The 131,318-nt window shown below is 42.7% G+C and overlaps 7 protein-coding genes across 19 annotated transcripts; 3 read left to right on the top strand and 4 right to left on the bottom strand.

Moving 5' to 3' along the window:
- Positions 1-13,054: 13,054 nt before the first annotated feature.
- Positions 13,055-55,572, bottom strand: oard1 (O-acyl-ADP-ribose deacylase 1). 4 transcript variants are annotated; one of them, XR_008832720.1, is made up of 6 exons: positions 54,574-55,572; positions 54,184-54,242; positions 53,992-54,104; positions 51,525-51,588; positions 14,058-14,126; positions 13,055-13,122 (listed from the first exon to the last, which is right to left on the bottom strand). XR_008832720.1 is itself a non-coding variant. In XM_056422118.1 (5 exons), the coding sequence occupies exons 1-5, from the start codon at positions 54,845-54,847 to the stop codon at positions 44,833-44,835; spliced, it is 522 nt and encodes a 173-aa protein (XP_056278093.1). In that variant the 5' UTR covers positions 54,848-55,572; the 3' UTR covers positions 44,818-44,832. The 4 variants fall into 4 exon arrangements, 3 of the variants coding, with proteins under 3 accessions (XP_056278093.1, XP_056278092.1, XP_056278091.1); XM_056422118.1 differs by lacking the exons at positions 13,055-13,122; positions 14,058-14,126 and adding an exon at positions 44,818-44,844; XM_056422117.1 differs by lacking the exons at positions 13,055-13,122; positions 14,058-14,126; positions 51,525-51,588 and adding an exon at positions 53,244-53,494 and having other exon boundaries at positions 54,574-54,739; positions 54,891-55,572.
- A 98-nt stretch (positions 55,573-55,670) lies between these two features.
- Positions 55,671-57,627, bottom strand: LOC130198978 (guanylyl cyclase-activating protein 2-like). The gene is given in 5 exon segments (XM_056422119.1): positions 55,671-56,291; positions 56,534-56,648; positions 56,810-56,959; positions 57,238-57,312; positions 57,314-57,627. Coding segments are annotated over 5 exon segments (594 nt in total). The 5' UTR covers positions 57,443-57,627; the 3' UTR covers positions 55,671-56,166.
- Positions 57,628-59,591: 1,964 nt separating this feature from the next.
- Positions 59,592-65,246, bottom strand: LOC130198974 (serine/threonine-protein phosphatase 4 regulatory subunit 2-A-like). Of its 4 annotated transcripts, none has more exons than XM_056422110.1 (9): positions 65,118-65,246; positions 64,347-64,428; positions 64,004-64,174; positions 63,330-63,423; positions 63,167-63,204; positions 62,935-63,009; positions 62,564-62,713; positions 62,044-62,360; positions 59,592-60,683 (listed from the first exon to the last, which is right to left on the bottom strand). In XM_056422110.1, exons 1-9 carry the CDS (start codon positions 65,149-65,151, stop codon positions 60,394-60,396), a joined length of 1,251 nt encoding a protein of 416 aa, XP_056278085.1. In that variant the 5' UTR covers positions 65,152-65,246; the 3' UTR covers positions 59,592-60,393. The 4 variants fall into 4 exon arrangements, with proteins under 4 accessions (XP_056278085.1, XP_056278087.1, XP_056278086.1 ...); XM_056422112.1 differs by lacking the exon at positions 65,118-65,246 and adding an exon at positions 64,588-64,828; XM_056422111.1 differs by lacking the exon at positions 62,935-63,009.
- Positions 65,247-65,614: 368 nt separating this feature from the next.
- Positions 65,615-70,268, top strand: LOC130198975 (eukaryotic translation initiation factor 4E type 3-like). 2 transcript variants are annotated; one of them, XM_056422114.1, is made up of 7 exons: positions 65,615-65,775; positions 66,684-66,756; positions 67,631-67,725; positions 67,819-67,879; positions 67,962-68,028; positions 68,117-68,272; positions 68,384-70,268. In XM_056422114.1, the coding sequence occupies exons 1-7, from the start codon at positions 65,615-65,617 to the stop codon at positions 68,425-68,427; spliced, it is 657 nt and encodes a 218-aa protein (XP_056278089.1). In that variant the 3' UTR covers positions 68,428-70,268. The 2 variants fall into 2 exon arrangements, with proteins under 2 accessions (XP_056278089.1, XP_056278090.1); XM_056422115.1 differs by lacking the exon at positions 65,615-65,775 and having other exon boundaries at positions 67,628-67,725.
- A 1,974-nt stretch (positions 70,269-72,242) lies between these two features.
- LOC130199856 (forkhead box protein P1-B-like) lies at positions 72,243-86,637 on the top strand. Of its 5 annotated transcripts, none has more exons than XM_056423674.1 (17): positions 72,243-72,334; positions 73,359-73,431; positions 74,637-74,777; positions 78,119-78,256; positions 78,357-78,446; positions 80,091-80,211; positions 81,732-81,837; positions 81,951-82,058; positions 82,553-82,640; positions 82,974-83,051; positions 83,154-83,349; positions 83,574-83,650; positions 83,768-83,869; positions 84,027-84,154; positions 85,281-85,335; positions 85,436-85,602; positions 85,714-86,637. In XM_056423674.1, exons 3-17 carry the CDS (start codon positions 74,652-74,654, stop codon positions 85,877-85,879), a joined length of 1,746 nt encoding a protein of 581 aa, XP_056279649.1. In that variant the 5' UTR covers positions 72,243-72,334; positions 73,359-73,431; positions 74,637-74,651; the 3' UTR covers positions 85,880-86,637. The 5 variants fall into 5 exon arrangements, with proteins under 5 accessions (XP_056279649.1, XP_056279646.1, XP_056279647.1 ...); XM_056423671.1 differs by having other exon boundaries at positions 83,154-83,355; XM_056423672.1 differs by lacking the exon at positions 73,359-73,431 and having other exon boundaries at positions 72,256-72,334; positions 83,154-83,355.
- A 1,768-nt stretch (positions 86,638-88,405) lies between these two features.
- On the top strand, positions 88,406-89,031 carry LOC130199149 (myoD family inhibitor domain-containing protein 2-like). The gene is made up of 2 exons (XM_056422402.1): positions 88,406-88,640; positions 88,778-89,031. The coding sequence occupies exons 1-2, from the start codon at positions 88,406-88,408 to the stop codon at positions 89,029-89,031; spliced, it is 489 nt and encodes a 162-aa protein (XP_056278377.1).
- Positions 89,032-92,712: 3,681 nt separating this feature from the next.
- LOC130199736 (microphthalmia-associated transcription factor-like) lies at positions 92,713-127,537 on the bottom strand. 2 transcript variants are annotated; one of them, XM_056423464.1, is made up of 10 exons: positions 127,366-127,537; positions 113,079-113,319; positions 102,263-102,463; positions 102,055-102,150; positions 100,998-101,109; positions 100,648-100,740; positions 100,500-100,550; positions 100,201-100,276; positions 98,728-98,875; positions 92,713-96,421 (listed from the first exon to the last, which is right to left on the bottom strand). In XM_056423464.1, the coding sequence occupies exons 1-10, from the start codon at positions 127,467-127,469 to the stop codon at positions 96,035-96,037; spliced, it is 1,509 nt and encodes a 502-aa protein (XP_056279439.1). In that variant the 5' UTR covers positions 127,470-127,537; the 3' UTR covers positions 92,713-96,034. The 2 variants fall into 2 exon arrangements, with proteins under 2 accessions (XP_056279439.1, XP_056279441.1); XM_056423466.1 differs by lacking the exon at positions 127,366-127,537 and adding an exon at positions 118,842-118,897.
- Positions 127,538-131,318: the final 3,781 nt, after the last annotated feature.

The following is a 131,318-nucleotide window of genomic DNA, read 5'->3' as shown; positions in this document are numbered from 1 at the left end:
CTGTGAGGTTAAAAAGGGGTGTGGTCAGGCTCAATGTTGGTGCTATCTCGAGGCAGCATCAAACGATTGTGCCATTAACCAACAACATCCTCTCCTTAAGTCAATGGTCACGATGGTAGATGAAATGATAAGGGATCCCTCAATGATTACTTTGAATCTGGAATACATCTAATAGTTGTTGAGACATTGAACTTACGATTCATCCTCTGATGCATGACATGGATCACTGTATGGAACGGGCACTCGGTAGAGCGCATACCTTCGCATATCACAAGATTGGGCATTGAATTATGAACATTTTGGCATGAGTTGCATGCCAATTGGATAAAAATTGACCGTGCTATGGTAAAAAGAAGATTTTGACCTTTTTATGACCTTGACCTTTGACCCGATCGATCACAAAATCTAATCAAATGGTCCCCGGATAATAACCAATCATCCCACCAAATTTCATGCGATTCGGTTTAATAGTTTTTGAGTTATGCGAGTAACACGCATACAAATAAATAAATAAATACACGACGATCAAAACATAACCTTCCGCATTTTCAATGTCAATACCAAGAAGCGTTCCATGTAATGAATACAAGTACAAAATAGACCCCTTATCCCATATGCATTTCATATAATGCTTAATTGCTGAAATCTGTGGGAGTTTTGAGCTCCGTCGCCCGATGTGCATCTCATTCCGTTGGCGTTTGACTCATCAGAATTAGTTAAAAACAAAATGGCTCGGCTGGACCCCGGAGCGGTAGCGTCTATGGGAATGATCCGGTCCTTATCGCCACACACACCGCTCCGAGCTGGATGGGGAGCAGCGCTTTTATCTTTGGTGCACAGACAGACAGGGTGGAGCACGTACCGGCACTGTAGGTTTACTGGGAGATTAACCGTGATACATAACGGTTCCCCGGGTCTCTGAGAGTCCATCGGCTGAGACACGAAGGTGAAGACGGATGGCTTCAATATTTAGTTTTAAATCACTAATATAAACTATGAGACATATGTTGTGTGCTTCTTTAAATTCAAAAGAATCAAACTGATTGCTTTTAAGAACACATCCATCTTCAAATGGAATACAAAACTACCGTTGTGGTAGAAATATCCATAACTAAAGTGGATGCTGCTCCCAAGGAACACATTATATAACCACAATCAGAAATACTTTACTTATCACAAGATATAGACATTTAAATGGCTCTCAAAGTACTCTTGAAGTAAAAACTACTTTATTATTGCTAATACGAAAGAAATGCTCCGAAAACAGCCAAATAACTAGAATGGGCACTCGGTAGAGCGCATACCTTCGCATATCACAAGATTGGGCATTGAATTATGAACATTTTGGCATTAGTTGCATGCCAATTGGACAAGAATGTATCGTGCTATGGTAAAAAAAATATTGTGACCTTTCCATGACCTTGACCTTTGACCCGATTGATCCCAAAATCTAATCAAATGGTCCCCGGATAATAACCAATCATCCCACCAAATTCCATGTGATTCAAGAAGATTTGACCTGTTCATGACCTTGACCTTTGACCTGATCTATGCCAAAATCTAATCAACTGGTCCCCGGATAATAACCAATCATCCCACCAAATTTCATGCGATTCGGTTCAATACTTTTTGAGTTCTGCGAATAACACGCATACAAATAAATAAATAAATACACGGCGATCAAAACATAACCTTCCGCATTTTCAATGCGAAGGTAACTAGAATGGGCACTCGGTAGAGTGCATACCTTCGCATATCACAATATTGGGCATTGAATTATGAATTTTTTGTTTATGAATTTTGGAATTAGTTGCATGCCAATTGGATATAAATTGACCGCGCTATGGTAAAAAGAAGATGTTGACCTTTTCATGACCTTGACCATGACCTTTGACCCGATCGATCCCAAAATCTAATCAAATGGTCCCCGGATAAGAACCAATCATCCTACCAAATTTCATGCGATTCGGTTTAATACTTTTTTACTTATGCGAATAACACGCATACAAATAAATAAATAAATAAATAAATAAATACACGGCGATCAAAACATTACCTTCCGCATTTTCAATGCGAAGGTAATTATCTACCCGCCACTTGCACCTTCTCCTATATGATTGGTGGTCCGGATTTAATCTATCAAGAAGAGAGTTTTTTATCCTCTTGGAGTATCTCATAAAATGTTCACGCAGCATTGACATGATGTATCTTGCCTCGCAGCATATTTGAAAGTATTTTCTCAGGTATTCATTACAGACAGTCGAGAGATGACGCGAGGGAATCAGGCCGTCCTATTAACCCCCGACACCTCGCAGCATATTTATTGAGCTGATTTTGTTTCGCTATGAATAAAGAGTACGAGAGATACGGAAGATCATCGGGAGATATTTGGATCATACTCACTCACACTAATGGCTTAATATATCATATGTTGTCTTCATCGTCATTAGGGGGAAAAAATAAGTCACTTAAAAATGCTGAAATATGCCTGCAGGCTAAGTGTTCTTGCTTAATCACCTCCCACCTGTCACACTGACATCATAACGACGACATCGCCTCTCACGCGCAAACACGGGAGAAAAGGACCGCTGCTTCCCCATCGGATGCCGTCATGCGCGATGACCCACTGACCACACTGTGTGACGTCCTCCGCAGTGACAGGAAACCCCCGCCTGCAGATAGGACAACTCAATTGCGAGGGGGGGTCGTGGGGGTTGTGTTTGTTGAGGGTTTTTATTAACAGCCGGGTCAGATACAGGAGAAAACAACCAAAGCCGAGCGAGCGAAAGTCATGCGGCTGTTTCATTACACGACAACAAGAAACCCCCGAACGACAATTAATTAACAATCTGGAGCCTTTTGTCGTCGTCGTCCCGTCCCGTCCCCCCCCTCCTCCACCCCTCCGGCCTTTCCAACTTGCCTCTGCACTAGTTCACGCAGCCGCCTGCCGGTGTGCCGCCGGATTTTCTGGATGTCATTGCAAATGCAGCGAAAATTTACGATCAAACACATTTTCAAAATGGCTTCTGTGACAAGGAGAGAGGGAACTGGTCGTGTGTGTGTGGGAGGGGGGGGGGGTCATGGGCCTGAAGCTCGGGAGTGGGGGGGGGGCAACAGTCGGGGGAGCAGTGGGGCGACAAATTAACTATTGAATATTTGCCACCGTCAAAAAAAAAGCAAAAAGAAGAAGGTTGTTGCGTAGGAAGGGAAAACAACAGCAGCAGCGGCTCCTCGGTGGCCCGCCAGCAGAGCCGGGCCCTCAAAAGATGTAAAGTAATCTGAATAATGCGACCCCGATGAAATCACTCAGCCCCCACTGAGGCCCCTGCCATCTGTGACATTACGGGTTCAGCGTGGGTGGGGGGAGTGCGTGGCCTCCAGCTGTAGGCGCTGTGCATCCTGTGCGGCTTCATTTCCTCTACGTCTCCCTAATGTGATTGCTACAGTAAACTGGCTCGGGTTATTTACTCAAATATACAAGAAGCTATATTCGAGTGGCTTCTTCAAATACTAGAGGGCCTCTTAATTTGAAAATGGAAGATTTAGGCAAATGCAACTTTTATGCAAATTGGTATCTCTTTCACAGCAGGGCAGAAGCCGTGTGTGTGTGTGTGTGTGTGTGCTCTAAGTTTGTATTCGCTATGCCGAGGGACTCTTTCATCTGAATCCCAGCGAGATATGGAGGATCTCATTTGAAAGGTCATTGTTGTTGCGCGCATCTTGAATTTATGATAAACGCACTTGAAGAAACGGGAGGAGAATATTGTCTGGACCGTCGCTGAGTCACGGTTGACCCCTGTGATCCGCCTGGACTCAATTTCAGCTGAAAAACTTGCACTAGAACATTTAGAGAACAGCGGGGCGGAGTATTTTTTTTATTAGCTCCATCAGATGAAGCATTACTGTAGCCGGGAAAGCCACACTGAGACGGTGGAGTTGTTTCAATTAGAGGTAATGTGCAGCATTGTTCCTGAACTCTTGCTACTCTATGGTAATTCACCCCCGCTGAAATGGACTTGGGGCTCCCACGGTCCTAATGGTCTCATTTTGGCCGAGTTTTAATAGGATTACAGGGGGGATACTGATGGCTGCATTGCTTGTTATTTACGACTGAAGGATGTGCAACTGTGTGGAGCTTGCTTACCCGAGCTGAACCGAAGAGCAGTCAAAAGCAGAGCAATTCAGAAGCAATTGCTATTTCTGTTCATTTCCTGAACTCATTACTGATATAAAAAAAAAACCTTTTCTCTGAATTATTTACCGGAGCATGAATATAAATATTAAACTTCGAGGTGCTGCTGACTCTACAGCATCAGTGCTTTGACCTTGTAGTCTTCACAGTTACTGATAGGTGCATCTTTCCACGCTCATTCCTCAGTCGTATATATATACACACAGTGTATTGCGTTATTGAGCCTCGCTGCCTGAAGATATCTCCGCCACGTCCCTTATTGTCACTTTACGGTCCCCAACAGATCTCAGTTGGCACGCACGGTGAGATAACCGCCAAGTGGGCGGCAGAGACGGATTCCTGCGAGGTAGCCGTCAAAAGCGAGCTCCCGCTTTTGACATTTCAGGGTAGGGAGCCAAGAGGCTGAAGCTCCCGCGAATCCAGAATCGCAGCACGCCGTTCGCAACATGCGCCAGAGCGAGATCCTGAAACTCCTGACCAAGAGCCTCTCGGTCTCCTGCCACAAAACATCGGTGGGAGACGGCCAAGCATCTGTCCGGATGCTGTAGTGTGACGTAACGGTAATTAAGCCTTTCGATTGAGCGCACAAGTTGCTTGCTTCAATGATGAGGAACATCCTGCGTCTCTTTTCAGAGTGTACATGTCCCCTCGGTTAATGAGGGACCATATATATCATTTTTTAGCTTTGACAAACCTGATCTCTTTAAAGCTTATTTCACTGGTGCCAAACTTGCCAATCGAGATCCTTTATATAGTTTTGTATTTTGTTTGTAGACATTCACTCAGCAATATGCCGACTACCAACTACGCCACTGCCCTGTTGAGACTCCGCCCACTCCTCCTCTACCTCCATCTGCCTGATGGATCGTGGAGGTCTCCGTCGTGGAATATGCCAACTACGAACTATTCATACACTCTGTCATATTCATTGAATGTATTTTAACTCTAAATCTGTCCTTCTGTACACATGACATCTATTGTTCTGTCCATCCTGGAGAGGGATCCTCCTCTGTTGCTCTCCTGAAGGTTTCTTCCCTTTTTTTTCCCATGAAGTGTTGTTTGGGAGTTTTTCCTGATCCGATGTGAGGTTTTGGGACAGGGATGTCTATGTGTTCAGATTGTAAAGCACTCTGAGACAAATTAGTAATTTGTGAAAATGGGCTATACAAATAAACTCAATTGAACCGATCTGCGACACAGTGAGCAGAACTGCTTACGCAGCCATCCGGGACGGGACGTTTAACCCTGAGTTTAGACTTCAGGGATGCACAGACGCTCAGAATGCAAGCATAGGAGAGAAAAAAAGCGTCCACAGTGCAGGACCTTGACCATCAACCAGAGATGTCCACATGGCATTTACACCTTTTATGTCGACACAAAATGCAAGGGCATCTCCGGGGAATCGTGCCGGTTCCGCTGCTTATCCGAGGACAGCGACCGAGATAAGGATGCCAAAAAGGTGCCTTTCATACGATCCCACGGAAGAGAATTAGAGAAAAGCCTCTCCCTTGTATACATCTCATTGAGCGCTGACCCAAAGGGCGCTCCGGAGAGGCTCATTTACAAACCTGCCTTGTGTCGATAAAACAATGCGTATTCCCACCTGCAGCTGGATGTGACTCGGCTATTATCAGGAGTGATCCTTGAAAAAGGGGTGGGGGGCACGTTTTTTTATTTATTTTTATGCTGAACGAGAAGCTGCGGGGATCATTCACAGCCAGTTGCCATACTATCCCCCCCCCCCCCCCCCCACAGCACAACCCCTTTCCCCGTCCCCCGATAGGTTGATTAATCACTCTGTCACAGAGATTGTGACCCAATCTGCATGTAAGGCTGTGTGGAGGAACTGTGAAAGAGGAGAGGGCCTCTGCAGCACTGCAGATAGGCCCCCATCGATCCGGACATTGTGTTTGGAACAGGGAAATATGTAGGCGGCATCTCCGGCGGATCTCCTTTGAAGTTGAAGGAACTGTTTGACATTTTGGGATATATACTTTTTCGCTTTGTGCCAGAGAAAGATATACGTCAATTTTAGGTTCAACCGGCTATCTTAGTTTAGCAGAAACGGCTAGAAAATCTGGAAAATCCGCCTATCAACAGCTTTCATGTTGAATGTTATTTGTTTGTGAAACTGACAATTGGCCATGTTACCAGGGGGTTACGTACTAAACTACTTCTATAGGCTATAAGTTGCCAGTTGCCAGGCAACCGGCAGAGACTCGAGGAAGTTTCTGGTAACAGCCAGGAGATAGTCTGGCATATAACCTGCGAGAAACACAGATTTGTTGTCTTTTGACACGTGGTTCGAGTGACGGTTGAAGAAAGAAGAAGATCAAAAAACGACCTAATTAGTGATGTGTTTTGTTACCGTCGGACAGAGCCGCGCTAACCGATTCCCCCCGCTTACAGTGGTTGTGCTAAGCTAAGCTAATCGGCTGCTGCTGCTTGTCCAGGCATGGGAGTGGTATCGAGCCAATTCTTCACCAGAAAGTAAATTAGCATATTTCGAGAAAAACTATGACTTTAAACTAACTGCTGAATACATGCGCTACTTTAAATGCAAGAAACCTCAGAATTTCAAGATTGTGCTGCAACATCGAAGGAGTCACGCAAAACATCCTCCAGGATGATGAAACACACTGAAAACGTTTTCACTCATTCTCTACAGCGCGTGCGTGTGTGTGCGCGTGTGTGTGTGTGTGTGCGCGTGTGTGTGTGTGTGCGCGTGTGTGTGTGTCTTACGCTGCTCTGTATTCTCTCTCTCAGACCATCACAAATCCTCCCTCCCCCCCCTAAGAAGCTAGATGTTGGGTAAACAAATCGTCTCGTTTCTCTCACATGGAAGATAAAAGACTGGTGGGAAGAAAAAAAAGAAGAAAAAAAAACGTCAGCGCAGCGGGATGCTGTGACCGTTTAACACTGAAAGCGCTCTGCCATCGAGGGGCCAGCAACAAACCATTGGATGAACCGATGGCCCCAACTCTCACCTGGAGTGAGAAGCTGACGGCGGCTGAGCAATCCCAATGAGAGTTCGCCAACTCATTCTCAGCGTCCATGTCATTTTGAACATGCTTCTGCTCATGGACTACTTGGAATCTAAGCGGATGAGGAAATATTTCGACGCAAGTGGGGGGGGGTAAAAAATGAGGCGCGTGCAAGAGGGCACACCCATTCAAGCGAGACACTCTCGGAGGCTGCACAGTGAGAATACGCCTCTTTCATTCTCTCCTCATCTTTGAGCTGTTCTCGGCAATCGAGCACCAGCTGCCTCCTTGAAGGGGGGTCAAAAGAGAGAGAAAAAAAGAAAGTAGATTGGTGAACTTCAAAGCGTCCTCTCTCTTTTTTTCTGGTTATGTATGAGAGACTCTGAGAGTATTTCTCAGTGGGAGAGCCAATGGGAGCGGCCAGCAGGAGGTGCGGACTTAATGAGCCTGCCTGAATGTTTTAGTGCCTGGCAAAATAAATTTAAAAATTAAGATCAAATCGTCTCCTGCACTCCGGATATTGGAGGGGTAAACATGCGTGCAGGTAAAGCATATACACCCAGCTGCATCGACATATAATTTAATCTTGCACAAGTTTGTTTACTACTCTCCTGAAACCTGAGTGATCATGTGACCACTCCCAAAGACAAAGCCACTGACTGTATCTGATGACACAAGTATACCAAAAAAATCCGCTTCATATTTCAAGGTGTTACTTCCCGATGCAAAGCAGAGAATACATCATTATCTGTCTGAGTCATGTGAAAATGGTGTTATATTTGTCTTAAAACTGCCACGTTTCACCCCCACGCTCGCAATAACACTTCAAAAACAACTCGAACATCTATTCATAGTCCGTTTGTTACAAAAGGATTTCATTTGGATTTCATGACAACTCTGTTGTGCTCCCGATGAGCCAGAAGCCTGTAAAAGTCAGCATGAGGGAGGAAGAGGGACAGCAGCCCCAAGACGGGTTTTGTCCTTGGTGCTGTCACCTCGGTGCCGCCTGTGCTTTATGTCCCATGAGAGACGGCAGAAAGAAAGAAAAAAGAGCATCCTGCAGCACTTTATCAAATCCCCACCCTCTCTCCTCTCCATACTCCTCAGCACAACTGTCAGCCTCTTTTTGCGTCTGGCGTCTCGCTCTCGGAGAGCACCGTGCCTCGAGTCGGTTCTCTCACATCGTATAATCAACCTGATGTATTTCTTTGGCTCCGGTTGCTAGTTTTCCGTGTGTTCGGGGGAGGTTTTTGCGGAGAGATGTCGGTGTGGCTGCACGGGGGGAAGTGGAGCATCTGTCAGCAGGGCAGCCTCCTGGACACTCTCCAGGAAAGAGGTACTCCACCCACTGGGCACGCTAAATGAGGCGTGATCAATGAGAATAATCTAGAGACAGTCCTACACTACATCCCTCCTTTCTAAAAACAGAGCCTGATGTGGACTCATAACGGATTGCACACAAAATGGAAGAAGACAAGGTTTACACCTGGGCCGATGGGAACCCGGAGGATGCTCCGTGTTCCCTTCACACGGCGTATAATTAGCTCCGAGTAAAGTTTGGACCACATGCACCAGGAAGTAACATGCACACAGCGCACAACCAACAAGAAAAAACCCGCGAAATCAGAAACAGCCTTGTAAAAACTACAGCATTACACCCCAGCCTGAAATGCCCACAACTCTCATCCAGATTCCTCACAGGAAGTGTTCAAGCAACGCTGAGAAGAGAGTTGAAATACGCCCTTACCAGCACGACCGTAATCCTGAAAATCCTGTTCTCCGCAAGAGGCTAACCCATTCGCCAAAGAGGCACTTAGGGTTAATGTAACAATGCCTTAATAACGTCCCTCGACCGCTCTCCCATCAGCACCAGAAACTGCAGTCCTCTTCGCACTGTTTCCACTGCAGCACTACTTGTTCTCCCACACACACACACACACACACACACAGTACACACACACACACACGCGCGTTCTCTCAGCGACTACCCCCACCTCTGCTTCTCTCAATCCCCTCCTCCTCTCCCTCGTTCTATCTCTGTCACTGAAAGGATCCCCCTCCCCTCCCCCTTTCTCTCCATCTTCCATCTCTGCCTCCACTCTCACTATGCGGCCGGCTGATTTGTGATGCTGCTCACAAGGGGGGGGGGGGGTTGTATGCAGCAATCTGTGCCCCGGTCCAATGCATATCGGGCAATCCAACACCATCCATGTGCTCGACTGTCCGACCGGCACCCACACCCATCGTTCATGCAGCGCAGATGCTCGTGGGACTCTGCGGGGGGGGGGGGCTCGGATATGTTTCCCGAGCAGCAGCCGCGTGAAAAAGAAGAGTGAATGTAAATAAGAATATAGGAGGAACAGATGACTGCAGATGAGATCTCGTCTCGATAACGAGACAAAGACGAGAAGAAGCCCGTCCTTCGCCTTGTGTTTACCGCAGCAGTAGTCAGCCTGCTGAGCCTCCCTTGCCATCGCTATCCATGAATCAGAATTATGCCCTTGCCCTTGCACCACTCCCACTCCCACTGTCATCAAGGAAGATCTTAACCCCACCAGGCAGTCTTTGGCATGATATAAAAACCCTTTTCGCTGACCTCACACTGCGTTATGTAAGCATCAGAAGCTCAGTGAAGAGAGTTTTGTGTACGCTCTCGGGAAAATATACGCAAATAAAGGCGTAAAAAATTAATAAGTCTTTGTATAAATACTGCAAAATGGTCAGAAATTGCACCCGGACCCCCCTAGCTCACACTGCTTTCTTTCCTTTTACAGTGAGCACGTGACTGCGTAAATTTGCTTGTTTAATGACAAGATGTGACGCACTCTTTCGCTTAACACCAACGCTGAACCAGACAGTCTGGAGGCCTTCAGGTATTACTGCCTGTCACCGGGAATTCTCATCGTCCCCTAAGTGAATCACCCTCCTTACTGGCCAGCAATAAGCACTTGAACTAGAAATCAATAAGTTCTCAATCCGGGAAAATGGAAGGTGGAGTGAGATGGCTTTTAGTAATTTCAGAACATACAATCGGAGAGGAGAGGAGAGGAGAGGAGAGAGAGCGAGAGAGAGAGAGAGATGTAATTTGTTTCCTGTCTGTGGCCATATCATTTCTCAGTGTTTAGTCCAGGCAGCAATGCATGGTTGCTGGTTTTTTAATTTAAAGTGATCTGATAATTACATGGGACGTGAAGTTGTCCCAGTAAAACTCACGTAAAGGATGACGCAGACTTTGACATCTTCACCTTTGCTGGCGAATTTTCTCGATTTTATTTTTTTTACAAAATCCCACGAAAAACATGAAAACCAACAATGTGTTCGGCGTCTCTCTATACTTTCTGACTTCCCCGGAGCATTAAGCTCATTCGTTGCAACTGAAAACATAAATTTTTAGATAGTCGTAAATATATAGTATATTTTTGGGGGAAACGTAACTCAGAAAATAGTAAATAGTTCATGTTTTGGGGACTATTTTCAGCTGCGGACTGATACACACTTGGTTTATAGCATGTATTTAACTACACCAGCCAGGCCTATGTAGAATTGACTCAATATAACAATTATATAACTATAATAATATAAAATAATATAATATGACTTCAATAAAGAAACACGTCAGCTCGTAAAACGGTGACTCACGGTGTGCTTTAAATAGTTTCCGAACAACAATGGAGCCCTTCTCGGCTGCTTCAGCTCCTCCACCTCCATATTGTTTTGTCGAGGCTGAACGTAAAATGGCAGCCTTCCAATGCGATTCGGACTAAATAAAGCCCGACAGTTTTTCGTCCCTCCTCATCGACAAGGCCACTGAATCTATAAAAGCTCGTCACGCCTGCATTCCTTCGTGCACTCTTTGTTACATGCCGTAAAAGATATCTTGCAGCCCAGTGGCCTGAAACCCAGGCAGGTCTGATTCACTGACCGAGTGGGGAACAGGATATTGATCCAACCGAGATTCATTGCACGCTGGGTAAACCCATGGTGAGCAACACTGGCAGCTTCCCCGCGAGACACGAAACGCAGTCGCATCGTGATTTGTGGTGACGGATGACCAATACGAATGCCCTCGTCATAGTTTCAGCTACAGCCGTCGTCACCAAATGCACTAATAATCTGGTCGTTTCATTGACTGAGTCGTAAGAGGGAAAGAAAAACCTTCCATCCGACCTGACTTTGAACTAAACAGGCCAAGTCTCCAGAGAGTCAGTGAAACTCGGAGTACATATTTAATAAGGCGGGCGTGTTGTAGAGACTAACGGCATGGCGCTACAGAAGCCGTGTATTTCAGATTTCAGTCGAGCCCATCAGTCAATGTCTATGGGGAGGCTTTTCTACTAAATCACATGTGATGCCATGTGTTGTTGTTGTTGTTGTTGTCTGAGCAATGAGTAAAAGCACACGGCTGTGATTTGTATGGGATATGAGAACACAACAAACTAGAACGGGCACTCGGTAGAGCGCATACCTTCACCTATCACAAGATTGGGCATTGAATTATGAACATGTTGGCATTAGTTGCATGGCAATTGGATAGAAATTGACCGCGCTAAGGTAAAAGAAGATTTTGACCTTTGCATGACCTTGACGGTGACCTTTGACCCGATCGATCCCAAAATCTAATCAAATGGTTCCCGGATAATAACCAATCATCCCACCAAATTTCATGCGATTCGGTTTAATACTTTTTGAGTTATGCGAGTAACACGCATACAAATAAATAAATAAATACACGGCGATCAAAACATAACCTTCCACATTTTCAATGCGAAGGTAACAAACACACACTACATGCCCATATGTTCTGTATACAGCACACATGCACAAACGATCACATCCAGTGCCTTTTTTTATTTTTTTTATGAAGTGAAGCAGTGAAGCATGCTTGCCCTCTCCAGTGGCTGTACGACGCTGAGGCTGGTCGGCAGTCGGGGGTGAAGATCTGGTGCTGCCAAAAAAAATAATAATGAAATTCATTGCGTTTGCCCCTTTAAGATGTGGCAGAGTGAGACGGAAACCCCTCTCATAAGAGCAATGTTTCCAATGTGTCTCCACACCGCTGTTCAGAGACTGCTGTTCAGAGATTGAAGGAGAACTGCAGGTGAAGACGACAATTTTAGGACCTGATTGCACATTTTGAGATTAGATCTGTTTCAGCAACAACTGCAGTTTTATAGATGTGTTAATACTCACAACATCACTCAGTGCACGATCTATTTCAGCAACAAGAAAGGCCATTTTAATTAAAATGATTTGTGTTTGAGTTGAAACATAAAATGGCATTTCTTTCCAAAAGGAAGTGATCACGGGTACAGCTTCTAAAATGTGAAGATTTGCTACTTTCCCTCATTATATACCGTAGCAGATTGAATTTAATTGGGTTGTGGACTGTTGGTCTGAGAAAAAAAAATGGTCCTCACTGTTGCTCCTATACAATAAGTTGTCACATGACTCTCTGAGTATCGATGGAGCGTCTTTCAGCTCATTGTTTTGGTTTTTCTGACTGCAGCAAAAAAAACTGCAGGTTCAAACAACCAAGTGTGGACCACCGTTCCCCAGGGCATGTCCGCTCATTCAGTAGATACCGAGCTGATCGATGATGATAACGAAGACACTGACAAAGGGCAGCGGAGGGCTGTATAATGGCAAATGGCCGTAGTCACAGAGTCAGTACAAAATTAGCTGCGAGCAAACCGTCCGTCAAGGCGTGGCCGTTGTCCGCCGGGCTTTAATAGCTTCCTGTATCTTCCGAGGCAGCGGAGCTTCATCACTCATGGAAATGACTCTGATTAATCAGCTGAGTGCCGGAGTGCGCATGGTACGCTCGAGAGCCAACCGATCCGACAGTAAATCATGTTTGCTCACAGCGGGCCGCACCTTCCTCCTCGCCACGCCTTCCCTGCTCCCTGCACACTGCAGTGGGCTCCCTCCTCCCTGGCACATGCAGAGCTGTTCCAAGAACAGATGGGAGAGTGAGGGGAAAACCTGACCCGCGGCGTTTCTTGCTGACATCTAGTGGACGCCAACACATGTGATTACGCAAGTCGATTTACATATATATAGATATTCGCCCCCCCCCTAAAAGAAAATACTGGAATAAGTCCGTTCTTCAGGAGGAATTCATATCGACCGAGCAATTAGAATTTTCCATTTAGGTCAATTAGTGCTTCACCCCACAGCTCATCTGAGTGTTATATGACTGGACAAGAAGAAGAAGAAGAGGAGGAGGAGGAAGAGGAAGAAGAGGAAGACGAGGAGGAGGAAGAAGAAGGAGGAGGAAGAAGAAGAGGAGGAGGAAGAGGAGGAAGAGGAAGAAGAGGAGGAAGAGGAGGAGAAGAAAGATGAAGAAGAAGAAGAAGGGGAAGAGGAGGAAGAAGAAAGAGGAGGAGGAAGAAGAAGAAGAAGAAGAAGAGGAGGAGGAGGAGGAGGAGGAGGAAGAGGAGGAGGAGAAAGAAGAAGAAGAAGAGGGGGAGGAAGAAGGAGGAAGAAGAAGAGGAGGAGAAAGAAGAGGAGGAGGAGGAAGAAGAAGAAGAGGAGGAAGAAGAAGAAGAGGAGAAAGAAGAAGAGGAGGAGGCAGAAGGAGGAGGAGGAGAAAGAAGAGGAGGAGAAGAAAGAAGAGGAGGAGGAAGAAGAAGAAGAAGAGCCTTTCGTGGACAGTCAGGACAGAAGGGAGCTGCAGAGGATGGAGGTGTCTAACAATGTGCAGTGATCTTGTCTCCTCTTCAACAGGACGGTCACAGCGACGCCACCGGACTGCATGGACTGATGGAGCAGAGGGTCTCCTCCTCCTCCTCCTCCTCCTCCCTCCATCATCACAACCTTAGAGGTCACTTTGGCTCACAGCCTCGACTCGTCGTATCTTTCTTTGCCGGCGGGATACTTACAGCCAAATCTTGATTTCTTGGCAAGTGGCCGAATGGTAATCACAGTGAGAATGTCGTCAATCAGAAACTCTGAAACAGAAAGACAACGTGAAGTCAGAGAGACATCTGCACACTTGGCAAAGAAGGTCAAACCCCCTCGGATCCTTTAAAGATAAGCCATGGCATTACATCATAGTCCATGTGAGTAGCAGTCGTGAATAAAACCATGACAAATTAAACTTTCAATTTGCACAAGAGGAATATGGATGTTTCTCCCTCTCGAAAAAACAAGCTGATATATAGCCACACATTTGGATCCATAGCGGTGAAGGACGGATGAATTATGACTGAAAGCTACCTGTGTTGCACATTACGCCTCACCAGTTATTGAATCAAATTATTGTCATTACTGTAATATCAATCTAATGACTCATTAAAAAACTGACTGTGAACCAATGTGCTAATAATAACTGCTCTCTAAACCACCTCACAAAGTTACAATAGCATTGAGTTCACACAATAGATTCCTAAAAACATGAAGCATTACATTAATTACATTAATCAGCCATGTATAGTTATCCTACTTGAGCATTTGAAGTGCTTTATTGACAAATGTGTTGGACAAATGCCAAAGCTACACATTTCACAATCTTTGGGGTTTAATTAAAGAATTTCAGGAGAACAGAATCCCTTCTAATAAATAGATATTTGCTTATTTCCTCTCATGGCATGCTATTAGATTCAATATTCAATGGACACATTTAGCATAATTGATTGCTTGAACAACTACTGACTGAACCAAGTCAGTCAACCCTTTGCTATTATACATTGCGAAGAGGAAATACAGCCCGGAAATATTTGGCTTAGTTTGGCATAAAGACTGGAAATAAGGGATATGCAGGCGGCAAATCAGGGTCATGTGCCACGGAGCAAGGAGATGAAACGTGTTAATTAGTGAGCTTCATAGGGGCTGGGAGAGGCTTTCCCCCAGCTCCAAGTGTTTCTGCAAAGCGAAGCTAACCCACTCCTGCTTCATAGTAAACATACAGATATGAGAGAGGTTTCAATCTAGTAACACTGAGCATGAAAGCAAATGAGCCTTTCTTTTTTTTCTTCGATCTCTTTCCAAATGCCAGCACTATTCCCTAAAGGTACAGCAACCAGCTGTGAGTCACGTCCTTCGCAGCCAACCGTGACCGGGACGTTCTGCTGTGCCCTTTCATTTCGTTTGCCAATCACAACGTGGGTGCTGCATTAGAATTCAACAACTTTTTAAAGTTGAAATTCTGCGCGGGCTCTTCTGCAGACATTTCGGGATATTCTATTTGGGGTACAATTTCCCTTTTCTTTTTTTTTGGTGGGGGGGGGGGGGCTAAACAATCAATTTCATGATTCACTGGACTTAATTGCTTTATTGTAATTGTATCGTAAAAAGACATCCACAGGGAGAGATAACCAAACTTCAATTTGTGCACTTCAGTGGAAAAAAAAACATTGCACACGACGTCGCCAGCATTTCTTCTGTGAAATAAACGTGTTATATTTAGATTTTTTTTCTTTTTTCGAAACATACTTAAAACAGTTCATTCGCACCATCGAGATCATGAAATCCACGATGACAGAAATCGTGTTCTGTAGCGCGGGCCGGTGACCTTTTAATTGTAACATGCGACTCAAAGCATTTTCTCAATTTCAGTGCACTGAAGGATACATTCCTGGCACCTGGAGGATAATATGGGCTTTTCTCTTTAGGTTCCTGCACAGTGAAATGCCTGCAGTCCTCATAGAAACACTCGTGAAACTGTCAAGGGGAGTTGTTTGCAGTTATCTAAGGTGCCACAGTGACAGTGAGGAGAGAAGCAGCGCTTCACCCAGCAGCACTCCACCAACACAAGTGGCGTTTTATTTCAAACAGAAAGGTTAACTGACATGGACTGAATTGAAAGTAAAAACACATTTAAAAAAACAATCATTCAAACCGGATAAGAAATATAAACTCGCCTGTTATATTATATATTTATATATATATATATATATATGTATATGAATATACATATATATATATATATGTATACAGTATATATACATATATATACACACATATATATATGCATATGTGTATATATATATATATATACATATGCATATATATATATGTGTATATATATGTATATGAAAATACATATATATATACATATGTATATATATATGAGTATATATATGTGTATATATATCTATATTTATAGATATATATATATATATGCGTTTATAATAGCATATACCATCGCAGCGGAAATAAATGTTATCCTGCAGACGCAAGGTCAAATCCCGCTGAGAAAAGGAGAAAAGGAATCCTAAATGATCATAACATGGATCTCTGACAGGGGCGACGGGCCCTGATGAGACGATTCTTAGATACAATCACGTAAAGGGAATTGCCTCTCGGTGAACATAATTAGATCTTTCACACACCTATTTATGTCCTCGAGGGATTGAACTACGCAGACGGGAAAGGCAAAGGGAATTTAATGAAGACTTTGGTTTTCATCACAAGTCTGCGTGAGTGAACCGTGTTCTTATCAAAAATGAACATTTAGAAGCCAAATCATTCAATGTCAGGATGTCATCAGATGTGAAAGAATTCCTGCACTTTTATCTCTTTTAACGACGACGGTAGATCTAAAGGGTCTAAATGACTTAAACATGCTATAGCAGTTTGGTTTGTACTGAAATATTGTCTTGCATTAGACTATAGACAATTTTTTGGGGCAAATTCCCTCCAAAATAATTTTGTCTCTCAACAAAAACTGCAATAGTGTGATGTACAGTAAATTAAATGATGTCTCTAAATGGCCCTTAAGGACCCTGAAGAACTATTTATCCTATGTGAAAATGTGTTTATACTTCGTGACACTATTCCCTGACAAAGTTCTTTTTCTACTTGTTTAATGTGGGCGGGGAACAGCTGGAAACAGGCTTATGTCACGTACATCCGTGCACCAATCAGGATTCAGGAACATCTGGATCAAAATCTGATGAAAGTAAGTGTGAATGTTTGATCACTGTCAATCAAAATTGATCAAAACACAAGTCCTGCCAAAAAAAAAAATACATTGACATTAATTGCTTCGTATTTAGTTATAAATGTATAATCTGATACGGAAATAATAACAATTTGATGACAAACTACAGCATAGTTATTCAATGATCTCATTGCCCATCACATCCACTTTGATAATGAGTGTTGCTTGAATGTTCCTTGTGTGTTAATGTCATCTGATAAGTCATCACGCCATTGTGAACTAAGTTTGTCGTCACATTGATTTTAAACCAAGTCCGGCAGACTTGAAATAAAGCTTTCCTCCAATATTCCCAGGAACTAAAGTCACACGTCTGTGCAAGAGAAAGAACATTCTCTGATTTATCTTCCGTTTTATCCCCCAATGGGTCCCCGTTTGATGAAGAGGGCAATGAAGTCCAAACAACTGCAAGAGTCACTCGGCACCAGACGACAGAGCCTTTCCATTTATAACAAGATTACTGTGCAGCTTCTCAGACAGCACTTCAGTTGCAGCGCCCCCACGGAGCCCATGATTTCTCTCTCTCCCTCTCTCTCGTTCTCTCTCTGTGTCTGTCTCCAAGACACGTGGCTCTCCATGGCTGCTTCTCCCACACAGAGTGGGGGAGGGTGGTGGTGGTGGTGGTGGTGGTTTCATGTGGGGCAAAGGGAGCCTACAGTAGACTTTTGGGGGCTCTCAGCTGCCCTGTGCTTCCCAGGAGCGTAGCGGACGAACGCTGGAGGAAGGAGTGCATGTGTGAGCGAGGAGCTTTTCTATGCGGGGAGGAGACCTGGCCCAAATGTAATCTCTCTCTTGTGAGGATGGAGGGTTAGAGAGGATGAAAAAAGAAAAGAAAAAAGGGCTGTGCCTGCAGAAATCCCACTGGCAGTGCTGCAATGCAGGGGTTTAACGTAGAGCCAGAAGGTAGGCGAACACATTAAAGAAATGGCCCCGTGATTACACACATTCTTGCACAAACTCACATACACACCGATGGGCGGATGCAAGCATCGCACACCCACAAAAGCCCGTTTGAGCCGAGACACCTGCACAAAGTGTTTCACAGTCGGAAGTCGTGATTTCGAAATGATAAAAGGCTGTGCCGCTTACGTGGAGTTTTATAAAGCAGCTCTTCTTGAAGCTCGGTCAAACGTCACATCTCAGTGCACAGGTAGGTCAGGGACTCGCTTTGCGTATTAAGTCTTAAAGGAACAGTGTATAACATTTAGGGGGAGCCAGGAGCAGAAATGGAATATAATATTTGAAAGTATGTTTTCTTTCTCGTATGATCGCCTGAAAATAAGACTTGTTGTGTTTTCGTAACCTTAGAATGAGCCGTTTATAAAACACAGAGTGGATACCATTGTTTTGGTCTCCCGGGGTGGAAAACCAAACGCAGTTAACCTCTGTCGAACTTGAGGAGCTGCAGCATTTATTTCTAAAATCCTCTCTGCTGGCACACAGGAGAGGCTTTAACTGGTTGTGCACTGGACCTTTAAATACGTCTCTATAATGATGAATATTCATACCTATATAAGCAGCAATCAAAGTACAACATATTTAGTATTCATTTATGATCAACAACTTCTTCATCCAAACTGTGTGGATGAGGTTTGCTGTTGCTGAATCTTGAATGGTGCAGAAAAGTATGTTTCTTTATATTACTTACTTTTATTATTATTTCCATCTAAGCTCTGCACACTTCAAACTCGTGAGCAAGACAGAAAGACAGAAATCTCTCATAACCAAAACTATTGCAATGATAATATATACATTCCATCGCAAGTAAGAAGCCGATTGAGAAAATTGGGCACTTAAAGGTATTTCAAAGGATTTAGGCGTGAAAGGTTTCATCAATTCCCACATTGCATTATTTTTTCAGAATATGAATCGGGAGTGGAGGATGCCGTGGGTTTTACTGTTTATTGTCCGTGCAGTTTCCCCGAGTGTGAGGGGTGAAGAGCGTGATGGGTGGTTGCGTACATGACAGATTGCTGACTGTGGGAGACTTTTACAGTCAGCAGAAACAAGCAATTGATGAGACTTTGGCTTCTTCACGCTCTGATACAGCCAGCACGGAAACGAGAGAGAGAAACAGTGCTGTCGATCAAACGTGTATTAAGTTCGAAGGACCAGTGTGTAGGATGTAGTTTGTAGGATTTAGTAGCTCTGGTTTTCAGTTGGTTGCAAAATGTGTCGGAGAACATGGGGGTGCGACTTGCTGCAGAAATGAAGGGCTTTTTCGAAGCTAACTGAAAGACAACGATTCTTGGTTACGCACCAACGAAAACAAAATAACGAATATTGCATTTCTAAATCCCCTAAAATCCTACACACTTGTATTTCTAGATCCCCTAAAATCCTACACACTGCTTCTTTAAGTGGTTAATTTGAATTTGAAAGCGCACATTAACCCTCCTGTTACCTTTACATGTACTAATATATTTTACCATCGGGGTCAATTTGACCCCAGCAATTAAAACCTCCAGAAAATTATTAGAATTAATATTGTTTCCCAAGTTTAAGTGTGAGGCACTTTATGTTTGTTTGTTGACTACCTAAATAGCCCTTTAAATATATAAAAAAGTTGATATTTCTTATATGTTTGACACAGTGAAAACCCGCCTGGGGTCAAATTGACCCCAAGGAACACCGACATTAAACATTGAATGGGGTCAAATTGACCCGAAAGGTAACAGGAGGGTTAAATAATCTTAATAAGAAACATCTATTCCTGTTAATGTGCAGGATTCCTGATTTTGTCATAGCTGACACAGAATGTGTTCGTAAAAAGTAACCCTCTTGGAAAGAGTCACTTAGCCCGGGGCAGAGCGTCAGCTCTCCACAGCTCTGACATCTGCTGCTTCATCTGTCATCCCACCAACATCATGCTGTCATTATATGAACCCCGTGAAGAATATGAGGGAATAAAAATGGCTTCCTCTTACTGTTCCGTCTCCAACAGTTGGTTTTGGTTGAAATATCTGTTGCTGGCAGCAGCCTCTACTGGCCCAGTTCCATAGCAGCTTAACTGACATCGTCACATTCACCATTTTGTGTCTGTGTCCAAATAAATACAGCTGTTTTGTCATTGTGTCATTGTTGGTTTGCATGATTAGTTTGCTGCTAACCAAGCTTTCTACTCTCCACTCTGCCATGTCTGCTAATGCAGCATCTAAAGTAGCATTTGAATTGCCGTTGGGATAAAGCTGCTGTGTATTTTACTCGTATTACGTATCGTTTTGACTGATTTGTAAGCGGAATTTCTTCACAGTTGCTTCCAGTAAAAACCTCCGAGGCCACGTCCTGTCTTCAACCTTTCGTATTATCATCTCTGCCAGGAGGATCACGCGACTTGCCGGGCGCGTGCCTCTGCCAGCGAGTGTGAGTTGTCTGTTTGCGGACTGCATTATCTTCTGGGTGGCCAGTTGCGGTTGCATGCTCAAGGACCTCTCGTAGATGCGGTGATTCACACAAAACATCTTTTATTGCCTGTTTAATACTGCCGCTGACAGGCTGCTGACTCCTCACTACTGCTGAGTGCATTTGCAACCCGCCCACACCCAGTTTGGACAGTGTTTGGCGAACAGATAACAGAGCTACCAACACATGCACACACACACACACACACACACATGTGCGCACACAAACCTACACACACGCACACACACCTACACTGCCGAGTGAAATCCTCTTGGCTGCTGCTGTGTGGCTCTCTTTTATTGTTTTGGACAGAGTGTTTGGCTAACCGCTAACAGCTATAAGCTAACGGAACTACCAGTAAAAGGCCTACTGTTCCTAGGGTGACCAGACGTCCTCTTTTCCCCGGACATGTCCTCTTTTCGAGACCTAAAAAATGCGTCCGGCAGGGATTCCAAAAACGTCCGGGATTTTGCTTCGTCGGATATTTGTGTTTCTCTGGGTCTTTCACAAACTAGTTATTACCCCTTACAAGTTTTGGAAATGGTATCTCCCTTACGTTCCACCTTCTTGCGCGAGCTCTGACTGTATAGAGAACAGTCATTGGTCGACCGATCTCAGTGTTGCCAGATACACGATAATTATCCTCCAAATACGACCATTTTGAGCCTTTGGTACGATACTTCACCATTTCCAATCTGGCAACACTGAGCACCTCGCCGCCTCCACTAGTTGCATTGTTGTTTGTGCGGCATGAAATACACTACCCCCCCCCCCAATACGAAGTGTCCTCTTTTTCACAAACTCAAATCTGGTCACCCTAAATGTTCCTCACCGCAACTCATTGGCTGTTAAGCGGGCAGACAGCTTAGTGAATGCACTATTTGCTTTTGGAATTATTATTCAAGACTTCGAGCTGATTCCCTGTATATGTCGCCCGTTGCTTATGAGTTTGTATTCAGGTTTATTTAGGGGTATTTAGTTCTTACGACCCATTGGTGTCTAGACAGCGTGTTAGACAATTGTGGGTCGTATTGATTCATCTATTCACACAATACAGCAGCGGTTATTGCGGACACACCTGGCACAGATCTGCACGTTATTGAGTGCACCGTTGTAGTGCAAGTGTGTTTAGTGCTCTGCTGAGCACCCACAGTACACACATAGCGAGGGCAGACAAAGGACTGTGAGCCAACACCCTTTTTAACACAGATCAAACCCTGATGATTACGGACTATCTTGCATTAGGCTCAGCAGAGATCGTATTCAATTTAGGTGCACAGGTTAAAAACAATTGTGTTGGGGCCACAGATCCATCAGCTAAATTTAAAATGGCTGCATCGAATCAATTTCAACGTTCTGCCTGTTAGCAGTTTACAAGCAATTGCTCCATCCGCCCAATGACACAGCATAAACACCAACAAGAAAGAGTTTAGCTTTTGCCCCATTGTTTTGTTCCTCCAGTCTTATCATCTTTCCCCGAAACGATGATCCTGTACTTCACTTATTCGAACCAAGTGCTTTTTTTCACAAAGCTTCTGTCCATAAATCCTACTTCCCTCCAGCTACTTGCTTCACGGAGAGACAAGACCTGTGTTTATGTGCAGAAATAAGGCAATTCATCATCAAGTCCCAGAAAAATGGTCAACAGCTGGCATGAACCTGCACACAATGCCAGATTAATTGCTTCCCTCCTCGCCTGCCCGGTGAATGAAACATAACACTACAAACCCCGCTCGATAGGGAAAGGATTCAATAATATTAAGGAAATAATTAAATGTATCAATTCACCACCTGCTTTTGACCATTAACATTGTGCGCACATAAATGATTGACAGAACTAATTGTACAATGCATTGCTTGAGTTGACAGATTATTGTCCTAATGGGAATAATTGGTCGACAATTATGGAAGAGGACAATCTGTGCAAAGACAAGGGGAGTGAGACTCGAAAGCTCCCAGACCTCAAGGTCTCTGAGTGATGTGCAACCTGAGAGCCGTGTGGCTCTAGAAAGAAGAAGAAAAACTCCCCAGGGGGCCAACAAACTCTCATAAATGCCAAATAGGTGTTTGTGATGTGCTCTGCAAGCTGCTGTTTCTTTAGGACAGAACCTCTGAAATACTAAACCATCATATCTTCCAAGGTCTTTTGATATAGCTGGAGGAAAGATCAATTATCATCCTTCTTATACCAACCCCAACAATTCATATTTTATATATCTATACAGGACTGTCTCAGAAAATTAGAATATTGTGATAAAGTTCTTTATTTTCTGTAATGCAATTAAAAAAACAAAAATGTCATGCATTCTGGATTCATTACAAATCAACTGAAATATTGCAAGCCTTTTATTCTTATAATATTGCTGATTATGGCTGAATATCATGAAAGTATATACTAGTAGTATTAAACAAATAAATGAATTTGTCTAATAAAAACGAAACAGCTGCAAGGGGTTCCTGAGCCTTGACAGACAGTCAGCTGTTATAAATCTTTTTTACTTGGTCTGAGGAAATATTAAAATTTTTTTTTAATTGCATTACAGAAAATAAAGAACTTTATCACAATATTCTAATTTTCTGAGACAGTCCTGTATATATATTTATACTACCGTTCAAAAGTTTGGGGTCATCCAGACAATTTCGTGTCTTCCATGAAAACTCACTTTTATTTATCAAATGAATTGAAAATTGAATAGAAAATTTAGTCAAGACATTGACAAGGTTAGAAATAATGATTAATATTTGAAGTATTAATTTTGTTCTTCAAACTTCAAGCTCAAAGGAAGGCCAGTTGTATAGCTTATATCACCAGCATAACTGTTTTCAGTGCTAACATAATTGCACACGGGTTTTCTAATCAGATATTAGTCTTCTAAGGCGATTAGCAAACACAATGTACCATTAAAACACTGGAGTGATAGTTGACGGAAATGGGCCTCTGTACACCTCTGGAGATATTTCATTAGAAACCAGACGTTTCCACCTAGAATAGTCATTTACCACATTAACAATGTATAGTGTGTATTTTTGATTAATGTTATCTTTATCGAAAAAAACAGTGCTTTTCTTTGAAAAATAAAGACATTTCTAAGTGACCCCAAACTTTTGAACGGTAGTGTATATCCTTCATCTTCTGATTGTTTTTTTATAATTTGAGCGGAATGAGAAGAGTGCAGTTTTGTGTATGGAACTATAGACGTGATGGACTTGTCAGAAGAGGTTGGATGTTCTTTCTCGCTCCTTGTAATACGGTCAATGGTATTGTAGGACAAACGATAGACAAGCCGCAAGTGGCAAACAGAGTAGCTGCTCATGGTGATCATTCACCTTCACATCGTCAGTAAACTCTGTTCCAAGGCAGGTCCGAGTCTTGGAAACCACTGCGCCATTAGTCAAACACAGATTGGGTGTGACAGCTAACCTCTCATGATGTTGCACCACATAAAATCAGACTTTCGCTGCTGCATAATGACGCTGTACTCAAATCAGTCTTCCTGCAGCTTCATAAACCAGTAGAACAAAAAAAATAGAGATGTTTTTTTCCTTCCCTTTTTTAATGGTATAACAGACAGACAGAACATTGTTAATCATCAAATAGTGAATTAATCTATCAAATATGAAAGAAAATGAACAATTCTTGTGGAAAGATTTGACCTAAGAACATTGCAATATTTAACTGCGATCATCTGTGAAGTAGACAGAGAGTCGTTTTCAATTAAGCGCTCATTAGAAACTAAATTAGAGCTGACCTTTGAAAGATACTAGCACAGGGAAGAGGAGAAAAAGGTAGACATGTACGTTCACTCATCCATCTCTGATTGAAATTAAAATAAGAACTGCCAATGTAGTCCAATATTACATGCTGTTAGCAAAAGTGCCTCTAAACGACAGGCACGTCTTAATTACAACAGCTTCATCTAGTCATAAAATATACAATTTAATTAGTCACGAAATGTGTATTATATTTTCCTTTCTAAATGTGCACGCTGGATTGCACGGATGAGTGGTTAGCAATCAAATCAAGTGTAGTATTACTCGGTGCTTCTACTCTATGTCTGAAGTGATCAGCTGCACAATAGCAAATGTCTATGAATTGCTACTTCTGCTTTTGTTTTTTATTTTTTTAATGAGATCACATTTTCTGAATAAATCAAAATGTGGTTGAATTTAATAAAAGACAAGACGGCGTGGGGGACGTTCCAGCCGCCAGACAGGAGTGTATTATCACCGTGTAATCAGAGAGCGCCATCAACAATCAATGGCAGGAGGGAAAGAGAAGACGAGAGCAATCGATGCCCGTTACAAACACCACGGTAATTGTGCACTCAGTTGCAATCATTTTGGAAGCAGCTACTTGCCATAAACATGACGGTGGCCATATATAGTGACCATTTATTGATTTTATTTTTCAAAACAGCCACAAATGTCATCAGAAGTCAGGTGTGATTATTGTGATTATTGTTTCTCAAAATGTCCTTTTCTATATATATATACATATATATAAATATACATATATATATATACATACATACATATATATACCATTCAGTGTAACATCAACAGACTAGGACAATTAAAAGATCATTATTGCAAGGGTCAGCTGGATCAATAATGACACAAATCTAGATGTCAAGACAGTTGACCTCTTGAACAGTCCCACTGTATAACTGCATGTGTGTAACATGCCATATGAGTCGAGGTTAGAAGCAAAGGGAAGCTCGTTGACAGGTAGGGAGCTAATTACACCAGGTGCGAGTGATTCAAACGTTGTAGCCTACTGCTGTTGCCAGACGTTGTGACCACCTGTGTCTCGTGAAGAGAGAACATTTTGAAACAAGAGTGTACAGCCAGATTAGCGGCTCAGTGGCAATGTGTGTAGGTAGAGTGACCAGATTTGGGTTTGTGAAAAAGAGGACACTTCGTCGCTGGGGGGGGGGGGGGACAAATGTCACAAATTAAATGACAAAAATGACTATATGAACATCTATTTATCGAACTTTAACAAAAACTGCAAAGTGTAAGTGTAAAACAAATCTTTTTTGTGGCATTTAGTCCAGCGCTTCTTTAATGTGTCTTGTCCATATATTGAAGCAATAATGTTAACAAATAAAAGAGATGTCATGTGCTGTAAACAATGCAACTAGTGGAGGCGGCGAGGTGCTCAGTGTCGCCAGATTGGAAATGGTGAAGTATCGTACCAAAGGCACAAAATGGTCGTATTTGGAGGATGATTATCGTGTATCTGGCAACACTGAAATCGGTCGACCAGTGACTGACCTCTCTACAGTCAGAGCTCGCGCAAGAAGGTGGAACATAAGGGAGATACCATTTCCAAAACTTGTAAGGGGTAAATACTAGTTTGTGAAAGACCCAGAGAAACACAAATATCCGACGAAGCAAAATCCCGGACGTTTTTGGAATCCCTGTCGGACGCATTTTTTAGGTCTCAAAAAGAGGACATGTCCGGGGAAAAGAGGACGTCTGGTCACCCTAATGCAGGTCTGGTGGAGGTTGCAGCGACATGTAATCGTAGCATGTTGGCACTGACATTGCTAACTAGCTGATGTTGAGCTAGTTAGCAATGTTCACAACCACACTGTACTGGTTAGCATTCTAACATTGTCTAATTTAACGCTTACTACAATTCATTTTGAAGACGGAATGAATGTTCGTACCACAAAAAAAAGTGACGTTATGTCAATGAATGCCCCCAAAAAGACCCAAATATGGGCTTAAGAACAACCAAAAGTTTGGGCTCCGTCTTCTGGGGAGCCGATAGATCAACTGACAAACAAATCGTTGCTCGCACTGGCCTCTTGCACACTGTGGAAAAAAGTAACTGGAGTTGGGAAAAAACATCGCAGGTACCCAAATATTGTGCTGGAATGGAGCAATCAGACATCATTGGCAGTCAGTGTCAGCTGGCTAAGAAACCTAAACCCTTTTGGGGCCTGGATGGTAATTGTTACCACAATCTGCTTTTCTTGCTGGCTAAAATGCAGACTGAATTATCCAAAAGGGTCACATAAAATGATCCCAGCAGGATGTTGCACTGCATGGGAGGACTAATGGTGGGATTTAAGTACATGTCCATAAATACATACCCTATTTTATTTCCTTCTTGGATTTCAAATCAAGCAGTGCGCTGTGCATGTGCTGTTTGCCTGTGTCTTTCCATTCTGATGGCATTGTGGCGTTCCTCCAGTGCTGTCTGGCTGGTACCTCTAAAAAGAGCCTCATGACCTTCATTTTGCTTTGCTGTCTTTCATATTATTATTTTTGAAATAACATGCTTGATGTCTGTTTGTCATAAATTAGCCAGTTGAGTCACGTGCGTAAACTAGTTGAAAAGGTCAGTTCCACTGGGCTGTGTGGTGGTCTTGATGTGGCTGTTTTGTGAATATACTGCATACTGCAGAAGCAAAGAGCTGTCCCCCAGTTCACTTCAAACAAGTAAAATCTTGTATTTGTCTATCCTTTTCATGGCTGCTCAACAATCCCAAATTTACAGCAGTGGGATTAATGCATTGCATTAAATCAAGTTTCACCATCAAAACAACCATAATGTTTACCTCTTACTGCACCCCAACAGATGCAAGTTAATCCCCCAACAATTAAAAACCAGAAAGCCTTGAAGAAACACATCACACGCCAACTCTCTGCACTCAATTGACAATATGTGAAATCCTACAAAGGCAACTGACAGTATTCTATCATTTATTCAGGAGGAGAAAGGCTCACAAAAAGTACTGCACCCCCGGCTATGCAGCAGTAAATCACTGTATAGCACACCATCTGCCGCTTGTCAGAGCCAACGGTTGGCTGTGAGCACAGGAGTGCTGAACAACATTGATCCTTAAAGTCAGGGTTGATTTTCATTGTGAATGAAAAATCAGGTGAAATGGTGTCTGGGTCAAAATGTTGAAACAAAAATACTGAAAAAACGTGCATTTGATCAAAGTTATACCTCCATCCTGTTCTCAAAAGCCATTCGTGAAAGAGTCATTTCCCAATGTGCACACTGTGAGCAGTGAGATATTTCTGAATCCATCTTGTGTGATTCACATGGCCCAGAGGATGAAAAGGGAATTAAAAAAAACTCATTAAATATTGAGCGTCCACATGATGGGATTTAAGGCGGAGGAGGGTCCTTCACCCTCGTTGGGGTTTCAAAGCGTAACCTTCTCCAGATACAAAATGTCCCACATTCAGACTTCAATAATGCAACGCCTGCTTTCTTAGGGCTAAGGGCATGCTTGTCTAAAATCGGACAAATGGCTGCTGCCATAGTTTCAGTTCACAGACTTACTGTGACTACACTGGCTATTTCTGGACAACAGAATTATCCACACTATTCAATAGCATCAGTTAAATGATCTGGCAACCATTTTCTAACATGAGAAGTTAACATTATTTTGTCGAAAAAGATACTTTCAAATTTGACCGGGTTGCTGATTTTGTGACTAATTTTGATGTTATGCTGATTTTGTGACTAATTTTGATTTTATGCTGATTTTGTGATTCATTTTGACAAATGTTGACTGTCTTCACAGCACATTTAGTAAAATTAGCATTCACTGTCTGTCAAAGCACTGGTGGCATCGATGGCGTCGTCCAGACGTCATTGGGTGCTCGAAAATATGCAATAGTCACAACAGCGTTCAGGAAACTGTATGTCCAAAACTGCAGGTATTGTCTGGAGAACAAAGTCACTGTGGGATCTCATGTTGTTTATCATAGATAGATAGATAGATATATACTTTATTAATCCCCAAGGGGAAATTTGTCGTCACAGTAAGCAGCACCAATAAACTAAACACACGAGAATAGAATATAAAATATCAAAAACAGGGATGAAAGATAAAGATGTATACAAGTAAAATATAAAATACAAAATGAAGTATATATATGTATATAAAATGAAACATATATGTATATATATATATATACACACACAAACAAATATAATACAATGACTGTGCAAAGTATACAAAGTAAAATATAAAATACAAAATAAAATATATATGTATATATATACAACATATATGCATACACAATACAATACTAATGACTGCAGTGTAAAATTAAATTAAATATAAAAATATTAAATATAGACAGAGTGTGCAAAATGCAAAGTGTGTGTATGTGTGTTGTGTAAATGAAAATGAAATGTGTGTGTAGTGTAAATAAATGAAATGTGTGAAGTGAAGTGCAGATCATCCGTTATTCTGCGCGTCAAACGCAATATGTTGTCTCGTCAGTCACCCAATGAAAGAATGATCCGTTTAAATATTGGCTGTGTTTACGTTTCCAGATGTCTCTGTGTGAGGCACTTTGACTGGCACCTGTTATATAATGTCCCAATAAGGGATTTATACAATTCAACATGTTTCAAAATTTATCACAGGCATTCACAATTCTTTAGCTACATTTCCCTCCTTTAGTCAAACTAGCTGGTTACTCGTTGCTTTCCAGTTGCTCAGATCAGACTCGTCTTGGAGCAATTTCAAAGTAATTCCCCTTTAAAAGAACACTGTGCCTCCAAAAAGCATCACTTGATTATAAACTGCACCGAATGTAAGAACATTGCATCATTTGCACCGGGACCGCCGGCACTGGTGGGGATTAATGTGATCCAATAGTGTCATTAAATAAAAACTGACATATTTCCAGGATTTTTGCTTCACACAGTTGGAGGAGAGATAATCCCGGCCATTCCTAATCCTAACTGCTTGATGTGTGGGTGGTGCTGTCTGAGTATAAGGAACAGCAGCCATTATCTATCATTATGAGCAAATAAATGTTTCTGATTCTGATTTAAAACTCAATTAAATCGAATTTCTGGTAAAAAAATAAAAATTAAAAATAAAAAATTTCATTTTGAATTTGTCATTCACGAGAAGTTGTACAAACTCTCTTAGATTGCAAATGCTTCAGAAATTCGGGGCTCTGTTTTGCATCTATTAAATGCTCCAACATTATGGTTGAAATGGAAGAAAAAAAAGAAAAAACAAGGGGTGGCAGTTTAAAATGTGCACCGGCTCATAATGCACATTCAGTTTAACTTATATTGCGGCTTAACTTTTCAATTTAGATTCATTTCCTCATGTCATAATATGAAATCGGTGACGCTGCATGAATGAAAAGAAGGTTTGTCAAGAGATTCTTAAACGTTTCAGTCAGCGTGCGGCGAACTAGATAAGGAGAAAATGTCAATTTCAATATGTGTAAATGACTGGGTAATGGCGGTGCACTGAGAGCAGCACAATCAGCGGGTCCCCATGAGGCCATTCATTTCTCATGCAGCAGAGGCGACGGGGAAACCCGGCCAACTCGGACAAACAAGCCTGCCAGCTGAGACGGAGCCAAAGTGGAGAAGTTGTTCCCCTTTTCACAAACAACAGTCAGATTTCCACAGTTCCTTATTTTCCAACCCATTACATTTCGTTTTATAAATAATAGCTCTGTCTGGAAAGTGCAAAACAGGACAGAAGTTATTTACAGCCGATTCAAAGAGTCTCATCCTACAACTTTAAGGTCAAAGTCGTAAATGATGCAGTTACATCCACGGTGGGAGTTACTGGTATGTTTCAATTTTTCCTTTAATTGAGTCCACGAAGCACTGAAGAGTCTCCGATGATGAAAATGACCGTCTTGGCATTTTAATTGAACATGAATCACTAAATACCCTGGACTACTTCTGGAAGGGATACTACAGTAAGGGACTTTTGTACATGAAAAACATATAATTTAAACAATAAATTGAGTCCCAACAGAGAGCTAACGGTGTTAACCTGAGGGGGAACCGGGGGATGGAAGCAGCTGTAACCGCCATATGAGAGCAGTGCAGAGTTGTGGCCATGAGTTAGCCAGTGGGGAACCCTACCTTGTCCTTATATGCACTAAAAACACTCGCAGCCAACCCAACATTGTCCACAAAGCAAGAAGAAGCTCGGGTGACAACACACACAGAGGGAGAGCGACTTAATTTTCCTTTCAGATAGGTATAGTAAATGTTATATATTGCTCCTTTAAGCAGGATGTTCAAGTCATTTGAGCTGTGACGGAGTACATAACAAGGTGGTATTGTCACCACTGGGGATCAACATATCAACATCAACAGCTGCCGATGATCATTTGTTTCATCACTTATATACACTACCGTTCAAAAGTTTGGAGTCACTTAGAAATGTCTTTATTTTTCAAAGAAAAGCACTGTTTTTTCAATAAAGATAACATTAATCAAAAATACACACTATACATTGTTAATGTGGTAAATGACTATTCTAGGTGGAAACGTCTGGTTTCTAATGAAATATCTCCAGAGGTGTATAGAGGCCCATTTCCATCAACTATCACTCCAGTGTTCTAATGGTACATTGTGTTTGCTAATCGCCTTAGAAGACTAATATCTGATTAGAAAACCCTTGTGCAATTATGTTAGCACAGCTGAAAACAGTTATGCTGGTGATATAAGCTATAACTGGCCTTCCTTTGAGCTTGAAGTTTGAAGAACAAAATTAATACTTCAAATATTAATCATTATTTCTAACCTTGTCAATGTCTTGACTATATTTTCTATTACATTTTCAATTCATTTGATAAATAAAAGTGAGTTTTCATGGAAGACACAAAATTGTCTGGATGACCCCAAACTTTTGAACGGTCGTGTATATGAGTAAATACATTCTCCCCAATGTGGTAAAGTCGATTGAATGGCGTCCACTCGGTGGCCCTTGTCAATGCGACAAACTCCACTGTGTCCCGGGGGACAGTGTTGACGGCAACGTGCCTCCACCGTGACACATGGTGTAACACACTTTAAAGGTCAATAATATCCCCCGGTTCCACTCAAAGCACACACCCCAACTCAGCCATTGGAGCCCGCCGTGCAGCGACGAGGACATCCTCCATCTTTGGCTTCCCGCCCACCACAATAACCAGTTGTGTTTAGAATGGATGACCAAGATGGAGCTGTGTCCATGTCTCTGGGGAGTGCTTTGTCCTTGCACCAACGTGAATTTCCTGAGCTAATGGTTGGATTGCCCACCGTGTTTATAAGAACGTCTGAGACGGAGAGAATACAACGAACTATCAGGCTCACTGTCACAGCCCCTTTGACGCATTTCAGTGAGGGGGCACACACCAGCCATGGCCTAGATAGAAACGCTACCCTGCACTGCATTGAAAGACTCTACAGCAGTCACGTTTATATAACAGCAGACGATACACGGGGGGATGCACATCACTTCCAGAGCTCCGTTTGAAAAAATAAATACGGGCTAATATTGGATTGGATTCAATCTATTGTCATTGCACAGAATACAGGTACACAGGCAGCGAAATGTATTCTCTGCATTTAACCCATCCTTAGTTATTAACCCTCCTGTTACCTTAGGGTCAATTTGACCCCATTCAATGTTTAATGTCGGTGTTCTTTCGGGTCAATTTGACCCCATTCAATGTTTAATGTCGGTGTTCTTTCGGGTCAATTTGACCCCAGGCTGTTTTTCACTGTCAAACATATAAGAAATATCAACTTTTTTTATATCTAAAGGGCTATTTAGGTAGTCAACAAACAAACATAAAGTACCTCACACTTAAACTTGGAAAACAATATTAATTCTAATAATTTTCTGGAGGTTTTAATTGCTGGGGTCAAATTGACATCAAGGATAAAATATGTCAGTAAATATAAAAGATGGCGCGGCTGTGTCCAGTCGCCGTCGCGGCAGCTCCGCGGAGATTGTGCGCTCTTTTAGTTTTTGTGTTTATTTTTAATATTTTCTTTGCCACAAACACATCGGCACTAACAACATACGACCGCAGCACACTTTTGGACATAAACTTTTGCGCAAAACAAGGGTTTTTGTCCACTTTTTCCATCGATCCAGCGTGGCCGGCAGAGATTGTACGAGCGAACCACAACAACAGTGGAGCCGCTACTACGGGAGACGAAAACATCGAGGGAAACGGAGCGGAATTCGAACAGACTGAGAGTTCAAGCCCACCGTCCACCTTGCCCAGCATCCTTCTTGCTAACGTCCAGTCTCTGGAAAATAAGATGGATGATTTTAGGCAAGGATCAGATTCCAACGGGACATGCGGGATTGTAACATCTTTGTCTGACGGAAACTTGGCTGACCCGCTGGTGCGGATCGAGTCATATGCCCAACCGAGTCCTTCTCTGTTTTCCGTGCAGACAGAACGGAAGAGTCTGATAAATCTAAGGGTGGAGGGTTTGCTTCATGACAAACAACATGTGGTGTGACCCCAAGAACATTAAGACTCTTTTCTCGCTCCTGCTCGAACCTGGAACATCTGACGATCTCATGCCGCCCATTCTACCTTCCCGGGAGTTCAGCTCGTCATCACCACAGCCGCTCACATTCCACCACAAGCGGACACCGACGAGCACTATCGGACCTACATGATGTGTTATGTCGGCATCAGAACAAGTATCCCGACGCTGCTGTGGTGGTGGCTGGGGACTTTAACAAGGCAAACCTAAAAAGTCATGCCGAACTTTCACCAGCACATTACGTGTGCTACCAGAGGAAAGAACGTTGGACCACTGCTATACGCCATTCAAGAGAGGCTACAAGGCTGTCTTCCCTCCGTTAGGGAAATCAGACCATGCCGCCATTTTCTGCTTCCGGAGTATAAACAAAGGATCGCGGGAAGCGGTAGTGACGAGGAACGAAGCGGTGGTCTGACCAATCAGAGGCTGAGCTACAGGACGCCCACGTATCGTCGACTGGGACATGATCCAATCCAGTTCCAGTGACGCCAGCGAGTTTATGGAAGTAGCAATGAGCCTCATAGCAACGCTTAACGGACACCATCGCTCCACGGTAAAGTTAGGGTCTTTCCTAACCAAAAGCCGTGGGTTGATAGATCCATCCGTGAAGCTGTGAACGCCCGTACTGCTGCCTATAACTCCGGTCTTGTATCCGGCAACATGGACGCAGTACAAGGCAGCGGTCTATGGATGTGTGGGTGGTGCTGTCTGAGTATAAGGAACAGCAGCCATTATATATCATTATGAGCAAATAAATGTTTCTGATTCTGATTTAAAACTCAATTAAATCGAATTTCTGGTAAAAAAATAAAAATTAAAAATTAAAAATTTCATTTTGAATTTGTCATTCACGAGAAGTTGTACAAACTCTCTTAGATTGCAAATGCTTCAGAAATTCGGGGCTCTGTTTTGCATCTATTAAATGCTCCAACATTATGGTTGAAATGGAAGAAAAAAAAGAAAAAACAAGGGGTGGCAGTTTAAAATGTGCACCGGCTCATAATGCACATTCAGTTTAACTTATATTGCGGCTTAACTTTTCAATTTAGATTCATTTCCTCATGTCATAATATGAAATCGGTGACGCTGCATGAATGAAAAGAAGGTTTGTCAAGAGATTCTTAAACGTTTCAGTCAGCGTGCGGCGAACTAGATAAGGAGAAAATGTCAATTTCAATATGTGTAAATGACTGGGTAATGGCGGTGCACTGAGAGCAGCACAATCAGCGGGTCCCCATGAGGCCATTCATTTCTCATGCAGCAGAGGCGACGGGGAAACCCGGCCAACTCGGACAAACAAGCCTGCCAGCTGAGACGGAGCCAAAGTGGAGAAGTTGTTCCCCTTTTCACAAACAACAGTCAGATTTCCACAGTTCCTTATTTTCCAACCCATTACATTTCGTTTTATAAATAATAGCTCTGTCTGGAAAGTGCAAAACAGGACAGAAGTTATTTACAGCCGATTCAAAGAGTCTCATCCTACAACTTTAAGGTCAAAGTCGTAAATGATGCAGTTACATCTACGGTGGGAGTTACTGGTATGTTTAAATTTTTCCTTTAATTGAGTTCACGAACCACTGAAAAGTCTCCGATGATGAAAATGACCGTCTTAGCATTTTAATTGAACATGAATCACTAAATACCCTGGACTACTTCTGGAAGGGATACTACAGTAAGGGACTTTTGTACATGAAAAACATATAATTTAAACAATAAATTGAGTCCCAACAGAGAGCTAACGGTGTTAACCTGAGGGGGAACCGGGGGATGGAAGCAGCTGTAACCGCCATATGAGAGCAGTGCAGAGTTGTGGCCATGAGCTAGCCAGTGGGGAACCCTACCTTGTCCTTATATGCACTAAAAACACTCGCAGCCAACCCAACATTGTCCACAAAGCAAGAAGAAGCTCGGGTGACAACACACACAGAGGGAGAGCGACTTCATTATCCTTTCAGATAGGTATAGTAAATGTTATATATTGCTCCTTTAAGCAGGATGTTCAAGTCATTTGAGCTGTGACGGAGTACATAACAAGGTGGTATTGTCACCACTGGGGATCAACATATCAACATCAACAGCTGCCGATGATCATTTGTTTCATCACTTATACACACTACCGTTCAAAAGTTTGGAGTCACTTAGAAATGTCTTTATTTTTCAAAGAAAAGCACTGTTTTTTCAATAAAGATAACATTAATCAAAAATACACACTATACATTGTTAATGTGGTAAATGACTATTCTAGGTGGAAACGTCTGGTTTCTAATGAAATATCTCCAGAGGTGTATAGAGGCCCATTTCCATCAACTATCACTCCAGTGTTCTAATGGTACATTGTGTTTGCTAATCGCCTTAGAAGACTAATATCTGATTAGAAACCCTTGTGCAATTATGTTAGCACAGCTGAAAACAGTTATGCTGGTGATATAAGCTATACAACTGGCCTTCCTTTGAGCTTGAAGTTTGAAGAACAAAATTAATACTTCAAATATTAATCATTATTTCTAACCTTGTCAATGTCTTGACTATATTTTCTATTACATTTTCAATTCATTTGATAAATAAAAGTGAGTTTTCATGGAAGACACAAAATTGTCTGGATGACCCCAAACTTTTGAACGGTAGTGTATATGAGTAAATACATTCTCCCCAATGTGGTAAAGTCGATTGAATGGCGTCCACTCGGTGGCCCTTGTCAATGCGACGAACTCCACTGTGTCCCGGGGGACAGTGTTGACGGCAACGTGCCTCCACCGTGACACATGGTGTAACACACTTTAAAGGTCAATAATATCCCCCGGTTCCACTCAAAGCACACACCCCAACTCAGCCGTTGGGGCCCGGCGTGCAGCGACGAGGACATCCTCCATCTTTGGCTTCCCGCCCACCACAATAACCAGTTGTGTTTAGAATGGATGACCAAGATGGAGCTGTGTCCATGTCTCTGGGGAGTGCTTTGTCCTTGCACCAACGTGAATTTCCTGAGCTAATGGTTGGATTGCCCACCGTGTTTATAAGAACGTCTGAGACGGAGAGAATACAACGAACTATCAGGCTCACTGTCACAGCCCCTTTGACGCATTTCAGTGAGGGGGCACACACCAGCCATGGCCTAGATAGAAACGCTACCCTGCACTGCATTGAAAGACTCTACAGCAGTCACGTTTATATAACAGCAGACGATACACGGGGGGATGCACATCACTTCCAGAGCTCCGTTTGAAAAAATAAATACGGGCTAATATTGGATTGGATTCAATCTATTGTCATTGCACAGAATACAGGTACACAGGCAGCGAAATGTATTCTCTGCATTTAACCTATCCTTAGTTATTAACCCTCCTGTTACCTTAGGGTCAATTTGACCCCATTCAATGTTTAATGTCGGTGTTCTTTCGGGTCAATTTGACCCCATTCAATGTTTAATGTCGGTGTTCTTTCGGGTCAATTTGACCCCAGGCTGTTTTTCACTGTCAAACATATAAGAAATATCAACTTTTTTTTATATCTAAAGGGCTATTTAGGTAGTCAACAAACAAACATAAAGTACCTCACACTTAAACTTGGAAAACAATATTAATTCTAATAATTTTCTGGAGGTTTTAATTGCTGGGGTCAAATTGACATCAAGGGTAAAATATGTCAGTAAATATAAAGGTAACAGGAGAGTTAAACATTGAATGGGGTCAAATTGACCCTAAGGTAACAGGAGGGTTAAGGAGCAGTGGGCTGGAGTGATGCGCCCGGGGAGCAACTGGGGGTTCAGTGCCTTGCTCATGGACACTTCGACTTACAACTAATGGGGAGGGCGGGGATGGAACCGATGACCTTGGGGTTGCAGGACGAGCCCCTTACCCCACTGAGCTACAGCCGCCCCCATATGCTTGTTGTCCCTCAGTTTAAAAACCACTGAGGATGTTGACTGTTGTCTGAAGCTCTTTCGTCCAATGTGTCCCCAGTGTCTGAAGGGTCAAGTATGACGGACCACTGCTTGTAAGTGGCAGACTCAAGAGGAGAAATCTCAGAGAGGGGTCAGGCCGAAAAACAAGAAAGGAAAATAAAAATCCAGGTGATCAGTGGTGGCAGCACAAAATATATCTGAGTGACAAAGGGGTGGTGTGTTTCCTATTTGTGAGATTGGCAACTGAATTTCGTAAGAGACGTCTATAAACAGCATCAGCAATGAAGACATTTGCGAAGCGTAGTAAAGGTAATGAATATGTTGTTGATCTTCAGTCGGCCGTGATGTTGAAGAATGTTGGTGATGAAAAGATCTCCACGGACACTGTCTTGTTGCTGATATAATGCAGTTTTATTACAGAAAGAAAACAGGTCTAACTAGAACGGGCACTCGGTAGAGCGCATACCTTCGCATATCACAAGGTTGGGCATTGAATTATGAACATGTTGGCATTAGTTGCATGCCAATTGGATACAAATTGACCGCGCTATGGTAAAACGAAGATGTTGACCTTTTCATGACCTTGACCTTCGACCCGATCGATCCCAAAATCGAATCAAATGGTCCCCGGATAATAACCAATCATCCCACCAAATTTCATGCGATTCGGTTTCATACTTGTTTAGTTCTGCGAGTAACACGCATACAAATAAATAAATAAATAAATACACGGCGATCAAAACATAACCTTCCGCATTTTCAATGCGAAGGTAATTACGAGCGTACTGCTTACAGCCCGGGTGATTTCAGAAGGTCCGGAAAATCCACACAAATGCCTTTGTGTTACCTCTTTTAAGGAAGCAGGAAAAGGCGTTCTGCTCCAGCCTTGGAGTCTAATTACATCATTCCATAAGGGCCTCCTAAAGTTAGACATTTGGTCCAACTCTAAACAAGGGCATCCTTTACCATGAACACCTTGTGGGCCTCTGAGCCCAGATCTATATTTATGGCTGTACATTTAAGAGCTGTAATGCAAAATACACCACATACACACCAACATGCAAAGAGTAGAATTGACCAATGAATGATCCCTGCCTCTTTGCGGCTGTGCTCGCTCTACTTCTGAGAGCACCACCGGCAGAACCGAGTTCATCCACTTCCCACCCACCGAGGATTGAAATGTCTTTTACTACGATAACTACACCAGCAATAACGACTGGAACCCGTTTTTGTATTTTTCCCTGGGCCCACAAGGATGAATAATCCATGTCAGCTCGCTCGTTGCCGGCAGCACATGTCAGAGTGAGCCATTAGCAGGGCTCTCAAGTTTTGAAGACAGGCAAGAGTGACATTTCCATCAGCCCCCCCCCCCCCCCAACCATTGTGGTTGTATGCTGCTTTGGTCATAAGCCCCATACAATGGCTCATGTTGCATTGGCAGGTGCCAAGGAAAAAGTACATATAACTAGAACGGGCACTCTGTAGAGTGCATACCTTCGCATATCACAAGATTGGGCATTGAATTATTAACATTTTGGCATTAGTTGCATGCCAATTTGATATAAATTGACCGCGCTATGGTAAAAAGAAGATATTGACCTTTTCATGACCTTGACCTTGACCTTTGACCCGATCAATCCCAAAATCTATTCAAATGGTCCCGGGATAATAACCAATCATCCCACCAAATTCCATGCGATTCGGTTTAATACTTTTTGACTTATGCGAATAACACCCACGCACGCATACAAATAAATACACGGCGATCAAAACAGAACCTTCCGCATTTTCAATGCGAAGTTAATGACAGAGCTGCTTCACACTTATAGTCATGCAGCGATGACCCCCTCGGGTCTGAGCCAGGTAGCCACAGCATACTGTCTGTATACTGTATGCATGGACATGAACAAGTGTCAATTATGGGATAGTTTTACAGAAATATTTTGTTTGACGTACAAAAATCTGCTTCTGTGCTTTCTTGCTGAGAGTTGAATGAGAAGCTCAACATTTCATATGTACACCCACACCCCCCACACCCCACAACGAGGCAGGGATCAGTTCATTAGTGAACACTACACCTGGTCTTCTATAGGTCGGGGGAATATTGAATGGGTGTTTGCACAACACAATCTGACAGCGGCGGAGCAACCCGAGCAACATTATATCTGAGTGCGAGCGTACAGTCTGAGCAGAACAAATTCAAGCTCAAGCAGAGGCTAATTGAGTATGAGGACATGGTTTTGAGGGACATCATTACAAAATGTGACCATGAAATTGATGAGTCAGTGTCTCAAATTGAAAGTTGTTGAAGAAACATAGGGCATAGAACTCGATACTTAAGAAATAAATGATGATAAATAGAGAAGGTGTTGGACTCAGCGGTGCTTCGCCAGTGCTTTGCATTAGTGTGTAGTTCCCTCCAGCATAGGGGAGGATACATATCCCCCTGACCCCACCTTTGTTTACCCATTTTTCAGATATTATCCAACCACTCTTATGCAAGCTCTTGGCGCTTACCACAACCATGCAACAATTCAAAAAACCTTCTTATTCAACCAAAAGAATCACAGTGGATCTCTGTATCATGAGGCTTTGTGAAATGATTCAAGAAACCTCTCCAGATGCCAAGGAAGATTGCAAAAGAAAATGTCTTTATGAACAGCAGCTTTTCAGATAACAATGCTGTGAGTGGACTTGGAAAACTATTATTTTGATCAATATAGCACGATGAATCTCGTGTCCTCCGTGCTGGTCCAAACTATTACCGGCCTTATCATGGAGGAAATAGATGTTGCAACCCTCCATCATGCTGTCAATAATCTCTCTGGGAGAGATCGAATCTGCAAGATGAGTCCAAATTTGCTTCTGCCGCATCACAAAAAGCAAAAACATTGCTTTAAAGAGACGTTTCATAATTTTTTTGTTACTGACACTTCTTTTCAATGCAGTCTGACTCAAGTAAGGTTTTCTGAATATAAATGGAATCTTTTATTCTGTGGAATGGCAGCAGCACAATGACCTGAGTGGAGAATGAGTGAGGGGGATGGCCCAACACTCTGTGGAGCACCTTCAGGTTTACAAAGCACCATAAGTGACCTGCCACTCACGCAACTTCAGTTGTTCGTTCAAGTCGCAAATAAACTACGCCTGAAAAACTGCATTCGTGATACAGTTATTGATTCACTCGTATTACTTCTTTTTACTTTGAGCTTGTATTCTTTGTCATCTCTCATTCCTAACACAGCTAAAACTACTTTCAGAAGAACTCACAGGGATTGTTTCATTCTGTGTGCCGTGTCCTTCGCCTGCACACGGGCCTTAAAACACTCAAAGAGAAAAGAAGCAGCCTTCATGCTGAGCACCTACACAAACTGCACAATTAGTTTCCTTCCTCCTCTCTTTTCCTTTCTTCTTGCTTATCTTTTTGAAAAACATTAATTATTCTATACCTTTGATTTATAAATAACCAGAAAAGGGCACGGATTACAGAAAAAAAAGTATAAGATTCATCACGGCCCCCGGTTGCAGTTTTACCTCATTTTAAAAAATCTCAGAGTACGACACACACATAACAATTTCTGTATCTAATTTATAGTTATATTTATGTTTCTGTTGATGTGTGTTTCAAACGTTCTCAATGTCACATTGGCAAATTCCTACAAAATAAATTCACTGCGAAGACCCCTGTGGGACTGCAGAGGGAAAGAAAAACAGAACATGACGCCTCATCTCTACCATTTCAGGGCACAGACAACGTATATGTCTAGGGTTGTTGTGTTGTTTCTCGAAGCAGAAGAAATCTTCCGATTCTGCTGCCGGATGCCTTTTGGGATGGGCAAGGAAGAAGAAAAATAGAGGAGGAAAATAGATTCAAAACCTTTGAACCCATTGAAAGCCTGAAGGGGGATTTCAACTGGCAGTCCAGCGTCGTTATTTCGACCGATTGAATCACTGCTCCTATACAAGCTTTATATTACAGCTACAGGATGCACCTTGGGCTTTTATCTTCAAAGTTCAATCGTCTTCTTCGCCTCTGATAATGCCGAGGTTGTAATTTAAGTGAGATTCTGTGGCTCTTGGGGTACTGGGATGAAACTGCCGTCATTTCCAGCTTCCTCCTCGCTTGTGGATAGAAAGACTTGGAGCAGACACAGGGTGCATTTCAAAAAGCCTCTGTGCCATCCCTCGGCCCTTTTGACAAGGACAGATCCCCACAGTAGCTTTTGGCAGACACTTCTCCACAAAGAGAGGCTTTGAGTTAAAAATAAAAAGGACATTTAAAAAAAAGTCAATACAACATATGGATAACACTGGGAAAAAACCTTGTGTTCATAGGCAGGGCTGAACCATAAAGCAGCATGAATGTGGGGAATGTTGCAGCAGAATAGATGTCAAGAACTCAGAGCAGCTACAGTGATGATGAGGTTAGGTGACAGGGGAGCAAGCGGTGCGCCGTGATATCGATGTGATTGCCGGCCAAGCAATATTGCCCCCGGAGACAAAGGAGCTAAACAGGTTCCAGAGTTCTGACGGCACCAGAGACCCACACACTCATACATACTAAAGCCGTGATGCATTTAATCCATGATGCCCATAAACATCATTCACATCTGAGGGTTATCCCGTCTGCGCCTTTGTCAAACACATGTGCATTGTTAATATAAATCTGAATTATTGAAGGGACTGTTGTGTTCAAGTTCCTGCAAGCTCAGAATAAACACCACGTAGCAGCTGGAATATGGGTCTGATAAGAAATATTATGTTTGCCACTCCAAAGCTTAGCTACGCACCGAACAGAAATCAACACTCAGACGTGTTATCAGCAGAAGAGGTTGCGCGAGACGGATGGACCGTCCCCACCCAGGAGAAGGGGTGAACTCTCCTCACCGACTAGGCCTAATATGAGGCCAAGGGGACGAGATCTGTGTATTAAATGGGTTGTATCTTACTTGGGGGGCGGGGCCCAGTGTTGAGAGAGAACTCCCCATGATTGCAATCGCTGGTGAGCATTTGTACTTTGCTTGTGATCAGTGAAAAAAGTCTCCAGAAAAGGAGGGAGCGAGAGAAGGTCGTTGGCTGAATTATTCCTAAAGCTCTTCCAGGCATCCACTTTTGACATACGCTTTCAATTGGTGACCCCGAGGTGAAAATATAAACACGCTGTTTTCATGTGTGAGCTGAATTGATGGCGGAGACGCCAGATAGATGTCTCCAATGCAGTATGTGTTTAAAAATAAAAAACGAGGAGAGAATAAGAGCGATTGTTTCAGAACACAAAGAGCCCAAAAACATTTGTATTTTTTTGTTGTGTAAGAATGGCTTTTCTAAGCATTAAGCATGTTAGGTTGTAATAGTTTATTTTGATAACATCTGCAGAGGTGTTATGTTTTAAATTAATACATATAGAATGATATTATAATAGAAAATATTAGGGAGAATATTGATATTGTTATTAATGTATTATGAAGCATAGGGGTAATGTTTACTCTATGCAAATGTAAATGGCAAGAATTAATGTATGTTGCATGAGAGTGACTGTATGTTAGTATTATAGATTGACGAGGCCGGTTGAATTCCGTGAAGTGACTCACAATAATAAGATGGGATTTTTATTGTGAAAGTGACTTTAATGCGGACAATAACAAGACGGGACTCTTATTGTGAAAATACTTGTTTAGCCACTTGACCGGAAGTGACGTTTTGACCGGGGCCAGGGTCATTGAGTATAAAACTCTGTGGATTCGAGAAATCGGGTCTCTTCCACAGGTATTCTCGACGCCGGAAGGAGGGCGGAGGAGCCGATGAAGAGCACGATCGTGAGCCTTGAATGTTTGTTTTACCCTTCCTGCCATTAAATGTTGATAACTTAATTCACGCGCGTCCGGAAGCCTGTTTTCCATCATTTGCGAAGTGCCCAGTTTCAGAATTACTTTACAAGCACAATCACCATGTAGACAACACTGAACAACAACCGAGAATATGTGAAAGGGACGACTAAATATAACCGCATCCTGCAGGATGAAGCCACTCCCCCTCCTCCCTCGTGGTCCAATACAGACGGACTAGCTGAGTTCCACCAGATGTGTCATATAGGAAGCTGCTTTGCTACAAATTGGATGATTAACAGAGCAGTGCAGCCAGCATTGAGGCATTTGGCTGTGGCGCGCAGCTCGGTGGAGAGTGATTGGCTATGAGGGCCGAGGGGAGCAGATGGGGAGCGGGACTCGGAGGTGGACAACAGAGTGAGCCTCCTTCGTCCCCGCGTCGACACATCATTTGTACCGTGGTCTGTACTCAAGAGTGATTCAACCCTTCCCAAAAAGAAAAAGAAAAAAGAGGTAGCTCTGTTTATAGTAGTATCGCAGCGGCTTGTTCTTCACGGCAAGTTATGTCCGCCTTTAGCTCCACCCCCTTACCATTAATTATGCAGCTCAATGCAGCACTCCGAATCCCCACTGCAGCTCACCCACACCACAATACTCTGCCGCTTTCTCCCACTCTCTGTGTCTCTGTCACACACACACACACACACACACACGCCACCGTGTTGCTCTCTTAAATGGAGCCCCCTTTAGTGAGAGGATCTAAACCAACTCTTGCTTTGAATGGCGGTTGACTCGCTCGCGGCACATGTTTCTTTCGCCTTATCGTTTCTCAAATGATTTTCTGTGCAAATCAGAAGCAGAAACACTGATGTGCCGCGGCAAACACACTCAACAAGTTCAAACACCTGTCTGGCGAGGTGTAATGGACTCAACTACTCCTGAACATGGGCGAGAGACACAGACCTTGTCACAGGAAGGAAGGAGAGAGAGAGAGAGAGAGAGAGAGAGAGTCCACGCTATGCAATGTGAATCAGCTACATCAGCAAAGTAGAGGGAAGCTCTCTCGTTTCAGCCGTCCACCCCCCAGGAAAGCAGTGAGACGGAAACGCTGCAACTGTTTAGAGGCAGCAGAAACAAGCTCCTCCTTCGTTTCCGAGAGCTTTCCCCGTGATTTAGATTCATTCTCATCTGCATGTTTGTGTGTGTGGGTATAGATTTTTTTGTTTTTCCCCCGACCAAAGGCTGTATAGGTAATCCAATTGAAGTCGTGAGTCATTCATGTGTGCCATGCACACTGCCTGACTTTAAAAGGAATTGACGGTGCTCGCTTTTGTTCTCTTGAAGGTGAGAAGCCACATCACATGAAGGTCTCGCCGGTTCACGGGGGGGACGGGGGACGCGGGGGTCACTATTTGTTATTCGCCACACAGCGGCATCATCAACATAATGTCAAACCAGCGGGCATACACACGTCAGCTATCTGATGGCGCGCGTTGTTTGTTTCCCCCATTGTTGCCATTTCAATAAGCTCAATAAAGTGTCTGTCTGTGTTTGCAAAGATGCTACCTCTGGAAACAAAAGCAAACAGCGAGGCAGATGTTCCCAATGAGGGAGAGCACATGGCAGTGGGGAAGATGGGATCGTTCAGCCCGTATCGGGTGAAGCGAATGTGTTATACGCTTACATAATCAAGGGGGGGGGGGGGAGCGTGGATTGACTACTCCCTCTGTGTCTACACGAACACGTGCGGGCAGGTCTCGGCTGTTTTTTTTAACACGAACGTCGTGTTTCCGTGCAATTTTTTAAAAATAATCATAAGAAGAAGAATCTGCTGTGTGAATGCACAACAGGGTTGGGGTGGGGGATGGGGGGGGGCTCTTCGCGAGGTCGCCGCTCATCGGCTCTGCTGCAGGGGTCTTTTCGGTGCATGCAACCGGATGGTGAGCAGAGCGCCCAGCGGGGGCTGGGCGCCGCAATGTACTGCAGTGCTCGTGGCGCCGCGCGACGCACACCCACACTCGCTTCCATTCCTGCTCCGCCTCTGACAATCTCTCAGTCTCTCGCTCTATCTCCCCCCCCCCCACACACACACACACACACACACACACACACGCACACACACCTACTTGGGTTGCTTGTCTCACATTCATCCCCCCTCTCCACTTTCCTCTCATTGCTTGTGTACGTTTTTTTCGAGCCCCATTTTTTCTTTTCTTCTTCTCCTCCTCCTCCTCCTCCTCCTCAAAGCTGCCTGTCCAAGAACCGTCTTTTGTATTCTTCCTTGAAACTATTCTGCCCTCTGTCAAAAAAAGAAAGAAAATGCATAAATACATACTGTAACCTTTCCCTGTCGAGTATGATAGAGTGCCCTTTTCCCGGTTCTTGGGAAGACACACACACACACACACACACCAACACTTTACTGTATTTATAACAACGTCATTTTAGTATCGCCAAGAGAGTCTGCTCACCCTACACATCTCCCCCGTGCCCTCTGCCCAGCCTAAACAACACAGATGAGTTACACTATTTCCCCCTCCCTCTCCTCCTGATATGCAGAGTTTGGGGACTGTTGCTAACCGCATATTTTGTCACAGCGACAGCCGTCGTTGCTCCGCTGTGTCGCCTACTCCATCATTTACAGGGGCACACTTAACGCCCATGTCACACAGTTTGGGACAGAGGGGGGGGAGCCCGGCAGCTGCTCCCTTACCCAGAGAAATTCTACAAAAAAATCTTCAAAAGAGTTATAGTTCATGATTCGAGAGATACCCGTGAAGGGCAACTTGAGTTTCCCGCCAGCAATCCTCATCCAGCGTTCACTGAAGTACATTCTTTGGCATGGTCAGAAGTGTTTATGTTGTGCTGCCTGACTCAAGACGCCACTTAATCGCTGAATTAGACTCAGGTTTGGGTAAATCACAGCGCGCAGTGTCCGTGGGTTCAAACAAGTCATTCCATCTCATTAGGAATGAGTTAAATCTCCTCCGCCTCTGACACTCGCCTCCATCGTAATGAGGGGGCGCTGGCTAATTCTTTGGAACAGTTGGGGGTCTCGTTTCCGTTTGCCATTAAAGAGCAGAGGTTTCTAATCACTGCTCCCAGAATGAGTTTCTCAGTGTGCCGGTGCGTCCTGCCGAGACACTTTCCCGCTCGCCCTCCACCGCGATATGAAACGAAGCTTTGTGTGACAGCGGGGTGTCAGAACAACAACGGCGGCAGCCGACACACGTTTTACATTTCTTTCTTTCCGATGACTTTCCACACGACGCCGCTGCCTTTTAGCGCCTCCTCGATTATGCTTCAATCATTTTGGATTGCCACCCACAATGGACCCCATATAATAAGGTGTCAAACCTCTAATGGTGTTTGCTGCTGCAGTCAATTGCATGCCACAGGTGGACGTGGCTCTCGGAGCTTTGATAGATACTTTATTCATCCCCAAGGGGAAATTTGTCGTAACAGTAGCAGCACCAATAAACTAAACACACAAGAATAAAAAATAAAATATAAAACAAAAGATAAAAAACAGGGATGAAAGATATTGATATATACAAGAAGTATACCAAGTAAAATATAAAATAAAATATATATGTATATATACAACATATATGCATACACAATACACAATACTAATGACAAATTAAATTAAATATAAAAATATTAAATATAAATATTGCAAATATTTGCAGTGAAAAGGGAAGGTGGAACCAAACTACAGCAGTGGCACTCAAATAGTGAAAATACAGGAAGACAAGTACAGGAAGAACACTTCATGGGGGGCGGGAGGAAATGAGTTCTACATAGTTCTCTTCAAAATGGACTGTAAAAGGAGAAGTGCATGAATAATGAAATGTGTTTTCCCAGATGTGCACAGCCAACTGCTATATCCTCTCATATCAAATGAGGACTTTGAATCAGGTCATCTATACAAACATATTAGCAGAATTAGCTTTGCTTTGAACTCTCGTCCAACCGTCTTTACGAAACCCTGGTTTGTTGAGTGGCTCTGTCCGTGGTGCTGAAATAGACTTACATTTCCTTCCCATGTCCTGCTCCTTATTCCCTCCCATTTAACTCAGTGCTGAATAATTTAAACATGATTTAAAACCAGTAACAAGGATCAGTGAGTCCGGTGGGCTTTATGATTGTCTTGCGCTGATGTGAAAGGTATTATTAGTCCGTAATAACAATAGAAAACAATAGAACAGTGAGATGGCGCGGCTGTGTCCAGACGCCGTCGAGGTAGCTCCGCGGAGATTGTGCGCTCTTTTAGTTTTTGTGTTTATTTTTAATGTTTTCTTTGCCACAAACACATCGGCACTAACAGCATACGACCACAGCACACTTTTGGACATAAACTTTTGCGCAAAACAAGGGTTTTTGTCCACTTTTTCCATCGATCCAGCGTGGCCGGCAGAGATCGTACGAGCGAACCACATCAACAACAGTGGAGCCGCTACGACAGAGAGACGAAGAGAACATCGCGGCAAACGGAGCGGGATTCTGAAGAGACTGAGAGTTCAAGCCCACCGTCCACCTCTGCCCAGCATCCTTCTTGCTAAGGTCCAGTCTCTGGAAAATAAGATGGATGATGTTAGGGCAAGGATCAGATTCCAACGGGACATGAGGACTGTAATATCTTTTGTCTGGCGGAAACATGGCTGACCCGCTGGTGCCGGATCGAGTCATATGCCCAACCGAGTCCTTCTCTGTTTTCCGTGCAGACAGAACGGAAGAGTCTGGTAAATCTAAGGGTGGAGGGTTTGCTTCATGACTAACAACATGTGGTGCGACCCCAAGAACATTAAGACTCTTTCTCGTTCCTGCTCGCGAACCTGGAACATCTGACGATCTCATGCCGTCCATTCTACCTTCCCGGGAGTTCAGCTCGGTCATCACCACAGCCGTCTACATACCACCACAAGCGGACACCGGCGTAGCACTATCGGACCTACATGATGTGTTATGTCGGCATCAGAACAAGTATCCCGAGCGGCTGTGGTGGTGGCTGGGACTTTAATAGGCTAACCTAAAAAGTCATGCCGAACTTTCACCAGCACATTACGTGTGCTACCAGAGGAAAGAACGTTGGACCACTGCTATACGCCATTCAAGAGAGGCTACAAGGCTGTCTCTCTCCCTCCGTTCGAAATCGGACCATGCCGCCATTTTTCTGCTTCCGGGTACCGGCAAAGATCGCGCGGAAGCGGTAGTGACGAGGAACGTAAGCGGTGGTCTGACCAATCAGAGGCTGAGCTACAGGACGCTCTGCGTGTCGCCGACTGGGACATGATCCAATCCAGTTCCAGTGACGTCAGCGAGTTTTGAAGTAGCAATGAGCCTCATAGCAACGCTTAGCGGACACCATCGTCCCCACGGTAAAGTTAGGGTCTTTCCTAACCAAAAGCCGTGGGTTGATGGATCCATCCGTGAAGCTGTGAACGCCCGTACTGCTGCCTATAACTCCGGTCTTGTATCCGGCAACATGGACGAGTACAAGGCAGCGGTCTATGGACTGAGGAGGCGGTGAAGGAGGCCAAGAGGAGGTACCGAGACAGAGTGGAATCACAGATGGAGCAGCGCGACACCAGGCGCCTATGGCAGGGGCTACGGACTATCACAGACTACCAGAGCAGACCCGCGCTATGGTGAGTGCCGGCGCATCCCTAGCGGACGACCTGAACTCATTTTATGCACGGTTTGAGGCTAGCAACAACAGCGCTAGCTCGCGGCTAACAACAACACCGTTAAGCGTAGCCGAGGTGAGTTCTACCGCTGGGGACGAACACACACTCTCTGTGACCGAGCACAGTGTGAGGAGGGCTCTGTTATGGTGAACACCAGGAAAGCTGCAGGTCCAGATGGCATATCTGGGCGAGTACTGAAGACCTGTGCTAACCAGCTAGCTCCAGTGTTCACCACAATATTCAACCTCTCCTGGCTGAGTCCGTGGTCCCCGCCTGCTTCAAGAGATCCACTATTGTCCCTGTGCCCAAGAATGCTTCTCCAGCATGTATGAATGACTACCGACCGGTGGCCCTCACCTCGGTGGTCATGAAATGCTGAGAGGCTGATAAAGGACTACATCTGCGCCTTCCTCCCTTCCTCCATGGACCCGCTGCAGTTTGCTTATCGCCCAAACAGATCCACGGATGATGCTGTCTCCCAGGTACTGCACACCACACTCTCTCATCTGGACAGCCAGAGGGGGGCTATGTGAGACTGCTGTTCATTGATTATAGTTCAGCTTTCAACACCATAGTCCCCTCCAGACTGGCGGCAAGCTGATTGAGCTGGGACTGAACACCCCTGTGTGCTTGGATCCTGGACTTCCTGACCGCCAGGCCACAGGTGGTCAGGGTGGGCAGACACACCTAAAGATCCGACACACTGAACACAGGATCCACCCAGGGTTGCGTCCTCAGCTGCCTACTGTACTCCCTGTACACACATGACTGTGTGGCCAGGTTCAGCTCAACACCATCATCAAGTTTGCGGATGACACAGTGGTGGTGGGCCTGATCTCCGACAACGACGAGAAGGCCTACCTGGAGGAAGTTGCTGATCTGTCACTCTGGTGCCAGGACAACAGCCTCATCATGAATGTCACCAAAACTAAGGAGCTGATTGTGGACTTTAGGAGGGTACAACAACAGAGGACGTACTCACCACTGGGGATTAACGGGACTACTGTGGAGAGGGTGAGCGGGTATAAATACCTGGGAGTCCACATCACCGAGGATCTGACATGGTCAACAAACACAGACACTCTGGTGAGAAAGGCAAGGCAGCGCCTCTACCACCTCAGGCAGCTGAGGAAATTTAAAGTTTCCCAGAGGATCCTTCAGTCCTTCTACTCTGGAGCTGTAGAGAGCGTCCTGACAGGAAGCATCACAGCCTGGTTTGGCAACTGCTCCGCTCAGGACAGGAAGGCTCTGCAGAGAGTAGTGCGTTCGGCTGAACGCACTATTGAACTACACTCCCACCCTGCAGGACTTGTACACCAGGAGGTGCAGAACCAGAGCCGGCAGGATCATGAAGGATCCTCACCACCCCAACAACAGACTGTTTCAGCTGCTGCGGTCAGGCAGGCGCCTCCGTAGTCACGCTGCAAGAACAGAGAGACTGAGACGGAGTTTCTTTCCTCAGGCCATCAGGACTGTGAACTCCGACCTCACCAGGACCCCCACATAGACCCACACAACTGCCCCTCTTAGGCACACACACACACACACACACACACACACACACACACACACACTTACTGTAAATATTGTGTTGTTTTTTATTGTAAATAGTGTGTACTTGTTGCCCTTGCACATTCCTGCTGAGCATTGCCACTTTCATTTCACTGCACACCCTGTGTGTGTATGTGACAAATAAAACATCTTGAATCTTGAATCTTGAATCTTGAATCTAATATGAAAACGCCTGGTAGATACTGAACTTCTCGTCTTTTTCCGGCGTGCCCCCACAACATTACACGAAGTCTGTCCATGATTTCCTCCCGTTCTGCAGCAGGCCAGCGCTCACAGACATTTTGTGCAGAGAAAACAAACACTGCCCACTGCTGGACAGTATCATATCTTTATTCACAAATGATGAAGGTCAGACTTCCACACAAAAAAACTAGAATGGGCACTCGGTAGAGCGCATACCTTCGCATATCACAAGATTGGGCATTGAATTATGAACATGTTGGCATTAGTTGCATGCCAATTGGATACAAATTGACCGTGCTATGGTAAAAAGAAGATTTTGACCTATCCATGACCTTGACCTTGACCTTTGACCCGATTGATCCCAATATCGAATCAAATGGTCCCCGGATAATAACCAATCATCCCACCAAATTTCATGCGATTCAAGAGGATGTTGACCTTGTCATGACCTTGACCTTTGACCCGATCGATCCCAAAATCGAATCAAATGCTCCCCGGATAATAATCAAATTTCATGCGATTCGGTTTTAAACTTTTTTTGTTATGCGAATGACACACATACAAATAAATAAATAAATAAATACACGGCGATCAAAACATAACCTTCCGCATTTTCAATGCGAAGGTAAAGATGGTGGGATGTATTAAATCAACTGTGAATGTGGTTCAAATAAAAGGGGATAATGAATGCTTACTTGAAGTAAAGACATAAACGTGTGTTAGTGTGATTCAGCCGTCTTTCACCGGAAACCAAAAAACGACACTTTCATCCAGCTTATTTTTTGCAATAATGATGAACCGTAGGTTTGGAGTAGAAATACTCCAGCGAGGGGGAAATATCTTATGTGGTACATTGTAGTCAGTAAGCCTGGTTCGTCCAATCAGAGAGCTTACTTTTGCTGCAGGCTCAGACTGAAAGGAAGTCCCAAAACACCGGATAAACAAAACAAAACCTCAGCACGCTATCACATCTCTTTCTATCTGTTACCCAAGGAACCCCAATGACACCCAGAGTACACGATGAGGGCATGCACGGCAAAACTGAAATGGGCTGCAGCAGCGTCTTTTGGCACACCGACCACCGGATTTACAGTATAGGGGGCAACAACTTTACTTTTGTCCCATCAACGGAACACAAACAAGTAAAAATAAAAATTAAAAAAAGGAGATAATAACCACAGAGAGGAGGCAGGATGCTGAGGCTGCCCCGCGCAGGGATGTAATGGGATACTGCAGCACTAGAGAACCGTGTGCACAGAAACTTGCCTCCAAGCATCAGGGAGTCCCGCACTAACCTTCCCCCTCCCTCCCTCCATCTCTCTCTCTCTCTGCCTCCCCCTCTGCCTTTATAAGTCTTTAAAATGTAAAATAATACTAATAATAATGGCATTATGTAGATATCTCTTTGTGAAAGAGTGAAATAAGGGCAGATAAGACAATACATACGATGACAAAAAACACCAAAAACTACTTTAGAAGTGTAAAATAATAAATAAAAACAGCATGCTTGTAGTAAGAGAATGTAGCCGCTTACCTTGTGTGCAGGTCGCTCTCCTCTGGACACCGAGCTCTTCCCCTTCTCCACAGGCTCCGAGACACTTTGAGATAGAGAGAAAAATAATCAATCTTCTCTTACTTTCTGTTATTTCCAGTTTCAGAATGAATAAGTCAGGAGTCGGTCACAGCCCTGTGGACACACCTTTACCCAGTCCTCCTGTAAACTCTGCCACATATGCACACACAGACACCCATTCAAATGCAACCCCGAGACTGGAGTACACAAATTGATAAAGATCTGCTCGGGGGAGGGATAAATAAAAAAAAACTACACACACTCACACACCGCAGTTTTTTTTCTTTTTTTTTCCTCCTTCCTCTTGCCCACTCGCTCGGCTGCTTTTTTCCTGCTGCCTTTGCCTGCACTGCCTCCTGATTGGCTACGCCGCTCTTCAATAACATAAGCTCTCTACTTTAATTGGAAGGGGGCCAGTTGTGTGGTGCACCAGAATCCCTCCCGCCCAGTTCATCTCTCTTTATTTTCTCTCTCTCTCTCTCTCCATCCCCCCCCCCCCCCCCCCCCACACACTCATAAGTGCCCGTAGAGAAGAATGCTGAGCTCTGCAATTTCATACGCATCGTGCAAAGGAAAAGGAATGGAGGATAGAGGTGGGGGGGGGAGGGGGTATGTGGGAGAGACACGGGAGTGAGTGGGAATGGTGGGAGAGTGTCGGTCGGCGAACCAGTGTACCGCAGTGGGACAAGCAGAAGCTGCACGGCAAGAAAGCCCGAGGGCTATTAGACGGGTTGAGGGCAGATCTGGCCGCACGCTGAGGTGAGACAGCCGGTGGGATGGAGGCAGGTTTCCCTGCACTCACTGCAGCGCAGCTAGGTGGCTCTGCTGCAGTGTGGAGTCTAATTGCCAGGCAGAGAAGGGGGATGGGGAGGGAGGAAGAGGAAGAGGAGGAGAGTGGGTTGGTTGCAGTGATGCTGAAGTAGTCTTCCAGCCAACCATGGATATATGGGTGGGCAGCCGCAGTGTACAGCCGTTGGTGCTTATTTTACTCGTGAATTATTGAAGGTGCCCCCAAAGGAGAGGGGGAGGGGTCAGGCGGCAGCGTGCCAAAGCCTCGTTGCTCCTGAGGTTTATGATAATGACTCACACCTGAAGTACACACATCCCTTAAATGGAGCCCCCTTTAGTGAGAGGGTCTAAAGCAACTCTTGCTTTGAACGGCGGTTGTGCACGTTTCAACTCTCTTCTTCCCACTTGCTTTTCCCGGCCCGGGAGGATGTGGATGCGGGATTGACTCTGTGGTGTCGGGTTCCCGCTCTGCCACTCCTCCGATGCGTCCCAGCTGCACCGGAGTACAATGCTCGAGCAGATCTATAATGGAGCGCACAATACCCTCGACCATCCACCTTGAAGCGCTCCATCTACAAGGGCGGACACATAGAAATGCAAATACGCTGTTTGCCAGATCAACAAAATGACTGGCTGGTGGATGAACGAGCAAATAAAGAGACGCCCCATATTTCTGGCTCGGCGTCCCGAGGTAAAATACCACGTGACGAGAAGGGACAGGTGAACAAATCCCAGCATCGTCTGGAGTTAGCGACTATTTGGGATCGGCGTGCGTCGGAAGCGGCGCTCGCCGACCAAATGGCTGAAAACGGGTGATCCGTATGTGTCCCTCTACTCGCAGAAGTTCATGAGAGTTTGGTTGATTTATTTTTTAAAGGAGGGGGAAAAAAGGACATTTATTTTTGTTTTGTTTAATGAACAAGATAACCCTTGATAATACAGAATAGTGCATATACTTGTAATTACAATAAATGAGTTTTTCTTTTTCTTTTTCTCATCTGCGCATGTTTTCTTTCATCACTGTGGTCTCTGCTTTCTCCGGGAGGCTGTAGACGGTGACGGAGACGTTTGTGCGTTTGAAGACCTGTTCCAGTATCTCTGACACTCGACTCCACTCGAGTCGATCCAGGCCACAACCAATGCTGTCAGGAAGATTAGAGTCAACGCAAATCCTGTCACTTCCGCGATGCAGTCGCTGAGCATGTTAGTTTCTCTCTTAAAAGGATCACTGTGACAGTTTAGCTCCACACCTTCATTTTTGTATGAGTTGGTTTCATCATGTAACTAACTATCATGTCATTCCAGATCCTGCTTCCCATCTCGTCAGACCAACTCCCTTCACCTGCCTCTGATCACTCCCTCGTTAGTCCCTCATTACCTTCACCTGGTCTTCACGCCCATCTCACCTGCAGCCCATCCCCTCATTAGTCCCTCACTTGCACTTGTCCTCTGCCAAATTGTCTCGTGTTTCTCAGACCAAGCCTTTGAGCGTGCCACTGTGTGTTTGTTTATTCGGTCTGTTCTGTTCCTGACAATACTTTCAGTAAAGGATCAGCATTATCTGTCTCCCGAGTCGTGCATTTGGGTCCACCCTAATCCCGTCGTGACAATCACTGAATTACCGAAAAATTATACAAACCGAGGCATTGCTATTCTTGTTACTCCGTTCCCGACACAGTGTGACTTCATATCCTCGAGGCTCCGTGTCAAGCTGTCATAGGTGGGCTTTTGGCTGGCCTTTTTCTTTGTGATCTGCGATATGATTACAGGAAAGCATCCGTCATATTAACTGCAAATGTTACAATGGGAATTTTGAATAGGAATCAATTACCAGATAGTAGACAAAGCGTCTGCCTCGTTTTAACACGGCACACTCTCCTGTCAGCTTTTCTGTTTGTAGATTAAAAAAATCATTAAAAAAAAGGATTTCACATCAGAATACATACACAACATTTTTGTTTTTTAAGTCATTAAACCGCATCGACTCACTGGCCGAGAACTCATTACGAAAACATGCAATTGTTAACTTTACATATGTATGCTATCAAAGCATCAAACTTTGACATAATATACAGTATGTGTAATATTCTGAAACTCGGTTTTTGATGAGACACAGCCAGATGACTGTCTCTCTACGCTGAGCAAAACGACCATGTTGGAAACAACGAGTCCAATATAAGACATCATCACTCCTGATGATTGTTTATTAAAAAGGACTCACTCTGTTCCTTTAACTCCTCGACCCCTTTGAACTGCTTCTTGAACATCACCGCTATGCCTGCCCCCATGCGGCAGTCCTCACTGATGCAGTGGGCCAACGCGTCGTCCTCGGGGCAGGAGAACAGGTCCCCGCTCACATATTTCAGTCCCCAGCTGTCTTCTGGAGCCTGGCCGGGAGGGGGCGCCATTGCGCCGTGCGACGAAGCAAGAAAGAACAGAACAAGAAATAAACACGCGTTTGGGAAAGGGGAAACTATTGTGGCACAACCAACCATTTTAGACAGAATGTGTTTCTTTTCTCCCGAGTATAAGCTTTACCTTGAGGTTGTCAGTGTGGACTGGTTTCTCAAGTTCAGACGACATTGACAACAATGATTAACGTTAGAGTATTTGAGCGGTTGGTTGATTTGCGGTCTTGAACACACATTAAAACCGCTGCCAGAAGACTTGTGCGCGAGCTTATCAACGTGTCTCTTATAGCTAACAAACCGTAGACTGCAGGTGGCCGTTTTAAAGCCAAATAAAAGGTCGTTTCGGGATGCTCTTTAATCGCTCTGAAGACTGGTCACGAAGCAGCATAGGAAGCAGCCACGAGAACTCTCTGTCCTCGCGCGAGAAAACGCGAGACCTTGTGGGGTGGGGCGGCACCTTATGAATAAATCCAGGTTTACGGATGATATTCTGTGAAAATAGCATATATTTTATTTAGAATGTGTCATCAAGTTGTAGTTTCCAAATAAAGGTTGTCTTTTCATGACATGTTGTGATTTTCAAGGCTAAAATTAGTGCGTTGTTTGTCAAAAATGTCCATTGAACAAATGTACAATCTATTTGTTGTTTTTAAAGATCCTGCACAGCCTCACAGATATGATTATTTATTTTGATTTAGTTGATGTGTATTCAGGTGCAAATTGCCATGATGGGAATAACATTATGTACCAAACTGGGGGGAAATGTATGACATGACGAATCAGCTCCTGTGTTGTTCCTGTGGTCACAATTGAATGAAGACTGGACATCTTAAGGCTGCTAATAATCTCTTGGCAGCCATCATTTTACATATTGATCTCCGTGTTATTTTAGAAAAAACATACTGACCACTTTCAAAGCATCATTTTAGTTTCACATCTTATTAACAACTTGACCACCAGTACTTGTGAGACCCCATGAAGCTAGTATGCACTTTTTCTTGACATAAAAAATACAGTAAGTTGCTGTCCATGAAATATAATATCTGCACTACACCCATAATGCTAATTACTATTATTATTGGGCATTTTGTGGAATTGAGGCAAAGAATTACACTGTCGAGCCAAAAAAACTTTCAGTGAATGAGGATCTATTCATTCTAAATCTCTGTGGTTGTGTAGGGGTCTTAATTAATCATCATAATCATCATTTTATGACACAAATAAAGTAGAAAATACAGTATGCATGTTATCTTCGCAGTATGTATAAAATACAGTAATAAAAGCGGATAAACAAAACCATAGCCAGCAATAAAATGGTGTGTTGACCCGCCATTTTATGATAGTATAGCATTATGGAAAACATCTAAATACACATGAATGATGTGTGTATTATTAATCCAGCCTTAGCAGTCAGTGCTGCCGCTCCGCTCCTTGATCCAGTCTCCGGGGTTGACGTCCATCTGCAGCATCTTCATCACCCACTTGTCCCTCCGTGCTCCGTCAATGAACTCGTCCAACGAGAGCTCCCCTAAGGGACGAGGGACAGTAGTTATTATATACCACACGCTTCTCCATTCCTCAATTCATTCTTTTGATGAGGAGATGACCATTGTATAGCATGAGTTTCACCTTCTATTTTTTTTTATATACACAAGCAACAACGAGCACATGGACACTTTTACATTAACATCCCACAAAGCCATTACACGGCGCCTTTGAATCATTCATGAGGCATTTTTAAGCTGCCAGAAAACTGTCACAAACACTCACCATCTCCATTTTCATCAACCAGCTCAAATATCCGGTCAACCACTTGGTCCGGGCTCAGCAGATTGCATTCTTCATTCAGCTCCCCATGGCAGGCCTTCTTCAGTCGATAAATAGACTGAGAGTGACGGGAAAGTAAGTTACGACCACTCTTTCTCTGACCTCGTTTCAGCACAGCGCACTGATTCATCTTTGAAAAAATATCCTCTTAAAATGTGTCTGAAAAGAGCCACGAATCAAAAGTTGCAATAGTCGTCGCCGTGCGATATTAAATATTACCTCCACGATTTCGAGAAGCTCCGTTTTGTCAATGCATCCGCTTCCATCTTTATCGTACATTTTGAATGTCCATTTGAGCTTGTGTTCGAGTTTACCCCTCAGGACTAAGTTCAACGCTGCCACGTACTCCAGGAAATCAATGGTGTTGTCCTGTGTGCATGGAGAAAGAGAGCGTTAACGTTTCACGAAGCAAAATGTTTCTAGCACAATTATTATTACGAGAAACAACAACAACAACAAATATGAGGGTCGACTAACTGAGTACCAATTATCGGCTTCACTTCTAAAGACGTGTTCGATAATGGGCATTAACAGAAATTGCCTGTTGGAACGTTTCCAATAAACCAAATTTCCACCGTTACTAATGTGAGACAAATGTTTCCATGCGAGTCTCATTACACTTCCACACAACTGGAGTTTGTACTCACGCCGTTCTTGTCAAAGGCTCGAAACATGTTCTCAATGTAATCTGCGGCCTCCTTGTTATCGGCGACGCCAAAGAAAACCCTTGAACTCGTGCAAGAAGAGAGTTCCACTCGGGCACTCCACCACACATTTCTTGTACCACTCCTGCAGCTCTGCCACATCGATTTCCTTTTCTGGGTCGCTCTCCTCGGTCAGGCGCTGACCCATTGTGGAAATCTTCCCGGAAAAAAACCCTCTCTCTTACATTACATGCACCCGTCTGACCCGGGGGACTCTTGTAAAGCTTCCCTCGACATGACACACGTCAGTTATCGAGCCGATCTTTGTGCAAATCGACAAAGGTCAAATGGATCAAAATGGCATTAATGTTCATACGAGCTGAACTTTTTTGGGGTTCACTATTGTGGCAAATTCCCTCTGAGAGTCAGGGTGAAACACGGGCTGTTGTGGATCACATAATAAGGGATTAGAGATGGACACTTGTCAAAATCAATTAGATCACAATTAGATCATGTGAAGATTTCCTTGTGCCACTGCTTCCACCTCTCATAGGAAGGACATCAGTTAGCTTTGTATAAGCACACTGATAATAATATCATATAAGTACCTATATGGTATAAAGGACTTTTTTATTACCTTCGTATTGAAAATGCGGAAGGTAATGTTTTGATCGCCGTGTATTTGTATGCGAGCGTGCGTGTTATTTGCATAAGTAAAAAAGTATTAAACCGAATCGCATGAAATTTGGTGGGATGATTGGTTATTATCCAGGGACCATTTGATTATATTTTGGGATAGATCGGGTCAAAGGTCAAGGTCAAGGTCATGCAAAAGGTCAAAATCTTCTTGAATCGCATACAATTTGGTGGGCTGATTGGTTATTATCCGGGGACCATTTGATTAGATTTTGGGATCCATCGGGTCAAAGGTCAAGGTCATGAAAAGGTCAACATCTTCTTTTTACCATAGCGCGGTCAATTTATATCCAATTGGCATGCAACTAATGCCAAAATGTTCATAACTCAATGCCCAATCTTGTGATATGCGAAGGTATGCGCTCTACCGAGTGTCCATTCTAGTTAACAATGTCATTATAATATGAAAACAAGTTTCATGGTTAAAACTACTCATGTGTGTGTAAAGGTAAAAACATGCAACGGTAAACTAAATTAAGGTCTGTGTGTATGATAATATCAAATGGGTAATCAAAGTGCCTGAGTAAGTGAAGTCATTTTACACGTTAAGGTCCGTTTACAATCAGAAAGGGTCTGAGGAAAAGATGCTATAAGCTGCATTATGGGAAATGTAGGGTTCAGCGTTTCTGGTGGAGTGTCTAGAAAATGTAAATTTAAGATATGTAATGCACTGCCGTTTAGATCTGGACAAGTATTTAATAATCGGTCTCCTCCGAGTTCTGGAACTTAATGAAAGTGGAATGCTAAATTACTCACGTCCTCCTTTGAGTAATCGTTGGTGGTAATGGAAGTCCCTGACCAGTCTCATGATTCACACGAGTGCCGAGCTATCCTTCACAGCGCTGACCTTCAGAAGCCGTGTTATTTACTGCTCCCCTGATTACTGTTTACAGGCCTGCCTCAGCGTGACTGAAGCCTATAATGAATGCGTTGGAGCCAAATACAATAATGATGGACATTACAACGTGAGCGTCGAGATGGGGATTAGGGAAATGGGTGGAAAACATCTCGCAAGCTTTTGGCTTTGTTTCAGTGTTAGGCAGTGGAGTAGTCCATGAAAAACTAGAAAAATAACTGCATGTTTTGAACAGATTGAGTGTGTCACAGTTAATGGCAACTGTAGCCAATGTTTACAGGTGGAGGCGTGGCCTCTCTTGGCACCAATACCTTCCTGTGCTGACAACAGGGATCGTGATAATCATAGCTCGGAAGTGTCAAGGCCACCTGAGGGGGGGGGGGGTCACTGGAGGTTATCCCCACGATTAAAAGATGAGCACCTTCTGTTCTTATACAGGCGACATTTTAAATACCTACCCTGGCTGGCCGTGGTCATGGCGGCGTTCTGATGCTCAGCAGCTCGAATTTGACCCGTGTTCACCAATCGTGTCGGTTTTTGCATTTAAGCGTGCAAACATGTGCCAATTAGCACCAAACGTTAAAGTTCAGCTGAGGACGACGGTCCATGTCATGTTTAGTTTCAGAGGTGTACCGTCCTGAAATGAGCGTTGGAGGAATGTCGGTGAGTTGTGGAATCACCCGTGTAGCTATTAATGGGCGCCACATCAACTGTGGCTGAAAGGTGATCCCCATAATTCAGTGGTAATTCATGTCATACAGATATAAAAGTCACAACCGTAACATTAACTGAGCATTTTACACGCTGGTTTTTTTGGTTGCATTTATTGCTTTCCGTGAACATGATACAAGCTCAAGCATTCAGTTTCCAGCGTGTTATCGGTTCTATGAAGGCAGTATCACAAGTCTACAAAAACGGATTTACAGACACGTAGGCCTACTGTAAAAAAAATCCAAGCTATCAAAAGGGCCATTTGTACAAATGGTGACAACTGGCAATAAAGTGTGTATATGATATTGGCTTCATACATTGACGAAGCAAAACTGTAACATATTCCACATCCGTCAAGGGTTGAATATAAACAAGTGCAATATAATGTTAATAAGAAATACTTTAGCTATGTCATAGCAAAGAGAAGTGTCTTCACATTCTTGTGTCCTCATTCAACAGGAGAGACGCACAATCATCAAACAATTGTAAAAACAACAATGCTTGGGCCAAAACGCAACTCAAACTATAAAATGGATCTGTTTTTTGGAAATGCATGCCAAAGGACTTAACAATAATGACATCACTGAATACATCAGTTATCAAGGTTAAATTATAACCGTCATATAAAAATCTGAGGGGGGGGGGGGGACATTAGAAAATGATTTAGTGAAGTGTAAAAAAAAAAGGGGAGTCTCCAAGATCATTAAATAATTTCCTTCCAGTTTAGACCAGGTGTTGAAATTGAAGAGGACAAAAAGATCTGTTTGTGAGGAATCTCGAGGTTCACATTGCTCCTGAAGTTCAGAGGGCCACAGTGCTACAGATATATACCCATATCATGGCTTCATACAGTGTAAACAAATAAAGGAAAAGAAAGTCAGTTTTCAGACTGGGCTTCATGATAGTTTTGTTTCGGTTGCAGTCTTTGTGCTGTTTGGACTGTCAGCGTCGCCCTCTGCTGACGAGTCTTGTGAACTACCGGAAGAGGGGACCCTCGTGTCGCCGGGTGGACCTTCTCCGTCACTGCTGCTGCTCTCCTCGTTGTCCTGCTCACACCGGGTTCCCTCTGATGGAGCGGGCTGCTCCGCTTCGTCCACAGGACTGTCCTTCTCCAGACTGTGGACACGCCCCCTCTCAGACAAGTCCTCCTCCCTTTCAGACGGTTCCATCCGTGTGCAACTGGGCTCTGAGGAGCAAAGTGGACAACATTAGAGCGGCAACTAAACATTGTTGTATTTTATCATTAGCAATAAATCTGTTGAATTGTTTTGTTTGTTAAATGAAAAATGCCCATCGCAAATTCCAAAAGCCAAAGGCGACTTCTTCAAATGTTTGTTTTATCCTTTCTCTCCTAGTCAAACCACTTCATATATTCACTTTATCAAAAGGAGACCAAGCTGGAACCAGAGAATGTTGGTATTCATTCTTAAAACCATGACACACGATCACTCAACTATACTGGATTAATACGATATGATATGATATTCCTTTATTTGTCCCACAGTGGGAACATTTCAAAAATCACAGCAGCGGTGCACATCAGAGCATCAATGAAAATAAATATAAAACACAAAACTAAATACTAAAAACTAAATACTAATACTAAATCTACAGGGGGAAAATAAAGTAAAGTGCTGAGTAAAGTAAAGTGCAGAGTTTGCCACTTTACCTTTCAGTTGACTACTCAATGCAGCTACATGTATTATTTATAATATATTCAGCATTGCACTTCTATAACAGTCAAAACGTATGACATAGGATAGTCTCAAAGGATCAAAATAGTTTCTTATATTCCATGCACTATTCTCCCTGGTGAAACCCTGGCGCCTACATTACCCACAATGCTACCTGACTGCAAAAACAGACAACAGTGCCGTGCAGTCCTTCCAATACCCACATGTTACCCTCTGTCGATGAAGACACCACACTAAGGTGCGGTGTTGGATCTGAAACACTTTAACCCTCCCGTTACCTTTGGGGTCAATTTGACCCCATTCAATGTCTAACGTCTCTAAAAAAATAATTGACATCATTAATTTTGCTTTATATTTCACGACTTTTCCTAATTTATTGGGGACAACTGGGAAAACATCAAATTCACATGATATGTTTTCAATGTCCTGGACACAACTTGTACGCATCGGTGTTCTTTGGAGTCAATTTGTAAAACATATAAGAAATATCAACTTTTTTATTTATTTAAACGGCTATTTAGGTAGTCAGCAAACAAAAATAAAAGTACCTGACATTTAAACTTGGGAAACAATATTAATTCAAACTAGAAAGAGCATTTCCTTCTGAAAATGCGTTGGAATGCTAACATTTTAAAGCTTGAAGCTGAAAAATAAAAACAAAATTGCTAAAAAAAATTGAAAGTAGCTGAAAATGTCTGAAAATAGCTGAAATATGAAATGAGTAACTGAAAATGTTCTGGAGGTTTTAATTACTCGGGTGAACTTGACCCCGAGGGTAATAAGATGTTAGTAAATGTGAAGGTAACAGGAGGGTGAATGCGTCAGCCAACGTGAAGAGGCGTCGACTCTTACCGTGGTCCTCGGCAGCCGAACGAGAGTCACGCGATGCTCCGCGTTTGACCTCTCGACCCCCAGAGGCTTCTGAAGCCTGCGGCGTCTCGGGCGAGCCTCGTGGCCCTTTAAGACAAGACGACTCATCCTCTTCACACTCGGCTTCGTCCTCTTCCGTCTCGTCAAACTTGAGCCTCTTGACCTCGTGCTTGCCAGTCTCAGAATCCTCCTCCTCCTCCTCCTCCTCCTCCTCCTCCTCCTCCTCGTCTTCCTCCGCAGGGTGTTTGTTCTTTATCCCGCTGTTTGGAGTAATTTCCCCCTCTGCTGGCGAGGAATCACTGCCGGAATGAAAGAAACACGGGGAATCAGTTCATTAGGTGGTTTAGTTTTTAGATTAAAAAGGAGAGATTATGCTGCTTAGGGGGGAAATCCTGTGACGGATATCATCGGTGCCCCTGCATTTTTAAATAAAAATATTGAGTCGTGCTCACTCGGTATACGACACACTCACTCACAGTTGTGCCGCGTGCATTTCAATTACCGGAAATGGTGCTCCTCCACCTCCTCTGTGATTGGCTCTGGCTCTTTACTGACTGCGCGGTCGGGGAGCCCGTTGGTGGAAAGCGAAGCCGACGACGACAGCCTTCGCCTGTTGAGCGGTTTCGGTGTGTCGGGCCCATTTATATTTCGGCTGCAAAATTAAAAGAGAACAACGATGTCTTATGCGAGTCACATAACAAGATGGTAAATCAGCACAACTACTAAAACCCAACTGATAACGGCCCTTACTATACATAGACTTGTTGGATTTGGGATATTTGACTTTACACAAATTCAAAGTTCCACTTGGTGCTATATGAAGCTCTTTTAGATCTGTGGAAGTCAAACACTGACAAGTATGCGGCTCCCCACCTGTCTGAATATAGAGAAGAGTTACCAGGAAACATCACTCCATTCATTCTGTTTACACTGGATGCCCCATTTTTCCTTCGAAAGAAGTAGAAAGGCACAAAACATCTGGCTGTTAATCTAACTTTGCAAGTGTATCTGAATAAGCTGTCAATGTGCATCAGAAGCAACTGGACAGAAACACTGCAGCCGACCCGAGCAAGGGGAGCAAAAGATAAACAGCTGCTGTACTTACTCTGATGTGGGGTACACACAGCTGACCACCATTACATTCTGCAATACATGAACAATAATATATGTTAAAGCCGTGGTAACTATGTTTTAAAAACACTCATCGATATTGTTAGTCTTGAGCGAAAACATTTTGACACGCAGTCAACGTGCAGCGCAGCGCTCACCTTCTCCAACCCCATGAGAAACTCATCTGTTCCGATATAGTTGCGCTTGGGGTCCGTGAGGAGTTCACACAGACGTTGGATGGTGAATGGGATTCTGGAAAAGTTTTACAGACATATATTTTGAATTCGCCACACGTAGCCGTCTCACAGCCAGCATCAACACCGTGCCAAACCCAGCAGCCCTGGAGCTTTCTGAGGGAAAGAACAGCACGTGGATCAATCTGAACAGAACCGCACACACAGTGGGATGATTTATTGTGAAAATCCTACGTTTAGATCCGTCTGACTGATGCGCCGAGGAAAATGCTTCCGGTTTGTTGAGGCAACTTAAGCTAAAGTAATTGATGACTTTGGGTGTGAAAGACCTTTCATACGCTTTAATACAAGTTTTACGAACATGTTTTTTGGATAGTCAAATGCCAAACATTGAAGTTGAGAAAAGTTCCATCTTGCCAATAGAAAACATGTAATTTACAGAAAACATTACTTTTGACACGGCAGCTCAGTTTGAACTAAATACAACTAAATATCTTTGTGGTTATGTTTTCACTTGATTGGTAACACAGGAGAAGAGCACTACTCATGCCGTGAACAGGCATTGACATGTCGCTGAACTGCTTCATTGTTTTGTTTAGTTTGTAGTTTCTAAAGTGGTTATTATCAGCTCCACTCACCCATTGTAACCATCCACTATTTTTAAGATCCTCGTCTTCATCTCTTCGTAGGGAACATACTCCACATTAGGATTATTTGGCGTTCTCCGTTCTGGCATTGAAGCGTGGAAATCGTCCATGACTTTTTCCAACTTAAACACAAAGTATGTTTTGAACTGTGACCACGAGATCCTGGAGGAAGATATGCAAGTCTCCACGTCACACACACACACACACAAACGATTGAAAGGTCTGGGAACACATTTTTCCAAGTAGGCTTAATTAAAGTGAAACTGTCTTCAACGCTGAAGATTTATGAAAGTTTAAGTTGAATGTTTTGTGCGAGCCCTGGAGGACTACTCACGTCGGCTGGCCTGTCTTGGCAACATGACACAAGAACTGCTCTAGTTCCGGACAGGCCTCTTTCTTGCCTGTCTTCTCAAAATCTGTAAATTCCCAAATGGAAAACGAAAAAAATTATTAGGTTATTGGTAATATCGTTAATCCAAAAAGCACACAAATCTGACCCAGGCCGAACCAAAACCATGTTTGACCCCGCGTTGACCTTAACCTGAAGGTGTCAAAACAACCCAGAAGCAAATTACCTTGAGATATTAATGAATTCTGTAAAGGTCAAATCTGGATTTGATTTCACTCTAAACGTCACTTTTGGCAGATTAAATGGATCGCAATATTTAGTTAGTCAAGTAGAAATATCCCAAATGGAAAAATAAAAAAGTTCAACACCGCATCGTAACGTCATCAAACAAAACAACTCCAGTTCTCTAACTGCGAAAGTTATTGCGAAAGTTCACACATTAGCACGTTTGTTGCGATGCTATCCAGCTAGCGTTCGCTGTTTACATCACCTCCGACAGTCAGCTGGGGAACAAATGGGTCAAACTGTGACGAACTCCTTTCTCGTGGAGAACAGCGTTGAACTCTCGACGGGTCAGATTGTCCTCCCGCAGCTCTTCTAAACACATCTTTGTTCGCGAGCTAACGTCCAATTACAGCAAACACACGTAACGTAGTAAAGCGAAGAATTACCGATTTCTTCCTGGATAATCTCAGGAAATGTTAAAACCACTCGCTGATAACGAACCACATATTTAAATAACTGTAACAATATTACCTTGAAACGCCTCCGATAACGCGTCGATGTCCATAGCTGTGTCCAGTCACAGGCAGGAAATACTGGCTCGCTAGTAGCATGGAGCAAACTCAACAAAGCCCGAAGACACCGACTGCGCATGTCCGAGATTACATATTGACATTTGCGGAAGATGCGTTCAGGTTCAGATCAACAAAGCGCTTGAGTGCGCGTGTGGCAACGAAAACAGGCAGTAGTTGACACATTGGTTGTTCTTATATCGCGACTAGTATTGTGAGTGAAAGCACGCGCAGACTTTAGTGGCAGCAACTTCTGGCTCGCTCTGCTGCGCTCTCGGTGTCGCGCGCGGGCGTCATCGTCTCTGTTGTTGTTGTGACGGCACAAACCGGTGAAGCGGCCAGCGAGTCAGCAGCTGATCGGGGTTAATTTTACCGATAAGGGTAAAACCGTCTGCACGAGGAGACCTGCTCGCTTTTGTACGCAGTCATTCGGTTTGTTGTTCTTCTCCAGAGGTTACGATGGCAGTTCCAGTAGCTGCATTACAGCTGAGCGCCTCAGCCAGCCCGAGTCTGCTGGAGCACAACATCCACATCAGCGACATAGATTTGGGGAGGATTTCAAGTGACAATGAAAACAACACTCTGCCTTTACATTCTCCGTGGACCTTCTGGCTTGATAGGTACGGTTTTATTGTTCTCCCCTCTATTGTTATGTATCTGTGTAGTGTTAAAACAAAAAAAGGTTTGCTCTTTGATGCTGACCTTTTTAATGAGAACAAAGGAGAGAGCTGACAAATGTGTAAGGCCTGCTATATAAGTGGCCTTTGGCAGAGCAGATACCATTATAGATGTTTATAACAGAGCATGTCTTATTGAATCCCATAATATATTAACATGACAACAAACACTGCTTGTTAATGGTGTCGATGCAGTTTTCCAGTCAAGTTATTTTCTTTGAGACCTACATACAAGTCCTCCACTTGGAAGGATCTTAAAACAATCAAAAGGGCGTTATTATGACTGACTGGCTAAACATAATAGGCTAACTTGCTTTTCCTAATATTCGGAAGAGTCCGTTTGAATTCAGCCTTTGTTTGTAAAATGTTATGAGCATTTGCGTTATTGTTAAAAAAATTAACTAGTTTCACTCCTCTTGCCACGGTTCAGTGAAAAGCTTTTTTCCCCCTGTTGGATTGGCACACATATAATATTGCTTGATACAAAGTTCCCAATTTAATGGTCAGATGTTTGGATACGGTGCTTTCATGATTCATGTTAAGCAATCACAGCAGGTGATGGTGAGTAAGACAAGCGTGATCATCCGCTGAGTGTTCAAATCAGAGGGTGCTGTGTTCTAATGGGGTCAGTGTTGTTTACTGTTTACTGGCTTATTTGTCATCTGATCAGCCCCCCCCCCCCCCCCCTACCTATCTGCTCTGAGGGCAGCTCACTGAGATATTTGTCCGTGTAAAAATAAAAGGACATGTCAAGTAAGAGGACTTGAGATCCTTCACATGCTCGTAATTTTTTTTCAACAAACAGGCATCGTCGTTACATTGAATGCGTGTACATGTTTTGTTTTTGTCAGATCTCTACCGGGAACAACAGCAGCTGAATGTGAGTCCAACCTGAAGAAGATCTACACCGTGGACACCGTCCAGGTAAGATGCTTCACAGTCTTGATCCAAGAGCAGGGCACCGTGTCGGTACATGCTGCCACACTCAGGGGGGTTCGGGGGGGTCAGGGAGGAGGATAGTGTTATTGATGACACATTTCACAATAGCAAGTTTCCTTATTACCTTCGCATTGAAAATGCGGAAGGTAATGTTTTGATCGCCGTGTATTTATTTATTTATTTGTATGCGTGTTATTCTCATAAGTAAAGAAGTATTAAACCGAATCGCATGAAATTTGGTGGGATGATTGGTTATTATCCGGGGACCATTTGATTAGATTTTGGGATCGATCGGGTCAAAGGTCATGGTCAAGGTCATGAAAAGGTCAACATCTTCTTTTTACCATAGCGCGGTCAATTTATATCCAATTGGCATGCAAATAATGCCAAAATGTTCATAATTCAATGCCCAATCTTGTGATATGCGAAGGTATGCGCTCTACCGAGTGCCCATTCTAGTTTACTAATAAAGAGCTTCGAGAGCTGCTGACCATGACAAGTGTGTGTGTACATGGACTCACCTGCTAATTAACATGATATAATAACTGCATTACTGTCCACTGAACTAATTAGCATGGCAGGTTATTTTATATGTGTAATTGTGTTCATGGCAGGCCGTTAAAAGCCACTTTAATAATCCCTAACCACAAGTGTGTTGGATGAGGACTCGCGAATGAGTTTGTGTGTGTGTGTGTGTGTGTGTGTGGTTAAGAGCAATGAGGAAATTACCTTGGGCAGTGATTTTTCGACATCGTAAAACATGGAAAATATTACATCAACAAATGTCTGCACTCCCCGTGCCAGTAGACGTTTCAAATAAAATAACCCGTTTCCTCTCTTCAACATGGCACTGGAGTAGAACTTTTGGAGAGTATACAACAACATACCCGGCGTCTCCAGCTTGCCATTAAGATGTAGCTATCATCTGATGAGAGGAGAAAGAAAACCGCTCTGGTGAGTTGGAAATGCAATTTAGATACATGAACGTATTTATAGCATTTTAAACTGTTTTGTGATTATGTGGAATGTTTGCCGGCTGGTTTTCAGGGAAGAAGAAAGCAATGCTAAAGGGGGAGTTTGGAAGATGAAAGTACCCAAAGAATGCACTGTGAGTGGCACAATCAATATATTTACGTACTCTTTGCTTATTGATTATTTACTATTTCACACATGTGCCTTTGTGTTAACAGTCGGCTGTGTGGAAGGAGTTGCTGTTGGCTACTATTGGAGAGCAGTTCAGTGACTATTGTGCCTCAGGTAACTTTTCACGATTAAGTTATGTGAAAATGAGAATACTGCTAATCCAAATTTGCATTCATGGGATTCTTTGCTCCTTTGCCCACAGATGATGAAGTCGTCGGCGTCAGCGTCAGCGTCAGAGACAGAGAAGACGTGTTTCAGGTGTGGAACGGAAACGCTTCGTGTGCCAACGAGTCGAACATCGTGGGAAGGATCAACGAGCTCCTTCCACAAATACCTTTCAAAGCGGTGTTTTACAAGCGTGAGTATTTTTTTTTGCATGAATTACAGTACATAACGATTTTAAGGATCGATTGACGATGACGCCGTAGAATGTGGAGTCGTCATTGTTCTTTTTTTTGGTTCATTTCAGCACACGAGGAGCACCACGCTTTTGAGGGAGGTCGAAGACATTAGCACATTGGTACGCCTTCAGAACCCTCGATATCTACACGTTTTATTGCTTGCGAACGTGTTTTGGATAATATTTGAAGCAAATTAGTGCGTAGTTGCTTACTAAATGATCGTATTTACCTCAAAATGTAGCACATTGTGATTTTTCAGTCGACGGAATTCCTCATCTTAAGAGCACTGCTGTCATTCATAGTAATATCCAACGTTTTCTTTTGTCCACGGCAAACACATTAGTTCGTTCGATTTTTATTTGTGGCAGTGCTTGTGTGTTTTAATACTTCAATGTTTTTTTCAAATCCTTAACCAAAACAACAGATCATGTGCAAGTACATGCCAGATTTTGTATCATAGCATTTGGCGCCATTTCCTGAGCAAAGACAAAGCTAGGTCTTTGCTTAAAATCTAAGAAGAAAGCAAATATTTACCTGATCAATACAATTCAAGGCTTTTCTAATGAGCAGTTGTCTCTGTTTTGTTGTGTTACAGCCAAAATACGGTTGCCTAACGTAAATAGTTAGTATGCTGTAATGCTAATTAATATAAAAGCAGAAAGTTGCACATTCTTTTTTTATTTATCTTTTTTTAGGATATGAGCGAATTGTAAAAGGAATATGTGACAATAAGATGACCTCAGTACGCAAATCAACAAGAGTAGACGCTGAGAAATATATGCAATAATTTCTATTCTGTAGGATTTGCAGTGTTGTAGTTGTTGTTGTGTTCTATAGCCTCTGCTCCAAATCAAGCACTTTTGTTTCTTACTGTGTGTGAACTGTGATAATTGAGACCAAATCCACTTTGGTTTTGTGTCATGTTTCCTGGTGAATTATAAAGCTGCTTTTTTTTCTTTTTCAAATAGTAACTTGAGATGCGTAGGTAACATATGTGATGTAATATGTTTTTTTCCTCGTTTTTTTGTTATATATTCATCTAACCTGTGTTTAACTTGGATGTGCAAAGCCTACCCTTTCTTTCGATAAAACTGGTCTCAGTAAACAGAGAAGGAAGCCAGAAAAAAAGTATGTGCCACAAATCTCAGTTTCCTTGAGGGATTGCTCGGGGGCCTATTTCAGTGAATTTGTACACATGGTTTGATGCAACCATTGAAGCAGGGTCACATCTGATTTACTATTGCTGCACCAAAACCATTTGTGTCTCACAAATCCCTAGCTTTAAAAAATGTTTTCTGTGGTCATGTTAACTGCTGTATTTGTATCACTGAAAAACATAATCATATGAGACATGTTGAAATTTAGGATAATCAAACGTTTCCCCTGAGTTTGACATACTGTATTAAAGGGAGTGAGATTGACTGGTCTGAATAGAGCATGGCAATTTATTTTGAGTACTAGTACTACTATACTTACACCGTTGAAGGGGTGCTACATCTCGTTTGCATGCTAAGCTATACTTGCAGCTATGGGGTACGCATTGAAACCCACAGAAAGACTGCTGCTATGATTTCTCAATCAAATCAAATGTGAAAGTGTTTTTGATGCTGGTGTCTTGGCTTTGAGTCGCTAATTAAGAATGTTCACTGGAGGAGTTCGTTTTTCAGACCATGCACCTTTGCCAAATGTTCTCTTTATTCTGCTGTAGTTTATGTAATATAAGCACATATTGTAGGATAAGGGAGTACTGTACCCTTGCACATATACAGTTTATCAGCCACTTCAGATTTCAGACCATGTCACTGATTGTTGATCTTGGATGGTGCCTTTGTGTTTACCAGCAGTTCAGAATGTTGCCTGTGTTCAGCATGTTGAAATTGTATATAGTCATGATTCTGTTAGTTTTACACGTGTTTGAAAAATAAATGTGAAAAATAAAGATTCCCGAACTACTTTTTTGTTGTTGTACTGTTTGGAATATTTACTGTATGTGTAATTAGAATATCAATATTGCACTTAAAGCCCCATTATGTAGTTTTTCCCTTTTAGCGCCCCCTTCAGTTTTTGAGGTATTTAACGTTTACTTCAGTGTCGTAAATACCCAGTTACGATAGATGCAGCCTCGCATACACTTGTATTGAGTTGGGATCATGTGTTGTCCTGTATTATAATTATAATTATTGTTATTATTTGTACATGTCACGGGTTATAAAAGGTGACGAGGGGGAGGTGACGCAAGTTTTTCTTTTTTTGGACCGCGCTGACAGGCGGCGGTCTTGTGAGCGGACTCAGAACGGCAGCAATCCGGCAAAGACTTTGGGGACTGTAGGGATCCGGGGATTATACTTCGTTTTGAGTGGGTTTGATTGTTTGTAGTGTATGTGTTCATTTTGGGGGCTTGCAGATGCATTGAATTTGATTTAATATAATAACATTTGGATTTCCGCATATCGACTGTGTGTTTTCCTTTTACGACCATTTGAGCAGAGAGACTTAACACCAGAATTCGCAGATCCGCCCATTCCCTTTTTTTTTGCGTATTGTACTTTTTCCCCTTGATTGAGTTTCTAAGGGCGAATTGTTACAACATAACCAAAAGAATGACAACATTTAGTTGAGATGAAATACCGATCGCGTTTTCAGCCTATATACGTTGTTTTCTAAATGTTTGAATGTGGAGTACGTGTGATCGAATACAATATTGTTGACAACACCAAAAAGCAACATAAAAAAGCTACCCTTATACTGTAGCTGCAAGCGTGGAGTGGCACTATATGACATTGCGTAATCACTGCCAGAAAGCAGGTTTCGACGGATCGGGCGGCTCCAGAATCCTACATAGCGGAGTTATTTCCCCACAGACCCCCGATGGCAATAGCGGAGCCGCAAATCGCCATATTAATAGTCATTGTAGCGGCACAATTTTTTCAAGCTGTTATTTTAAGGTACAATTGTTACATAATGTTACTTTAATGAAAAGCTTGAGATCTTTTAAACCAGTTTTTCTGGAAAAGCTTGAAAGGTATTTGTCCTCAGGCAACTGTTTGTTGGCGGTAAATCCTTCAACGTCTGCTGTTAGATTCCAAGATACACATGCCAACATGAATGTGGTAATATTTAATTTCCAGACGGTAGAGTTTTGCATTGGATCAAATATAAGATAATATATAATGCCACTGTGAGGGATTTTTTTTAACGCAGCAGTCAATGCACACATTTTAATAAATGCTGCTCTTCTTTATGGCCAAATTAACAATATTGACAGTGGATTTTTAACTCGGGCACTGAAAGGTCTTAATTTCACATTAGTTTACGCTTGAGGAGGAATAAACCGTTTAATGGCGGCCAGAAGGAAAATGTCTCCCTCAGGTGGTTGAATCCATGCATAGACATAAGAAATAGTTGTAAGAAGGCAACATTTGGAACGTCAAAACATACCGATTGTACCCCTCGTGAAGGAAGTATTGTCCTTACAATGACTGTCATTATATAATTAAATAAAGATAAGTAATTATTTAAATATCTAATGCTGTACTCTGATCAGCCTGCATTCTTTACTAAACATGTTCACAGTATGGATGAAACTATGAGGAAAATCATGATCGAAACAGATCTATATGCACATCTGGACTGAGGAACCTCCCTGCGTGTGACTATTCTTTTTATATTTTGTATCATGCATCTCACTTTCTTTCTTTTTGTTATTGCATGTTGTTGTTGTTGTTGCATATAACTAATAGATGAATCCATTTGGCGTAAACCTGTTCATTGTATATTCTCTACTAAAAAGGCAGTGTTCCTTTTTTTTGGACAGGGGGGTTATTTCTTTTGGCTTTCCGCCTATAATTTATCTGATCCGAAAGTCTAGCGCGTGACGTCACCTATGTTTACTTTTACATTAGCCACGCCCTCTGCTAGCAACTTGTAGCTAAGCTCGCTACCGAGGAAGGCAGTGCTCTCGACATCTGCTCCTCGGACGCCACCCCGAAAACAAAGTCTGTCCGCCTGCGCACAACTCGGTGAGTAACCGTCGATTCGACCGTCCGCCGATAATCGCCGAGTGTCGCTGGGATTAACGGCGAAATTGCCGAGTGTTAAAAAGCGAGGAGAGACGGCAGAGGAACGTTTCTGAGGAGCTAGCGTGAGGAAAGGTAGCTAGCTTTTGTTGTGCGGTGGTTAAACCTAACGACAAACGCCTCCCGCGAGGCTGGTGGAAAACTGTTCTCCAGGCGGGCTGACATCGGATATTAAAGACGGCGGGTGTATACAACTAGGTTTTCGATATAGGTCAACGTACTAACTTGACCCTCCCCCCCTTCCGTATTCTCCGTATTAATGCCCAGTTTAAAGCCCAAGTTATCAACGCTAACAGCCGACCGCACTGGCTTGTGTTCGCCGATATCGATTCCTTTTGATCTCAAGTCAATGATGGTCATCTCGTAATATATATCGTCAACTAAACTGCCTTTTGTGAGAGTGTAATGTGAGTAGAATGCTTGAGGAGTTGATCGCGGGGTGCAAAATGTGATCAGGACGCGACGTGAGCCGAGTTCGCTTCGGACAATATGAACCTTGATATGGAACGATCGCATTGACCAATTATTTATTGATTAATCGGGCAGAGAAAGCGAAGCCAATGTGTACTGACCAAATAATCAAATAATTGCTTGAGTGCATCATACATTTGTATTGAGATTAAATATGAAAGTGACTTTCATCCATATAAATTGTAATACACTTAACTTTATAACATTGGCCTGATGGGCTGAAAAGTAACGGTGGTGTTTCTAAATTGGTTGTGATATGTCTTTCTTCAGCATTTATACAAGACTCATATTTTAATGCAACGTGTGCGGTGGATTATCATTGACATCATTTGTTCTAGTTGATAAAAAAACGGTGTGATCTGTGGGGGGAAAAACACGTATCGAGTTGATTCTGATGAATTGTGAGAATCTTGTGGATTCCTGTGAAAGCACTTGGCAAAAAGCGGCATTCTTAAGGGAGAGGGGTGTACGTTGTTTACTCTTTTGCTCTTTCTAGGCCCCTTTGCTGTGTGTTTCCTCTACATTCTTTGAAGAGTGATGCCCCTCACTGCCGGAGAGCTGCCCCTGTGGTGAGAACTCTTTTAAAACAGTAAAAATTCACCACAGGCTCATATTTATTTCACGCAGTCTGTAGCCGGGCCGTTTATTATTATTTTTTCAATCCCACACTCTTCAGATCATATCTGTTCTTGAAATAACGCATAATGGAAGTAATGTGGAATGGACCCAGTCACCATCCGGGTTCATACGACCTTAATATCCCTTGACGTCTTCAGAAATGTCGACAGGAAACGGGGCCTTTTGTCTTCAGGACTAATCCTGATCCTGAAAGCAAAAGTAAACGCAGTGGAAACCTCACCAACAAACTGCCTGTTTTGATTAGATATGTTTTAGGTTTACGTTGCAGGAGTTGTCTCACACATTGCTGTCGCCAGACGCAACTTAACTATTCACTCATAATCTATTAGTCATTCTCAGATGCAGGAAACACTGTTTTTCTTCTCTAATTTGTTCGAAGCTGACTGCTGGGGCATGTTTTTGGTCACGAAGGCAAAGCTAATCAGATCATCTGTCCGATGTCGATGTTTGCCGCTTAGCTGCTTGATTGATGAACATATGGATTTGAATATGTGAATGTAGTCGGGCTTATCCCGGAGGCTACGTGGCCGGTTTCATTCGAGCCTTTCTGTGTAGGTTTCCATCTGCTCGCATTATTTGTTTGCCTTCTTTATTTACCTTTGTTTATGCTGCTTAGCTTTTGACTCAAACACGCCCAAGCTGTATACATAAAAGCCTACTTGTGCATTGTACTACCTGCCACAGACGTTTATCGCACCACCTGGTTAATGGTAAATTGTTCCAGAAGGAAGATATGTTTGCACATAAACACGGACCCAGGGCCCCTGTGTTTACAGTAGCCATGGCAGCACTAGGTTATTCAACAAATAGACCGAGCATGTTCCTCTCGCTTGTAGAAGAGAATGTTTGTCTTGGTGGACAGAGCTAGAACAGTGTAGTTCCTCACTTTGAATGCCGGTCACTTTAAAAAAAAAACTTTTGAGACGGGTTGACATGGTGAATGACGACGTCGTTGGTTAGTCGTGTATTGATAGGTCATCTTGGAGAAGGGGCCATATCACGGTGTGAAGTAAAAGGCTTGTCAAACACACCCATGAAGCGGCATTCTGATTGCCTGCCTCCCATATGGCTTTTTGATTGTACTGCTTTATCTGGTTGTCTTCATATGTGTGTGTGTGTGTGTTTCCTTTCTCAGCTCGGTGAAGTCCAGATGCATGAGTCTGGGTCAGAACCAACAAGCCACTTCATTCCAGCCAGTCAGACAGAGAACGGGAATAATAGTGAGAATGAGAGTCGAGTGAGGAGCGGCCAGTCTCCTCCTCCACAGGCACCAAGGGTCAGTAACAAATGAGTTTGAATGGTTTGTCAATTAATTGATTAGTAGTAAAAACAGAAAATTGAGCTGCAGCTATTTTGACAGTAGCTTCTTTGCTTGAGTCCTCTCGAAGAGGCAGAATGGCAAAAACAACAACATCCCAGTCCAGTTGTGCAAATGTGGAGATTTGAAGCTTTTTATGTTTAACATTCCAGTAAAAAAGTATATCTTTGCACTCTGGACTGTTTGAGACGACACAAGACAGTTCAGGATCGCTCCTCGTGCCACCTGCATCGTGTTTTACGGTTCTCTCGCATTGTATTGATGAGATGCATAGCTGCTGGATTAATAATAACAATAATCTCTATTGGCATTCATAGTATATATTTGCTCTTGGAGTTTTTCTGCTCTCACTGTCGTCAGATCTATTCCATTTTGTGGGATATTGCTGATATTATAATTATCCGAAACCTTCAAGATGAAACTATTCTATGGCGGCATTGAAAACAAGGAACACATAGGTTTATGTGTGACAGGCTCCTGGAACGCAACATTTGGATTTCTGACCGTTTAGATTTTAAAACGTGGCCCCCGAGCGAGTGATCGGCCGCCTGCTTTGCTTCACGTGTTAAACCGAATATCTTTTGGGTTTCTGGCTGTTTGTTGGACACGACGACCATTTCCATGACATCCCTTCAAGGTGCAGGAAACTGTGGGGACTTTTTATTAAACAAAACTGTTACTCTGATAGAGCGGATGGGCTCGATTCATGCATAATGAATATAGTTTGTTGCCGTACCGAAGAGGAAGCTTTTTTTATCGGCGCTCTATTAAAGGCTGCATAGGGGCATGTGTAAAAATGTTTGTCCTCGACTTGCAAGTGTGAATTACAATTCGCTACAGTGCATTTTTTTTTTTTTTTCATTGGCGTACAGCTGGTCTGGTATCCACGCGTCATATCTTCACATATGCGTAAACACAGGGCAGACGCCACACACGGTTTTCTGAAAATGTGGGGTACTTTTGTTTAGCTATTTTTACATGCAACGGCATCAATGTGAACATCTCACTTCGACTGTCTCGGCGTCTCGAAACTGCAGCGGTTTATATTTACGCTGAAACGATGGGGGGTGGGGTGTTGTTGAAGGGGGGAGGGGGGGGGGGGTCGCAGCTCCTGCTGGGCGGAGGGATCAGCGGTATATTGTTAGTTGCATGCTCGCGTCGCGTAGGTTAACGACGCTCTTAGGCAGCCGGCGATTGCCGAGCAGCATTTTTTTTTTCTTTTTCCCGGCGCTCAGACAGACTATCAGGTTTGTCCAACTCATTCTGTGTTTCTACTAGCAGGCTATTTGTAATCCATTTTTTAAAATGTTGTGTGTTGTTAAACTGTGTCGATGAAAACCATGTCACATGTCTGGTGATTGTGTGGTGTCATTTCATATGTTTCAGATCTCCTCTCATTCAATCTTTCCTTGAGTGTGTTGTTTGCGAGGGACACTCTTTCCCCGGGCCACACCCATCAGGGCATGTTGGTAAATTTGATATCTCACAAGGGAAAGCAGAGGGTGTTCGCTTTTTTTTTCTTTTCCTTCCAGCGTTCCCATTTGCCGTCAAGTCATCTCGGAGTTCACAAGACCAGTCTTGCGGGAACAGATCTGTGTTTACACTCAGTCGCTCGCTGGTATGACTCTCAACAATAACAACAACAGAAGATGTTTGGACTTGCTGGCTGCCATGGCAACAGGGATTAGGCAGAGGCTGTTGTTGTGTTGACGGTGTCCACAGAAAAACAGAGAGAGGGGCCAACTGGCTCTGTTTGTGGGATAGACCTGTTTTCATTGCTTCGGTGGCCACCTCTGGAGCATTGGATTTCATAAGAACGGACGAAGTAGGAGGCAGTCATCTGTGATTGTTAGCCCAAAGCCTGTGTGAAACTCACTGTCAGTTTGTTTACCCGATTCAAAGCAGACTCTGCTTTGGAGAGAAATGTTTGTTTGTGGTTCAGGCCTTAATTAAAATATGAATCTCAAGTTCTGTTTTCATAAACAGGCTCTGTATGCTTTTTTTTGTATTCATTATTTATACGTCTCTGCAATTTTGATTACTCTGTTTATGTTTACTGTAAACATCCCCTGAGCCGTGGGGCTCGACGGTGTGGGGGATGGTGTGGTAATTGCTGCGTGCCTCGCAGAGGATGTTGTTGTTTTTGCGGTTTGGGTTGTTGTTGTTGTTTTGATGGAGTTCTAGTTCCCCCGAGACATCCGATGTTGTTGTTGTTGTTATGTTCATTTTCAGCAGAGATGGCAGGAGGGCCAAGTTCCTATTTCTAGCTTGACCGCCCAACTGAGAATAATAAATCAGGAGTAACTAGATGTTAGCGCTTCTATTGGATGAGGAGGCGTAGGAGTCGAGCTGCAACTATGAATTGATCAATTGTCCACAGAAATGTAAGTGGCAATTATTTGTGTCGTCGACTGGTCGCTTTAGTCATTTTCGTAAACCGCAAGGACGAAGGGAACAATCACTTTTACATCGGATAACATGTTGACGAGCGCGGACATGACCCGATTACTGCACAGCTCTGGGACAACAAATGCATGACGGCATTCCTACTTTCATTTGCTTCCGGGTGTTGTGCAAGTCACACTCAATCGCTCCTCTACTTTCCACCATATTAACACAAGGAAGGTTAGTCGGTCTGACTTTAGAGCACTGGTACTGACGGTGCTATTGAGGTGAGAGAGCAAACTCCTGAGCGAGAGGGCATATGATTTGTGTGTGTGTGTGTGTGGGGGGGGGGGGGCAGACAAGAAACCTACTGTCCAGCTGTGGGGACGTGTTGAGAGCTGTTTGTTTGAATTTCAGTTGAATTTTGGATTAAATTAACGTGGATACAAGGATTCACCGCGACAAGTTTTCCTTTTTTATCCTGTCACGCTGCTATTCCTTTCCAAGGTTGAGTGTCTGTGTGTCTGTGTGTGTGTGTGTGTTTTTCTTCTTAAAATCACTGCTTGAATCTCTGTTTAAATACGTAGATGACAAAGCAACAAGGTTCCTCCAGCAGAAACAAAACTGTGACCTGGAATCCTAACCCCCCCCCCCCCCCCCGAATTAAAGAGCTACAGTTTTCTCGTTGACATGCAAAGGCACTGTAAACACATGCAGCCCAAAGAGATTGAATGAAAGTAGCTTGTATGTGCACACACACACACACACACACACACACACACTCGGAGCGGCATTCCCTGTGTTTTATACGGTCGGCTATTCCGCTGTTCCTTCTAAACCGTCAGAGCGTTTCTTTTGCGGCGTGTGGATTTGAGCTAACTTGTCGTTTCTGTTGCTCTCCCTCCGTGACGCAGGTTCCAGTGTCAGTATCTATGATGACCCCACCAGCAGAGGCCTCTCAACAGTTGCAGCAGACCCCACAGCAGCAGGTCCTCAGCCCTCAGCAGCTCCAGGCGCTTCTCCAGCAGCAGAAAGCCCTCATGTTACACCAGGTACCGGCCCGACGCTTCGTTGTCGTTTTGTGTACATCAGCCACATCGAACACGCCGCCTTTATCTCTCGTCACTCTCTATTCCCTCAACATTTCTGCAGCAACAAATTCAAGAGGTCTTCAAGAATCAGCAAGAGCAGTTAAATATTCAGCTTCTTCAACAGAAGAATGCTGGTATTGTGAGTCAAGAGGTAACCCTTTCTTCTTTGTTTCCCCCCCCATTGCAACATATCATCCCTATTCCTGTGATGTATGTTGCATTTCCATCTCTTTCATCTCCTTTGGTAAAGCGTCGCAGACGTGCTTGAAAAGTGCCTCCTCTGTAAAATATATCATTGAAAATGCGGAAGGTTATGTTTTGATCGCCATTTATTTATTTGTATGCGTGTTACACTCATGACTAAAAAAGTATGAAACCGAATCGCGTGGAATGATTGGTTATTATCCGGTGACCATTTGATTAGATTTTGGGATCGATCGGGTCAAAGTTCAAGGTCATGAAAAGGTCAAAATCTTCTTTTTACCATAGCGCGGTCAATTTTTATCCAATGTTCATAATTCAATGCTCAATCTTGTGGTATGCGAAGGTATGCGCTCTACCGAGTGCCCGTTCTAGTTTATTTATTTGTATGCGTGTTACTCGCATAACTCAAAAAGTATTAAACCGAATCGCATGAAATTTGGTGGGATGATTGGTTATTATCCGGGGACCATTTGATTAGATTTCGGGATCAATCGGGTCAAAGGTCAAGGTCAATGTCACGAAAAGGTCAAAATCTTCTTTTTACCATAGCACGGTCAATTTGTATCCAATTGGCATGCAACTAATGCCAAAATGTTCATAATTCAATGCCCAATCTTGTGATATGCGACGGTATGCGCTCTACCGAGTGCCCGTTCTAGTTAATAACTGTAGCAGTATTCATCATGCAACCAGGATAATTAATTCTTCAATGAGGGGCAGGTCTGATTCAGTTCAATAGGACGAAAGCTTAAATGACCAATTATGGTAACCTGTCATTCTGGAATATCACTTTGAAAATGTCCAGTTCTCTGTGACTAACACATGAACTCGCGCGCATGTACTTGCGTGATATCATCAATTCACGGAAAGTAGGCACTTGGCAAAGTGCACGAGGCAGCAGGTGTTGGAGACAAAGAAAATAATTGGATGTGCTCGAAGCAGAAATGTGATAAGATAATAAGCAGCACCCGATGTGATTCCTGCTCAAATAGATGTTTGTTTCGTCTTTAAATAGCTGACGACGAGGGCTAATGACATCACTTTTGTGCGTGGAGTGATTGATGGCGCCTGCCTTTTATGGTCAAAGAGACAGAGATTCATGCGTGCCACACTTTTTGAACCCTCCCCAAAATATGTCCTCTGTGATACTCAGGGTCCTGCACGTTTCTTCATCATACCGTCCTAGAATTGATTCATCTCGGAGAAACATTTCAGATTTAATTCCCGTCTGAATCAAGCTGTGGACGGAACTAAAAAAACAGCTGTGTAACTAGCGGGTACAAGTGCAATATTCTAACCGTGCAATATCCCCACATAACTTTCTTCCGCCTCTCGAAATGTGCAATATTCCCATATAACTTTCCCCTCTTTTCACAATCCAGGAACACTAAATGTAACATTTATTGAGAACTTGTTTACATAAACACTACAAGTGTACATATTACCACCTTCTGTATCGACTTTTTATATTTAATATTTTATTATTTTTATTATAGTGTGTTTTTATGTCCTAAACTGTTCAATGTGAATTCCAATGTGTCTGAACTTGAGGGCGTTTACTGACAGCTGTTGTGTCGTCTCCGTCTCCCAGTTGACCGCGCAGCAGATTTCCATCCAGCAGCAGCTTCTTCAGGTGCAGCAGCAGCATCTCCTCAACCTGCAGAGACAAGGCCTGCTGTCGGTCCTGCCCACCAGCACCATGGCACTCGCAGGTATGCCGGAAACCCTTTGAAAACACTCTCGGGTAGCGACAGCGAGGCAGCGGCCGATCGCCGGGCGTCGCGTGAGAACCGCTAGTACGACCAGATTTAGTCTCTTTATGTGGTCCAGGTAAAAAAAATGTTTTACTCGAAATAAATCTCATTTGATAAAGACAATTATCTTGCTTGACTCTGCAATTGAAATCATAGGCTGATATAATTCTAGATGTATCATGTGGTGGAACGAGCAGGAAGTCTCTACATCTTCAACCGGAAACTAAAAACATGTCTTTTCTGACTATAACTTGAATAAAAACAGAGTAGCACTTCAGTGGCCCTTACCTATGGTATTACTTATGATATTACTTATGGTATTACTTATGGTATTACTTATGGTATTACTCATGTTATTACTTATGGTATTACTTATGGTATTACTCATGATATTACTTATGGTATTATATTATTACTGATGTTATTACTGATATTGCTTATTTTATTACTCCTAGTATTAATCATGGTATTACTCATGAAATTACTAATGATATTACTCATGTTATTACTTATGGTATTCTTATGGTATTATGTTATTAATGATGTTATTACTTATGTTATTACTCATGGTATTACTTATGGTATTACTCATGGTATTATGTTATTACTCATGGTATTATGTTATTACTGATGTTATTACTCATGGTATTACTTATGGTATTTTTGTAGTTTGGCTTTATTGAGGAAATGTTACTTTCTTGATTCTTGTTGTTCTGAGTTTGTAGATAGATAGATAGATATATACTTTATTAATCCCCAAGGGGAAATTTGTCGTAGCAGTAGCAGCACCAATAAACCAAACTGTACTCGTGGTTGAATGCAGTTATTGAAAGTAACTTTGGTTAACAGCGTCTGCCAGATGACGTGTAATCATATAGCCGAACAATATCACCATTCAATTTAAATTGGATGCTATCAGGTCACGCTACAATATCGATATCAACATTAAGTTTTTCACGTTGAACCGTTTATTTCAACGTATTTTAGAATACTGACTCGTTTTTTGTATCGATGAAAGTGGCCTCCGTGACAAACACCTCACGGTTCAACATCATCCTCCAAAAATATTATCATAAAGTTGAATCGTTGATGTGTCGGACTGAATTAATTTTAAGTTCGCTGCACCTTAATAAGCTCTCTAAGTTTAAAAAAAAAAATATATATATACACTTTTATTAATCCCCAAGGGGAAATTAGTTCTCTGCATTTAACCCATCCTTAGTTATTAAGGAGCAGTGGGCTGCAGTGAAGCACCCGGGAAGCAACTGGGGGTTCAGTGCCTTGCTCAAGGACACTTCGACTTGCAACTAATGGGGAGAGCGGGGATCGAACCCACAACCATGCGGTTGCAGGACGGCCCTCTTACCCCACTGAGCTACAGCCGCTCTTATGATCTTAAGCCAATTTGGTTTCGCATTACAAAGTCACTCATGCAAACGTAGTGGCACTCCAACGGTTTGTTGCTATTTGCATTTCAGGCTGTGAGAACGGCAGCTTCCTGTCTGCCGCTGGCGACGCCAGAGAGTCCTGCAGTCAGCAGTCCACGGCCAACGGTCACCACGCTCTGCTCCAGAGGACGGAGAGGTGGGCCAATGACAGCGAGCTTTTTAGTTTCCACGGATCCCGCCTCGAGACGGTTGATCCACATGTTGCCTCCCGAGATGCGTGATTGATGGTTGGTTGTGTTCTGGTTGCAGAGACTCACTGGAGGAGAACACACAGAACAGCCACGCGCTGTATGGGAACGGGATGTGCAAATGGCCGGGCTGTGAATCTGTCTTAGGAGACTTTCAGTCATTTCTCAAGTGAGTGGTGGAACTGCACACCATGATGTTGTGTGTGTGGGTATATATATATATATATATATATATATTATGCATTTGGGGTCTCTAATTGGCCGCGTCAGCTGCTGGCTGATTACCAATCAGCAAGCCGACGAGGCCAATTAGAGACCCCACACCTGCCACAGTATATATATGTATGTATGTGTGTGTTTATATATAGGTGTGTATAATATATATATATATTTGTATATATATATTTTTTTATAATTCTTATTCCCTGCATATTTGCACACAATTTTCATTATTGACTCGCAAAGACTATTTGAACTGAAAGTAATTTGAGATGAGTGGCATAAATTAGTTTTCTCAATAGATTATTGAAGGGAAAAGGAAAGACCGCTCTGACTGCAAAATGTGACATTTTAAATAATTCCTGATGTCTAAATATTCTCTTTATCTTTTGCTCTTGGTCTGTACAACTTGATTATGTCGTGATTATGACTGCTCGTCTGCAGACATTTGAACAGTGAGCATACGCTGGATGACAAGAGCACGGCGCAGTGCCGTGTGCAGATGCAAGTGGTTCAGCAGCTGGAACTGCAGGTACGCATCTCTTTTTATTTCCTTTTTTGACGAATATTTCTCACGACAACAGGAGACGAGACGTCTTTTGATTCATTAAGAGTGCTTAATTTTACGTGCATAACCCAACTACTACTAAGTAGAGTGATGTATTTTATTTATTTTTTTACAAAACTGAAAAGTGACACATTTTAGCAGCGGCGCTGTGTTTTTCACACCGGGGACGGAAACAGAAGTGATGTCTTCAGACGATTCCACTTTTTTTTCGAGATTTTTTTTTTCTTCGTTTGACACGCGCCGCCAATTCACCAACTCTCCACTCTTTCTATTTCCGTCTCCTCGTCTCTCTCGCAGTTGAGGAAGGACAAAGAGCGACTGCAGGCGATGATGGCTCACCTGAAGTCCTCCGAACCCAAAGCCGCGGCGCCTCCCGTAAGTAAACCCGCGCCGACGGGTTGAGAACACACGTCGTTCCGCGAGCGCTCGCTTTGTTGTCGTCCCGCGACTGAAGCGCTTTTTGTTTTTCCCTTCCAGGGGAATCTGTTGCCTCACGTGTCCTTCTCCCAGGCGACGTTGCCCAAGGGCTCGCCCCCGATGAGCCTGTCCCAGAGCGCCACGGCTCCGTCCACGCCCCTGACGCCGCGTTCCGACTCCCCCGCGGTCCTCACTCCCAATAGCATGTTCACTGGAACCCCCGTGCGGCGGCGGTACAGCCGCTCGGTGAGCCAAGGTAACGGTGAGCTCATGAATCCCAACTTCTTCTTCTCAACAATGACGCTTATAATCTCACTGGGCCACGGGGGGGTTAAAAAGGGGGCGTATTTTCTTATTTATTGTATATATTTATTATTCTGCTTCTGTTTTTCAGTGTGGGGAAAAAATTAAAAAAATGTTCTTCTGTTTGTTCTGTATCTGGTTATGTTTTGAATATTTCTCGTTCGTGTCTTTCCACAGATATAGTTGATAATAAGGAGTTCTACTTGAGCACAGAAGTTAGACCCCCATTTACATATGCGTCTCTCATAAGACAGGTAACGTGTACTTTGCTCTCATTAAAACGCCGTGACGCTGCCTCCTGCAGCAGATCTACTTTATTATCGCCATAATTCCTCACACGCCGTTTTCTCTTCTCTTTTTTTTTTCTCCAGGCGATATTTGAGTCGCCTCGCACTCAGCTGACATTAAATGAAATCTACAACTGGTTCACAAGAAACTTTGCATATTTCCGGCGCAATGCAGCTACCTGGAAGGTGTGAACCGTGCTGCGTTTGGAATTTATTAGAAAATTAACAGTGGTCTCTAGAAACATTTGCTTGTGTTTTTTAAAATATATTTGAATGTACACATGCGATATACTCGAGGCGCGCGTAAGATGTCCTGATGCGATTCCTCCCTTTGATCTTCCAGAACGCCGTCAGACATAATCTCAGCCTCCACAAATGCTTTGTGCGTTTGGAAAATGTGAAGGGAGCCGTGTGGACCGTGGACGAGATCGAGTTCCACCGGCGGAGGCCCCAGAAGACGGCGGGTAACGGGTACGACGCCAAAACGCCGCGTGTCCATTCCACACATAACTCTGAGTCGGATAAGCCTGGCATCATTGACCTTCGAGCTCCACCTAATAAATACACGCACTATTTACTGTAAGCAAGTTCCATAGGCTAACTCTGAGTGTGCTACAAACAAAATCCCATTTTGCGTGTTCGCGGACGCGCCTTCCGCGAACAAAGTCAAATTCCACATAACCTGACTGGTTCTGAAACCCGAGGCGACGGAGAATCGACGGCGACCGTCAGCCTGTCACTACTTGTGACTCAAAGTTTGAACATATGTGGTGGCTGTTCTGAAACAAAGGGGCCTGGAAGTGCCGTGTGTGTGTTGGCAGGCGCTCACAGGGCCGGCGCCGCTTGAGGATATCCGACTGAGCCGCGTCCTCTTTGGCGACGCCGGTCGAGTCTCGGCACATAATGCATGTTATGATTATGACGGGTGCAGATTTACCTCCTTGAAAATCTTAGTGTGTGTATATATATAAATACACTACCGTTCAAAAGTTTGGGGTCACTTAGAAATGTCTTTATTTTTCAAAGAAAAGCACTGTTTTTTCAATAAAGATAACATTAATCAAAAATACACACTATACCTTGTTAATGTGGTAAATGACTATTCTAGGAGGAAACGTCTGGTTTCTAATGAAATATCTCCATAGGTGTATAGAGGCCCATTTCCATCAACGATCACTCCAGTGCTCTAATGGTACATTGTGTTTGCTAATCGCCTTAGAAGACTAATATCTCATTAGAAAACCCTTGTGCAATTATGTTAGCACAGCTGAAAACAGTTATGGTATATTTTCAATTCATTTAATAAATAAAAGTGAGTTTTCATGGAAGACACGAAATTGTCTGGATGACCCCAAACTTTTGAACGGTAGTGTATATATATAATTAGCTTTTGTCGTTTAATGCAAGACATGTCTCTGAGCTCCCAAAGGGGGGTAAAAAGATCTGTTGTAAAACGACTCCCTGTAAAAGGGTTTTAAATCTGGATTTCATGGCTCCACACGAGGTATTGTGTTAAAAAAAAAAGGAAAACAAAAGGACACTGAAAAACAGTTAGTAAGTGAAGTGTAACTTTTTGTTTTCTTCTATGTACTTCTAGGTCTCTGCTGAAGAACTCTCCGAACCATCAGAGCTTAGCCGGGTCTGCCGCTCAGGTTATTACATAATAAGTCAACATATACGCATGTAACACGTCGCGGCCATATCTGTTGTGCGTCGCTGCGGTGTCGTCACGACAGTGTTTGACCATTCCAGAGCGGCCTTCTCGACGGCAGCAACTCCCTCTACAACCCGGCCTTCATGGGCAGCATCCCGTTCCACTCCCTGCCTCATGTCCTCCAAGAGCAGATGCACGGAGTCCTGGCCAACGGATCCGGATACCAAAGCGACAGCAGCGCAACACAGTCCCCTCCTCAGGCTTTGTAAGTGTCCTTTAGTGCCCAGCTGTGATTGGATGTGATCACGTGACCGTGGGGTCACTCGGCCTGATTGCACGGTGTGTGTGTGTTGTGTGTGTGTGTTTCTCAAACCAGCGTCAAAGAGGAACGGGAGGACGAGGAGATTTGCGACGGTTATCCCTACGAGTCCCCGGAGAGCACGGACGAGCTCGGCCACAGCCCGGAGATGCACCACGGCGACGACGACGACGGCAGCCCGGGGAGGCCGAGCCTTCACATGGACCGCGTGCCGTCTCTCTGACCGCGAGGGCCACATCCGCCGCCGCTGCGAGGCGGCAGCAGCCTCACTCGCAGCCGGTGTGACTTTGTATTCCAAACGTTTCCTAAAACAACCGCTTCATCTACTTAACCAAACACTCTCTTCTTTGGGGAATTTATTTTCATTTGTTTTTGTCAGCATTTCTTATCTGTTGTTGTTAATCTAGCTTGTGAGATCACAAAAACACACCTGTTCATGATTTGTCTTATTTTCTATATATATATATTTATATACACACATATATATATATACATATATGTGTGTGTGTATATATATATACACACACACACGTGTGTATCTGTTTCACGCGTATGTGTATTTATATTTATATATATAAATAATGTGTGTGTAAACAGAAGGACCATGATGAGCAGAGAAGCCAAAGGAAAAGGAACATTGATAGCACTTCACAATGAAACGTTTCCCCCTTCTGTGCAGCTCCATCATGCTCCGTCGGGGCCTCGCTACTCGATTTTATTTTAGTCGTCATAATATATGAACATTTGTAGAAGAAATAAAATGTTCACTGTCTACGTGATCTGATATATTTGTATTTAAGGTAAAAAAAATCAATTGAGAAGAATGTGTCGCTTCTTTATACTTGTTGCCCACCCACGCCCGCCACAAACATTGCTGGATTTCCGCTCTAACTAAGCTTGTCAGAGTAGAAAATATAAATTTACCATAATTGTAAAACAATGCATCTTTATGAATAATAAATCCCTCATGAAAAATGTGAATTGTGTGCGTGTCTCATTGTGACTGGTTACGGCCCCAGCTCTCCCAGTCAACAGCAATGATTTCCTAATGGAAGAAAGCAAATGGTCTGAATGGTACTGTGGCTATGTCCGTTTAAAAAAAAAAAAATTCTAAATTCATCTGCGTACTGTCAACAGGCCACCGTGTTGTTGGGGCAACATGAGACATTGCGGTAAAATAATTGTGTATAAACTTTACAGTCCCGTTATCATCCGACATTATTTACTGTATCCTGGTGTTCGACGAGTGGACCCGGCTTGACTCTATTGACGTGATGCCGTAATTGAATGGATCTCGTATGCATTATGTATCAATATGATCTGTAGTTGTGCTTCCTGATTGGCGAGTATTGATCGATGTGGAGTGTGCTCACAATGTGGGTGTGTGCATGACGCCGGGGGGTGGGGAGGTGCACAGTTGCAGATGCTGCCGATCACACTGTTGGATACTTAACCAGTACAGACAGGTAATCTTAAAAAGAAGAAAAAACATTTGAGAGAATTATGAATGAGTGATGTGTTTTGTTCATGTACAACTTTAGCATACGGACACGTTTCCTGCATGGTTATTGAACTTGACGTGAAAACAGGCTGTTGCAATAGTGACTTATTGCCGTCTGTCAGGTTATCGAGGTCGTTATGATTCTGTTATTAAGGCAGCGCTTTGCATTTGTGTCTCACTCTATATGCTCTTCCATAAGATGACCGCTCATTTAGATCTCCCTGTGAATAATCTGGATGGCATCGAGCTCGAGAAAATAGAGGACCGCGAGTCTGATGGTAGGTTGTGTCCTCCATGTCTTATCCGGCTGAATACTGTTCAGGTTAATTTATAGATGCATCTCAATATATACTAAAATAAAACCAGTGTGATTGATGTATGCATGCCAATTGCTAATAGAGGAGTATATTTTCACACTGTATATTTTTTCCTCCTGCCCGATTTGGTCCAGGAAACTAGATCCATATAAAAGCTTCCAAATCAATAATCTCTCCTCGCTGAAGTTTTTATTGAGCAAGCCTCCTCCATTATACACTTGAGGTCTCACCTCCCTGTAATACTGCATGTTAATGGTGCTCTGAATTATTAAAACTGCCTCATAGAGGTTCTGAGTAACTTATCTAACGGAGACTAAATTTATATAAACTACCGTTCAAAAGTTTGGGGTCATCCAGACAATTGTGTGTCTTCCATGAAAACTCACTTTTATTTATCAAATGAATTGAAAATTTCATAGAAAATATAGTCAAGACATTGACAAGGTTAGAAATAATGATAACTATTTGAAGTATTAAGGTTGTTCTTCAAACTTCAAGCTCAAAGGAAGGCCAGTTGTATAGCTTATATCACCAGCATAACTGTTTTCAGCTGTGCTAACATAATTGCACAAGGGTTTTCTAATCAGATATTAGTCTTCTAAGGCGATTAGCAAACACAATGTACCATTAGAACACTGGAGTGATAGTTGATGGAAATGGGCCTCTATACACCTCTGGAGATATTTCATTAGAAACCAGACGTTTCCACCTAGAATAGTCATTTACCACATTAACAATGTATCGTGTGTATTTTTGATTCATGTTATCTTTATTGAAAAAACAGTGCTTTTCTTTGAAAAATAAAGACATTTCTAAGTGACCCCAAACTTTTGAACGGTAGTGTAATTTTCTACCAACAATCTTTACTCTTAATGTTTTGTTGTTGTTGTTGTTGTGTCATTTTCTCAAAGGCAGCGTCCCCAAGCTAGTGATGGACAACACACCCAGAAAGATGGCGGGCAAGCTGCTCAGTGGGGTATGCAGACTGAGCACCATAGCGGAGCAAGAACCCGACAAGCCGGACCCCAATCCCAGCTCCCATGATGCCCCGGGGGCCGGCGAATGGGCCGGATCCGGCTTCTCCGTGTGTCCGGACAAGTTCAAGAGCAGCAGCAGCAGCAGCGGCGGCTTTTCCTCCGAGGAGTCGCACCAGCCTGCGAGCGGAGGTGTCGTTCAACTCTACTTCCATTGAGAAGCTCCATCTGTACGCTTATTAACGACGTCGCTCATCGTGTGTCGAGTTAATATCTCCTCTTCTTGTCGCTCTTCTCTTCTCTCATCCCTCCCTCTTCGCCCCCACCAGATGAATGCGCGGCGCTCCTTCTCGCCTGTCTGCATTGTCGTTTCCGCGAGTTCAGGGTCCTCCTCTCGGACACGTGCGAGAGGGCCGTGAGTTGCTGTTTCCCCTCCTACAAATACATCATGGCGTCCAGTGACCAGGGAATGGACTGCTGCAATTACAAGCTGGAGCTGGACTGCAACTGCTGCGGCTCGTGTCAGGACGTGGGAGAACTCATCGAGCTGGCCATGGAGATCTCAGAGGTGTGCTACCGCTGAGAGGTCGCCGAGAACGCGACGCCGAGATCGCGACGCCGCGTCCCCACGCGTTGTGAATGTGAAACCGCGAGTGCGACTCTCCTGTTATTCAAATCTATGCCCGGCTGCATTGCTAAGTTGTTGGTTTTTTACAGCGGCCTCGTGTGGAATCCCACATGATCTGTCAGCTTCAAGCAGGTAACTACTGCCACCCGGTGAAACACTGCAGAGTTGGTTGAAATGATAAAAGATGGAAATAGCTCATCCTCAGGGGGGATGGGAGGGGCAGGAGTGTGTGTATTTTGAGCCGTTTTCCACGTCCTCTTCACTGGCATCCCGTACGTTTCCGTCCTGCATGAATGAAAGGAGACATTCAGGGTGCACGCTTTCAAATAACAAGATTCACGAGTTACCAACCGAGTTTAATCCGCTCCAAGTGATCCGGACATGGATTCGACATCAAGGGGAAGTTATCGGGCGGTGAGATGTAAGGGAGTGCAAATGGATTCATACTATGCATGAAAAGGATTGCTTTGGTAATTTATAGTAGGAAACAGTTTGTATATCTAATATGAATTGGTTGACGTGTTCAATGCCATTCGACAGGAACCCGACGAGGCCGCTACCACACATGAAGTTCCATTTTGAGCCGCATAATAGCACGCTCTCTTTTTTTCTTCTTCTTCTCAAAATATGTTTTCCATCATAATTTGTTTCCGGTTCATTGGTCGGTCGGCATGTTCACACTCTATACGTCCACTGAGGGGGGGGGGGGTGATAAACCTTTCTATTTCGGCTGCTGACACTCGCATGTGAAACACGTGCCGGGCGAAACACCCGGCGGCCGCGGCCCGGTCGTACATTCCACGCGTATGATTGGTTGCGCCGGTGGACGGGGAAGCTGCACGAGGAGACCGGTCGCGGCGCTAGCAGCTCCTCTGCGGGTCAGTCGGGGTTATCTCGCTCCGAGCGTATCCGGAGGAGATCATTGACCTTTGAATGCGTTCGACCATGTTGCACTACTTTTCTATCGTCGGCTTGTTCTCCGTAAACAAGTCTTTTCTCTCTCGGATGGAATCGGTGTGGAGGACTGATGATCTGGCTCGAGCAAAGCGCCGTCCTCTGCTGTGACGAGAGCAATCAGTCGAAGTCACTCAGCAGGCATGGCCGGCTGCTTAGCCACCTAGCTTGCTAATTTCGCCACGCTTTCGTGCCACCTGTTGGCGCGTATCAAAATGGGATGCCTGGTAAAGGAATCATTCAGCCAACGAGCTTCTCGCGTTCCCTCCTTTCCGCCGGGAGGATTTATTCTCTGATCACACGTAAAATACGAGCTCGCACGCGGTTGCAATCACAGCGGGAGTCCTCTCCGGTCAACACATGTTGAAAACTCCAAAACGACTCTCCAAGCAACCACATTTCGTGACGTCATCCTGACCTCGGCCCTTCCCCCAGGTAGGGGGCCCTCGCCCCCCCTCTCTCATTGTAACAACGCGATAACAAGCGTGTGTTGCGTTTGTGTGAGGCGAGTAGGCCCACCTAGCTTTCAGAAGCAGTCATAATATGTCTTATCAGACACATATTCCATCTGCTATCAGCTACGTGATGTTATTCTGAATTTGCAGGAGCTTGAAAACAACAGTCCCTTCACTGGTTACCCTTTCAGTTCAGCTACTGCGTCAATATCGCTAATGCTAATCGCTAATGCTAATCAACCGCATGGGTGGTTGGGAAGGGGCTTCAACCAGTAGGCCTACAGGGCACAACTTGAGGATTGAAATAACACAACAGAACAACGTATGGGGTTCAAATGAAAAAAAGAGGTTTGGGGTTTAGTGATTTTTAAAAAGAGTTTCAGCAGTAAAAGCAAACCTCATCTCTCATATGAAGGCAGATGTTAAAGGTGCTAATCATTTATGAAGCGAGTGGTTTCCCGAATGGCCCTGATGCATGTGGTTGACCAAAACAGCAACCACGTGTGTGTATGTTGGAGGGCCGGCATGATCCTGATGGGCTGTGGGAGGAGCCACAGGCTCACCTGTGATGTCTCGTTGACTCATCACAGGTGAGCCTGAACTGAATCCACAAGCAGTGCTCTGATAGCTACCTTATGTTAGTTAACTGTTTTAAAAAGTAAGTTATTCTAATAAGGGACACTTTTTGGTTGATTTCAAACTTCCATTTGAGTGGAAACGATTGAAATGTGCTCAGATATTATCAGTCCGGAGTCCTTTTGTTGACGCACGAGCTTCGAGTTTTCGGAATCGTGCAAATTTTTCCTTTTCAGTTGCCTATACAAAAGTTTTTTTTTTAAACCATAGTGCAGCATTGTTATGCAAGAATGCAAATGTTTGAATTTTGCATATCATTTCATCAGTGGGCCATAGGGCTCGATCACCTTTATGTTTCCTCCTCCTGAGTTATTTTAAGTGAAAATCTTCACAAATCTAATTGTACGGTTTCACAGTTCGATAATGCCCTGTGTTTTGTTGGTTATAACTGATGTATTGCTTCTGTATGAATACATTCTAACTTTGAGTTTGATAATTAGGATGTTTAAGATGTGTACAAGCATGAAACAATGTCATACATCTTTGTTTGTGTAATAAATACAGACCACAGAGTTCTTGTCAAAATAAAATCGATTTTCAGAGGAATCTCCAGGCCCACTGCCCCTTATTCTGGTGCCTCATGTCCAAAACGTGACTTCCTTATAGATTCAAGCCCTCGCCAATTAGATGACACCTCAAAGTAAATATGTTTACCTCACTGCCAGACATTTTTAAAACACTGTTGTGGAGAAACCCAAAAGGCAACGAATAAACATAAAAAAATAAGCAGACTAATGTGAATTTGGCTCTCCCTTCTTCTGAATATGTATTAGTTATCATGTTGCCCACACAAGATGATCCTTTGTGTGCACAAGCTGTTGCCTTATTCGCAGAAGTACAAGAAAAAAATGTTTTTAAAGAGCCCCCCGGGAGTTCCCGAGTAGCAGCATCAAAGACAACAGTATCTTCCTGCTTGGTTTATTCACAGGATTTATAAGAAATGGAGGCAACCAAATGTTTATTGACATGGATAACGTATCCCGAACAAGTCTCTCGAAGCGGGTTTTCATAGCGCACTGAAATGGCCGAAGCTCTCGGCGACAGAAGCTAAACACAGCTATTGGATGAACATATTTCTGAGATTTTATACAATGTATTTGAAAGTTTTGGAGAATTTCAGCTTGTTTGCTCCAACACGATGCAGACGGGTCTGGTTGACGAGGCACCGACCAACCCGTCTGGAGAAGAAGCAGAAGACTAAAGGTCAACTAAGCCGACTGCTCCAAAGAAAAGGATTTGGAGAGATCCTAAACTTTCCAATAAAGCCATGTTTTCCTTATTCTTTTTTATTTATAATTATGTGTAAATATATAATAACACTTTTACATTTTCATCCTATCTGATTGCACAGGTCTTCTCAGCAGAGAATGTGTTAACATATATGGAGGCTGCAGTATCAACAGATAATGAATGACAATTTAATGAATGAGAGTTGTAACAATATAAATATGTCTTCATACACATCTCCATAGAACTATTTTATAGCGTCTTATGAACATTTATTAAATGTTTTGATACATATTAAATAGTGAGGTATAAAGGGAAACAATATATGAAGATTTAGTTTTGCAAGAAAAACACAAGCTCCACAAACCTTCAAATAAAACTTTTAATATTTCTCACAGATAGTTTCAACATTGACTACCAATGGGGTTTGAGTTCTCTAATCTGAAACTATTGCTACACGCATCTCACATATTCTGTAACGATGAGAACAGGAGCAACGTTGTCCGAATGAGTGAGCAGAAGGGATCGAGACCGAGGCTGACAAGGTTTACCCATAATGTGCCATCATAATTAATAGCTGGAAGATCCATGAATAGGAATCGGTCATAACGATGGCTTTCCATAATGTCACATTTCAGGGTTTTTCGATGATTCGTGTTCCATTAAAAAATAAAGCTTATTTGGGTTCAGTCAAAGGGCAATGGCACACGTGTCTATTGCACTAATAAGGCTCAGTAGCTGGCATCGGTGTAACCATGGCGACCGCTCCGGCACGTGACGACAGCTAAGCGACCTCCATCTGCCGATGAAGACCGTGAGATGCGGAAAAAGCTCCAGAAAAAGAAATGATTAAATAGATTTCTTTTTTCCCCTCCCCAAAAACGACCGTTTCCAAAGATGGGTATCACTTCCACAAAGGCCGGATTGAATGAGTATTTAGGCATCGCTGTCATCATGCATCAGCTGAGCTGTTAAAAAAACAGAACAAGTAGAGCACATATCATTTTGGCACGTTGAACTGCGTTCACACTCGTCCCGAAAGGACGTCGAATATTCAGCACGACTTTGGAAACGCTGCCTTCGGTGTCCAGTTTGACCGCAATGAACAAACAACAACACGGACAACCACGCCCACCTGTTCGATAGGAAATACACAAAGACGTTGTGAATGAAATAATCATATGCAACTCAACTCACGATGAAATGTTGTTTCTTCGTTCTTATTTTCAAAGCATTGCACTTTCCCCAATCACACTTGAATTATTTTCTTTTCTTATGACCGTAGTTTCGGCCAATCGCGTGACCCTCTCAGCAGGAGCAACAACGGCCTGCTGGCTGGGCCGCTCCCGTCGCCTCTGACCTCTCACCTCTTCCCGATTATGTTTCTTTCTCTTTAATAACTTTAAAAGGCACACTATTGCCGCAGCGGTAAGGTGCTAATAACACTGGCTGGGTCACTTTTGTAGCCACGTTGTGCTCGAGTGAAGTTTGTTTCTTCGTGCCGTCGCTTCAACATCGAGGACCCAGTGACGGCCTGAGGGGGCGAAGGGAGGAGGAGGAGGAGGAGGAGGGGGGGGGGCACTTCTAAAGATAGAGCGGCTGGTGACCGTTACGAAAACAAAAGTGTCGTTGGGGAAAATGACAATATCGAGTAAAAACAGACTTTATGAAAAAAAGGGCACTGAAAAAAACAAAAACAAATGCTGTACAGATGTAGTAACAAAATAAACAAAATAAATAAAACACTTTGTGTGAAAACAACAGTAACGACATCACATTTATTCACGATAATGTTTTTTTGAAGGTTAAATTAAATGATTTCAGAATCCAGTGGTTGACTACTTTATGAATTTGACTCTATTTCCTCTCCTGATGATTTATCTCATAATGCCTTATTTATTCATTCAGGAATGAACACGTTGGGGTTCCATCATAACCGGAATCGTGTTCTCTTGTACCGACCGACGACTAATACACGAAGCACCAAACGCCAGAATAAACACCAACAACATGTTGCATCACTCCACCAACATCACCAGGGCAACGGAAAGGACCGTAAGGCACTTCAAATCAATAAAAAAAAGAAAAAGAGAGAATTACTTCCGGCTACTTCATCTCGATCACATTGTCGAGACACAACGTCGACCGTTGCATAGTTTGACAAACATGGAGGTTGTGCTGTAGCAGGGCTCTCGACATATGGCAGGTCGTTCAAAACAAAAGGAATACTGATGCTACAACTGTTGAAAACAAACCGCAGAAATATACAGCAACCATACGCCATAAAGAATCTACAATCTCATACAATATATTCTGTTGTAAAAGGCAAACACAATAGTTTATGCTTAGATAATAATAATAATAGTAATGGAAAAAAAAGGGTGAACAAAACCACATTTCAAATTACAGAGGTCATTCCAGTGTTTTTGACAATGTCACGCGAGGTCATACAAAATCCCGAAGCAGTCTCCTTTTACTCCTTGGCAATATAAACGTTCACATAATGGAGGGAAAAAAAGATCTAAAAACATCCAGAGTGGTGTTAAAAGAATAATGTTTAAAAGAATAATTTAGGAAATGGACAATTATATAAAAACTCACTTGTCTGAGTGTGTCGAAATAGTTGATCACTACAGACAGAAATACAATAAAAATACAACGATTCATCTTGACAGCCGTTTTTTAAAGATTTGAACAACAATTCTGCTATTTTTGAGACGGCATATTAAAAAAAAAGCAGCTATTTTTATGGTTTTGGCAGTGAAGAATGATTATTGATCAAATATCTGGCACACACTACTGACATATTACAATGAGCCATTATCAAGGCTGATTTTGTTCATTTGAATCATCTTAAAGGAGACATATTAGCATCCTATTTTAATGTGCTTTCATTTATTATCTGTTGTTAAAAAAAAAAAAAGGCTCTTTTAAATGCCTTGTTATAAATACATTTTAGGGGAATGTGTACATAACATGGATATATAAATAAGATCAAATCTACAAATGATTCATATTCAGCGAGGAAGAAATTTCCACTGGAAGACTGACAAAGACTAACAGGCAAAAAAACATCTTAATAAGGCATCGGCACATTCAAGTTCAATCTAAGACACAAGGAGTGTAAAGCACTATAGTAATAAATAGATTTTCTTTCTTCTATTATTGCTAGTGATTTAAAAAGCTGTGTTCATCTAAACACCAAAAAATATCTACATCTCTGACTGTGATTTAGAACTTCCCTAGATTCTTTGGAATCAATAGAAATAAACATAATCTACTCAAAGTCAAACGCATGTTTTCTTTTAAATATATTTTAAAAAAACGTCTATTCTCATAACTCATTGTCAACAAAGTATTGATTAAAGCAAACGCACGCTATATAATCGGTCCTTGAAATCAAGGTTTGAGGGACAAATATATCACCAAAAAAAAAAAATTATATATATATATATGAATGGAAAAGATTCAATACATGTAAACATGGGTGGTGGGGGAGAAGAACAAAAATAAAATAAAAAAACACGACAAAAACAAATGACACAAACGGGAGAAAAAGCCTCGGCTGCAGCGGCTGGAAGTGTGTGAGCTGCTGACTGGAGGGGGGGGGGGGGGGGGGGGGGCACACTTTGCAGCCGGGTGGAGGCGGGTGGAGATGCAGGCGAGGTGTCTTCCAGCAGGGGCCGCTAACAGCACTGCTCATTCTCATCCATGCTCACGCTGCTCTTGCGACTGCTGTCCTTTGAGGTGTCCGGGGAGAGGGACGAGAGCAAAGGGTCTCCACCTGAGAGGGTGTCGTCCATGAGGATGTCGTCGAGTTTGGAGCCCGGCTTGCGGCGGACGGCGTAGTGACCCTCCGGGTAGTTGGAGCGGCCCTCGTTGAGCTCCAGGGCGCCGGGCGGCTCCGGGGTGCGGGCCGAGTGGTGTTGGTGATGGGGGTGGAGGGTGTACAGGTCCTGGCGACAGTCCTCCAGAGCCGTCTCCTGCTTTATGGAGAGGCTGGCGTGCTCCGCGGAGCACAGGGCCGAAGACGTGATGACGAGGCCGTGAGCCCGAGCCTGCGTCTCCAACTCCTGCGGGAACACACAGGGACGGACGGACGCACTCGGGTTAGTGAGGAAGTTATATATATATATATATATGTATATATATATATATATATACATATATATATATTAGGGCTGTGAAACGATTACAATTTTTAATCGGGTTAATCACAGGTTTTTGTGGATTAATCATGATTAATCACATATTACCGATATTCTCGGTATATTTTGTGAGAACATATAGAGATTTATGACAAAAGACGGATATATACATTTATACATTCTTCGATACAATGGTGCTGCAACTCAGCAGTTATTTAGCAGTTTTCTTCCATATGGAACATTAATACATCTTCATCCTAAACAGAATGTTTAACCCTCCTGTTACCTTTCGGGTCAATTTGACCCCATTCAATGTTTAATGCCGGTGTTCTTTGGGGTCAATTTGACCACTGTGTCAAACATATAAGAAATATCAACTTTTTTATTTATTTAAAGGGCTATTTAGGTAGTCAACAAACAAACATAAAGTACCTCACACTTAAACTTGGGAAGCAATATTAATTCTAATAATTTTCTGGAGGTTTTAATTGCTGGGGTCAAATTGACACCGAGGGTAAAATATGTTAGTAAATGTAAAGGTAACAGGAGGGTTAAACAGAAAATTTGTCTCTTGTTTGTCAACCATTAACTCCACCATGATACAATCTAAAGGCCTCTAGTCTTCCTCTAGCAGCTGCTGAGGCAAACTGACTGTGTGGGTTTTCTTCATGAACTGGGCCGTGATGAAAGGAAAGCTCAAACCTCACCGCCCGGACACGGACAGGTGGACAGATTGACAAGTGACTTTTTTTTTCTCTCGATCGATGCGCGCCAGGGAGCTCTGCGGCGCAGCCGGAGGTCGATAAGTGTTAACGCAGCGGCGTAGAGACAGAGATGACATGCTGCTGTGGAGATCGATCAACAACAGGCGTTTAGTTTAATAAAGAACAAAGGCGTGCTATAGAGAACATGTCAGGGGCGGGCCAATCTCTTTAATGTCATGCGATCTACCAACACTACGCCGATCGGCTGGCAGGTCGCGATCGACGTGTTGAGACCCTGATCTACAGGAAGTAAAAGTCGTAACAAGGTTTCCGGAGGTGAACCTGTGGAAGGATCATTACCGATGAACAGCACCGACCGTCTGCATGAGAGCGGACAGAGTTCAGATTGAAGTGGTGGATTGGAAGCTCATTTTGCAAGTGACTTTTTTTTCGTCCCGACCAACAACAGACGGATTGGAAGCTCATGCTGCGCATGCGTTAAATGCGTTAAAAAAACAAAACTAGTTAAACCTGTAATTGAATTAACTGAGTTAACGCATTATTTTTCACAGCACTAATATATATATACATATATATCTGCCCCAGCCTCCTGCTCTTGTGTCAGGATGACCGCGCTGGTTCACTTAAAAAAAAGAGACAATATCATCTGAACTGGTGATTTATTTCTAAAGTATTAACTCTTCACCTGGCAGTGGCTGACTGAGCCGCGTTGCCTTCGCTTTCCACTCGCTTGAAAAAAAACTCCTTGTGTCCCCTGAGGGCACTTCTCTAGATAATCGCCGCGACACAAACGCACAATGTGATCATCTAATCAATCAATCAATCAATCAATCAATCATCGTCCGCTGAGCTGAATTACCTGCACAGATCCTGACGCCTCTGGTCTTGTGACTAATTAGTTGGAAGATGGTGGAACTAAACTGCCGCCTCCCTACTCAGTATGTGGCCTTTGCTGGGGGAACTAGCGTCTCTGAAGCTTCAATTATTTTAGTAGTGGTATTACCTTCGCATTGAAAATGCGGAAGGTTATGTTTTGATTGCCGTGTATTTATTTATTTATTTGTACCGTGTTGCATAACAAAAAGTTTTAAACCGAATCGCATGAAATTTGGTGGGATGATTGGTTATTATCCGGGGACCATTTGATTAGATTTTGGGATCGATCGGGTCAAAGGTCAAGGTCATGAAAAGGTCAAAATCTTCTTTTTACCATAGCACGGTCAATTTATATCCAATTGGCATGCAACTAATGCCAAAATGTTCATAATTCAATGCCCAATCTTGTGATATGCGAAGGTATTCGCTCTACCGAGAGCCCTTTCTAGTTTATATAAGTGTTTTAATTTGTTCCCGCGGTGGCGGAGGCACTCGTCAACACAGACAGCTAACATTTGTACACGTGAAACATCCAGTTTTCTTTGGATTTAATGATCAGATGTCAGATAAACTATGAAGACAGGATTGATTTACGATGTCATTAAACAAACTCCGGAGCAGCCGCTCTACCTGTATCCTCAGCATCAGGTGTCGGTTGGCGTGCTCCAGCTTCTTCTGACGATTGTCCAGCTCCTTGGCCCTCTGCTGCTCCCGCTGTAGTCTCTTGATGTAGTCCACCGATGCCTTCAGGATGGTGCCTTTGTTCCAGCGCATGTCCCTGGAAGTCACAGAGGGGCCACTATTTGTACATCCGACATGTGATGTCACAAAAAAACAAACCTACGCTATTTTTTTTGGTGGTATCAGAATCTAACGGGCCGCCGGCTTTGTTCGCTCCGGTTGTAAAAACAAGAGAAACGGCCGAGGATAATGAGGGGAAGATGCTGCGGAGGTCACAGAGGTGACCGGCGGTTAAAGGAAGTGAATGCTCCATCGTTAATGTAAAAATCCATCATCGCTAAACACGAAAACTCTGCATTGGAGACCCAACGCGTCTGCGGAGAGGTGCTTCAGGTTTGAATTGTTCAGAAGCCTTAAAGGCGGACGGAGGATTATTGAAGATTTCTAATGCTGACAAGCACAGGTACTGTAAGTGTTGTTATTCATCAATGTGCCGTCTACATTTAGAACTGAGGGTTAAAAGATGGGTCTGTGTGTATGAGCTAGTGCAGGGGTCAGGAACCTTTTTGACTGGGAGAGCCATAAAAGCCAAATATATTTCATTGAGAGCCATATAGTATTTTTAACGGATAATAAATTCAATATTTCTTGCTTTTAATGCGACTTCTGGTGCTGCATGATGCTACAGGGGGGGGGGGGGGTAGTTGTGGAGACACGATCAATAACAGACGTTTAGTTTAATAAAAGAACAAAGACGTCTTTAAGAAAAGGACCTGATATTACTTCTGCTGTAATCTGGCGCGATAGAGAAAATTACAGGGGGGCAGGCGCAGATTTTTATTTTTTTTCAACTCAAAATTGTCTGCGAGCCATATGCCGTCACCGGAAGAGCCATATATAGCTCGCGAGCCATAGGTTCCCGACCCCTGAGCTAGTGTGTGTGTGTGTGTGTGTGTGCGTGTAGGTTTATGTGTGGGTGGAGCACTCAGCTGGCGTTCAGCACAACAACCATGGGTGGATATAACAAAAGGGTCTGCTGGGATCTTCCCAGAGCCACAGGTGAGGTCATTGATCGAAAAATAGGTTCACTTTAAAAAAAAAAATACACTCCGTCCCTCCGGTTTCCACAAAGTGTCTTTGATTAGCGGTGGGGGATAGCAACAAGAAGAGGGGATTTTGTACTGAAATAAAACAGCAACTTTGGAAGATGCTGTCGCACAAAACAGTATTATATTATTATGATAATATTATAATTACGTTAGGAAGGAATCTCTCGACGCCAACCATTCTCAAACTACTCATCTGTCGTTTTCCTTGTTCGATATAACTTTGAGTCTTGTCACCGAGGAGCGTTACTAATTTAGTCTTGAAAAGGAAATAAAGTTGAACGAAACGAGAGATCGAATAATATAACTAACTTACGGGTCATTCGATTTGGGAATTAGAGTTCCCAATTCCTTGATTCGATCGTTGATGTTGAACCGTCGTCTTCTCTCAACTACGGAAACAAAAAACAGAAAATAATCCACGATTAGCCGACGAAGCCCCGTCTGAAAATGTAACAAATGAATAACAAAGAAGATGACAACATGATGGCAACTTTTACCACGCTGAAGTATTGATAATTATACATTTCCGAAGTATATTTATGCATATGTTTATCTGTATATATATATATATAAATATAAATTAAGAGCAATTCAAATGCAATTAAAACTCACTTAAATTATGGTTATCCTTCTTCTGCCTTTCCTTTGCCATCACTCTTACTTCTGCTTTCGGAAAGGAAACAGATGTTTTGATTGTTGAATATAATCTACAGAGCCAATCTAACAAGTGTGCTCGAAGCTGATGAAACCGTATACGTACCCACGGGGAACCCTTCGGGCCTTTGATAGTTGTCAAATTTGCCGCAGGATCCAGTCTTATCCAGCATATGCATGATGGCCGGGGGTTGTGAAACTGTGAGAAAATAATGTTTTCAATATAAAATTGGGCAGAATGGATACTAATAAAATAGAAACACATACCAGACTATTTATAAAACACCACATTCAGAGCTGCACGAAGGCCTGCAGACTTCATATACGCGTTGTATGTTTGAATGCGTCATATAGAAGCTGAATTGACATCCCGGTTTATTTTCATAGCTTCCAGCTCTGTAAACATTTGATGTATTTTGATGACAGAAGCCAAGCGATGAAGCGTTTGTCGCTTACCGGAGTATTCCCTTTTGATGTTGGGCAGGTTGGCCGGGCACGAGTTGCTGCTGGGCAGATCTTGCTGGGTCAGATTACCGTACATGTCCATGAGGTTGGCATTCACGGGGATCTGAGGGGACACGGCCGAGGCATGAAGCAGAGGTCGTTCCTCCTTCTATCAGGGTTCATACACATGTTGACCAGTGGATTTCCCCCCTGACTTTTTCATGACTTTTCCATGAATTTTCTAGGATTTTTCCATGACTTTTCCAAAAAAAATTAGGATTTTCCCACGACTTTGCCATGAATTTTTTATGACTTTTTCATGACCTTTCCATGAATTTTTTATCAATTTTTCATGAATTTTTTATGACTTTACCATGAATTTTTCACGATTTAAAACTAATTTTCCATGACCAAATGTTTTGTGAAATCTCGGTGCATACATGAAAAAGTGAGAACATGTAGTACAATGATAATTCCAAAGCACACAGTATAACCTTAAATGGCAAATTAATAAGAGATAATAGTTTAATTAAAAGAATAAACATTTACTGTATGTCTTTTTGGTGAAGGTGCGTTCACTTGCAGCACGGAAAATGAGTATGAGAACGTATGCCGCCTTATATTTTGAGCATCATTCTTTTAAAAGCATGTCAATTATTTAAAAGTCGGCGTGAATGCACATATGAATATAACACATTTCCAGGACTTTTCCCCCCAAAAAGTTTGTTCTCAGGACTTTTTCAAGCCTGTAAATAACCATTTACAAATTCCAGGACTTTTCCAGGTTTTCCATGACCGTACGAACCCTGTTCAGCATCACAAGACGAGCATAGATAGATAGGAGGTGTATGTGTGTGTGTGTGTGTGTGACTGTTAATAGTTAAATCCGCGTACTTGATTCCAGGCTAAGAGTAAGATGAGAAGATTGATACCACTTTCTTGTAAGGTTTTGTTTTTCTTCAGTTTAACAGTATCTTTTTGGATGTTTTCCAAACCAAATGAGACGCCCTCATTTGGCGAACTGCACACACACACAAACACACACACACACACACACGCACACGCTTACCGTGTTAGCCATCTGGAGTCCTGGGTCCATCAAGCCCAGGATTTCCTCGTTGTAACTGGACTCCAGACTAATGATGTCATCGATGACATCATCCATCTGAAACGAGACGACGTAGACGAGTTGGTTCAACGAGTGAAAGATCACACGAAGACAAGTTCCGTGCCGCTGTTGCCGTGAGAGAAACGCGACGGGTCACACGAGCGGTCACCTCTTTCTCGCAGTTGGAGTTCAGGGTCAGTAAGGCCATGGGGCTGTTGGGGGCGCTGTTGCCCGGCCCTGGCGGCATGCCCCCGTGGTCAGAGGGCTGGTTGTGGCAGGGCAGGCTCAGCTTTCCCAGGTAGCGCTTCACCTGCTGCTGCTGGGAGCGCTGGATGTGGTACTTGGTCGGGTTCTCCAGGTGAGTCTGGACCTGTTGGCGGGAGGAGAGGAGCGGATAAGAGAAGGAAAAGCAAATAAATGGTATTGGATGTGTTGGATGGTTACAGGCGCAACACGGGAAATACGTCCTAAATGTTCATTTCAAATGATTCTCCTTTAAACTACCACTATATTATTACCGTGGGCTTTTATTAGAATAAAAAGACAAAATATATCTTTCGATGAATATACACATATAAAGCTGAATATACCTCAAAGCCTGTCCTAGTATTGCGCTGAACGGAAACAGACGATGAGTCACGTATTTTGTTCTTTTGAACATTTTGTCTAGTGTTGTTATCTAAAAAGAGTCTCAGTAGAAAAGTTATTTCTACATATTTCCTTTTGCTACAGCCTTCTGCTTTTCTGCGGTTATAATCTTTGCACTCCCCCAGTTATGGATACATTTCATTTAATTAATCATCACGCAGCGTGAATGATTCAGAAAAGCTAGAGCGCGCTCATAAACGGACCTCAGAGACCGTGTTTGCGAGGCTGTGACACGTTGTAAATGGAGCAGTGCTGCTGCATTCCAGCTCACATTTAAAAGTCTATATTTAATCTGTCTGTTGCCTGAATTTATTGACTAATTCTGTAGTTAACGACACAACGACACAACAGACCCATTTAGACACATGACACATGCACTAATTGTGATAGACTGCGGTGACTTCAAGATGAAACAAATACAATTTAGTCATGTTATTTCCCGTCAAATAAAAAAAAAAAAATAGCCCTGAAAAAAAAGACAACTTTCATTTTAAACATACCTCATAAGGTTGGTATCCAAGCAGCTCAAGCATCACTCGCAGTAAACTGAGCCGTTCAATTAAAAAACTAAAGCTACACCTCTGTGTTAAACTTCTGTCTGAACTGAGGAGTGATGTCCCTGCGTCTCTCTTCCTTGCTCTGAAAGACTACGCCTACTGAGGACGGACACATCCAGCTCATCTTTTAAAAGACAAGAAAAGTAATCAGTTATAGACATCAGGGAAGTACATTGAGCTTCTTCCAATTTGTGTTGTTTTATCTAAAATCTGAATTAATCACTTGATGTCAGGATGCGCTGCTAACAGTCGGTGCCTTTGTTTCGCGAGGCCAACTCTTTCACTGAAACCGGCCTCGGGCTGTTGCTTTGCTACATCCACTTTATTTTTTATTTTTAACCCTGTGGATGCCTGTGGTGAATTCCCAGTTTTAAAAAAACGTCTCAAGGAATACCGCCTCTTACATCCCTGTGTGCCCAAAGTTAGCCTCTCAACTCGCCTGTGAATTGTATTTTATACACGCACACTGCGTCTCAAAAAACCAACGAATGAAAAGCCTTCGCACATTCATATTTAATGAAAGTGTGCATCTGTGTTGTATAACATCAGAGGATATATGGCTTCAACGGAGCGGAGGAAGTCACAGGCTGCAGACAGACAAACTTAAAGCTGGTGTTTCCACTGCGTCTGAGTAAACTCCCTGTCGTCTGCACACGACAGCTGAGATGATACGGTTATTAAAAGGGAAAAGATCAACAATGGCCTTGACACATTCTGTCGCATGGACACTCATCATCTGTGGAGACCGACTTCTGCCAATATAACACAGCGCTGATTAAGATAACAGCATCTCGTCTTAGTTACATAACAGGGTCTGCATCCTCGTGGCCTAGTTTATCGCTCGTCGCACCTCTTTACCCGATTCTCCTTTCTATGCCCAGGGACCGTACCATTGTTCTGCATGGGGGTCGGAGAGGGAGGGTTCTCGTGTGAAATGCATCGAAATGTATCATGCCGCTAAGACGTCATTATAAGGTTGTAAAGCGGACATATTAAAGGCACATCAGTTACTCCCCGAGAAGAACAAAGTCGCGCTTTGGGCTAAAGTGTAAAACAATGAGATTCATTAATGCCGGTCGCCACAGTCCTCTAGTGTTTGCTTTGTTCTCTTTGCGGTGTTTAACTCAGCCGAAGTATCGTGACTCGTGATCATTTAGGAGGCGTTAAGGAGCATTTTCATTGTTCAGATCATCAATAGTTCATCAGCAATAAATCAACCCCGATTCCCACTCATCGTTGCGATACTGTCCCAAAATGTATATATACACTACCGTTCAAAAGTTTGGGGTCACCCAGACAATTTCGTGTCTTCCATGAAAACTCACACTTTTATTTATCAAATGAATTGAACATTTAATAGAACATATAGTCAAGACATTGACAAGGTTAGAAATAATGATTAATATTTGAAGTATTAATTTTGTTCTTCAAACTTCAAGCTCAAAGGAAGGCCAGTTGTATAGCTTATATCACCAGCATAACTGTTTTCAGCTGTGCTAACATAATTGCACAAGGGTTTTCTAATCAGATATTAGTCTTCTAAGGCGATTAGCAAACACAATGTACCATTAGAACACTGGAGTGATAGTTGATGGAAATGGGCCTCTATACACCTCTGGAGATATTTCATTAGAAACCAGACGTTTCCACCTAGAATAGTCATTTACCACATTAACAATGAATAGTGTGTATTTTGGATTAATGTTATCTTTATTGAAAAAACAGTGCTTTTCTTTGAAAAATAAAGACATTTCTAAGTGACCCCAAACTTTTGAACGGAAGTGTATACTTTACACATTATGAACCAGAGTGACGTGGATGCTTAAAATAGACTGAACACATGTAATGAGTATTTAGAAACTTAATCCAGATGGATTATACTTGAGTCATACAGGAGCAATAACCAATAAACAACGGCTAAGCAAACCATGACCACTTGTCAACCATTACTATACGATACCATCTGTATCCACTCAACGGTCCCTGACTCCGGGTTGGTTATATATATATATTGGAGAGAAAAATGTCAATTGTAAAGAAAAAGAGTAGTAAGTAGTTGTGCCCTTAAACCATATATATATATATATATATATATATATATATAAAAGTATATATATTAGGGATGCACCGATCTGATCGGCGCCGATCATATCGGCCGATATTCCCATTATCGGTTTTGATCGGCGTTCTCAAAACGGCCGGTCAGATGACGTAACATCGGCGAGAACTATCAGAGACGTTTCAATCGCCGCGCACCGCAACGGACACGATGCGCCCGGCGAGGGCCGCAGAGTGAGAGGTCCACGAGGGGATCCTCACCACCGAGCGGCGTCCCCGTCCCCCGAGTTGAATCTCTGGGTCAACTCAGCCGACTCTCACATGTCTGAGCCCCTAGAGACTGATGCTCACGGTAAACACATTCGATCGGGAGCGCGCGAGGATTTTGATAAAGTTAGCGGAAGGATTTAAGTGACAACTTCCGGTTTTGCAAAGTTAGCGGAAAGAACCACGTGAAACAACATCCGTTTATCAAAATAAGATGTCGACAAATCATACACTAAGATATAAAAGTAAACAATGAACTGATTTTGTATCTTTATAGATCGTTTCTGAGATTTAGCTGAAATTATGCTAACATTAAAACATTTTTACTGTACCAAGGAAGAGTTTATAAAAATAAGTCAATTAGGACATTTTTCAAAGTAAAAGTCCTAAATGTTTAAAGAAATCGGTAATTTCTTTAATGTTTGAGGTGCTTTATATATGTATTTCCTCATAGTCCTAGGCAATAATGCTACACAATAAATTGATGCTTCAATCGACACCGTGATCGGTGATCGGTATTATCATATCGGCAGATACTGATTTCAGTGATCGGTGATCGGTATTATCGGTGATCGGCAGATACTGATTTCAGTGATCGGTGATCGGCACCAAAAACCTGATCGGTGCATCTCTAATATATATTTGTAATTTATTTATATATATATATATATATATATATTTATATATATGTGTTTTAGGTCTGTTGATGCTTTCAAATCTGTCAATAGTTTTTTTCTGATGACCTAATTAAGTGTTTGATCCATAAAATGTCAATAAATAGGAAAGGTTTACATCCAATTTGACAGCATATATATATATATAATACATATATATATATACATATGTATATACATATATATATATACATATGTATATACATATGTATATATATACACACACACACACACACACACACACAATATTGGGAACATTCATATTGCCTCAAAACAGCTCTCAACACGGTGACGGACGGCGGCTCGCAGCTAACGGCGCTCACATTTCTAACGGCGCTCACGGTCCTAACTGCATTCACATTACTAACAGCGCTGACGGTGCTAACTGTGGTCGGCAAAGCTAACGGTATTCACCTGAGGGTCAGCCAGAGGTCAGGACAGCGTTATCAGCCAATAGGGTGCAAAAACATGCACTAAAAAGCATGTTTTTCCAATGTTTTCCAATTTATATTTAAATACTATAGACATTATGTACTGGAATTTTACTTCCTTACACCAAAACAAATCTTTAAAATGAACTCTTTTGATGCTATATAAATGCTCTGAATGGGGAATTTAGCTTCTTTTAAGTTGCTTATGACTTGTCATTTAGCTAAATAACAAGTGAGAGATATAACTGGAAAAACTGTTATTTGGATTTCATAATTTTGAGAATTGATCATTGAATTTAAAATAATTGCTAAAAGCCAATTGAAAGTTCAATCTCAGTAGATTGAATAAGATATTTGAAAGAATTGATATTGAAGTGTGTGATGATGAAACAGAAATCGTTTGAATGTTATGGTATTTATTTAATCAGCCATAACAAACACGCAGCGCTATTTATTTTTCCTTCAGTCCAAGTGGCATCTCTTAATTTTCGGCCAATCAGCTACTTATACTCATACTATTGGAAACTAAAGTTCAGTTTGTGGGGAGAAAATAGTTCATTCCTTCCATCTCATCAGTTGATTCCTGACATCGTTCCAACACTCGAGGCGAGTGTGCCGTCTCTCTCGGTTTGGGAACAATCTTTATTTCACAGCAGCTGCTTTTGAGAAATAAATGTCCAGAGTTGCTTTAGCAACGGCATCTTTTGTTTCTCCGCCTTAAAAAACATGCAAAAAAAAGCACAAGTAGCAGTATTGTGTCGTACGCAGAAATCTTAAAGTATGGCCTGGTGTCAGCCTTTTACTGTAGTTTCCTGGCTGTTTTATTTGTTTTTAACATTTGCTGCTTAGAAGCTCAGCTCTTGATAATCTGGTGAGGTAATAATGAGAATTTAATTGATGAATTAATAAGAATAAACGCTGATCTTCTTGTATATTTCTATTCTTTTTCCGTTATATCAAATACTGGTAATTTATATAAGCTGTACACACCTTCTTCTCCTGTGTGTGTTGTTCTCTCTCCGTCCTGTGTCCTCTGTGTCTTCTGTCTTAATTGTTTAATTCCCTGCCTGCCCAGCCCTGCCCTGCCTCTGTCCTCAGCCTGTTTTCGTCTGATCGCATACCTCCCTCCCATATGTCTTTGTCTCTCTCTGTCTTGTCTGTCGTCAGATTGTAGTTCAGATTCCCGTCCTTAGGCGCGTGGCTGGTTGTGTTCCTGGTTCTGCATGTGACCCTGCCTGCCCCAAACTCTGATTCTCCTGCCTGCCCCTTTTGGACCTTGTTTTTTTTGTAAACTCTTTTGCCTCATTAAAGAGCACTTTTTTTGTTATTTATGTTGCGTCCAGCCTGTCACTCTGCGCCTGAGCCTCAACCCGTCACTAGAACCTGACACCTTCAGGTGTTAGATGAAGACCTGGTCCTGCGGTCTGATTGTCTATTTTACTCAGGAAGGTTCCTAACTTTTCAAGGCACGATAAGAGCTAGTATAACGGAGATAATGTTGTCCAACAATTCCTCTTGGCCGCAACATTTAAAGTGATTCAGTCGTCTCACATTGTGGATACATTATAGATTGTTCAGCACAGAATCTGCTGTTGCGTAATTACATAGCCGAGTGGAAACTCCTGTTCTCCATTGTATCCTTCCTTGACCTTATGACCCTCACCAAGGAAAAGTGGACTATTCAATAGACTAATGTTGTATAGGAATACTTTTATAAATAATGTTAATTGAATTAATGTGTGGTGTTGCCAGCACAGTGTGACCCAGTGGTTTGGGTATTTCCACATCTATTTATTTCAGACTTATCCTAAATAGGTTGCATAATTCATTCTAAATCTATATTATTTGACCATAAAATGTAATTAAGGAGTATAAAAAAGATTAATGTGTTTTTTGTCCTACTCTCTTCTCCTGATAATCATCTCACAACCGCTTAGATTTATCTTATTTATCCTTCTTCTCTTACTCTATATATTTACCAAATATATAATCAATTAATTGAGGAAATAATGAGCCAAACAATCAATGATGAAATATATAAATAATCGTAGGAAGCCCGAAAATATGCATCTCATTTGTCCAGTGAGGAAGAAGACCTCTTACATTTACTTAACCAGATGATTCCTGAGGGGGTTTTCCAAAATGATCCCACATACTTAGATGATCTAACTGCCCTTAGTTCACTGAGGCCCCCTGGGGGCCACGGACCTCAGGGTGAAACATCAACAGGCGACATATTGTAGCTTTTGTTCGGGCAAACTGGTCAGAGGGTGAAAAAGTACAGTATCTGTTTTTAAAGACCTCGAGGAGAAGAAAAAGGATCCCTCTTGTCGCGTGTTCACAAAGCCCATCACTTACATACAGAGCAGACTTCTACAGGCTCTTTGTGCCTGAATGTAACGATGCACAAACACGTCCAAACACAGGGATCGGAGCTTTGGCTTTAAGTTCCATCCTATCCTATCAGTGATAAATCTCCAACACCGATCAGCTGGGTTAAGAGCCAACGAGCAGAACGACGGCTTATAGAGAGATCGTAGCCAGCGGGACTCAGTTAACCCTCCTGTTACCTTTACATTTACTAACATATTTTACCCTCGGGGTCAATTTGACCCCAGCAATTAAAACCTCCAGAAAATTATTAGAATTAATATTGTTTCCCAAGTTTAAGTGTGAGGTACTTTATGTTTGTTTGTTGACTACCTAAATAGCCCTTTAAATATATAAAAAAGTTGATATTTCTGATATGTTTGACACAGTGAAAAACAGCCTGGGGTCAAATTGACCTCAAAGAACACCGACGTTAAACATTGAATGGGGTCAAATTGACCCTAAAGGTAACAGGAGGGTTAAACTAGCCCCGACATCTTCACTTAATGTACTCTTTCCAAAATACACAGTTTGGAAATGTGACGTCAATCCGGCCAACTCGCAGCATCCGCAACCACAGTAAACAAGACAGCTTGTTGTTTATCAGCTTGTTTTTATCCCCGGGCAACACAACCCCTCAAACAGTCCCAAACACTCACAAAGCGGCCCGCTGTCCTGAGAGGGGACGCTGACAAGCTGACAAACACTGATCTGTGTTTTTTATTTTATTTTATTTTTTACTTGCATGCTTTGGGCATTCCATGATGGTCCTACCAGGATATATGAACAAGAATGCCCCCGATTGCCATGCGGCCCGAGAAGAATAGGCCACTCTGTCTCACGGTTAAGCCGCTAACGTGCTCCGTGGAACTCGCAGACGATAGCTGTGATGCTAATTGCGAGCGGCGACATCAGAGCGGCCCGCGGTCCTTTTTTCTCCGCCCCGATGATAATAATAATTATAATAATAATAATAATAACTTTATTTATATAGCACCTTTAAAAACAATGTTTACAAAGTGCTCCACAGAGAGTCAAAGCAAAACAAGTGGAATAGCAAGAAACCAATATTACATTTAAAAGTATATATTAAAATGAAAAATAAAATGGAAAATTAAAAATTAAAAAATTAAAAACCAAATAAATTAAAAACAGACAACTAAATTAGGGGAACCAAAGTTCTGGATAAAAAGACTAGATCACTTAAAAGCTGATGTATTGTCATGCTACCGTGCAAAATTACCAGAGGGAACGAAAAACCGTGCGTCTTTGAAATTATAATTGGTGTGTTAAAATGAACTGTCTGTCACATGTGTGGTTTGCTGTTGTATATGCTCACAATATACAGCTGTGATAATTAGAAAGCTAACAGTTACTTTCTGTGACTGTTTTTTTATTCAGCAGTATTGGCAAACGTGGCAAACGTAGCCGACATCGCGCGTGAGGTCCTTCGGCGTGTTTGATCTCATGAAATGATGACACTGCACAACACACACGGAATACCTTTTGAAGCTTTTTTTTGTGGGTACCAAATAAAGAGGTACCGTGTCCTTTTTTCCCCTTCAGATTAACATTACAAAATGTGCATTTTTTTACCAAATATCCTGACGCTTTTACTCTGAAAGTCAACCGAAACGAGATATCCGCGCTGCGTCTTCGTGCGGCTTCTGATGTGTACGAGTCACGAGCGCCGCCCGTGTGATCCAAAAGAAATGTTGTACGGGGTTGAAGAGTACTTTGTTCTTTTCATGGCACAGTAAATCCTTTGAAAGAGAAATCTTCTTTTATTTTTAACCCTTTTAGGAAGTTATCCTACATACATTTCAAAGCAGTGTTTTTTCCCCCCCCGTCTTAAATATGCCATGGAGTGAAAGCAGTGGGGGCTAATTACGAGCATTCTTCACTGAATTAGCAGTCGGTGTGTGGTAAGGCTGTGCTCGCCTTTGTCTTGATCCCTAAACTGATCCCTTGCTTATTCCCCAGGAGGTCAGAGGTCACTTGGTTAATTAAGGGTCCACTCATTTGAGCTTAATGTTTGCACTTTTTGAGGTCCGGCAGCTCTGCCTGGTACCCCTGAGCTTTTTGTGAACTCTGCTAATCTACCCACAGACAGGTGAGCAGGTTAACCCAGCTCAACAGCGCCGAGCTGGAACGGCCTTTTCATTTGAGGACTTCAGTCAATGAAGAATGTCTGTAAGCTCTCGCCGAAGCAGAGAAATTACTCTAACTTGATGTATTGTACACGGGGCGAGGGTTCGGGGTGGGGGTGCCCTAAACCTCTCAAAGAGCTGCAGATTATGGGGGACGAAGTCATGTTTATGCTGCTTGTTTTCAATGGATATACTGTGTTTGTCCGTCGCTGGTGGCCCACGCCACACACACCCAGGGTGATGAAAGTGGGGCTGAGCAAGTAACCATGACCTCTTTACCTTCGCATTGAAAATGCGGAAAGGTAATGTTTTGATCGCCGTGTATTTGTATGCGTGCGTGCGCGTTATTCGCATAAATCAAAAAGTATTAAACCGAATCGCATGAAATTTGGTGGGATGATTGGTTATTATCCGGGGACCATTTGATTAGATTTTGGAAAAGATCGGGTCAAAGGTCAAGGTCATGAAAAGGTCCAAATCTTATTTTTACCATAGCGCGGTCAATTTGTATCCAATTGGCATGCAACTAATGCCAACATGTTCATAATGCAATGCCCAATCTTGTGATATGCGAAGGTATGCGCTCTACCGAGTGCCCGTTCTAGTTAAAATGTGTTGTGGATGGATTTAGATCAACAAAGCTTACGCAACAGCCTCCAGTATATTTATACGTTCTATTACAGCTGATGTGAGGTAACACAATTAAAACTATGAGCCATCCTTTAATTAAAGCTACTCCCCCCCCCCCCCCCATACAGGGTTCAAAACAACCACTTCTGATTTTAAGTCTGGATATCATCATCTTGGAAATTCAAACGCACAAACACAATTATATATTTGTTTAAAGATTCCATAAAGTGTAGCATGAAAAGACCTGCAGCTGCAGCCTTTTTTTGCAACATAGTGAAAAAAAATCTAAAACTCATGGAAAGGTTGACACATGGACACACAGGTGTGTGTGTGTGTGTGTGTATAGGGTCCCTCATGATAAACTCCACAAACATTTCCATCAACTTTGCAATGTCAAAAAAAAGTACTCCAAAAGTGAAAATGAAGCAACTCAGTCAACGTTATGTCTGAAACACCAAAAAACAAACAAACAATGAAATCCTTAAAATCGTTGTATTGTGCAAATCTTTCAAAATCACAATCACCTTATTAAAGCATGGGCTAAAAAAAAAGAAAGAAAGAAAAAAAGAATAGTTGTGAAATAACACCAACATATTCACCACTACACAACACAGCAAAATACATTTCTATTGATATTTAAGAAATGAATAGCTAACTCTCTGAAAACACACGCAGAGGACAAACTTACCAAAGCGCCTTGTTAAAAATGATCCCTGGAAACAAAAGGCGCTCCACTCGTACAGAAAAATCTTAACAGTCTCCTGTCCCTCGGACTGCCGGGGAATCAAAGCTATGAAAAGATGTGAATCTAGCTGAGCAAATAGGATTAAAGATGGCTAAATCCCAATGGCTGGAAGCACAGCATGCATTAAAGAGGAATTCTCTCAGGAAAGATAATCCCCGTACACGCATTTTCACTCACCCCTGTGCTTTTTCTCTTTTTTTACACAGTCATAGTAAAACCACGATTGCCCGAATGACACAGACGCACACACACACACACACACACGAGAATATAATCTATAAATACAGCACTGTGTGGACCATTAAGACTGCAACCGTGACACATGCATGTTCTAATTCCAGAGGTGGAAACTTGACATACGCTGTAAAAACTTTGACAGCCTGCTAATTATACATGCTGCCGTACTTCTTCTTCTTCTTCTTCTACCACCACAAACTGTAACCACGGTTGTTTACCTTGAGCACCTCCATCGGCACCTGGGATGCAGGCGGCAGACTGCCGGGGGCACTGACATTGATGGCCGGGGTCTGGGCCGCTGTGGTTTGTGGGTACTGGGAAGCTTGTTGTCTCTGGTGCTCCCGGCGCTCCTGCTCCTGAAGCTGCTCCCGCATCAGCTGCTGGCGCAACAGGATGCGTGACGTCATGGCCGAGGAGCTCAGCGGGGGCTTGGCGGAGCCGCGCGGGTCCGACGGGTTGCTGCGTACGGGGCGGAAAGAGAAATACGTGTGACGGACGAACGAGCATGGGTAGCGAGAGGGTAGACAGAGGTCAGACATGGGGAGGAGAGGTCAAGCAAAAGAGACGAGAGAGGAGAAAGATCAGAGGCGGGAAAGGTAGAAGAAGAAGCTGAAGGGGAAGCAGAAGGAAGACGAGGTTAATGTGAAGACGGCTGAAGGGGCAGACATCAAAAGGAAAGTCCAAACTGCAGAGCCGCGACAATTAGTCGACTCATTGGTTTTAAAAGAAAATTATTCAGATAATCTGTCAAAGGCACAGAGTCCTGCTTCTTAAAAGTTAAATGTGAGGATTTTAATAGCTTTTCTTTGTCAGCGATGTAAATGAAAGGTCTTTGGGTGTTTGGATCGTTGTTGGTGGGACAAAACGTAGCGCGTGGCTCTTGTGGAAAAATATTTTTTAGGATTTTTGTATTTATTTTGTAGGATTTTTAAAAACTCTCTTTTGATATTTTGTGGATAATCAAGAAAACAATGGGCGGAGTAAAAATATTTTTTAGTTGCAGCCCTGGAGCCATATTCCCAAAATATCCCAGACTACTCCGAGAGCTCCGAATTTAGACTCATACATTCCTGCAAGGAGTCCCAGATTTGGAGGAACAAAAGGAGCTTCTGATTGGTTGATTACAAAAATGAAAAAAAATGCAGGTTTAGTGCTAGTGGGCACAGAGCGGACGGTGACATCAATTGACCGAATCACAGTTAATAACGTTGTCTCTTTTCAACTATGGTGTAATTATGATTACTATTTAATGTAATGCACAAATCTGATAAATGATAAAAAGTTGAAAGATCTACTTTAAAAGTAAACAGAAGCCTATTCACATGCGGATGGCTGTTACATTTATTTTCTTACTGATATTTATCGTTCTGGTCCTTTCTAGTTCTTAATCCGTTATCTGCTACTTACGAGGAAATACAGTTTTTATGATTTGTGACCAGTAAACAGCGTCGGGCTGTATTGAAATGTATTAACCAGCCAAACACACTGTTGAAATTCTGAGAAAGTCAAAGCTCTAAGCATCGTAAGACTTTTGGACTTGGATGCCTTTTTTTCTACCATTAATTAATTTTTTAGAGGAAATACATGAAACCACTTCAGGGCCAGAACATCAATAGAATTTCAAACTAGCTGCACTATCTGATTCTGCTAATTTTGGAGAGCTATAATCTTTCCATCTGCACTCATAGAGATTTTTTTTGACACCAGCAGAATTATACGTTAAACAACAGAAAAGAGGAAGAGTTTCCATTTAAAAAAAAGAAGAAAAAAGGGTTGCTTCAGATTTCCCACTCCCTTAAATTTAGACGGCTGCTCCCCAGACAGAGCGGGCCGTCCGAAAATAGAGCGACTCTGCTGAAGCAGAAGTCGTCTGGGCGAAGCCTCCGTCGAGTGAGTGATCCTCTAGACACAAACGCAGTAAAACGTCTGGCCGATCCAGCTGTGCCGTAATCGCACTAATTAGCCAGCGGAGTCTGCGGCGTATTCAGTGGGTGTCGAGCCCTCGACATCCCATAATGCTCTCCCCACCCAGTGCTGCGTATAATCCCATCGTCTGACACCACACCCACTGAACCCTGCAGGAACGCTGGATGTATGCGACGGGAAAACGTAAAACCACATTTTCTACGGTCAAATACGATGAGACTCAGAAGCGTCTCGTTTATTTCTGCCGATGCAGATAAACTGATTATGAGTTGATCGAATGACTGAAATGCAGCAGAACAAAGGCTGCAGTTTGGGCTCTGACACTTTGGACTTTGGACTTCATGCACCATTCCTTTGTCTGTGACTGTGGAGATTGTTTTTCCTTTAAGCCTTTGAGTTTCAAACCAAAGTGACTGGATCTAATGTTTAAAAGGTGAAATCTTTTTCTAAATCCTTTGATTTTTCTTCTTCTTCTTCTTCTTTCTTTCGTTAATCTGACTCAGTGTTTGAGTGGTTACATTTCATGACACTATAGTCTCATTTCCTTTTGGTTTTCCAGTTTGAATAAACACAAAAAGTAAATGTCTTTAATAATATGTTGAAATACATGCTGAGTGGGTTTTAATGCCAAATGCAACAAAGTACAGTTTTGTGGTACTTTACTTGATTAAGTCTATTTCATAATTAAAACTTGACTTACTTTTTATATTCCGATTATTAATAAAATACACAAGCAACAAACAGATGTATTATTATATGTAATGAATGATGTATAAATGAGGTTTGCAAGCAGTATATTAAATGAAAGTGACCCTTATTACATAAGTGTATCAATATTTAGAATCCAAAGATATAGTCGATACATATTATTCTTAAATAATTAATATATTTGACTATTGCTCCTTGAAATATATTTGAATGATAACGTTTGTACATTTTTACTTTAAGGTGGAGCCTCGTTGGCATCGCAACAACGGTCGTGAAGAAGACGAGCGCAAGCTAACGACCAACAAAACGATGTTCACACCCCTCTTCTGCCTCTCAGTTTTACAGTTTGAGATTATTGGCAGTGAGTCTTCTGATTAAAACTTCACACCCTCACAGGCAATCAGAGCGGAACCCGCTTTTCCCTCAGCTCAAAGCCAACAATAACAACAACAACAACAACAACAACAACCTGAAGGTGTTGCAGTGCTTCCAGGCACAAGAGAGGAGACGCCAGTTTCCGTCTCCACAGACACGCACCGCATGGACCCCCGTGTCTCTGATTGGACCGCTTCAGTTTAAATATACATCTGCTGTATATTACATTACATCACACGTCATTTAGCCGACGCTTTCATCCAGAGCGCCTTACGTGCATTCAACCACGAGAGAACGACAATTAATAACGATTATTGTTACGTTATATTTTACACAGATAATCGATGAACTAGATTCTAGTTCATCCAACACATTTAAATCGAGTGAAGCACAAACCCGAGAGACCGTCTTCACGAGCTGCACCTCGTCCTGGACATAATTGTGGAGACATTTACCGTCACCTCGACTTGAGAAACACAATAAAAGATTTTTTTTGAAGTGGAAATTTTAATAGGACATTTTTTCCCTCCACATTTTCCATAATTAAAGCCGATAAGTCAAATGATGCCAGCAGCTGTGTGAGCTGAGTATTGAGCTCAATGCTAAAAACCAGCACCCTCACAGTGGCAATTAGCAGTTTGAATTGTTACCAAGTTCCCCATTTTAATTTAGTCAGTAAGTATAGTTTATTTATATTGCACTGATAACATTTTATTTTGCCATTTTTTAGCATGCTAACATGTGCTAATTAGCACCATGCAAGACAAATCAATGGGGAATATTACACAGCTGCTGGTGGAGCTGCGTGGAAAGTGAGCACATGGACACCTCCACCACATGTCCTGGCGTGGCACTGACTGAGGGGGACATTTCAATAGGTGTAATATAAACCTGTCAGCGCTCTCTGGTGGACAAAATATGTAACGCATCACTGCTTCTAAATGACCTGAAATGAATCTCGTTACCTTCGCATTGAAAATGCGGAAGGTTATGTTTTGATTGTGTATTTATTTATTTATTTGTATGCGTGTTACTCGCATAACACAAAAAGTATTAAACCGAATCGCATGAAATTTGGTGGGATGGTTGGTTATTATCAGGGGACCATTTGATTAGATTTTGGGATCGATCGGGTCAAAGGTCAAGGTCATGCAAAGGTCAAAATCTTCTTTTCACCATAGCACAGTCAATTTTTATCCAATTGGCATGCAACTAATGCCAACATGTTCATAATTCAATGCCCAATCTTGTGATATGCAAAGGTATGCACTCTACCGAGTGACCATTCTAGTTTATTGTTATCAGCCAATGTATAATCATCATCAACATAGCTTTTATTATCTTGGGATAATTGAAAAAATACAAAAGTACAATATCAACCCCCATTTAAGGTCTGACGAAGTTACACTTGAACAATCGCAGGAAGTTAATTCAAAATGTTTCCGAATAGAGTAGAAAAGGTTGACAGTCGAGATCTACAGAGCGTTGTAGCACCTCATGATTTTCTATAATACATTCCTGATTGTCAGATTGACTTATGTGTGTGTGTGTGTGTGTGTGTGACCAGAAGCCTCTCGACAAAGCTCTCTCTCTCTCTCTTTCACTCTCCCTCTGTCTCTCTATTCATTTCAACTGCTTGATGGCTCTTCGCCAAAGAGACCACCGAAACCCATAAAAGCTCCTTTGTTCTTTTTTTAACCTCCTCACCTCCTCTCATGTTTGTGTGTATCTCAAAAGACAAAACTAAAAACAAAAACAAACACAATGGCTGCACAGTGCTAGAGAGCCACGCCCACCCAACTCATGATTCCTCTAAATCCGCTCGCTACGCTACTCCATCATACGTCAAACAGTCAGCGCTGAGGCTTTGATGCAGGTTTTAATGGCGGACGGAAAACAGGGGAAATAAAGAGAGAGAGATGGTCGAAGACCAGAGAGAGAAACATGTTTATTGCAGCAACAGAAGTCTGAAACATAATGTGCTCCAGATACTCGTGCTGGCGTTACTTAATGCTGGAGCTAATAGCTCTGCCTAATGGAGGATAATGGTATGACAACAACCGTATCTAAAACCTAATGGCACTCCATTGGGAACTGATTATTTTTTCCGTTACAAACAAACATCTTCAAACTCTTTCTGTGATTATCTATTACAAAAGGTGAGCGGTATTCGTCAAAAGGGACACAACAATAATTTAAATGGCTTACTTCTTTGTAAAAAAACCAACCCCCAAATAATAAATAAATTAATCAATTTTAATTAATACATTTTAAATGGTTTATTTAACCCTCCTGTTACCTTAGGGTCAATTTGACCCCATTCAATGTTTAATGTCGGTGTTCTTTGGGGTCAATTTGACCCCAGGCTGTTTTTCACTGTGTCAAACATATAAGAAATATCAAGTTTTTTATATATTTAAAGGGCTATTTAGGTATTCAACAAACAAACATAAAGTACCTCACACTTAAACTTGGAAAACAATATTAATTGTAATAATTTTCTGGAGGTTTTAATTGCTGGGGTCAAATTGACCCCAAGGGTAAAATATGTCAGTAAATATAAAGGTAACAGGAGGGTTAAACATTGAATGGGGTCAAATTGACCCTAAGGTAACAGGAGGGTGAATAAGGGAAAGTGCACATTGATAAAAACATTGCAGTAAATGTGCCAGAGTTAGCCAAGAGGCTATGTTTCATCTGTAGTCCCAAACTCCATTCCAGTATATGCTTGTTTTAAAAAACAACTCATGGTGAGGTTGATTACTAACCAGCTGCCAAACTATTTCACACAAAACACACGGCGCCAATCTGCTCGAGCTACGATTGTGTATTCCCACACACGGCTGTGTGAACACTGTCCTTTGTGTCACATGTGCCGTTGTACACGGACACTTACACACACACACACACACACCGAGAGACTCCAAAATCATGCCTTAAAACATGCCGGCATGCAGAGGCATCATACTCACAAACAGTCATATGAGCAGGGTCTGTACACTTGCACTCCTATTGCCTCCATATTTGTTTTTTTCTTTTCTTTTTTTCTCTCCTGAAGGTGCACCACCCGCCCTTGGAGAGCAATGAAAGTCATGCCGGTGGTGCAGCGCCGAAAGTGTGTCAGAGGGGGGAGGCTCCGGGGCCCGGCCTGGAATCTCCAATCGCCGCACAGAGCCCCGTCCCTCCCGGGGCGAGGGGAGCATGCGCCCCGCTGGTGACACGCTGCCCATCAACAGGCTGCTTTTAAACCACGCCGACGCTATTTCGCCGGGAGACATCTGTCGTCGCCGTTCAGCGGACGGCCCGCAGCTGCAGCTTTTAGTCACCGCACGTATCTCCCACACGTCAACTTTCCATGAGCTCAAGACGGCAACGTTTTTTATTCCGCGACAATGAATTTCTCGCTTAATAACACCATTTTTTAATTTTTTATTTAGTCCCCTCAGTGTTTTGCCTCGGACGCTTGAGCCTGAGTGTGCAGGACGATGTTTGTGCAGATTTTGACGCCAGAATGCCGTTTTGACGCTCGTCTTCTGGAGGAAGGTTCTCTCTGCTGGCCTCAAAGTGAGATGTGTGCCATCTCAAATATGATTTGTAAGCTGATCATGGGCCAGTGTGTTGCATTGTCGGCGCGTTACCCTGCGAGAGTCGCATGTACGCTTGTTCCGTGTGTCTTTTCAAAATAAAAAAGTTAGGTTTAGGCATTTAAAAACAAATTTAGTTAGGTTTAGGAAAAGAGTGTGGTTGGCGTGAATTTCACTGAATAACAAAAAATCCCCAAAGTTGCTGATCCAGCATCTTAAATGTGCAGGATTTGAGTGGTAAGTATACAGCTCACTGACTATATACAAGGTCACCTTGTAATAATGCATGCTGATAATATCAAAGGAATAAATATAACAGGTATTTATTACAATATATATTATTGTAATCCAGGGTTCTTACACATTTTGACCAATGGATTTTCAGGACTTTAAACCAAATTTCCATGACCAAACTGAAATCTCAGTATAAACATAAAAAGTGTTAAAAAAAATGCGTATTGAGAGCGTACGCCGGCTTATATTTTGAGCGTCTTTCTTTAAAAAACATATTAATTATTTCAAACTCGGCATAAATGAACACGTGATTATAACACATTTCCATGACTTTTCCAAAACTTTTATGATTTAAGATTTTTCCATGACTTTTCCAGGCCTGGAAATGACCATTTTTTAAATGCCATGACTTTTCCAGGTTTTCCATGACCGTACGAACCCTGGAAATAAGAAAATAAACAACCACTGAAATCCAGACATTACAAAACTTCCTATAAATCCATAAGCATTCTCCCACCAATGACGGCTCTCTCATCTCTTAGCTCAGTGCACTTTCTCTACCACGTACTTCTGTCAATGCGTTTTGGAGCCGGAAAAACAACAACGCATAAAAATAAAAAACATCCTGCAAAAAGCTGCTCGTGATGATCCCGCGTTCCCGGAGGAGGTCGGGCCAGAGAAGCCAGCCTCTCAGCTGGAGCGCAGCTCAGTGATGAGGACGCTACGTGACAGTACGCTGATGTGCTCCTCGCACTCCTCACAACACCCCAGCGTGCTGCAGCTGGCATCCCCCCCCCCCCCCCCCACAGGGAGATAGTTAATCGGTGATAATGGGAAGCATAAGTATGAAAGTGGTACGTCTAAGGCACATCAATTATTCCTTCTTTGCTCCCGAAGGGAGGTGAGAAAGCAGAAGACACCTGTACAGACGACTATAACGAGGTGAAGAGTGGAACCGAGTAACCTACTTTTGTATTTGCTTAAGTAAATGAGACTACTTAAATAAACGGTTTCTGCATAATAACTAATTAGTTAATAATAACATCACAAAACCAACACATTTGTGGTAACATATATAAAACATGAAGGCCAAACCAATATTGAGCTGTGTACTTATGGAGCCGAGGAAATTCGTCAATTAACTAACTCGTTAATTGACAGGAAATTAACTACTCTTCATTTTAAAGTAGCAGCAACACATTTGTCTGAAGCGATAATATAGTGAGTACATTTGAGTTTTTGAGTGTAATATTTTATATATAATATACATATTTATTCTTGTGAACTCAATTGTGTGTGTGTATATACATATCTATATACAGAAATATAAGTGTGTATATACACACACACATATATATACATATATATATATATATATATATAATCTGAAGTGTAAAGGACATAGATACACAGATATACAACCACAAATAAACCTATTGGTTAGCAACACATCTAAATGTAGATATGTTCCTTTCTGTCTGATGTCATCACCAGTGTTGGGCAAGTTACTGAAAATTAGTAATTAGTTACAGTTCCTAGTTACTTCTTTTAAAAGTAATTTAATTACTTTACTAGTTACTGTATATCAAAAGTAATTAGTTACTAGGGAAAGTTACTTTTATGTCTGCTTTTTTAATGTAATGAACAGTACTGAACAGTCAAACACAATAAACATATTTTGTCGACCTATTTATTGCAATCAACAGAGCAACAGGCCTTCAAATCAAGCAGTAGTACAAAAGTCCCTTTTAATACTTAACTTTATACAAAATAACTGTCTCTTAGATGTGGATAGGGTCTTTGCACCTGCACATAATTTACAACTCACCACTACATTTTTGTCTTTAATTTCGACGAGCGAAAAGTAATGTCCATACTTCCAGGAGAGAAAGCTCGTGCTATCCGCACTGTCGGCCATGATGTGGTTTAATGCTCATTGATTGATTCGATTGGTGTTTATTGTAGCGACCCTGTGAAGTGGCTGTCAATCACAGTGTGGCACCGTGCATGCTGGTCGAGGGGGCGTGCCTGTGATTGGCAGAGTAGAGGGGAGGCGGGGTTAACCTGCCGGAAAACGGGAGTTAAGGTTGGTTGACGGGAACCGTTGTTGTTGACGTTGGAGCTGCTGAGCTGAGAGGAGCACGCTGTCTGTAACATGTAAATCCGCATCATGTAAACACACTGTGTTGGTGGATGCCCAATAAAGTGAGGATTAATAACGTCGTCCCGTCTCCGTGTCATCAGTGCCATAATGTCCGAGACGTTACAATATCATTGCGCCACCAAGGTCCTGCGATGTCAGATCAGAAGCAGCTAAAGTAGGCCTAGCTTGTCTTCTTGTCTGCAAGTGTTCATTTTTCACAAAAGAGAGTAACGCGAGTAACGAACTCATTTACATTTCAGTAATTGTAACTGCGTTAGTTGATTAAAAAAAATACTTCGTTACATGCTCGTTACCGCTAAAAGTAGTGGAATTACAGTAACGCGTTACTCCCAACACTGGTCATCACACTACACAGAAGTGTGTGAGGCAAGTAAGCTAATAGAATATGATTTTTATGAATGATTAATCTGTCAATTATTTTTAGATAAGTAGAAAATGTAGAAAATGAAATGAAAAATCCCTTTCGCAATTTCACAAAAAATTTAAATTTACAATATATATATATATATATATATTTTTACAAAAGGTCAAAACATTTATCTAAATATTGATATGTTCAACGTGATTAATTCCTCTACAGTAAGTAGCTAAACCTGCCACTTAATCCTTAATTGTCCTATAAACCTATCACCAAGAAGAACCACCTTCATATCACCTGTGACCTTTTCATATCATAATGCCAAATAAATGTCAAAATAACACATTATAATAGGTACATATTCAACATATTGTATTCCTTATTTCCTTGCTCATGAACAGCGCTGCCAGAGAGATTCATAGCTTCGTTTGCAAGAGGAAGACAAAACTTGGTTCGCTGGGAAAACATCCAAAAAGATAATTGGGTTCAATCCCGGAAGCCAGAACCGGTTGGGATAGCTTGAACTTGGCGGGTCTTATTTCTGTATTTTCGTGCCCTTCGTAATTCCCTCTTTGGCAGGCCGGCCTGTGCTCGCTCCTGCTGCCCTCTCCTCCCTCTGTGCTTCAACAATGAGAAAGCGGAGCACCCAAGGACAGTAAGGAGGGTGTCATAAAGTTTCCTACGGCCGGCTGAGTGAGCCGTGAGGTGTTCAGGTTCATGGAAACCAGGATGTTCGACTAACAAAACAAAGCAGCTTTTTCCAGCGTCTCTTGAGGCTGATTCGCCTTCGAATGTGACGACGAGCACATTTTTTCGCATTATAAAGGAAACCATTCATATCTCGACATGACTCTGACCTAATTTTTCACGGACAATAACCATGAAAAAACACCAACTGTGTAACTGAGCGTGGTATTTTTTGCCCTTTTTGCAAGAATTCTGAATCTGAAAGCGTTTTGACAGTTACACCGGTAGTAAATAATGTATATCACCCTTCAATTAGCAAGAATCAGAAAATAACTTTATTTTTTTGAAGGAAGAAACTATAATCCATTTTAGTTTTTTTGGACATTTTGATTGGACTATGCAGGCTCTATTTTTTATATGGTACTAACCATGTAGACATGCAAGTGCAGTCACAATCCTGCTTCCCTTCTCGTCAGTCCAACTCCTTTCACCTGTTCTCTCACCTGCCTCTGATCACTCCCACCTAATCAAGCCCTCATTCCCTTCACCTGGTCCTCATGCCCGTCTCACCTGCAGCCCATTCCCTCGTTAGTCCCTGTCTACTCAGGTCCCCTCATTTGCACTTCATTTGCAGTTCTGTCTCCTGAGTCGTGCTATTGGGTTCACCTTAATCGTCCCGTGACACCAAGAGGACATTCAAGTGATTTCCTCGTCAAATTCTTTAAGTGGCACTTATTTTTCAAATGCTGAATAGCAGAAGATATGCAAGGCAACAAGCTGTCAATGTACCCAGAACATCATATTAACATTTGAGATACATAATAGATGAATTGAGAAGGACATTTAGCTCCAGCTCGACAACATCGAGCATCAGACGGGATGTGACTGACCGAGGAAGTGATATGTTTTCAGTGTTGTTGCAGTCCCTACTGGCCCCCAACAGAGGCTGACAAAGAACACGTATCGCTGTTATTCATAATCATTAAGCCAAGTATAAAAATAGATATAATAAAAAAGAAAATCTAAAGCCTGTAAATATTCGATAGCGTAGAAATGCAAAGCACACACGCACACGTGCTTCAGAAAGACGCGGCAACGTGATCATGAGCCGCAGCACCTGTCCGTGTCGTTAAAGTCTTTGCTTCTCGGATCGCGGACGAAACCCTTCACCCTCCGGCCTCTCCTGGCGGGATTCCTCTGCCCGGGATTCTTCACAGCATTCTCAGCACCAAGTTTCATAACCTGCGACCTGACTCAGCTTTCTGTCGCTGGCAGATTTAAACGTAAATACATGTCCATTGCCAATTTCACAAAGTTTATAGCCCATTTGCAATCAACATGTATTTTATTTTTTCAATATAAATGAGGGGTCTTCTACCATGCCTGCCGTATTGAAAAACTGAGTATTTAAACTCGTATTTAAAAATCAGTCTTATATGTCTTTTCTTGGAGCAAATATTTCCTGACTTTTTTTCTCTTCACAGGAACATTTTATAAAATATCAGGCTTCTGCCACACTTTGTCTAGTGCAGTGGAAAGCATACTTCAAGACTCTCAGTTGGAGTTTGCATGCCAAGTAATCCTGCAAGTAATGATCCCCCGACTCTCAGTTTCAGATATAACACATCCGTTGCTAAATTTACACATCTTATTTTCACTGCATAGACTATTTTCACCATCTGTCTCACGTCTAAGTTCGGCACCGAACGTCTGGCACATCTTCTGCAGCAGTCGCCGTCAAAGCAAGAAAGAGACGGCAAGAAAGCGCATAATTGAAGGCTAAAATGACATTTTGTCACGCTTCATATGTTAAATATAGAAACAACAGAGAGTGTGGGGGGGGGGGGGGGAGTTGAGCGGGGACATGACAAGATGCGGCACACCTCAATAATCAAACTAATTATATCCATTTTGCACATCTACGTCTCAAAACAACACAGGCAACGTGACTGTCATTATGCTGGATCATCCTCATGTGATGGGGAAGAGGAAGTGGGACACGTTCAATCGAAAACAGCCGCTCAGACAACTTCACATGTTCACAACGGAAAGGGCATGACATTAAATCATCTGCGGTACTTTGCGTCTACGGAAACAGGCCGGCTGTGCTTGCTCTGCCGGCAACAACCCAGATTCAGCCCCTTGAATGTGTAACCGTGTAATGACATTTCACTAATGAAGAAATTAGTTTAAAATGCATAACTGGGTTAAAGGTTAGGACTGTGGAAGAGGATCCGATTTTTTCTCTCTCTCTCTCTCTCCCCGAACTGATGTTCTGGGTGAAATTTGAAGAAGAAAAAAAATATATAAATAAACTCCCAATGAGCAAGAAAATGTCCAGAAGAAATATAACAGGAGTGGACCAACCGTCTGCAATAAGCGCTCTATGTCCGCACACAGTGGCGTACTGTCCTCTGTAAGTCTGGACCTGACAATGAAGCCATGTATTATGTTATATATAACGGAGACGCGCGGACACAAAACACAGACACCGTTCTGTGAACAGATGTATTGTCATCAGCGTCATCAGATTCACAGAGGAAAAGTGTTGAGTTTCACGACTTCCCAGTTTGATCACAGCTGAAAAGCGTTGCGTAATCTATAAAAATCACCCAAAACAGGTGGTCATGTGACTTTGTCATGACTAAAAATAAATCTGGTTTTATTTCTTTTAAGCCTCACCCTCAACATGTGTTGTAACTGGTGTCGAAAGGCCTCCGTTAAATGATTATTACAGGTCTCGGCTACAAAAAACCCCATCAAATGAGTTATCTTTTCCTTAAAGCAATTAAGTTTAATTCACTTCCCTTGACGAAAGTTAGACTAGAAAATCGATTCAATCACATCTGTCCATTTAATATGAATCTGCAGCTTAGCCTAGCTTAGCATAAATAGTGTAGACGGCGGGAAATAGCTCGCCTGGCTCTGTCCAAAGGCATGACATAAACTAGAATGGGCACTCAGTAGAGCGCATACTTTCGCATATCACAAGATTGGGCATTGAATTATGAACATTTTGGCATTAGTTGCATGCCAATTGGATAAAAATGTACCGTGCTATGGTAAAAAGAAGATTTTGACATTTTCATGACCTTGACCTTGACCTTTGACCCAATTGATCCAAAAATCTAATCAAATGGTCCCCGGATAATAACCAATCATCCCACCAAATTTCATGCGATTTGGTTTAATACTTTTTGTGTTATGCGAGTAACACGCATACAAATAAATAAATGAATAAATAAATAAATACACGGCGATCAAAACATAACCTTCTGCATTTTCAATGCGAAGGTAATGATGCTCTTTAAAGGAACAAAAATGTAAGTGTAAAAATGAAGTGGTGATTTTAGGTCCTGGAAGGCGATATAGATTACAGGCTAGCAGTTTCCCCCTATTCCTAGTCTTTGTGCTAAGCTAAGTGTCTCCTGGCTCCAGCTTCATACAGACATGAGAGTGGTGTCGGTTTTCTCTGACTCTTCGAAGAATAAGCGCATTTCCCACAATGCCCTACAATTCCTTTTAATCCATCCCTTAGATCCCGGGACAGATTATAAGTAATTTGACTTCACTAATAGCATCTGATTATGACATAAAACAGACAGCACACCTACTTGTGCTTCACAGACACGAGGTGAAAGGTCAAATCAGACCATATAGACTCGACTCAACGCTGATTGTAAGTGGAGGCCTCAACAACGCTGGAAATAGCTGTCTGACAAGTGAGCGTGTCCATGTCCTGAGACACCAAGGGAACTATGAATGTTTGCAACATGTATGCTCAGGTGTGTTTTTTTTTCAGGAATGTCTCCCTACATGCAGAATGACGTTTCCAACGCTTTAAGTAAGTACACAGAAAGGACGACACTTGATTAAAAAAAGGAGATTTAATCTGTTTACACTATACTGGAGCTCCAACATGCTTTTACATACACTTGCATGAGATAAGCTTCTCTACAAGAGCATTTCAATTTAGATGGATTTTACTGGGTTTGAGGGTATTCCACCATAACTTAACTAAAACACTAACTCAATATTCGACTAATTAAACCATTTCCCTTTTTCCTGCAGATTGCATGTCATCCATACACCTTATACAACGCAGAGATATGTATGTATACATGTTTCGGAGAATCCACGAACACCCAACCCACTCAGCATCTCACCGGAGTGACCCGTCTGCTCCTGCACGAGCTAATATTTGAAGTTGGTGTTGACAAGACAACACCCAAGTGTTGCATAACTTCATGCCAGCGGGATAACCATACGGAATAAGTCGAATCCCGGGTTCAGAGCCCAGAAGCACGGGCCCGGTACCGGGGCTCTGATACCGTCAGCGGTGAAAAGTCCCGTGTAGGTTAAACACGCACGCGACCCCGGACACCGCAAAAAGTCCGCAGCCTAATTATCACTTCAACAGCAACGCCGCTCCGGCGTGGGGAATAACTGTCCGCCGCGAAACAACTGACCTGTTTTTCAAGGGTTGACTCTTCAATTCGTAATACGTTTTAGGCTCCTCTTGAAACTCCCCTCCGACCTCGAAGTCGGGAACTATTCCCGATTCCGCCTGCATATTTACAGATGTCAACTTTCGGGAGAGACGTTAAGCCCTTATTAAATAAAAAAGAAGCACACGGTCGGTATTTGTGCCGCCGTACTTCGCTCAGTGTCAACCGCTGTCAGCGCGAGCCGCCTCTGTTTAGGACTCGGAGCTCTGTAGTCCTCCGCGCGCAGCGAGCGCGCCGCTGCTGTTGGGCTGCAGGCGGCGAGAGAACTGCGCCTCCCAGCATGCACCGCGGCCGTCAATGTCAGCATGGATTTCATTGGCTGCAACTTGCGAGGAGGATTTCACGCAGCCATATGTGTCTGCACACTGAGTGTTATAAAGTTTAAATTAGCCCGCAGTGATAATTATTAATGAGGGTGAACAGCTGGCTTTTCTTAACCCTTTTTTTTCTCCATTTGAATTATTTGAGTTTTAAAAAATGGCTAATATATTGATAACATGCCTTTACAGACAATAACCACATTGCACCATACTCTACTCCAGTTATACATATGCATCTTTCTGAAATGAGGTGAACAATTCTCCATTAACTTCTTGTGCAATTTCACATTCAATGGAGGGAAAGCACACAAGACAAAATCAATAAATGGTCAATAATTTCAATTTTTACTTTGTATAGACTGAATGACTATGTGTAAAACTGCTGCTACATGTGAGGTTATTTTCAACCTTACATTTTTTTCTTCCCATTTGGATAAAGTGATGTTTTACTTAGCCATCTGGGCTTTTGCTTCAACTCTGTGAATAGTCTTTGATATAAATACATTTTTAAAGTCCACTTTTGCACTAAAACACAACGTCAGACACTCATTATTACATTATTACACGGTTGCGTGCTGTATACTGTATAGACCAAATCCTGAATGTGTCGTATCATCCCGGCAGTTCAATCATGACAATTCATAACAAACCTGGATGCTCGGTTGTCCCTCATGTCTCTGTATCCCTCCGTTTCCTGAGCAGACAGCCTAACCTGACTTCACTGCTCCTCTTCTCCTCACTCGTCCCTCTGCTCACCAAGTCTGCTCTCCTCACGAGACTCCCATCCGCCACTTGGAGGCAGTATATAGCCGGAGAAGCCACCGTCGTGGGCCCACCGGGGGGCACTTTCTATTACAAAATGTAAATTTAAGTTCAATATTTGCATTTGCCTCATCCTGCTCAACTGGTTTTAAGTCTGCATTTTACTGAGGCAAATATCATGCAAATGGGCCTTTTGCTGGAAAGCACAGACTGAAATAACTTTGAAGTCTGAACTTTTTAGCCTAAAATGATGATGGTGACGATTGAAGACGGATGTAACCAGAATAGGACACAGAATATGCCAGTATTTGCACAAGAGATTTGTTTTGGTCACAAAAGAAAGTTACAGTCAGAACAGGAGACATGATGCAGGACCTGCAGGGCTTCACATACAGGCAAAGAGGGCGCAGCAGACGCACAATAGACTAGACTACACATTATTCCGGGTGGTGTTGTGGGGTGAACAGTGGCACTGATTACAAAGGGCCTCCAGCCGAGGGAGGCCCCAGAGTTTATAGACTACAGTGCCCTTTGTGATTCCTCAAGTGGGTATAAATACGTGATGTTTCAGCCTGAGTTGGTTGAAACCTAAAAGAATATCGTCCTGGATCTCTTTTCAACGCCAAGACAATGGGTTGTTTTGACAAAGTGTTCATGTTATTTTTTGAGATTGACACCTGTTCTATATACTCTAGCTCTGCTTAAACATACATATCACTATTTGTTTCACATTCCCAACAATAACATAACACACACGGTTAAAACAACCCACTCTATTGGGTTTGATTGGTGACCCAGTGGTTTTCGACCCATGAATACTGAACCCAGTATTGTGTTGTTGCTATCTACATTCATTTATAGCCGTTGCAACATGTGCATGAAGGCTGCAGCACACACAGCGTTGACGACTCTATCCTCATACTGGCCGCGTGCCACGAGATAAAATGAACGCGGTGACGTAATTACAGATGAGAGCAAAGCATCATTGTTTCCACAGTGCTGTGGAGAGTTAATAAGCAACGGCAGCCAGTGCAAACACTGCTGGCTAATAAGACAGAGCATAACCTGTTGGGTAAACAATAGGAGAGGAAGGTGTGAACAGACAGTCGTCTTAGCCTTGTTGGTCTCATGGGGGAATGCCGTCCGCCGCCACGTGCCACAAAGCACTTTCTGTGTGTTGCAGTCCAAACAAGATCCTGGAATAGGGAGCCCGAGGTGTCCGGGTGATCCGGGATATTAGAGGAGTCTCATGTTGACTGTCGTCCACTGATCTGTTTGTGTGTTTAAAAATGCACTAATAACTAGAATGGGCACTCGGTAGAGCGCATACCTTCGCATATCACAAGATTGGGCATTGCATTATGAACATGTTGGCATTAGTTGCATGTCAATTGGATAAAAATTGACCGTGCTATGTTAAAAAGAAGATTTTGACCTTTCCATGACCTTGACCTTTGACCCGATTGATCCCAAAATCTAATCAAATGGTCCCCGGATAATAACCAATCATCCCACCAAATTTCATGCGATTCAAGAAGATTTTGACCTTTTCATGACCTTGACCTTTGACTCGATCGATCCCAAAATCTAATCAAATGGTCCCCGGATAATAACCAATCATCCCACCAAATTTCATGCGATTCGGTTTAATACTTTTTGAGTTAGGCGAATAACACGCATACAAATAAATTTTCAATGCGAAGGTAATAAGTTGCTATGATAGAACATGGATTGGTCCATATGGAGTAAACACAGTGTTTGACTTGATACACTTGCTTCTCTTGGGAAAGTTTAAATTATATCAAATATAGTAATATCCGAGCATGTTTAAATAATTTGTGTGCATTCCTAGAGATCTCAGTTATGATACACACGCCATATCCAAAGACACATGCAATTCTGGTTGGTTTCATCCCCAAACGAAGGCCGATATTTCCGTGTTCGCTCATACATTTGCTTATTTAGGCCCACGTTTCCAAAATGTTCTGATCACGTACATCAGATTCTTCTTCTGTTCATTGAAAATGTGTTGAGAATCCATGAACACACAATTGGCATCAGTCGTATTCAAAGCGCTCTCCTATGAGATAGGGCTTTCCCCTCTCAGTTGGTCGAGCAATCGGTTGCTTTTAGTGGACTAAGATTTCTTTTGTCGAAGTAATTATTACCTTCGCATTGAAAATGCGGAAGGTTATGTTTTGATCGCTGTGTATTTATTTATTTATTTGTATGCGTGTTATTTGCATAAGTAAAAAAGTATTAAACCGAATCGCATGACATTTTGTGGGATGATTGGTTATTATCCGGGGACCATTTGATTAGATTTTGGGATCAATCGGGTCAAAGGTCAAGGTCATGGAAATGTCAAAATCTTCTTTTTACCATAGCACGGTCAATTTTTATCCAATTGGCATGCAACTAATGCCAAAATGTTCATAATTCAATGCCCAATCTTGTGATATGGGAAGGTATGCACTCTACCGAGTGCCCATTCTAGTTTGTGATGCTTTCGTCATGCTGGATGACTTATTTCCAGAAAACTTTGGTAACCACAAAACGTGCGTTCGTCGACTTTCCTTATTTCTTTGAGACGATGGATAGTTATTTCTACTTTGTGTTGTTGTTCAGCCCCTTCAGTTTCTATTGTTCAAGATTTTTTTGTGGGTGAAACTACATAAGCATCTGCCAAGCAAATGACTATGCAAATTTGACTGTGCATGAATGGGGACTGAAAAGTGATGGCACAGACAGCCGATTATGCATTAATAATAAAATATATATATATATTCCCGTCTCTAATTACATAGTTGTCTTACATGCAGCAGTTCTGAA

The sequence above is a fragment of the Pseudoliparis swirei genome, chromosome 9, assembly GCF_029220125.1.
Source record: "Pseudoliparis swirei isolate HS2019 ecotype Mariana Trench chromosome 9, NWPU_hadal_v1, whole genome shotgun sequence".
NCBI classification, from domain to species: domain Eukaryota; kingdom Metazoa; phylum Chordata; class Actinopteri; order Perciformes; family Liparidae; genus Pseudoliparis; species Pseudoliparis swirei.
The sequence above is the reverse complement of the archived record's forward strand: the minus strand, read 5'-3'. Positions and strand labels throughout refer to the sequence as shown.

Bases quoted from the DNA above. Each gene is read 5' to 3' on its own strand.
- oard1 (XM_056422116.1), bottom strand. From the start codon at position 54,847: ATGGTTGGTTGTGCCACAATAGTTTCCCCTTTCCCAAACGCGTGTTTA. The intron at 54,105-54,183 runs GTAATTGATTCC...ATCATATCGCAG, and splicing joins GACGCTTTGTCTACTATCTG to ATCACAAAGAAAAAGGCCAG. The intron at 53,495-53,991 runs GTTTGTATAATT...TCTTCCTGACAG, and splicing joins ACAAGAATAGCAATGCCTCG to CATTGGTTGTGGCCTGGATC.
- LOC130198974 (XM_056422110.1), bottom strand. From the start codon at position 65,151: ATGGACATCGACGCGTTATCGGAGGCGTTTCAAG. The intron at 62,714-62,934 runs GTGGGGAGCCGC...TTAATTTTGCAG, and splicing joins TCTTCTCTATATTCAGACAG to CCGAAATATAAATGGGCCCG. The intron at 62,361-62,563 runs GTAATTGAAATG...TCATTCCGGCAG, and splicing joins GTGGAGGAGCACCATTTCCG to TGATTCCTCGCCAGCAGAGG.
- LOC130198975 (XM_056422114.1), top strand. From the start codon at position 65,615: ATGGCAGTTCCAGTAGCTGCATTACAGCTGAGCGCCTCAGCCAGCCCG. The intron at 66,757-67,630 runs GTAAGATGCTTC...GCACTGGAGTAG, and splicing joins ACACCGTGGACACCGTCCAG to AACTTTTGGAGAGTATACAA. The intron at 68,029-68,116 runs GTAACTTTTCAC...CTTTGCCCACAG, and splicing joins CAGTGACTATTGTGCCTCAG to ATGATGAAGTCGTCGGCGTC.
- LOC130199856 (XM_056423671.1), top strand. From the start codon at position 74,652: ATGCATGAGTCTGGGTCAGAACCAACAAGCCACTTCATTCCAGCCAGT. The intron at 74,778-78,118 runs GTCAGTAACAAA...TCCGTGACGCAG, and splicing joins CTCCTCCACAGGCACCAAGG to GTTCCAGTGTCAGTATCTAT. The intron at 85,603-85,713 runs GTAAGTGTCCTT...TTCTCAAACCAG, and splicing joins CAGTCCCCTCCTCAGGCTTT to CGTCAAAGAGGAACGGGAGG.
- LOC130199149 (XM_056422402.1), top strand. From the start codon at position 88,406: ATGGACAACACACCCAGAAAGATGGCGGGCAAGCTGCTCAGTGGGGTA. The intron at 88,641-88,777 runs GTGTCGTTCAAC...CGCCCCCACCAG, and splicing joins GCACCAGCCTGCGAGCGGAG to ATGAATGCGCGGCGCTCCTT.
- LOC130199736 (XM_056423464.1), bottom strand. From the start codon at position 127,469: ATGCAGGCGGAATCGGGAATAGTTCCCGACTTCGAGGTCGGAGGGGAG. The intron at 102,464-113,078 runs GTAAACAACCGT...TCCCGCCAACAG, and splicing joins TGCCGATGGAGGTGCTCAAG to GTCCAGACTCACCTGGAGAA. The intron at 100,277-100,499 runs GTGAGTTTTAAT...TTGTTTCCGTAG, and splicing joins GAAGGATAACCATAATTTAA to TTGAGAGAAGACGACGGTTC.